This window comes from Dermacentor albipictus, chromosome 3, assembly GCF_038994185.2.
Source record: "Dermacentor albipictus isolate Rhodes 1998 colony chromosome 3, USDA_Dalb.pri_finalv2, whole genome shotgun sequence".
In the NCBI taxonomy this organism is placed as follows: Eukaryota; Metazoa; Arthropoda; class Arachnida; order Ixodida; family Ixodidae; genus Dermacentor; species Dermacentor albipictus.
In genome coordinates, this window is record NC_091823.1 from 42,285,856 (window position 1) to 42,430,034 (window position 144,179).

Below are 144,179 nucleotides of genomic sequence, written 5' to 3' on the forward strand. Positions count from 1 at the left end.
TATATATATATATATATATATATATATATATATATATATATATATATATATATATATATATATATATATATATATATATATATATATATATATATATATATATATATATGTATATATATATATATATATATATATATATATATAGGGTGTTTAAGCTACCTTTAGCCAGAGCTTTAATATATGCCGATGCACGCTAAGAGGACGCGACCAAATGCATGATGCTCACTTGTGTATGTACTGTGTAACGCTATCTTTTGCGTTTTGCTTCATTAGATAATTAGTCTATATTAATTTACCTACTTCTGAAGCAAGGAAGTTATGCAAGCACTTCCAATTAGAAAGTTGTAGTGTGCTTTGCAAAGCGTGCGATCAGACAGTTTCTGACTTTCTATCCCTTAACTATCAGTGTTTTTCAGCTTACTGCGGATGCCCACGATATACAAAAAAAGAAAAAAATACCAGGTGAGATACCCGTTTGCGCGCCGTGATTGCAGCACTCCCAAAATGTCCGCGTACAAACGAATATAGCGTCTAGGAAGGTGTGCCGCCGCTTAAAAGGCGACAGGGTGGGCAGTCGGGCAGTCGCGACGACGTTGACTGAGCAATTTACGCCCAGCGATGTGCTTCCCTCGCGGCGGTTCACGACAGCGATAAGCTGACGCAGCGGAAACACACCCGGCCAAATGCTCGTTAGGGCGCGGAATGCTTGGGAGCAGTGCAATCACGATGCGCAAGCGGGCATGTCACGTGGTATATATATATTTTTTGTATTTCGCGGGCAACTGCAGTAAGCTTGGAGTTGGTTAACTAATCTTCACAAACTATCTAATTAAGCAAATATATTAAATAGCGTGACACACCACATACAAAGGTGAGCAACATGTATGTGGTAGTGTCGTCTTAGAGTGCATCGGCATATCTTGAAACTCTGGCTAAAATTAACTGAAACATCCTGTGTGCATGTGCGTATATATATATATATATATATATATATATATATATATATATATATATATATATATATATATATATATATATATATATATATATATATATATATATATATATATATTAAGAAATGATAAATAACTGAAAATGATAGCGAATGAAAAACAGCCCAGCCAATACCTGTTGTGGACTCTGCTGCTAGGTGACGACATTGTGAAGGTGAGAGCAAACGATGGTTCACTCCCTTCGACACGAGACTGTATATTCCCTATGCTGCATGCAGTGCAATAATATTTGGCCCCCATGTTTACAGGAGCCTCGTTAACTGATCGGCAAAGTTTTTTTTTTTTTACTTGGTTCAAAAAGGGATTCATCAGGGCCCTTTGAGGGAAGTGCGTGAATATAATTGTAGAGGCGTTCTAGTTCCTGTTCTAGTTGCGGTTCCTGTTGTTCTACTCGTTCTAGTCGACGGTTATAGCTTCGCTGTCCACCCCCATTCTAAGCATTGATTGGAGACCATTTTTCTATTATGTGATAGCCGACGCGCTGATTGAAAAGGCTCAAGAAGTGCTAGTGCGTCGTTCCTCAGCATATTTATTGAGTGCTGTGTCAAACCTTCAAATGTTGCTCCATCAATGTAATAAGCTTGAAAAGAATGGAAGGAGAGAAGAAGAGCATAAAGAGGAATGGACAAGGAATGGCAAATTCATATCGAGGACAAGGCATAAAATTTTCGTGAACATGAACATGAACGTGAGCCTCGCGCACTTCGCCCAAGTCGAGGACAGGTGCATAATTAGCTGTGAACGTGTTCTACTTTTGTTTTTTTGTTTTCCGCAGATCTATTACTCAGACAACCTTTGCAATGTAACATTGGGAATTGCGGCACCTTACAGTTACGACAATGAATCAAAGATTGAGCAAGTCTTCAATCTCTACTATATTATCGGCACTCATTGCGACAGGTAAACATGTCGGAGCTAATGTAAACACTACTTCATGTATACTACACTATATTTATGTTAATATCATCGTGTACATATAGTCACTTCATTATTATTTATTTCTTGAATACAATGCACACCATCAGGAAGAACCTATTGCTTCGCTGCTCCAGTTATATCTATCATTTCACATTATCAGGTTGCGTAAAAAATGTGCACTTAACGCTAGTTTGGAAAAACTTTGTATCAGCGACATTCAAGTTGCTTGATTGGTGTTGGGCTGCTAAACACGAGGTTGTGGGATCGAATCCCGGCCACGGCGGCCGCATTTCGATGGGGACGAAATGTGAAAGCACCAGTGTACTAAGATTTAGGTGCACGTTAAAGAACCCCAGGTGGTTGAAATTCCGGAGTCCCCAGCTGCGGCTTGTCTCATAATCAGAAAGTGGTTTTGACACTGTTATGGTCGACCGTCGGGTGCGACAGACATTCAGGCGTACGTTCCCATCACAAGATGTATTGCCTCGTCCCAGGAAAGGCTGTTACGGTAAACCTGGACATCAACTTCTCATATGGAAGAAGCGATCAAGCGGGCGCCCCCATGTCAACATAATTGCCCTTTCCTCCGAAACAGCGTCATCCATTTTATTCCCCGAGCTCACACAAAGGGATGGATGAAGAGAAGACAAACCGAAGGGTGGGAAGCCGTCTACGACAGAGCGCGACGAATGCACTAGTGCGTCCACAGGCTCCCTAAGAAGTTGTCGGAAACCACAAGAATGCGAGGGGTAACTAAGGCCGTCTTAGCCCCTCCCCCCCCCCCCTTTGAATGACCTGTCAAGTGTGAGAAGCATTCAAGCTGGCGTCCAGATGTCGACACAATTGTCCTCTTCTCCGAATCAGCGCCAACCTTTTTATTCCCCCAGCACACACAAAGGGAAGGACGCAGGAAAGAAAACACGAAGGTCAGGAGCTCGACGGCACAACCTGACGAGAGAAGTAATACCTCCACAGGCTCCCGAAGAAGACAGCGACGACCACCAAACTTCATTGGGTTGTTCAAAGTGGTCTGGCCCCCGTGTTTATCAGAACCGCTAGTGACTCGGATGTGTATCACAACCATGTACCAATGAAGTGAATACAATCTTTTCTACTTTTTTTCAGCATCACGATGCCCAGCTTCGTCGTTGTTTACTGATTCTTGCGGTGTAGACCCACCTCACCCGGTCGAGCTGGTATCAGCACGTAAATCGCCATAATTTAGTTGTTTTTTTTTCACTTTTACCCTTGGATTCTACGCTTCACGTCGTAGCAGCTAGCCTACCGGGACACTCGCACATCTGGACTTATTGAAGGCGTCTGTGGATTTCATGAAAACAAAGAAGCCGCTGTGGCTGCGGGTATGTAAAGCTGCAAGCTCGGTTATGTAAGGTTGATTTCGTTCTAGTCAGTAACCTTAGCTAAAGAAATTATTTTTCTGCTTAACTTCCCCCTTTCGTGTTTTAGGAGGCTCTAGTTCCAACTTAGAACGACAGAAAGCTGAGCTAGTTGGTAAGGATTCATTATGCAAGAAAAGGTGAGGCGTGCAGACAGGACACAAGAGAAGTGGACTACACGTGTTCTCCACTTCTCTTGTGTCCTGTTTGCACGCCACAACTTTTCTTGCATAATGAATCCACTTCCAACTCTGCGCAAATGAGACAGCCACTCCTGCTTAGGTTCACCTCCAGTATCTCTTGTCTGTTACCCGGGTGCCGATTGAACACTAACATTCTCCTCTTTACGTGATCCTCAACAACAAAGAAAACGTTGTTTACGGTACAGAGTTGCGCAGGTGAAACTGCTGGGGTTTTCTGAGCAGTTTGGAAAAATAGACACACAAAAAGTGCAGTCTGGTCTCCAGCGATGACACAATGAAGAAATGTACTGAAGGCTCCTACATCCTACTAACCTTTCCTGTAAAAAAAAAAGCCTTCTCTGTCTCTCGTTAAAGGTATTTGTTTTCCCGCTGCCCTCATGGAAAGAATGTTCGCTTTGTTTCAGCACCTTACTTTGCCACTTAAGCCCTCCAGAAGACGGCTAAACAGCTGCAACAAAAGTATGCCAGACGCTCTCCTGGTGCCAGTCTAACGCCTATCCACATTTTTTAACTCTTTCCAACATCCCACGGTGGGATGTTTACTTTCTTAACAAAACATCGTTTTCTGTTTTGAAGCACAAAACTAACTGGAACGCCAATGCATTTCTCCGCAAAGTACGAGAATTAGCATTTCGAAACTGGTGTAGATCTGAGATTTCGTTGCCCGGCTATATAATTTGTAGATTGCAATATCTGCGATAACGCAATTAGTTAAAACATAATTAGCAAATGTCGGGTAATTAGTCGATTGCGCGTGTCAATTTTTTTTCAAATGATATCCGCCTGTTCAAGTAGACCAGCTCATGGACTAAAACTTTACTACCTACCACAGGAAATTTTTTTAAATTTTGGAAAGTGTTCGCTGAAACACCCCATTTTTTCACGCGTGCAATGCGTCAGTAATCACGTTACTCTTTCGTAATATGAGAAAAACTGCAACTTCTTTTTCTTGCATTTCGCCGCCATCGAAATGCGGCCACCGTAATCGGGAATCGAGCCCTCGGCCTCGTGCTCAGCAGCATAATGCCATAAGCAGAAAGCTATCATTTCGTATACGGTAAAGAAACTGCAATCCGGTAAAAAAAGAAGTGGTATTGTCATATCTACGTGGTGTTTATGCCACAACAGCGACCAAAGGCGCCGTACAGTGCGAGTGCACGGGTTAATTCAGCCGACTTGGCACTATTTAACGTGCCACTCAATACTCACACGCGACCGTTTATATATTGCAAGAGCTAACTAGGAATGGGGGAGCCAAGGCAGGCAATCAAGCCCGAGACCTCAAGCTAAGAGGCAGCAGAATTTATCAGCCGCTGAGCCTCTACAAGGGGATTTAGCGACATTACTTTATCGCTGATCTTGCCATAACCATAGTCATTTGTTCGGCTGCTACTGGGCCATAAATACGTTAGAGTTATCAGTTTGGCTCGTGGCATTAAGCCATCACTGAAAGAACAGTCAACTCTTTTTGTTTTCTATTGACGCACAATCTACAAAAGTTGAACTGTATACAGTTCTACTTTTGTAGACTGGAGTCTAGGAAATGTCTATAAGCAAAGGTCCATAGATTATTTACAGACATTTGTCTATAGACATTCGATAGACTTCAGTCTACAAAAACAGAACTGTATAACCATTTACACTCTTGTCTGTAGACTCAGACACCTTATAGACTTGTCTGCAAAACGTCTAACACCCTATATCCATAGACTGTCTATAGACTGGCCTATAGAAATAGTCTATAGACATTACATAGACTTCAGTCTACAAAAGCAGAACTGTATAAGCTTATACAATTTTGTCTATAGACCAGTCTAAAGAAATATCTATAGAGAGTCTATAGACTTCATAGACACATGTCTATAGACTGCCTATAGATCTTCTACAAAAAGATCTTTGTAAGGGGTATACCTTGTTATCCTTACTGAGCTGTGGAATCCTGGCTGAGATCTACGTAAACTTTATTTTCGTGGTGCAGCATGCAAATGCATTACGTCCCCGCAAGTTCGGTTTTCACATGTCAGGCCTCAAATGAAAGAGCCAAATAAAAATAAATTAAATAAATAAAAACAGAAAAAGAATCATAGCGTAAGGTATACCAGTACATGCTTCAAATTTAAATAACAGCGCAAGGACAGTAGAGGAGACCGAAGAGAGAAAAGACCGCTAACATCCAACAGTTCATTTTCTTTTCAGCAAAAAGAACGCATAGCAAGTTCTATAGCCACACATTAGCCCATCGACCATGCACAGAGCGCCACGACAAAGCCTCTCTTCTGTTCCCTCTGCTGTCCTTGCGCTGTTATTGAAACTTCAAAGCATGTTTGACCAGCAAGCCCAATCCTACAGCCTTCTTAAATACTAGTACAGTTGATAGCGCAGATTCCCCACGTGTTTGCTCATTTAGAATTTAGCTCCAAGCTCCTCGAAGTAGCGTTCATTTTGCGTGGCCCTGTTTCCTTCGTTTGTTTATTGTTTTCTTTATCTTTTACCTGAGCCCTTCGCTTATTAAACTGTCATGTTCCTTCTACATCCAGCGCAGCCCTATATATATCTGTGTCAAACCAACGGCTGCGCCATTCACGGTGGGAAATTCAATGTGACTCTTTATATAACTCAGTGAAAATAACCGCTCTCGCAACCTCCGCAAGTGTACTGCTGACAAGAGTGACAAAAGTCCATATTGACGTTGATGTTTTCCCACGACGCTATTCTTGGAAAGCGAAGATGTGTTAACTTATAGTGACCGCCACAGACGCAGAATATGTTGTTGCTGGACGTGAAACAACCTTGTTTTCCACTTCTGTGTGAGAGTAGGAGTAATGCACAAACACGGGGACAAATAGGGAATGTAAAAGCATGAAGGGAGACTTCAGTTAATGCAACACTCATTAGTGCAGCACCCGTGTAATTAATGCACCAAAGCCCTTAGCTAAACTGGTTGGTTTTGAACCAGGTTTAAACCTTCACTTGGCTTGTAGAGGTTGCATGAACGCCAGTTGTGATAAATGGCAATGTTCGGACGAGGAGGAGTCATTTCCAACGTTTCGTCGAGTTGAACGATTTGAATGAACAATTCAAATTTTCAAAAAAAAAACAATTTGAAAGTACCAATTCAATGAGCAATTGCTTGCTTCACTAAGTTCGAAGGTTGTTTTGCCGCACATTTTCTTTCTTATGCAATTGCTCTAAGCATGGTGAAGTTTTAATTGTGAACAACATTTAGCAGTATGTTCCAACGCCACTCAACTTTCTCGCTTCATTAAATCTTCCCTCCGAAGCTCGCAGAATTGACGGAGACTGTTCCTACAAACATTTGTTGTTCTGATGGAGCGGAAACTTTACAGAGGCCCTGGTGCCTTGGTACGTATAACCAGGGCACGTACTGAGATGTATGCTAAAATGTTTACTCGACGTAAAGATTTCAGTACTACAGTAACGTACACCTTTACTGTATACGTTTACAGCATGCCCAGCTGAAGTTAAAAGTCGCAATTAATGTTCAGTAAATATAGGTGCGCAATTAATGTTAATGAAACCTGTGCATATTTCGTATGCTCGTCAGTCTGAAACTACGACAACGTGCTTTTGGAAAAATTACATAGTTCCTGCAAAAATTACTTCGCTACCTTTCGTAGATCAAGAGCATTTTTGCTTTTTTGCTGTTTACAGTGGCACAGGGCTGCGCGCCCTGAAACTCCTCCACAAAATCCACTGCAGTCCAGGGGACGTATTCTGAAACGTTCGCCGCGGCGAACTTTTCGCACTGGCCACGCCTCCGCCGTAGCGGCGCGCGCTGAATGGCTGCTTTGACAAAACCGGAAAATCAGGTGGCGCAAGTGAATTTCCGGTTTTGTCAAAGCAGCCATTCAGCGCGCGCCGCAACGGCGGAGGCGTGGCCAGTGCGAAAAGTTCGCCGCGGCGAACGTTTCAGAATACGTCCCCAGCGTAAACGCTTCTAATAGACATATGGAATGGTAGCCTAAACAAGCAAGAGTAAAGGAAGAAGCGTTCTCAGTTTGCCGGGAACTTTAAATTAAGGATTATAGATGTTCAATTCTGAAGGATTATTTATCAGCTGCACACCTCGAAAAATATGGGCGCATGCAACGTTCAATGCGGGGTTGAGAATTTCGATCTGGTGCTCTAACCTAATTCTCCGCAATAATTAAAAAAAGAGGTACACGATTCTCCACCTTGGGATGGCTTGTTACATGTTCCCTCAGTTTCTGAAGCCAACGAATTCAATTGTATTTCTTAAACAATCGCAATATATCCATTCAACAGCCTGTAGATACTACGCAGCGTTCACTGTACATTAAGAAATACAGGAGCAGGATGTAATTGTCGCATGATGCATAAACAGTTTTGATGCATTTTCTTTCACATACAATTTGTACTGCATATCGCATCGCATACACTACCCGAACCAAACTTCACTTAATCACAAAGGTTTGTCTTCTGCTGATAGTTTACACAACATCACGTACTGTGGAATGTAAATGTCAGCGCTTCGAGCACAGCTCTTAGGCACCCGTTCCTGCGGCTAGTGTCGCAGTGGTCCCTCATTACCGATTGAGCGAACGAGCTCATCGAAAGATGAAGGCAAACGTGGAGCGCAGCGGGAGATGAAAGAGGTGATAGCGAAGAGGGCGCGAGGAGGAAAGCGGAGGAGGAGAGTCTAGCGAAAGGGTGAGCAGAAAAGCAGAGCGTCGCACGAGACCACTTAATGGCGCCATAGTAATCTGATTGTTTGCGCGAAGCGAGTTGTGTAGTACTTTCTGGAAGCCACGCGGGCACCCGCGATTAGACTGGAACCTTCGACGAGTCTTGTATAAAAGGAGATGCGCTCGACCCGAAGATTACATTTCAACGATCGCCGGCTGTGCGCGCCACTATCTTTGTGCTTGAGGGTTACTTGCTTTGCAACGCTTCGCTCTGTTTGCAACGTGCCGCGCGAGACAGATTGTCCGCGCCAGCCAATATATCGCGAGGTGAAAACACGTATAGAGCTGCGCTCAAATTTCGCATCAGAGAATATCTTAATCGTAAAGGCACGCATGTACAGTAATTGCGGTACAATATAATAACCAACTAATTATTGCAGTAATAGCGGACCTCCAGTTTGTGCATGTTAGGTATTCAACGAAAGAAAAGTGATGGTAAGCAAGCTTCGAATCAGTACAGCACTTTAATGGATGATCTTTTTTTTAGATCTTGCTTCACAATATATAGAGGATAAGAGACAGCATTGAAATTTTAATGCGGGTACATGTTCGTTTGAATTGTATGTGCATATGAAGGTGGACGTGGATGCACATGACGTTATGTGTATTCCAGCGGTGTCCTTGCCCATCTCATGACTAGTGAATTATGTTTGACATATATTTTATGAATGCATTACTAACTGTATGCCGGATATCCATATTGCGCCTCTATTATTTTTCCTGAACAAGCTCCCGTACACTGCTTTCTGGCATTAGGTTTTAATGTATACATTAAAACTAATCCATGACTGTTCAGAAGCACACAAAATAATTAATCGATTCAAAATAAACAGGAAAGTGATAAAAGCAGTGACTAGTGCTCAACACAGTGATACACAAATAGAAGCAAACAAGCGGAATGAACTGTTTTAGTTATAGAAGCCTGTGATTACAGAAACTAACTACATAAGAAAATCTAAACTGGTACAGTACGGAACTATGCTACATGCAAGTTGGCTTTGAGGTCACACATAAAAAAAGAAAGAATGGAAAGACATTGGGATATGCGAACTTAAAAATATTATACCGTTATTGTCTTCTGTTGATTCCTGACAAACGTATCTATATTTTTCTCAAGTATTCAAAGGCGTTCTGCCCTCACAAATGCTTTGATGGCATTATCAGTTATGTAATGCATGCCCTACATAAAGCATTGCAGCCTATATGTACAGCTATACATGACGTTACGTTGCACTTTCACCCCTTTGAAATATCAACAACACACGAGGCACATGTATAGTGCTGCGTTCCTATCGGCCCTCGTTTTCTCTTTGCAAAAGCTGCATATATACTTTGCTCAAATATTAAAGGACGCATTGTCTTTGCATGTGCTCGGGCCGTCTGAACAGAGTTTTGCAGAGCATGTTTTCTAGAAGTCTAATGGATGTCACTGCGAAAGCACATTGATGCAGACATATCGAACCATACGACGCATTATGTTCACCTTTGAAAACTTTGAAGTTTCGATATAGCCCGAGGAGCAAATTTCACGAAGGTCACGAAGGAAAGACGCTCTGCAGCAGAAATGTCGAGATATACATTGCAGCATGCTGCACTTTGAAACTTTGATGTTGCAATATCACATAGGGCGCAAGTTTCACACTGGATATCTGATCTGAACTGCCAACATAGGAGGAAAATACACATTTTAGAAAATGATGCCCCTAGCCAAATGACAGGTAATGACGCCAGTATCATTTGACACAGTTTCAGTTGCCGAGAAAAAAAAACGCACACTCAGACAATGGTAAGTTCGAACTTTCACATTACCAACTATTCTTTTTCGGGCTATGCATCAGCCTCCAGAATAAATGAAACAGGCAAAGTTTAATAAAAGATACTGCTTTCCCAACTAAGTGTCGTTGCGACATAAAATAAAATAACGGATCGTTTTACTTAAATAGCGCGCATTGTATGGCAAAGATGATTTTTTATGGCAGCCTTGAGTAGTGTTCAAATTATACGCATGCAAAAGATTGTGCATAACTATCATTTATATAGAACAATGTGTGCGAACAAAAGATGCGCAGGAGTTGGTAAATGATCTAAAAGGCCTTTAGTGCAACCTTTGTCGTGCACGTCTCTTCTTCTCTATCGAAAAACGGAAGGCCACGAAATTTATAATACCACGTCATAACACGAAATCATGGCGCAATATAAGCAGTATGAAACGTTATCCTCATCATAGGGTATGGTAGGCATCTTGTGCACCTTTGAAGCCAAGGCTTCGCCCCGGAAGTTGCCGACGGGTGCAAGAAAGTTCATGTCGGCATGGTCAGAGTGGGATAAGCTAAGCCGTTATTTGGCGAGGTTTGCGCCTTAGAGAACGGCAATCCTTGACGCACAGACGTATGTGGTTTTTTTCGAGGCCTCCATTATTTCATCGGTAATACGGTAATCAGTCGCGTCGCGAAATTCTACACTACAATTCGCGCTGGTAACGTGTAGATCACTTGAGTTAATTACAAGTTAGCTGATTAAACTAGTCAAGCTGTTATTAGAGCTTTCTTTTCAACATCCCACATCATATCGATGGAAATAAACTTATTATTTTATGAGCACAATGACAAGATTGCTTATAGCACGAACGCCTGACCATCAACGTACAGGGCGCGCTTTTCGCATAAGGCTTTTCATTATTTTGAAAATTTTCGGCATGATTTAGTTCCCGCTATACGCAGCGTTAGCAGTCATTCACAGCAGTGGCTAAAGTAAAGAATTATTTAGATAATTACACCTGCTCACAAAAATTGAAAACAAACTTGAAAAGTGGGAGTGGGAAGATCGAATGACCAGATTTCACGAAATTACACGACACCATAGATTGCAGAGGCGCACATTCCCGCTGCCGCACCTAAATTAAACGAAAATCATTCTGTCGAATGGCGGCAGTCACAAACCATATCCTATCCGAGTCCAGCTATCATGCACCTAATACACGATTTATACTAATACACGGTTTATACACTACTGACAAGTGCAGAGATTGTGACTCTAGCGCCACCATACAGCATTTCTTAGGGGAATGTTCAGCTCTAATACACAATAACGGTGATGCAGTCTCAAACAGCGACAGCCTCCACAAGCTCTGGGAGTCTGCGCTGCTCAGCTCGGACCTGCAGCACCAACTCTGGGCCGTCCAGCGAACCGAGGAAGCCGTCAAGGGTCAACAACCTTTGGCCGAAACCCAGGCGGGGTCCAGGCGCACCCCACCAAATCGCAGGGCACTCAATAAAGTTATTTGAATGAACGTTTTTAGGAAAATAGGATAGAGATAAATGTGTTTTTCATTACATATAAATAATGAAATTTTTATGTCGATCGGCAAGCATGTAACATATTAAACTAAATGACAGAATACAATGACTAATTGATTTCCTTTGCAGACGTTCTTCATTGAAGGTAGGAAATGAATAATTCACTTATAGTTGAGCAATATATTTATTATATTCAAGGCACGTTACTCCAAGTGCTCATACAACAAAAAACCTCGAACTGAGAAGCGTTATTGTCACCATTTTTTTCTCGATGGTGGTCTTCATGAAGTATAGCCAACGAGATTTTTTTTTTTTTTGCTGGTCCTGATGGCGCAAAGTAGACAAAGTAATAAACGCACTACATTACTCCCCCTAAAACATTGAACTTTGCCTTGATTTACGTTCGATTTTTTAGCCGGACATTTAACACCTCCTACAGAAGTTGAAATTGCTCTAATTTGCGGAAACTTAATGTTTCTGGCATTGAGAAAAGTCATCTTTCCTTACGTTTAAAAGATATATAGATGTCCCTGCAGGACATCTGCTTTATGGATATTATTATGGGGGTGAAATTCGCTATATATACGTTACCAAGTTGAATTTTGTTACATTCGCGTGAATGCGGAACAGTACCTTTATTTGCAGAACGTACTTTGAATATAAAATTTCAATAACCTTGCTTAGAAAAAATGACAACTCGCGAGACTTCCCATCAGGCAATATTGCTGACTGCAACGTATGTTTAATACTGCGACCAAAGCAGTAGCTTTGTGGCAGGTGCCACTCATGGTTCCGCTGCGCGCTCCTCCGTTTTCCTCCTCGCCCACTCTTCGCTATCACCATCTTGCACCTTCCGCTGCGCTCCGCCTTCGCTTTCATCCTTCGCTCTGTTCGTTCGCTCGGTTACGAAGGACAAGGCCAACGCTCGCCGCTGGAACAGTCACCGCAGAGCTACGCTCTAAAACAACAAATTTATTTTACATCTTTTACAACGTGCCTTGAGTGGCGAGGCAATTTTGCGTGTATTTGCGGGCTTCTTTCACGCTCTGAGAAACACAATCATATAGCACGTACGGAGCAACAGAAAGCTGTATCGGTAGTTTTTCACGTCACTACAATTTTCTCATTGAAACTATTCATCGATTTATATTATTTGAGAAGTGGACTAATTAATTAGGACTAATTATCTAATTAGGCGGAATGAAAAAATAATTTGAGTATCTCCAAGCGACGTCCAACAACATTACCTTTGTTCTGCCCAGCTACGTGGCACTCGCATATTTTTAAACTCTTGCTACCTAGCTACCTTAGACACCCATGTGTGTGAGTGTATATATATATATATATATATATATATATATATATATATATATATATATATATATATATATATATATATATATATATATATATATATATATATATATATATATATATCCTATAATCAGCCACGATTTTTTTTCTTATAAAGACGGCACGTACACGACGAGAAGTAAGGGCATGTGACTTCAAGACATTGCCATTTGGATAAATTAGAGACGTCAGAGAGACGGTTGTGGTTTACGGGGGCCGTAAGCTTGTAAAAATAAACTGAAGAGTCTAGGAAATGGGAACAGCTTGTTTTCTTAGCTGAAATTGATTTTTCTTTTTTTGAAGAAGAAGAAGAAGAAGACGAAAACAAAACACTTGACTATGTTGTTCGTTTGTACTCTGAGCACAACCTCATTCGGAAGCATTAGATTTTGCAGCAGGGCCAGAATTAGAGAAAATCTTGACATAGTAAAGGACTCGGCAGAAAAGGAGACCTGGCTCAAGGCTTCCATTGGTGACCCAGCCAACTTCAGTGGCACTGTCAGCGACAATGCAGGTCTTGTTATAGGATGCGTAGATAGGCATCGCAGTGTATCTCAGATGTCTTCTTCTTCGGATAAGAGGTTTGGACATATTGGTATAGCCCTATGGTGAGCAAAATCATCTGATCATCCTCGGTTTTAGATAACGAAAGGGTTCGTACGGAAGAATCGCTCGTAATTACAAGACCAATACAACGTAACAATATTTAAAGGTGCCAGCAATTGACAAAGCAGGAGTCAAGGTTCACCAGAGTATGTTCATACGAACAGCTCTATCCATTCTGCCAGTGCGTTACACCCCTGTAATACAGGATAACCAGTAACACCCTACCATGTCAACCGTAATTCGGCGCACATTACGACATTAACAACTGAGCTACACAAAATTCAGCAAACTTTAGTGAGTTGCATCAGTATTGAGCTAACAATTTATACCTTAAACTTTGTTGCTGCGCTATAAGGTCAATATATGACGCGTGAAAGCAACTTACCAAGCGCGGATTGCCGGCCGTGAGCGCTTGAAGAATGGTTGCAATACCCGCATTTCAGCCTCTCACTTCCTCTGATGGGCTCAGGACTGTGCACTAGGTACAGTCACAATGTGGCTCATTGCAGCGGCCGAACACGTCCGTCTTGCTTACCCACATTGCTCACTCAGAAGAAACTGCGTAATAAAAGTTGCGAGAGCAGCTGGAAACCTCGGCGGTGGGAGAAGTATACATGCACGGCCACACGCACACAGGGGCAAACTGGTGGCTATGCGCTACGTATGTCTTCCCAGCACGCATCTGGATTGAAAGATAAGATCTGAGCAGAGCTGACGCAGCCCGACTGCCGCTGAAGCAAACGAGTTGAATTAAACAAAAAAAAAATTCACAGACGATTACGATAATCCCTAATTTCAATTTTGAGGGCAGCTATTTAAGTGTTTTGAATTCGCGATATATAATGGCAAAGAATTAAATTATGAAGGACAAGGAGCTCTCGGCGGTGGCGCTGAGCCTCTGCTTGCGCAGCTCGTTTAGCAGCAAGCTGCCGACGAAGCATTTCCACCGGTTGCGTCACTCATCTTTCAGAAAGAAAGCGTGAACACGGGAACACGTGGCTCGTGCGAAGTGTATTCTCTAGCGGTGGCAACACCGCAGGAGATATAGCGCATGCGCAGTGGGTGCGAAGCCCACGCCCGCGATTTGCTTCAGCGCTGGCCTCATCCCTGGTCGTGCCGGCCCTGGCGAAAGGAAAATAGAGCACAGAGCATACCGCAACACGATTCCCATTACAGCGCTACACGTTACTCCCCTTTCACCTCCCTCTTTTAAGAACCTCCTTTAAGCCAAACCTGTTGGTCCGGTAGTAGCCCAACATGTGATCCCACGTCAAAAGCGCGCGGTTGGTTTTAGTGTTTCCGCTCTCCAGGCAGAACCACGTCAGGGAAGTTGAACAAGCGCGCACCGAATAAAAACTACTGGCACAGCTACTGGGAACGAAACGTCTCAGAAAACCTAGATTCTTGCTCCATGATCTCGACGCAAGAGGTCGCGTGCTGGGCCACCATTGCGGCTTCACGGAGCGTTCGCTCACCAAGGCTGGCGATTTGACGTAATGCTCCCTCACATACTCTATGGTGCCGATGCTCCACTTTCCTTTTCACCTTTTTCACCTTTTCCTCCCCCGCTTTCCGCCAGCTGGTTGCGGTGCACCCTCCTCTCCGCTTTCCTCCTCGTGTCTTTCAGCTCCCAGATGCCCATTCCCTTTAAAATGTCGTTGTGCTCGTTCGCACGGTTGCGCCGAGGCCAACACCGACGCTCGCCGCAGAAACGGGCGCCTAAGAACTGCGCTCTAAAAAGTCGTAAGACGATTCCACCTGTAGTAGACGTCGATGAAGGACAGTGTCTGAGAGATAAAAGGAAATTCACAGTTCCACCCGAAAGGCGAAGCACTGATTGCGATAGAAAATTAGTAGATAGCTGTACGGAGTAAGGATAGTAGTAGCTTTATCGGCCCTATAAACTTGTAAACATTCGCTCGCCAACTGATTAATTGACTGTTGATTCCCTATTACGTCATGGCTTGGTTTCTAGATGCCTCCTGCAGGCGTTATGGTGTTGGTAGTGCGCACATCCTTGCCACGTCGACGGATTTCGTTGTCATCCCCTGATGTCAGGAACATACGTTTAGAGAAGAAAATGCTGCCATCCAGTGGGAGCATGTCTGTATGGCGTGGTTGACAAATGATCAGTGAAACCGAAACAAACAGGCGCCATAGCGCATTTACTTGTGAGTCTCGAGTCTCCAAAGAGCAAGGAAGGGGCAAGGCGTGCAGACATGGACACAAGAGAAGAGAATTGGACAAGACGAACGCCGACTATCAACTGAGCGAAGCACCGAGGTGAAAAAAAAATGAAAGAAGACAAAACTCAACTGTGCATGCTCAGGAATGGTACCACCAAGTGTCAATCGAGTACACGTACAAGTGCGAGGTAACTGTTAAGGCATTTGATCTCTTTATTGTAAGGTAATCGAAGGCTGACTCACGCACGGATTTCCGCCATTATTGATATGCCATCCCTCGACCATAAGACGCCTGTCTTCGTTCCTATGCCTGTACAATATCGCACATTCATCTAACTTAGGCGTGAAGTTACAATCTTGGCAGTATTGGCAATGTAAGGAAAGATTAGAAGGCGATCCACCGATTCCATTAGCCTATGATTGATAACATGTACCATTAGCCTCTGATCGATACAGGGACCCCTGCCCAGCGTAGAAATGATCACAGCTAAAGGGAACGTTATATACCACACCCATACGACAGTTAGCAAAATTGTTTTTCTTCATGTGCTTCATCACCGGACAAATATCTGTTCTTTTTTTGCCTTTCACCTGCTCCTTTTTTCTCTGCATGGCAGCGTGTATCTTGCCTAGCTTATTAGAAGCAGTGAAAACAACATTAACACCATATCTACTTGCAACTTTTTTAAGCCTGTGCGATACTGAATGAATGTAAGGAATAGCCAATAATCTTTTCGTGCTGTTACTGCCTTTTGTAATCATGGCCGTCCCCCTCGAAATCGACTCGGCATCTATGGCGCGTAGCTCTGGGTTGGCGCTACGACGACGAGCCCGTTCACGAATCAACTCTCGCTTACGCTCACCGTAGGCAGCTTCTTCCTCAGGAGTACGCACTACTCGTGGTCTTCCCATACTTGTAGCTTGGACGGAATGTGCGGAACGACTAATCCAAAGCTCCGTATTTTGGGCGCGAGGCCTACCATTGAAGATGAGATACGGGTGCTGCAATCGTTTTGACGATTGGTTGGATTGGTTTGATAATTGACGCGGCTGCCGGCACTTCCTGCTGGCGCGAAAAGTGCCAGCAGCCACGCCCTCCTACTACCGTATTTCATTCGCTGATCATTGTTCTTTGGCCGTACACCGCCAGCGTAACATGTGTTCTTTTCGCAGCTGGGAGGAATCAATCGTCGATAAATTCGATGCCGATCTGGCTCGATCTCAGAAAATGCACCGTGTGACAACCGAAAAAGATTCGCGTAAGGAGAGCATTCTCAGAGGCGGAATGGAGTCACTCCAACCCTTTTCCCTCTCTTGAGCTCTTCCTTTCCTCTCCCGCTACGTGACCGCTTTTTAGCGAAGTCCGACAACGGCGGCACAAAGTACGCGTAAACAGCTTGAGGTGTCCTCCTATGAGAGACAGTTACGGCACTGCACTTATCTCTTCCGTTCTCTTTAAAGTCACTTCACACACACATGCGCTGTAAAACATATTAGGTACAAGCAGAGACGACGTGGCGCGTGAGCTCTAGAAGGTTTTCTCTATCAGGCAGAGGTGTGGCTTTGCGTTAGTGACACATCAGTCAACTTGATGGGGGAAGATATGTTGCTGGTGTAAAGGCGGTTTATTCGGGTCGTAGATGAGCAGCGGCAAACGCAACACCAGCAGGTAGGGCGCAGCCAGAGAGTGGACAGGGTTTGAGCCACGCGATGGCAACGGGGCTTTTCAGCGTGCCTATCTTCTTCCTCACAGACACACCGGAATTGAAGTGTAGCCATCCTGGCGACCTGAGAAGAGGTGACCAGATCGTAATACGGCTTGAGCCGCTCAATGTGCACAGGCTCTCGCCAGCGACGACAGAGATCGGAAGATCGCCATACGGGTTCAACCACGTAATTAACTGGTGATGGTTGCGCAACCACGTGGTAGGGCTCTCCCGTGGTACTTCGGGAGAAGCTTGGACGAAAGGCCAGGAGCAGCAACAGGCGGAACCGCTCCACTGACGAGGTGTTTAGGTCCGATAAAAACCAGTTGAGTTTCTTTCTTTCTTTTTTCTTATATTTATGAAACCCCTGTTGAAGTTTGTTTTCGTGCATGTGCAGATCGTCAACTCTCCTTTGACCTTTTCCTGTGATGGATCAGTTGATAGTGAGCGCTGGTGCTGTTTAGCATCACGCACCCATTCCTCTCTCTCTTTTTTTTCCTTTTCACTCTTTTATTTGTACTTTCTATGGGTGCTCTATAAATCAAGGAAAGTGGAAATATGTGCGTAAGCCAGCCATCAACGACCCCCCCCCCCTTCCACATTCTAATGGCTGGGTATAATGACTGACCGCTATCGCACGGAGTTTTCTATTGGAGCTGAATTGTCGTTTTTAGGTTGGGCATTTATTGTATGTCACATTGATGAGTATGGGTGAAGGGAAATCAGTTGCCTTTAAAGTGACAATAAAGTTAAACAATAAATAATGTAATACTGATAAGGTATTGTTTCAAAACTGAATTTTATTTAATTTCACGACAATATATTGATTATTAGATGACAAAAAAGAGTTCAAGGCAATTTTTTTTTCGCAATTTTTACCGGCACGCCAGAGCTGGCAAGTCAGCGTAAGGTCGCCGATCTCAAAGTACTTCCTTTTTCGTATTTAGGCCACGTTGGCTCAGTAAAAGTGCCAGAAACTTACTATGTTCGACGTTTGGCTCACTCAGGAACACAATATGTAGTTCATTTTTACCGATAAACAATTAATTAGGCCCTAGCAGTCGCCGCCGAAATCCATGACGTTGCAGACGGCTAGTGCGGGAACTTCACGGTGGCGTCGCCACCCTTCACTCCGTTTTGCGTCTTTTCTGGCTGAACAAACCTCTTCGCATGACAAAACTCAGTTGTCTGGCATTTTACAAGGGTGATTTACTAACACATGTGGAATGAACTTTCTCTGTAGTGTACCGCTTTGTCCCGATCAATGAAGCGTCAGTTGCTAGGCAACACGCGGCCTTGTCGTTTCTGTGTTTCTCTTGAGTCCGCGTTCATCGCGAGGCTGGATTCGTTTCGTAGGTTGTTCGAGTGCGATTTTGTGTTTGCGTGCACTTCTTTTAAAAGATATCTTGTGTTTGTCGTGTGGTATCGCAAAAATGTTCGAAACCTCTCCCTCTCTCTCTCTTTCTCTCTCTATTTCTTTAGAGTAACTATCCGTGACTCCTTGTGAAATGTTTGTGAAGAACAGAAGGTTGTATTAGGCAGTGTCTGTGTCATAGTGAGGAATGTGGCATGTCTTAATTTTTGTGCTTTTGTTTTTATCTTCAGGCGATCATGTGTAACTGTGCGTTGCCGTGGGTCTATGCTATATGTTAGTGAGTGAAGACTTGGACGCTACCTTGGAAACGTGCCGTACATACAATGCTTCGCACTTTGTGTATGTTATCTTCCTGGTGACATGGTGCCATGATTGTGACTCAGTGTTCATATCGTCTCTTGAAATACTTTTTTCTAAACAAGTGACTCCCTCATGTTTGGTAGCTAACTTCTACATAGCTGAGAGGTTTCTCTTTACATGTCATCATCCTTGATTCATTTAACAACTTAACATTGCGGAGAAACCAGAGATATACTGCGCTCGATATATAGCGTAATCCAAATATTGTATTGTATTTACATGTGACATGTATTTCATGTATGTCGCCATCTTGTTGGGCTGGCCAGATTTTTACGAGAGGTGCGGCTGGTAAAGCTGTTACGGGGGTTTCCTTCCGACAATACCCGCTACTTACGAATCTGTACGTAGATGTACTCTTCAGGTAAAATAAAATGCTCTCTTCCCCTCTTGTTGCTGAGAGCAACTGCCAATTAATTAATAAATAAAACCAGGTCAACAACGAACAAAGATTTCATTTGTGTGGCCCCAGTCCCATTTGTATGTTATTGGACTATAAGTACTTCCGGCCACAAGGACAATGAGTATCTGCGTGGTCTCTTTGTCACCTTCACCTTATCTAGAATTTTCGCATTGTTCTTTTTTTTTATTGCAAGAGATGCTTTAGGCTGCAGGACCATGACAGCCGCCCACCATGCTCAATGCATGCGTTCTTGCAAAGCATTTGCCAAACTAACAACGCTGTGTTTGCATCGACTATATTGTTCAGCAGGGCCAAATCTGTGACCAAGACGATAAAGATATGGGCTCCGACGCAACGCCTCCCGCATTGGAGGTAGAGAGAGGCCCTTTCATGAATCTTAGAGAAGTTTGCCTGGTGACATACCGAGCATGCTACTTCATACGAGTACCTCTTTGATGAAACATTGATCAAAGGCTGCCACTCTCTGAACTATGAAGTTATGAACTATGAACTATGAACTATGGAGTCGTCAACGTGCACAAAAAATTCGCTACATGGGCGTTTATTCGTTCTTCTTATGAAAGAAAAGCTTAAATATTGTTTCAAATACCGCAACACTTCTGATAAATGCCATCTAACTTTCTCGGTGTCATTTCCTCGTAAGCCCCGGTGCATTACAAACAATGTCCCGCACAAACATTACCCGTATAGCGGGTAAGAGCTGCAACCCTATTTCCCCAAAACATCGTATGACCTGACCTGAGTTACCATTCGCTCTTTAGACTCACAAAATTCATAATTCATAAAAATGAATTTTTTAGGACTATGATGAAAGATACGGCGATCGAGGTGTTATGTGACCATAAAAAAGTAAAGTGATAACAAACTAAAAATTGGATACTTGCTGCGTTCCTACTTCTTTTTGAATTGCGTTAATGCCTCGTCCGGGCCCCGAGTCACGTTGTGCGCTACATTACTGTCGCAGAAACTGCCGCCGAGAGAATGTGGTTCTTCGAAACGCCCGGGTATATCGTATAAATAAAGAGAAACCATTTTCTCGTACACGGGCTGTTTTCCCCTCAGGAAGGTTCCAGAAACATTCCAAAGTGACTCCTAGATTCCCTTGGAATACGATGTTGCCCATTACCGACAAGCGGTTATCCAGACCCGCTTAAAATATATCAAAATTCATGACCTTATGGTAAGCTTATGAGGTAACATCAGGGTGGTCTTGCCATTCGAACCCGCTTTCTGTGTTTTACAGCGAAGCGGTTAGCCTCTAATTGGTCCGGATATTACGAGGCGCTTCCTCACGGAAAGAAAGCCTCTTCGACAATTCAAGAGAATAGGGCATATATTCTTTAGTATCACGCGTACAACATGCAGTACAGCATTCTTCTCAATAAAGAACAAGCTCGAAACAAGCACCCAAATGGCATCGTTGATGACTAGGCGATCCTGATAACAATGTCAAGCACACAGCACTCTCCGCATACGTTTCCCGGTAAAGATTACTGTTGAGCAAACTGCCGCGGCGTCACTAACCTTTTAAATATAAGACAACCAGCCTAGCGACTGGCTGAATTGTTGCTGTGGCACTACTGTGGTTAGGAAACGCATATATAGGACTCCCGAGGAACATCGTGCTATACACGAGCAATACGACTATCCAGTTACTCGCGGTGCATGTGGCAGAGGCAGCACTGATTACACGCGCTTCGCTAATGGAAGAACAAATGGCTCCGTTTCGCAAGCTCCCATCGGGGAAACACGCAGCAGCACGTGTCATTGGATGACAACATTCGAGCTATCCTCTCGAGGTCGAGTGCACGCGGTGTAACTGAACTCCCCGCTTTTGTCCGTGAACCTATCGTCGATCCCATCGGTTCCAGTTTCGCGGCGTCTGCACGCACGCTCCTGCACGGAACTTACGGTAGCGCAGAGAGTTTGTAACGCGCGCGTACGCTTAAGGTCTTCACAGTTCTCGCTTACACAATCTCCTCGCCATACGTTGTCAACATTACCGCGCAGCCTTCCCCAAGAAAAGCCGAAGGGGCCGATACTGGGCGCCCAACTCATGTGCGCCGTTCACCGAGCGAACAAAATATACACATATCGCACAATGTTTACTATACAGCGAGCTTTAGGTTGACGTCAGCTGTGAAACGTGTGTTTGAATCCCCTTTTCTAACCGGGCAGGCTTCGCGCAAACTTTACTTTGTGCTTTGTTTAGAAAGAAAGCGAATATTCGATATTCAATACAATATTCAGGAGCCGTTTTTCGCGAACATTCTAATTTGATTCGAAAGTTTCACGTTTCGAACGCCCCTTATAAACCCAAGTGACATGTACCGCATACACATTCGTGATTCCGCATCCGTTCTTGACAAATAGCGCGAAAAAACGCGCGCAATTATGAGAATGTGCACATTCTTTGTCTATATAGAAGTGGCACGAATATGTCGTCCAACAATGCATTTAACAGAGCGAAATTTTGTAAGTGCCCATTCTCTTGCCTTGTCCTGGACGGGACCACCTTTTTCCTCTGCGCTGTAATGATGCGGCGTGTCTTCGACGTTATACATGAGCCCTAACAGATTCGCGCTGTACACTAGATCCAATACTTTCAAGCTTTGGCTTATTGCTTATACAGCGATGAGTAAAGTACAGGTATAAAGATATTGTTACGTGCATATCGCTTTATTTTTCCTATACAATTAAGCTATGCAGAAATCTAACATTTGCTGGAGATGGTGGACAGATGTAACATGCTAATGATGGAGAAGAACGAGAGAGAGAGATAGTTAAAGCGTTAATTAGGGGGGGGGGGGGGGGGCACTTCGATTTTATTGGGTAAGAGAGGGAGAAAGAAGTACGAGAAACACAGCTGGAAATGTAACTTAATTATTTCGCTCCTTATTTGCTGAACTTGTGTACAGAAAAGACAAGCAATCCCCAGAAGTACGATGCGGTCCCGATCATAATCACCGGTCGTCGTGTCTGAAATAACCATTCAAGTACTTTCGCCTATTATACTTCCTTCGAGATATGCCAAAGAGCCGAGCCCATCAAATAAAAGATTAATTCAAACAATCAGTACATGCCATGCCATACATACCGTATTAATCACTAGCACTCGTGTAGATTGGAATAACGTACAATGTTATTAAGGTCGAGTGCGCTATTTGATTAGAGAAATTTCTCTTGCTGTAGAACGAGCAACAAATTCAAGAAATTTAGAGCACAGAAGAGGCATCTTGTCCCGAGGGTTGACTTGATAACAGTAATATTCCAATGGAAGTCAGCGGCATAAAGTAAACACTTGTACAAGTTACTTATTAAAATCACCTGTAGTCGGCGTTACTAACGATGCTCTATGAGCAACAAAGTTCTGCTACTGGAAGGGCGTAAGTGGCATTCGGCCACGAAGTGAGCGTACAAATCTGCAAACTTTGTTGTTCTTATTTTACATGCAGTCTTTGCACGCCAATTCTACAAGCAGCCGGCAATGTCTTGATCCGCGAAGAAACTGTGAGGATTAGGCGCTGGCCTTTGCAATTTGAAGAAAACATCTTCTGGAAGGACCCCTTGGCCAAGCTGGGCCTTATAAGGCCTAGCTTGGTCACGCTTCCCGTGCCTGTTAGCAGGAATCAGCCGTGATTGGGTTTTTCGTCGCTCGTGAGCTTTGAAAACTGCCTTCTACTAAAAACTTACTCAGACATGCTCGAGTAAAATGCGCTACATTGAATCGTTTTACTGCCACCTCTACGAAACGTGGTGCAAAGATGTCATTAGCCGACTTTAGGACGTACGAAGACTTAGATCACGTGAACAGAAACTATCCATAGGGAGCTTACAACCACGTAATCTAATACCTTGCTCAATATCAAGTGATTATGTGATATATACCATTATACTTCGCAAGCATATCACCAGCTTTGTCCCTTTTAGTTAAGCCAATACTCGGCGACATACACGGCCACTCTATCGGAAAACTCCCTGTGTTGGCGCATCGGCCAAAATACTGCTGTGTTCCCATTGGCGGGGGTCGAAGACAAGTACGTACGGCAGGGCGGACCCCGTAAGTCCTTGCTGGGCACACAACTAAGGAATTTATAATTGTCAGTAGGCTGAGTAAAAGCTAAGTGAAGGGCATGGCCGTATTTGTTCGTTTATACGCTCGTGAAAGCAGTAGCCAGTCATCGCGACGTTTTGACGCCTTTGTTTCCTGCACGCCGAGGAAATATCGTTCCCCCGATTCAAGATGACGCGACACGTTTTCGAAAGCACGACGCTTGGCGTCATTATCGGTGGGCCCCCACGAATAATTTTCAGGAATAGCCATAAAAACTTCGTGAAGGCAGTAAAAAAATTATCCGACCATCCTCCCCAACAACCTTCACACGGAGGAAAAAAAAACTCTCATTTTCACATGCAGAAACACGCTCGGCAGAGGAGTGAATTTTCAACCCGACTGGTACGTAATATGAAAAAAAAAATACCAGGAATGCGATACTGGTCAAGCGGTTTACTGCCATTTTGCGATTTTTTAGTATACAGCGATGTATATTCTCCGCAGCGTCCGTATGAACTTTCAGCAGCAGGAACGAATGGTAAATAAATTGTGGTTTTACGCGCGGAAATGACAGTATTATTATGGGGCACACGGCAGTAAGGGACCCTTCGTAGTTTTAAGCTATTCCCAGAAATTATTTGGTTCTTTCATATAACACTAAATAAACAAATAAATACATACGTTAAAAGCACCACAGAACCCATATCGCCATGACTGCCGCAGTTGTGATGTGATTAGCTTGATTGATTGTGATGTGATTAGCTTGTGATGTGATTAATGTGATTAGCTTTCAAGCATTGTAGTTTCAAGCATTTCAAGAACCTTTATCGACAACCTGCATTGGTTAATCTAAAATTTCCATTGTTGCGGGTGAATTACCGAATGCTGATACGAAAGACAGTTCTTCTACTCGAAACTTTCCGATGCCACAAAGAAGACTTCAGTAAGCATAGCCTCTCAGCCGCAGCAAGCTTTGTCCCTCTGGTACTCTAGAAAGTGGATTCAGCAAATCTGACTTCGAATTAATTTAGTCTCGATTTCATACGCTTCTTTTTCAGACGTAAAAGTTTGAGTCTTCGCCGTCAACTTAGAATAGCTCGCGTTCTGAATTTTACGGTTAAATTTTTGCCATGCGATACGACTCAAGTGCCAAGCGTCTCAACGCACTGGCTTTCCCATTGAAACGTTAACCCTTTCGCTACCAAGGACGAGCGAAGCTCGTCATTGAAATTTCTATCGCTCCTAACGAGGACAAGCTTTACTCATCAAAACTAAAACTTGAAAACACAACTCCAGCTTTCCCACGCATAATAGTTTATCTTCACTTAATGAAGTTTTCAGCGTTTATTTCACCAGGGAGAAAGGTAACATGCTGGGGTACACTTACAACGTTAGGCGCGGAGTGGCTCTAATTATCAAAGCACTTCGAAACCGAAAGTGAGGACATAACGACGTCGTCGTCTTGTTGATGTTCTGAATGACGAAGAGTCCCAACCTCAACCTCACAAAGAAAGAAAAAAGAAGAATGCAAATCCTCAATGGCTCATTTGTCACGCCTTGTCCCTGCAACAATGTAAAGTATGCTAATGTATACATTATCTACAAATTTAAAAAAAAGCAGTGCCAGGGAACGTTTTTTGTCAGCCTCGAATTCTTGTCCCGTTCCCTGGCTCTGTTATATATTAAATTTAGAAATATGTATCAACTAGTTAAGCAATAAACACTCCTACAGCAGGGTATACTGAGCTAGTTGGTATACGGGTTCATGTACTTTGGAAAAGAACGTGCACCCAACCACGGATTAGGTGCATCTTGAACCTTGAAAAGGACGTCACACGGTCGCCAATTATGTTTGGAAAATCAAACGCGCGTCATTGTGCTTCATATGTGTCGTGTTTAAAGTGCACATTTACCATCACGTGGATAATGTGAATATCCTTTTGTGTGGCGAGTGTTTGCTCCCTCATATCTCTGCGAGCTTTTATCTGGCGGCTATTTTTCGCATGCTTTGTTCCCAAACACTTGAGTATGCTGTCGGCGCACCCTTTCGTGTCGCTTCCTGCACGCGTTCCCCAGTGCCCTAGACCGTTTGCCAAAGTTAAGCGTCGTGGTACACATACTTGGTTCGTGCACGCGAAACTTGAAGCCAACACGTTGGTATTTCGTACTTGAACATCTATTCGCCATTCTCAATTCCATGGATGATTCTGAATCTTCGCAGTACACGGCATGCTGGATATCAGGAGACGAATTCACAAAGCTTTTCATTCGGAAGTTGCCGTTGCCATTGGCCAGCCGCCTTCGCGAATGATAAGTCCAGCATTACGGTTACCTGGCACCTGCTTTTTGCGAACAAATTAGGCGTAAGGACATCAGCGGGTATACATTTTCCCCAGTTGTTCCGAGTGAAGACAGATTAGTAATAAAGGTTTCCGGCACAGGAAACAAGAATGTTCCTTTTGGCTGCTATCATACTACTCAGCGGAGTTAATAATAGGCGGCGTGAAGCTATCAGAACCTTTTCAAAAACACTAAGTATATTGAACATATAAAGTAACATATCCCGTACCTCTAGCGATCTTACCTATCAAGCTTTCAACGACGAGAAGGAAAACGTAACAACAGACGAACATAAACGCTGTCACAGTTAATGAAGTCATGTTTGGTTGTTGCAAATTGCGTTATGTAGTATAACTTCCGTTCAAAAAGAGTTAAAACAATATCTCCATCGCTTATGGCTTTCATCTCCAACAGTTATTTCGCTTACAAATCTTTGAGGGCGACACTGAGAAGAGCTACTAATGTTCTATATGGACACCAATCGTGACTTGGTTCATTCGTGTGGTTGAACTGGCAAAAGCAACTCTGGGGCTTTGAGAGACGCCGTGGTGCAGAGGGCTGCGGAATAATTTGTTCCACCTGTGGTTCTTTGACGTTCACATAAATGTACAAGTACATGAGCGTTCCACTGCATTCCACTGCATTGCACTCCCATAGGAATGCGGCCGCCGTGGGCGGGATTGAAAACGCGACCTCGAGTTGAGCAGAGCAACGCCATAGCCACTAAGCTGCCGTGGTGGATAGAGAAAAGTTTGGGATGGCATATTCACTTTCATATAGCTGATACAAAGGGTCTGCTTTGTGATTTTTTTTCTCGGCATTAGTAACTGACAGTGTTATTGCATCCTTTACATCGTGTATTTCTTACCATTCACAATAACAAAGGTCAGAGAAGTACGCTCCTCAATTTTCAATACTAATAGCGCACTAATTGTATTCATTTCATATTTCCTCCTTAATTAAACAAACATCACATTAATATCGTTCCTCCTACCCTACAATTCACGACCTTCTACAGGCCTTCTACATGAAGCATTCGTCGTTTTCTTATATTAATTCAGCCGTTTGGTCGACAATTTAAAATTCTTAATCATCATTAATTATAGTGGCGATTGGTTGTACAATAAAGTAAGTAAATCAAATCATAAAGAAACAGCCGGAATGGAAATCGCTGCTCACCGCGGTGCAAGTGTCTAGCGCAGTCTGGCGACACCTGTATGTGGCCGGGTCTGCTGTTGGTCGATAGGGCAGGGGAGTAAAAGAACAGAAAGAGAGAGAGGATAGCAGAGTGTTTACAGTAAAGGAAGGAACTGTTTACATATACAAAACGAATCAACTTGTTCAATCTTTGTCGATAGTTAACTTGACGAGGGACTTCCTCAAGTTAGTTTTTCTTCCAGTGCCACACACAGAAACTGTTAAACGTTGAACAGGCGGGTGGCCAGGCCCAGCTGTTCGAGGAAGCCTCACAGTGTTTCGTGAGTGGCCTCGCGCGCGAGAGGGTGACATATTTACGGAGGGCAGGTTCTGTAAACAGCACCGGTATATGCAGAAAGTCCCTGCCGTAAGAGCAGCTGCAAAATGATCGGGATGTTTGGCATTCCTTTCACTCAATATAGCCTTCGAGGGTGCCCGAAGACGTTACATAAGGCGGTGGCTTTAACAAAGTACTACGACATATACAAAATAATGCACCAGTAATTGGAGAGAAAATAGCTAGCATAAATCCGCAACATTTAGTTGTGTAAGTACTGATAAACCGTACGGCCCGATTTTGTACTGCTTCTAGTACGTTAATTAGGCATGCTTGAGATTAATGTGTATCAAGCAGAAGCATGTTCAAGTTTAGGGCAAGTTAACGTACTCCTGACCTGCGATCGTTTTTATTCCTGGTGGATCAAACTGTACATTTTGCCCAGGTAACTCAGCGTGTGTTGTGATAGGCGATAGAGATCTCCATACTGATAATGCTAAAGATACATGTCACGTTTTGCATGCTTCGCTAGGCTTAAGATCAAAGTAGCATAAAAAAGCACGAATCCATACCAAAAAGCTGAGCTTTGAATCTTGCTTATTGCCCGCGAAGATGACCGGCCATTGGCAAAAAGCACTAACGAGCAAAAATCTTTGCGACTTCGGCCCCAGTTCACCAATGAATGGAACCAGACAATTTACATCTAATCGAACGCTCCAGTTAGCTCTAGTTATCACACTTGAAACGCCTGGAACAGAAAACAGTACTTTAAATCCTCCCAATAGAACAAGAAAAGAGCAAATATAAGAACTACTTCTATTTCATAGCGGCGCATTTCACTTATGTGCTCGGGAGAATAAATTTTCGCAGAGAAAAATACAACAAAGATAAAAGTTTTTTTTTTTTTGTCGTCAGCCGGTATCATTCGAGCACGTATCACCTGCTGAACGTTCTCACTAATTGTGTGTTCGTTGCAATAGATTATTTCGTTTCGCCATCTAAAAGAACCAGAAGGCACACACACCACCAAAAATGACATCAACCACCATGCAAACAGACACAATGGCAACAGACAACAGAAAACCCACCACCGAAGTCTACACACAGACCCCCACACGCCTGCCTGCACACACACAAACTCAAACAGAGACCGAGATCGAATTAAGCCAGGCATACGATAATAAACCGGCCGAACGGAAAAACACCCCACGCAAATCTGCCCGCAAGAAGACAAGTAAATGACAGACATCGCAAATCAATAATTCCTCAATGCCACGAAGCACCGAATTCCTACAGGCTAGAAAACTTACCAAAAAACATGTGAGCTACACCTCCCATCTGAAAACCTACACAAGCTGCACCGAGAAAAATATAATTCCTAAAGGCCTAACACTCAAGGCTGTACCAGCTCTAGGAACACTCCCACCACACCATCGCGCAAACTGGCAAACAACATTACATAATGCCTCACTTTCACTTTTGAATATCCTCAAAGAACACTGCGAAGAGCAAATCGAAACTTTTAACCACAGACTTAGGAACATAACCCTGACACCAGATGAGAAGAGAGATTTAGAACATTACGGCGAAAAACAATCTAGAAAATTGGTTCAAAAACAAAGGAAAAAAGCAAATTTTAATCAAAAAACAACCTTCCAGCCAAACAGCCACCACACCCAGACAAGAGGGACCTCGAGCTTAGAAGGACCAGACAGAAAGGAAATTTCCACAGAACTAAACCGCTCCAATGTTATAGACATTTCTAAAACATTAAGTCAAAAAGAAATAGCCGTACTCAGCAAGGGCTTAAACTTTTGCCCCACGAACAACACAATAAATGAATTCGAGCTTCACAAGGACCTCTCAGAATTCTCCCGACGAATGCGTATCCGACACTTTTTTGCAGACACACCAGACACCGGGACGACACCACTTAGAGCCCAATCCACTTGGACTCCCGAACCAGAACAAGCCATAGAACTTGACATATACCTTAAAACTATCACTAAAGAAATTATAAGCCAATCCAAGACATCTAAGCGACCTAAAAACATAACTGCGTCGGAGAGTCATATCATTTCAAATCTGAGCTGCCGGAATGACATTGTTATTAAAGAAGCAGATAAGGGTGGAAGTATAGTTATTTGGCCAATAGAAAAATACAAGCACGAGGCTTACAGACAACTAAACAACCCAGAACATTACCGCAAACTAGATAACGATCCGACATTGTCCTATACAGTGACAATTACCAACAGGCTGAAATCACTTTTGGCTGATGAATTGATAACACCATCAGAATACAAATTTCTTAAACCAAGCAACAAAACTGCCGGACGTTTTTACCTCCTTCCGAAAATTCATAAAATTCCATCCGCTGAACTATACACTGCTATTATCCCAGGCCGTCCGATAGTATCAAACAACAACACCCCGACAGAGAACATCTCCACATTCCTTAACCACTACCTTGGTAACTTGCCGAAAACACTTCCGTCATTTGTACAAGATACGCCCCACCTGCTGAGAATTATAGAAGACATTAATACTAAAGGCACACTACCCCACAACACAATTCTCGCAACACTAGACGTCACGGCGCTGTACACCAACATTCCAATCCCTGATGGTTTATCTTCGATAAAACAAACGCTGTCTAAACACAGTGCACAACACTCTACTGAAGTTTACCTGTCTCTCCTTGAATTAGTTCTCACACATAACTACTTCGAATTTGAAGAGAGTTACTACCTACAGATACATGGTACAAGCATGGGTACGCCTTTTGCACCAACCTACGCGAACATATTTATGGGGATTCTAGAAACAGATTTCCTATCGCGCTGCACTACCAAGCCCCACACATACCTACGATACATAGACGACATACTCATAATCTGGGGACAGGGCCAAGACAGTCTAGATAAATATGTATCCTTTCTAAATTCTGTTCACCCAACAATAAAATTCACATCAGAATCCTCAACTGAGCGCATAAACTTTCTGGACACAACAATATACATTGACAATGGTGAACTAAAGACAACGCTGTATAGGAAACCTTTCGACAAACAACAGTACCTAGAATATACCAGCCACCATCCCAGACATTGCAAACAAGGCATCTTTAAAGGCCAAGCCACACGACTACGTCGCATTTGCGTTGAAAACCAAGACTACATAGATAGACTCGATCACCTTAAAGAAACGCTATCAAACAGGAACCACCCAAACAGTGACCTTCAAACAGCTTACATCGCTGCAACCAAACTTGATCGAGCCGAGGTCCTCAAGCCCCGCCCGAAGATCACAAGAACAACAACGCCTCTTCTTACTACTAAATTCTCAAACGCACTCCCAAACGTGAATAACATCCTAAGTAAATACTACCCGATTCTCACCAGCAACCAGAAACTTAAGAAGATTTTTCCCGACCCTCCCAGAGTAGCCTACAGACGCAACACTAATTTTAAAGATGTTCTTGTGCACGCCAAACTACAGAAAAAGAAGAAGTTGGGAACCAATCCCTGTGGTCGCCCCAGGTGCTCTACATGCAAACACATTCAATCCACTACTACAGTAAAAAGTACAGCGTCGAATTACACACACAAAGTAACTTCGGCTTTCACCTGCACATCAAGCAATGTAGTCTACTGTCTAGAATGCGCCGCTTGTAGCAAACAATACATAGGTGAGACCGGACAACAAATCAATACAAGACTCAATGGTCACCGCGCGGACACAAAACACAATTTACCCAAAGCAGTAGCCAGCCACTTTAATGAACATGGACATATGTTTGACAAAGCAAGGCTCTATATACTACAAACAAATTTCCGTTCCCCTCGCGAAAGGAAGTACACGGAATCATACCTCATACACAAGTTTAATTGCCTACACCCGACAGGAATTAATTTGGCACGCGGCAATTTAGAATCTTTAAAAGCTGTAACTTAAATCTGAAACTCTCATATCATCAACCAATACACAAAACACATTAGGCCACCAGCCAACTTTAATTCTTAACCTCACCTACTCTTTCACTTCGGAGGAAAAAAAAAGGGAGAGGGGGAGAGAGGAAGAAAAGAAAAAGGAAAAAAAAATTTCCTGCCTACTACTCAATTTAATGTACTCTTTCAGGATTTTACGTCTATACCAAGTGTACGATCCCCTTCTTCCATGTACACTTGCCCGCGACCGCTTCTGCACGCGTCGCCCTCCTGTTTGCTATACCGATTTCGCCCCCCCCTTCCCCCTTACCCCTGTTTTAGTCTTTTTTTTTTGAAACCCCCTCGACAACACATTCCGAAGTCAATATGCCTTTTTCGGCGCCTCAACCATCGCCTTCTGGATGCCGCCGTAACGACACCTACGTTAAGCGCGTGGGGCAGTGCCCCTTGAAAGACCATGCCGCTGCCTTTCAGTCACCCCACACATTGCACCGCAGACTCCCCGTCGCCACCTTAACTATTTCAAAATTACTCGACCTATTGCTTGACCGGCCGTTCTAATGCCTCAAAAACATGCCGCCAACGACTCCCCCGGATTACCTCCTAACCTTTCGCATCCCCAACACGCTCCCAAGCCCCCGTATTTCTTAAAGATTTCATTTTTCTCTTTCTTTTTCTTTCACCCCCTGCCTTTTTTTTTCCTTCTTTTCCCCTTTTTTCTGCTTCTATTTCTTTTCTTTCCTCCCCGCGTGCCCACTCTCACGCTCTTGTCCCTTCGTCTTGAGAATGAGGCTCACAGACGTCGGACGACAGCGCCTGTTCCCTCTTGTAATCTCTCTCTTTAAAACCAGCCGCCAGCGACAACACCCGCACGTGACGTCACTGCACTAACCCTTTAAAACTAACACGCCGAGGATGACGAGGCCGCCTTTGACGAAGATAGGTCCACCTATCGAAACGTTGGCCAGCCTGTCTGAGGTACTTCAACCCTGTTTAAAAAAGTTTATCCCACAATATAACAAGGCATTTTCGCGTTCGTTATCGCGTGGGCAAGCTGCTACGTGTACACTGACAATTAGCTACTCTCCATTGTGCCGTGCTATTTACGCAAGCACGAAAGCCATTGTAATCAGCTGGTCGATACATCTCCTTTTCGAGCTGATGCATTATCTACCGAGCCAGAGCGAACGACTATCTTGTCGAAATGTGTGAAGAGTTTCATAATGAGAATGTTCAAGATAATCTCGCGCTCTGCGTGCTTCTCCACGCCGAAACACAACCGAGCACTAAAAAGCCCCCCCCCCCCCGCACATATCCATACCAACAAGTCCAATTTTCAATCTTCCAGCACGACGCTACTTCACCACTATAAACGAAACTTCAGTAAGCGTAGCAATTATAAATGCTACGTCTACACTATGGTGCCCGAACCAACATAGTAATTATGGATTGTTCTTCATCGCAATGGTGCTCCAACCAGGATAGAAATTATGGAGGGTACTTCGCCACCACGGGACTTCCATCACAATAGGAATGATGAAGAGTACACGTATTTGTCTCAGGTGCATCTTCTCGCTTGTGAAAAATCTCACATTTTATATTAGGCGATTTTAGGAGGCACTTTTCAGACGAATACGTTTAACTGAATTCGTACGGTTGCAGTTATAATAACTATAAACGTCAGTATTACGACAAACGACGTGTTAATTGTTAAGCCAAGTAAATATGTGTGTGGGGGCGGGAGGGGGGAAGGGGGGGGGGGGCAGGACGAAGGACTGGTAGAGACGCGAAATTTTGTGGGCTGATAACTGTTAAATAAAACATTAACGCGTTCCCTCAGAGTTTCGAGAACGCCTTTCTCGAAACTGAGCGCACGATTTCTGCTGAGTGGCTATTGTATCTTGATTGCTGCGATTAATTTCTACAATTGGCACATTTGCGCTCTAAGCTGAAGAATTACAAGTTTAATTAGATATCTTTGGTTAAGTAACTAATATCACTCTGCACTTTGTCTTACAAATATGTGGTCCCCGCCTCTTCAAGCCATCCAGCTTATCCGAACGAATAGCGATATATAGCACGGAAGACCTTTATTTCTGTTGCCCTTGACACAGCCAACCTGGTAATCTATCTATCTATCTATCTATCTATCTATCTATCTATCTATCTATCTATCTATCTATCTATCTATCTATCTATCTATCTATCTATCTATCTATCTATCTATCTATCTATCTATCTATCTATCTATCTTTGTCTCCACTTTATGATTACATCGAGGGTCCAAGATGGACGATACGAGCCGTCGTGTGTCTGTAGAGCCGTCATCGCCGTCGTTCCGTCGTAGTTGTAGTTCTTACTGTCGTCAAGCCACCTACCACATTCCAGGAAAGCACTCAGGGCTTTCGTTCGAATGGGCCTCTGTAGCTTTTATCGGCCTGATGTCTTTCCCGTCTTGGGACGCAGCCGTCGGCGCTCGCCAGACACTTGTGGCACGTAGCGGTGCCCTCAAGCATCTGCGACTAATAGTGTGAGCAGAGCTATAAGGTGCGCGTACAGTGACCATCGCAGTCGGGGAACATGAGTTTGTGTGCCACGGCTCGGCGCGTGCAAAAGCTCGGAAATTCTAGTTATCTAATACGCATTGAACCTACGTTTTACCACGGCGGCTTGGTGTTATCCGAAGCGCCATTGTTGATATGTATACAACAAAACGATCATAATAATCAGTGCGGAAATTTCAAATTTCGCTGCATCAGTAAGGAAACATTCTGTGTTCCGCTGTCTGGCTTCTTGGCCGTTTGGATTTAAAGAAAACTAAATAAACGACCTTTTTCTTTCTCTAGCGCTTGCGCACTGTCTTAAATCGAATAGGAAACCTTGGTGGCCGCTGGGCAGATTTTTCACCGTACTTTGACGTGAAGTGACGCTTGCATGTCTTAGCTCCCGTGCGCTTTCCTTTCTTTTTTTGAACGCTTAGATGTTTCTGAAACTTGTGTCGCTGTCGGCCCTTCTTGACACGCTCTTCTCATCATCTAGGCGTTTCTTTCTTTCTTTTTTGCAGTTGCTTAGATTAACGCAAACGAGTGATGTTTGTAGGTTTCTTTCCACGCCCTATTATATTTTCTTACTGCATTGGAGCTGTCCAAGCGTGATGGCAGCGGCACGTATCTTATCATGGAGCAACAAGGACGTCTCTAGATAGGCGGAGTGCTTTTTTTATGTGTCTATCCGTGCGTGTGGCTAAGGTTGATAGCTTCTATGAGTATGCCCACACCCATGTACACTCTGTTTCTTCTCTTGAGTGAGCGCAAAAATATCTCTGCGGCAAACTGTCCATGCATCGTGTCTAGAGAAGCGTTAGAAGCCAGATATTTTCCGCAAGACTCGTCTCTAATTTGTCAGAACGTATAAGGACGTGTTCACATATCGTAATCCCTTCGGTTACGTCAAGGCCATTAGGGGAAAGAATGCGTACACGAGAAACAGTGTTTCGAACATGCGAAGGCGGTTGCGGTGCCGGCTGGAGGTCAAATTCCGCATACTGTCAAATTCTGTAATGGCGGCCTTTGCAGACTGTCAGAGAGACAATAGGGAGCGTCTCGGTCAAACAGAGGGCGCAATTAGATTGCGAGTATGACATTATTGCCGAACGTGACGATGCAAAAAAATGGTACCCCAGAGGAAGCCGGCCAATACTGCCATAAAAATTTGGCCGCCTGAGTCTCGCGTCTGCAGTAATCAACTTAATTAGGCCTAGCTCTCTAGAAACGACCTCAAAAACAATAGTTCTGATTCTTACTCTCACTTCCATTTCAAGGTGAGCATTGCGGGTAAGTTCCACTATAAACATTGTCCGGATCTAAATAAACAAAAGACACTTAGCACGGCCCATCTTCATCGGCAATAGCTTCTCGAGTTTCTACTACCATGACTTCGCTTGTTCCCTTTTCATGTCCAGAAAGCAGCACTCGAAATTGCGCAACAAGGTCGAGGTACTGCTTAAGCTCTTTCTCCTAAGAGCAGGCGTAGGCCTCCGCAATCTCCGGTGGAGAGTAACGAGTGCCGCTGTAGAAACCGGTGGCTCAGTGGCTGTGACGCTGTCCTGCTTAGTACGGGACAAAAGCTGGCGTGCGACCTTGTTGGTATGGCATATTAACACGTATAAAGCACTTGAAGAGGTGGGGAAGGAGAGAGAGGGCACGGCCTTTGTTATGGCGTATGTACAGAGCGGTTTACTGTTAAATGAAAAAAAAAGAGCTGTATGCACAGCTTGACCAGATGATTGCCCTCTCTGGCACGAGCACAATCGCTTAGACTTGCTGCAGATGACTTGTGATCGGTAGCTCTGACTCCTTCCGACACCCCTGTGTAGTGCACTGACATTGCTTCCGCAGCCGCTTGTAGCTAGGGCACTAGCAATGTGAGAGCAGCAGATTGGAGTGCTCCCTACAGCAGTGAACCGCACTGCCCATATACGTTCCTCGGTTTCAAATGGCGCATTTCTTGAACGTTAGCGCTTGTGGCCTGTCCTCTTTTCTTCACCATCTTTTTTCAGGCAATTTGTACTTACTGCTTAGCACGGGGTTGCAACTTCGGTTACAGGTCGTGGCGAATGCATTTCGATGGCGGCAAAGCGTAAAAACGCTCGTGTACTTAGGTTAAGTGCGCACTAAAGAATCCCGGCTATAGTCAAAATTATTCTGCAGGCCTCCGCTTTATCACGTCTCTTGCTCTGGGGACGTGAGATGCCGTAAATCAATCTGTCAGTCAAATTTTGCGACGCTCTGTCGTCTTCGAGATTAACTTCTCCAAGGAATGCTTATCCTCCACGCGGCGGACCCAGGTTCAAACCCTAGCCGGTGGGAAGTTCCTGCAATATGGCGGCAGATATCCTCGCCCGAGGTATCCACCGTCTCTCGCCCAGGAAAGGTGAAATGATGCATATCTGAGCTTGTAATTTCAAAAACGTTCTTACGCAAAAATTGTTCGCAAATGTATGTCAGCCAATCGCGACGTTGGACACATCATCAGCTAAGGCGGCCGACCAATCGCAAACAGTACTTACGCACAAAATGTTTTGTAAAATAGATCTCCGTTCCTTGCTGCCGGTGCAAAGGGAAACTCGCGCCACAAATATGAGTGTGGGATACCTTTGCACGTCACGTCATAAGACAGTACAGGTAGGCCACGTGTTAGGTGGCCGAAATGTCCCCTATACCCAGTGCGTATATTCAATATTCAGTAAAGGGTGCTCTGTCAAGTAGGGGAAACTACATCAGTATACTGGAGTTGTGCAATTGTTTAAGATATACCGCGTTGCTCTGTTAAGTATTTAACATGCAGTCACGTGATTCTTTAAGTTATAGTCCATTAGGACCTCATTGCCTCCCCCTCCCACATCTCTCATTCTCGCACTTACAATCGTCAGGCCATAGTGGTCTCAGCATTCCAGCCTCCAAGGCTTAAAGCGGTGAAACTGTGATGACAGCGCGTTTATTTCAGTAGTCACTTCGCTTATAAATAACCAGGAAGTGGTAACTGTCCTCCCCACTCCCTCTTTGTGGACTCTTATTGGTCCTCCTAACCTACGAAGAGCATCCGCTTCTGCTCGCATTGAAGAGCAATGACGAAAGCCTCGCGGACCACATAATCTCTCATTGTTGCAGCTCATTCAATATCCAATGCTTCACATCTTCGATGCTTAGCGGCCTTTTCATCTCATACTCTACATTTCACAGAACCGTCACAGGGTAACAATTGCCATGCGCGTCAGTTGCTCAACATGCGATCCAATAACGCTATCTCCGCGCACGACAATGCATCCTCCTTGCATGTACCGAAGCTCTCGCTTCCTGGTCGTGATGGCCAGTAATGGCAGCGTTGGTCAGTACCACGCAATAAGCGCTCGTTGCTATTTTCTCTGCGAACTGTTTGCTCCTGCTACTGCCCCCAGTTTGCAAAGAACAATCGGATTCCGATACATAGTAAAATGCTCCGCTCGTCTCCTCCGCAGGCGGCCCACGTCGAGTTCTGTTTGCTCTCGGGCGACGACGGATACGGTGCTGCCCTCCGAGATAAAACTGCTGACAAGTGCTTTTTTCCTGAACACGAGGTGGCAGCGAGCTCACGTCCAAATTCGTACACCCTCTTCGCCCCCCCCCTCCCCTCCCTCCTTCCCTGCCTGATCCCCCGCACCGCCGCTTCCACACAGTCTGGCCTCTTTGCAGGCGCCGAGTCAAGTAGCGGAACTCGGACCGGGCTCGCACCGTTCGCCTCTCCAACACCTGGCACGCTGCTAATTCACCTACGTCGCGTGCCTGCTTCGCCTAGCGGACCGGCAGGCTGGACAGTTATTACATAATTGGTGAGTGCAATTTCGGCTATCCCGAAACTCGTGCAGACAGTGCGTAGCATTCGCGCACAAAGCTGCTCCGTTCGCCCTAGATATTCGCTCCGCCCAATTTTTCCGTAATGCTAGAAGATGATGCACAGTATGCCTTAACTTATCTTGTTAGAACCTTTCTTGCTGCTTGGAGAACTGCAAATGTAAATAATAATTATCGAAGACAGCGCGGAAAGTCTATAAGAACGTGAAGGATAAAGGCACACTACGCGTAATCGATATTACGCGCAGTGAGGATTATGAGTGAAAATGTGAATTTTTTGTGATACACAGGGGCCTTAACTTGAAAAAGCGTATAAGCTGCGTATATACGTACAATGCCGTCATTGTTGTCGTGTCACTGTTGTCGTACGGCAGTTAAAGTTTTCTTTTGAGTTGACTTCTATATTTCTTTTTTAAATTAAGATGTCATGAGTGAACCACCTTTCCCTTGAAGCCAGAAAATATAATATTCGAAGAATATATAAGAATTAACAAAGGACCTAATAAAGAAACGACAAAGCATGAAAGTATCGAATTCAAGAGACCAGGAAGAATCCACTGAACTGTCAAAGCTGGCAACAAGAAGAAAGTAAACGACATTCGAAATTGTAACGCGGGAAAGATTGAAGAAGCAGTAAAAACTAGCCACAGGATAAAATTATTCAGAAGAAAACTTGGCATAGGACCAGACAAGATGTCTGCAGCAAGAGATAAGCAGGGTAGCAATAAGCATGCTGTACTGTACAAAACCTAGAGCAGCCACGCAAATTTCATTAGAAGTAGTGATGATCAGGGTTCACAGACTTCTTCTATTACTAGCGATGAAGTTAGAAGGGCCGCGCAAGACATGTCCCGGGAAAAGTGGCAGGAGAAGATGGAATAGCATTCGATTGAATCAAAAATGGAAGAGATGTTACATTTGAAAACCTTGCGGCCCTTTGTACGCAGTGCCTCACGGCTTCAAGTGTTCCATAGAGCTGGAAGAATGCCAACATTATACTAATCTACAAGAAAGGAGACCTCACAAAACTGAAGAATTATAGAGCCATTAGCCTACTTGCAGCATTGTATAGTATATTAACAAGGATAACTTTCAATGGAATCAGGGCCGCACTTGACTACCACCGGCTGACTTTAGGAAAAGATGTTCTACTATAGATGACCCCCATCTCATCAATTAAGTCATTGAGAAATCTGCAGGGTACAATGAACCTCTCTATATGGCTTGCATAGATTGTGAAAAGACGTTTGATTCAGCAGAGATAATGTCATTCATAGAGGCTTTGCGTAACCAAGGAGTGTAGGAGGCATATGTAGCTTCTCCACAAGAAAAATGGAAATTACCTATCAAGAAAGAGATCAGCTCAAGGAGACAAAATCTCCCCAACGGTATTCACTGCACGCTTAGAAGTATTCACGTTATTAGTCTAGAAGGCTTAGGAGTGAGGATCAGTGGCAAATGACACTGTCCTGTTCAGCAACGGGGGATGAACAGCAACAAATTCTTGAGACCCGCCGCTGTGGCTTAGCGGCTATGGTGTTGCACTGGTAAGCGCGAGGTCGCGGGTTCAAATATCGGCCGCGGCAGCCTCATTTCGATGGGGATGAAATGCAGAAGCACCCGAGTCCCATGCATTGGGGCCACTTTAAAGATGCCCTGGTGGTCAAAATTAATCCGTAGTACGCCCCTACGGCATGCGTCACAATCAGATTGTGGTTCGGGCAAGTAAAACCTCAGAATTCATTCATTCACAAATGATCGTGGACCTTAACCGAGGAAGCGTAAGAGTAAGGTTGAAGATTATTTGGCAGAAGCGGTAATCTTCAATGGCCAGGTAATGGAACAAGAATTCCCAACCGCCAGTGAGCCTCTAAAGTCTGGGCAGGAGTGCGTTTACCGAGGTCAATTACTCAGAGGGGACTTTTATCATGAGAAGGAAATGTGTTGAGGGGAATACGGAAGGCATTATCAAATGCTTACTGGAAGCTTACCGCTGTTGTTGAAAAGAAACATGTACAATCCTTGCATTCTAGTGGTGAAAACATATGGGGCAGAAACTTGAAGGTTAACAAAAAGCTCAAGAACAAGTTAAGGAGCGCGCAAAGAGCGACGGATCGAAAAATGTTAAGTATAATGCTAAGAGGCAGGAAGAAAGCGGTATAGATCAGATAAGAAACGGGGATAGTGGATATTCTGCTTGACATAAAGAGATAGAATGGAGCTGGGCAGACCATGTAATGCGTAGGGCAGGTAACCGGTGATTTATTAGAGTTACAGAATGGGTACCAAGGGAATGGAAGCGAAGTCAAGGACGGCAGGAAGTTAGGTGAAGTGATGAAATTAAGAAATTTACAGGTGCAAGACAGGTAACTGGAGATCGGTGGGAGAAGCCTTTTGGCCTGCAGCAAACATAATGAATTGATGATGATGATAATCATCTTCTTCTTATTCTTCTTCTTCTTCTTCTTCTTCTTCTTCTTCTTCTTCTTCTTCTTCTTCTTCTTCTTCTTCTTCTTCTTCTTCTTCTTCTTCTTCTTCATGATTACATGAGAAATGTAATGCACCGCCGGCTATAAGTAGATCATTCATTCCTTAAAATACGGCGCGTTGCTCCTGTTTGATGCAAACCTCAAACGTCATTTTAGGGAATCATCATCGAAAACTCCATGAGCCGAAGTCACAAAGCTTTCAATTCGATAGTATTCTTTGCCATTAGCTAACCGCCTTCGCTAATAATATGTCGAGCCCCAGGATTGGCGGAAATTCTCACTCACGAACAACGGTGCCGTAAGAGCATTTTATCAATACGGGCCCACATTGTTTGTCAATTAGACGTGATCAGGACAATGCTGCATTGTGTCTTCCAGGTAAGCAAAGCCATCTCTTGCGGTGTTGCTTTTTACGATTCATTCTTTCGACCGTGGCGTCATAAGTGCGTGAGCATTCATGATGGCGTAAACGTCGACGTTATGTAGGCGCTGAACGTTTACCGAATGTGTGCAGTGTCAATGTACACGTGTTTCTGTTGTATTCCCTGATTGCTCATAAGAAGACCTGCCGACTTGAAACCGATAGCCGCCTAACGAGCAATCATCTGTTTTGATTCTGGGGCAAAGCCGCTTGGCGACCGAATTTTACAAAATGATGCTACTTTTCTATCCCGAAAGACAAGCTTGCGATAGGTCGTTCTCGCGTAAACAATCCTTAAGGGCTCAAAGATGAAGCGGCATGTACCATCAGTTGCAAAAAGAAGAAAAAAACTTGCGCGTCTTGTTTTTTTTTTAATGCAGCCGGATTCCCCTCTCATGCCTCTCTTTGGACACGCTACGCCATCTTGTGACGCCGCCACAAAGTCCACGCATGGCGCGTCTATGATAAATTATTTATACAGAAATTTCTGAATATATATAAAACGCGGTTTCGATTCCTCCCAGCACCGAATAAATTTGAAAGTTATCTTTTTTTTCTCTCTCGCTGAAGAGCTGCACATATTCAGCGGGACATACGCAGCGACCCAAGTTGGTAGGATAAGTTTAGAGACATATAAACAAATTTCCCGAAGTGTGCTTGAAGTGGTAATGGCATTTAAAGAGCACTGCCACTTCCTACTCCTCCACGACCAGGAACATAGTCATCGTGAGCTTCTGAAGCGGAGTTAGCGTTTTCGCCACTTACATTGCTGGACAGCTCTTGAGGTGCAAAATCTGTTGAAGTCCCTGTTACGGACGTATGTTCAAGGTTTTTACCATAACGGCAGTGTTACACTACAGTGGGCTCACGCTGGAAATCGCCTCTATTAAATGCTCCATGACATTTTTTAACACGCAGTTTGCCCAAAAGGCATTGTTAAGCGATGAAACTTGTGCTCATATTCACGAAAAAGAAATTACGCTATAATTCTTGGTAAGAGCGAATGCCAGCCAATCCTTATGCCGAACATACAATAAGGAAATGCGACTGGCCAATGCTAAGGTGCACATATGAACGAAAAGCTTTGTGAATTCAGTCTCATGGGCCAAATTCACAAGGCTTCTTGTTCTTCAGCGACCTTTCTCACTGGGTGGTCGCCTTCGATAATAATATGTCCAGCATCAGGATTGGTTCGAATCTTCTATTCTAAACATTTCTAGCATAAGAGATTTTTGTCAATGCGAACACAGAATTTTGGTAGCCTATGACAAATGTCCGAGAAATTAGTAAAAAACAAAGAAAAGTTATCTTCACAATATATACAGTCCCAGATGGACAACCATTTATATGTCTTAGGTGTGCAAGTCAAAATACCGAAATGCATTGTGACTCGCACCTTTCGGAAACTACAGTTATTTAACCTACTCAAATGACGCGGTCGCCGAGTTCTGGAGAAATGCACGGCACCTGCGTGGTCACTACGGTGCTTAGACACGCGGTTTTAGCAAGTCCCTCATGAATGACTCTTCAGGCCACGCCATATTACCTGGAACGCACCCTGTATTGAGGTGACTTGTGCAAGAGACTCTCCTTATGCCGCGGCCCTGCCGGTGTTAGGCCTGCGCAATATCTAGAGGTACGAGAGGTGCACGTCGCTCGTAAAAGGAAAGCCTGTATGCGGTGCCCGTAACGTATAATCTTGGATATGAGTAGATGTCGCCAGGGAGAAAAGCCTGCGTGACAAGAGCATTTCCCTGTTTCTTGCACGGACCCATCAAGACCCATTCCCGAAGCCTTAAGGCCTAATTGCAACCAATATAGATGGTATTCCTCGCTGCGTGATCCATGCGGTTCTTCATCGAACCTACCAACCTAAGTGACCCGCATGCCATTCTCTTACCTTCATCCTATACCCATAGCCTTTAGCGCACAGTATATAGTGTTTGTGTGCCCTGTCGTTTGTGTGTTAGTTACGCGGTCGTCCGCTGTTTTACTTTGTTGGCAACCAAACTCAGATTACGAAACTACAGTAGCTTGTCTTTATTACACCCACCACAAGCTCTGCAATCATGTTTATTGTGCGCTCACTCTGTTCCTCTGTTGTCGTTCTATGTCCTTACTCCATTTCACCTAGCAGAGTAGGCAATCAGAACTACGTACGTTTGCTTGAGCTCACTGCCTATATCAACATACTGTGTTGCTATCTCTCGATATATCTCCAATGTCGTTGCAATTGTTCCACTGCCCTTCGTCAAACACACTCCGCCTGTTTCTTTTTGCTTTCTTTTACGACTTCGTTAAGAGCCCCTCCATAGGGACCTAAGAATGTCTTATTCGACCACACCACTCTTATCGTACAAAATATATGTTCTATTCCCCTTTCCTCTTTCTTCTCACCCTCTCCTTCACCTAGTGTAGCATAGCAAACCGGACGCTCGTCTGGGTGACCTCCCTGCCTTTCTTTTCCTTGTTCTCTCTCTCTCTCTTTCTATATATATATATATATATATATAAAAGTGGGGGGGGGTAACCTCAGACGACATCTTGAGAGCACCTTGCAGAAAGCGAGTCGACTGTGTGTAAACACCGATCAATACTGGTCACAAACAGAAGCATAAACCAAAATAAAAACAGTAAATTCAGGGGTTTTACACGCTCAAACCATGAAATTAGGATTTGGCACGCCGTAGTGGGAGACTCCAGTTTATCTTAACCACTCAGGTTTGCTTTATCGTTCGTTCGTTCGTTCGTTAGTTCGTTCGTTCGTTCGTTCGTTCGTTCGTTCGTTCGTTCGTTCGTTCGTTCGTTCGTTCGTTCGTTCGTTCGTTCGTTCGTTCGTTCGTTCGTTCGTTCGTTCGTTCGTTCGTTCGTTCGTTCGTTCGTCCGTCCGTTCGTTCGTTCGTTCGTCCATTCGTTCGTTCGTTCGTTCGTCCGTTCGTTCGTCCGTTCGTTCGTTCGTTCGTTCGTTCGTTCGTTCGTTCGTTCGTTCGTTCGTTCGTTCGTTCGTTCGTTCGTTCGTTCGTTCGTTCGTTCGTTCGTTTGTTTGTTTGTTTGTTTGTTTGTTTGTTTGTTTGTTTGTTTGTTTGTTTGTTTGTTTGTTTGTTTGTTTGTTTGTTTTAGCGTGCACGCAATGGCCATCCGCCACCATCGGAAAGTGGTCGCCGCGGATAGGATCGAACACGCGACCTCGTTCTCAGCAACATAACTCAGTATACAGCCACGGAGCTATAATGGTGGCTCATTGACCAAAAAAATATTTTGTTTGTTTGTTTTATTGTAATCGGTGTATGAGCGTTACATACTTCAACGACGAGCCTGGCCGGCCCTTGGCAGGAAAAAATATTAAAGCTTCATTGTTCAAGCCAATGGTTTGAGACACTTGGCACGTTAGCCGTGTCGCGTGGCAGCAATTTACTGATAATAATGAGGACACACGCTCTTCTAGCTGAAAGCTGTTGCAACTCGGGGTTCGAAGACGCTCTCTCCTCGTGGAGGAGTGAGTGAACGTGAGGCTGGGCTCGATATTCAGGACGTTGGACAAACACGTATATATTTACATATGTACAAGAAAATGCAAAGTAATACAGAAAAGTTGATGAAGTGGTAGTCGCTGATCACTCCCACCGGCCGTACTCCTTTTGTGCCTTGCGCGAGCATTGTTCAGTCACTTCCCCCAGTCCGGTGAGAGAGGGCCGATGACATGAGGTCTCACAAATCCGGTGTCAGGAGGTCACTGACATCAGGTGCGACCAATCCGGAGGTAGGTTGTCCTTTTCGCTGACGACGATCGTACTCTGAGAGGTGATGGCCGAATCATTGTCCTGAGCGCGTCTCTGGCTTGGACACGCGAGTTTGTGCTGCTGACAGGTGACAGCTGTATCACTGCTAATTGCTGAAACCTCTCATGAACGAGGTATTCTCGCATTGGTCCTAATTCATCCGTGTCGAAAACCATCTTGACGAGGCCGTCGGCCAGTCCGCCATAATCGTGGGAACCGTGGCCGAGGGGCGTCGCGGGGTGAACGGCCGTTCACAATAAAACGAAAATTAGTTTTGCGCCTAAAAAAGACTAAGCAATCACGCCGTGGTTCATTCAAAGTCAGATATGCTGAAAACTAATTCTGCAATGACAACGGGACAGAACTTGCTGCGTTTGAGAGGCCACATTTAGGGAAGTCTTCTTTGTTGCTTCAAAAGGTATCAAATCTAAATAAAGGTGCCTACAGTAATACTGAGTGCTTCTACATTGCTTCTGCATTGCTTCTACTTTTCTAAAGTTAACTAACTAAGCTTCACATTTGTAGCGCCGAAACTATTCTATTCAACATTCCGTAGTAGCGTGACTTTCAGTGACGGGCCCTACTGTTTGTGATCTGTACTGTGTTCTATTTTATTCTTTCGATTTTTCCTGTCGCTCTTCCTTTCCTCTTTCCTCTTCTCCTTCCTATCTTAGATTTCTGTGTTGCTGTCACCACCCTTCTGAAGAGTAGGCAGGCGTTGTGCCCCTTCCGGTGGCAGTTGCCTGCCGGCTCCTCGCTTTCCCTTTCATGTTATTTATATATATGCGCTCAAAAGCTAACCACATTAATGTCAACAGTCATCGTGAGATGGATTCTACCAAGATGTTTTAACTTATTTATTTACTTATTTATTGAGTAATCTATGAATGAGCCGACCGACTTCGCTGAAAGGGTTAACACCGCAAAGAAAGAAAAAAAAGTGAGGTCTACTACGTACACATTCTTTTTGCTATCATGCACTGGTAAAATGGGATCAACAAAATGAACGAAAAACAAACGAACTGGGCTCACTTCCGGAGCTATATATTATGTCTAGAAACAGCGATGCGTCCAAGGCCTCTATACATCTACATGCACTGTTAAATGTCACACGCCCTGTGTATATCATTTCATTTATCGTCGCAACCACCTGCTGTGACATGCTCTGCGTGACGCCAGGCAAACCTCTCCAGTTTTCGTTACGGTACCTCTCTCTTTGAACTAGACAACTCTTAACAAGCACATCGCCGCCACCCGGCTTAGTGTCCAATCGAGTCAAGATTGTCGTGTGTAAACTCTCCCCCTTTACCGAGTGCACGGCTGCCAAACGAACGTGTGTCTGGTTGAACACCCTGCCCTTATTTTATTATTTCTTTCTCCCTCTCTATTTCTGTCTTTGTGACAGATACGGTTATATCAAGTCTTACGTTTACATTGCAGAGCCAAAACTCGTGAACGCACGACAATGGTGGACTGGCTAACGCTGACGGGCAGCCTGCTGGCGGCGTCTCTGCTTTACCTGATCATGCGGAGTTGGCTACGTGGCAGGAGCATGCCGCCTGGCACACGTCTGCCACGAGGTCCGCCCGGTCGACCACTCGTGGGCCACGTGCAGTTCACACGCAAGGACTTCCACTGCAACCAGGCGATGAAGTGGGCCAAGCAGTACGGACCCGTTTACAGGTGTGCTCGCGTCACTTCCTTCAAAAGGCTACCTTGCGCCGATAGCCCTCCTTTATGGTATCGCATGTGCAGCCTCACAGATTTTATTGGGACAGTAAATATATATGCCCCCCTTCGGGCGCACTTCCGCCGTCGTTGTCCGCGTCGCCTTCACCGTAGCCGTGATGCTGCGTATAAAGTCTAAGATCGATAATATCACCACCGCGCACCGCATGCGGTGGGTGCGAGTCAACGCGTGGGAGAGCAAGCCGAGAAGGATGGTGGCTTGACCTCGCGCACGAAAGAAAGGAGGGCGGGGAGGAAGCGCGTGTGCTTCAATCTTGCGCAAAACATCAAGGGGAAAAGTGAAAGACGTTCTACTCTGGCGGCGGCTCAGCACCGTCGCGCGGGCCCAATCTTCAAAGCAACCGGCAGTAGGTACCGAGTCTAGGAGCACAGAAGGATGATGGCTTCGCTTGGTTCACGTTGAAGGAAGAGGCAGCATGACGGCAAATTTTGTGGCTGCTGCTCTCGCTCTTCCTCATGCCTGCGTTTTGACAGTGAGGGTCTGCGGCCATTGAGTGAGATGTGCTAGTGTTATCCTGTGCTCGTGACATCATGCTTGTTAACTTAGTTAGTAAGCGAGTGTTTACGAGCTTATAAGGTGATATAATGCTACTATCTTCACTTCATATAGATCTCTCATAATTTGCTATCGCAATGGATGCTTTGCTTTTCAGGTCAAACTACTACATATTGAATAACATCGAGTAAGCGTCGGCCGCACGTCATGTCAGCCTCCTCCTCCTAGCTAAGAGGAGTGGCGGGATCGACGATTTCGCGGGCACACGCGTAAAGCTTACTACAGCTCGAGCATCGTCTGCTATACGCTGTTCCTTTCGGAGGATACACGCCCCGCCAGAGTTATCTGCCCACTCCTGTTTACAAAAAAAACTCTGTAATGCAGAATACATGCATCACTAGGATGTGTCGTCTGTGATGCGCTTTCCACTTTCGTAGTCTCTATACGCGCATTCGCCATAGAGCTAAGATGAAAAAAAAATGCCGGTGATTTATCAGACCTGATGTGAACTGCCTGTCCGTGATTCATGAGACCTCACAGATATGAAAGGGCGTATGGGCTCCTGAAGAGAAGAGCTTCACAAACGAAGCTTGTACGCAATGCTGCCGAGCTTGTTGCTTCTCGACGTTAGGAGGTACTGAAATGCCGTGCTGTCGGCGATCATGTGATAAGATTAAAAATCTAGGAGGCTGTACAATGTATATCTTTTTTTTTTGGAGGGGGGGTTGTTTTTAACCGTCTGATCACTGCTGGGTCACTCCACGTCAGACGCTGCAGACATTGCCCTCGACGTTCTCAAATATAGCTCTAAAAAGCATGATGTACATCGCTATAGTGACAAATGCATCCGTAGCGTAGACAGAGCCGCAACATTTTTGTTCAGTTTCTGGACGCCGCTTTGTTCCTGCGGACAGGTTTTCGTGGATGCGTGCACAAACTACCCTTATCAGTTGACGAATTGATAGCCGTTGCCGCGGCAGAATTGGTACAACAATGCACGCGTAATATGAAGGTTGTTGGTTCAGCTCCCATCGCCAGCAAGTTAACTTTTCGTGTACTTTCATTTCCATTTGCTGCATAATCTTCTACTCATTACAGAATCGTAGGTGACAGAATACAATCACTGAAGTAAAACGTAGCCTAGATGTCGTTAAGAAGTAGCGGCTCTTAAAGAAGGAAAACCTAAGGCTCTGTGCATAAAATTGCTACTGAAAAGAGCTTGCGTTAGCATGTGTTTGTCTCTTTAACAAATGGTGTCACTGACATGTTTGCTCTTGGGCACCGCTTCAGTGCCCAAGAACAAACAACGAACTTGATGAACTTGCGCAAGAAGAAAACATGCTGCGAGGTTTGAGCGAAATCATGTGAGTGCTAAGCGTAGAACCTTCTGCTGAAGTTGCCAGGCTAAAAACACACAAAGTCGCGTCTATACACGCCTAGCATCATGAATCTTCGGGCAATGAATGTAACGGGTTCCTCCTTCGATGATAATTCGCAAATCTGGTGATATAAATTTGTATCGCTGTCAAGAGCACCGTCTTTGCCTTCTTGCAGAATAAGCACCGGTTCGGCAGACATGGTCATACTGAACGACTTCCCCTCAATAAAAAAGTTTCTCACGAAAAAAGAGGTCCTGTACCGTCCACAGAACTGGCTTTTCAGGGGAGAAATATATGGAGGTAAGAGTGGCGCCACCTTGCCTTATTATCCTCACTTCAAATCGAAGCTTTCTTGCCCTCTTGCATTTAGCCCATTGTCAGTTTATAACCATTTCATGCAGCTATCGACTTGCTGCGAATGCACTCCGTTCGGTCCATACATCACGCACCCTTTCACCCCCTTAACTCTCATGACTCTTTAATCAGCTCCAATTTACTGGGGCATTTCATTGAAGGATTTGCGCTACATTTTCTCATAGTAAACACGTGATTCGTAAGACATGCCTTTAACAACAAGCGATATGGAGGCGTGAAAAATTGTCAGCAATTGGCAGCGCGGGTTCTTTCGCCAGTAACAAGGTTAGTCGCATATACTAAATAACTGAGAATAGGTGCTGCGAAAGACGCTATTGACATCATCAGGCGCATATAAAACAGGCTGCAGAAGACCCTTTCTCTCAGTCGTAAATGGCACCCCTTCAGAAGATTCAGACAGCTGCAGAACAAGAACGAAAGAAACGACTCCAAACATAGACAGGTCGCAATGTGTAAATAAATCGATCTGCTATGCACACTGTACAGTGCTCGGCAATCCAAATTCAATACTCGGAGCGCATGACTGCGGGCGCTTTTTGCGCTACCGATGGGCACGAGCAGCACCGAGCTGGTGCGTTGTGGCACACAATGAAAGCGGGAGCCACGGCTACTCATTATGGCTGCATTTGGTTTTCCAGCAATAACCCTGCGCTCTTCGGTGGCGCGAGAAGGGCCGGACACCGTTTGCATTTGCTGTTGTCTAAAACTAAGAAAGCTTTGCTTATGTGGAAAGACATATCGTGGATGTGCTGTGCCTAATCTTTTGCTTAAGTATCTCTTTCCACACCTTTTTACAGTATGTCCCTAAATTCAACCTCCGTTGAAAAAGCATCGCCCTAGGATGCCCTATGGTACGACAAAGTGTGGGGTTCTCACCCGTGCTCTTGGGACAAACGAACGACAACACAGTAGTGCAAACAATCACAAGGACATTTATTGCACCTTTCATAGATCAATGCCTGCTAGCCGAGATGCTATCCACACAACATGCCAATGGGCGCGCGACAAATTTAGAATTCCGACTCACCGCGACCGGATAGCGAGCGAATATGTTCGCCCCATGCTGGATCCCAACACCTGGTCGTTCGCGTGTATGGTCACGCGAAGGGTGGCGCGTTCGAAGGCGACCACGCGAGACGGTCTCACAGAAGCTTGGATCGGCGCACGTGCGGGACGTCCGCCGCGCTCTCCAGCCCGCCGCCCAAGAGCGAGAGCTTTCTCCTTTTCGCTCCCAAGTAACCCCACCGGAGGCGGCGTTAGCAGCGCAACACTCGCGCCATCTCTCGCACTGCGCTTCAACCACTCCGACCGCCGCGGGCGCCAGGCCACGCGGCGAAGCCACACTGCAAGGCAAGGGAGATATGCGGGAAAACAAGATATGAGAGGACGCGCGAGTGTCGCGCATCCCCACAAAACACATGACGGAGTTTCCGGTAGTCACGAGAACTCGCCTCGTAAGCAGAAGAGCCAAGCTTACGACCATACCAACTTTGTTGCGACCTCAGTAAAACAGGCTTGACTGCAGGAATTCCTGTCCTAACACCAGCAGTACGTTACACAATAGAGCAATAAATTTTATGTTGTGTATTGTGATATTTTTGACCAGGTGTGGCGACGCTGAATGGCGATACCTGGATGGACAACAGAAGGTTCTGCTTACATGTCTTGCGCGATCTGGGATTCGGCAAGACCTCCATGGAGGAACACGTCAAGGCAAGCACCGATCATCTTCAATTCAGTTATTCGCGTAGCAATATATTTACATTCTTCAGTGTTAACTACATCGTCATGACAAAACGAACTTTGGAATTACACGCGGCCCCGATGCGTATAGCAGCTGTTGATAGAGCATAGCAATTTGCATAAGTTGCGTGTTACTTCCCCGTCTCACTTGGCATGGCAATGGGTACTGCGGAAAGGAATTTAGCTATGATATATTCATAGTTGTGATTCCGTTTTCCCTCACCTTTACGGAAACTGGTGGCACCCGACTCATAGATGTATATTGGTATTGTGCCTGTTTTATCTTTTCGAAGTATAGTTGGGAGTCCGCGCCCGTCCTGTTTACGGGCTCCTTCGTGTTGTCGTGTCTATATTTCAAGAACGAAACAACTAGCCCAAACCAAAGATTTATTGTAGCAGTACCAATATGGTTGCGCAGCGCAGGCCGACTAGTGGAAACGACGTGTGGCTCGCTAGCGCCAGCTGTGTGGCCGGCTGGCCCTGAATGGACAGCGCAATATTGCACATGGCTGACCAGGCCTAGGCCACTAGGGCAAGACGGATCAAGTCCGGCGACTGAATAGCGTTAAAAAACTTAGGGAAAGTGGTTGACTTTCGATAGACGACTATAGGTAAAGATAACATATGGCTGACCAGCGCTGCAATTGGCCAGCTTAGCACAATTTATGTGGCTGACTAGCGCTGGATAACTAGCGAAATGCAGTCATCCATGGTCCATCATACCTTTTCTTGCCTCCTGTCTGTCTCGTCCCTAAGCCAAGGCTGTGCGCTACAACGCAGGACCATTTTCATCCGTAAGCATCCTTTGGTGGATACCCCAGCAAACCCTGTCTGTCACACGAAAAGTGTAACGCCTTGTATTGCACAAAAATACGCAATTTCCGAAGACATTCAATTGCTATAACACTGTAAATGTAGATGACTGGTAGCTTTCTATGTCATAAGGAACAAATGAAACCAAAAAGATAAACGCTGGCGGCGAAATCTATGCACGAAGGCGAGCTTCCTGATAGAAATGTGGCCTCTTGCGCGCGCCCGTAATCTGTTATTGTTGTGCACTTTGGATATTTCTGTCTGAAAAGGTTTAACATAAAAGGCATTCGCTGTCGGTGTTTTGTTTCATGACGTTTTGTTTGCGGGCGGCCTTCTCAAGATTTCGAGAAATAAGATTGTAAATAACGTAATGAAAGCTTGAACAACTTTAGTGATAGAAGAACCACTTTATTGCCCAATAGACCATGCGTGATTAGGAATGATTTTCTTGGCCGCGAACACCGGCGCCGATGCCGGATTTTCTGTAACACGGGGCCCTCCACGCTATCGCGTTAAAGAAGATTGATCAAACAGAGTACCCATATGGATACATAGGCCCTATGTATATATATGTATCCACCCTATGTATCTATATAGAAAATGCTAGCGTATAGAAGGAGTGGGCCAACTTAAATTTGTGGGTAGGCTAACTGGATAGGTCAACTTGAAATTTGGAGCGGGCCAACCTAAAAGGGAGGGTGGGTCAACTTAAGTTATCGGGATGTCATTATGGGGCACGCTTTTGTGGGGGTCTCCGGGATCATTTGCACCACATGAGGCTCTTCAACGGGCACCAAAATCTAAGAACGAGTCTGTTTTCGCATTTCGCCCTCATCGAAATGCGGCCGCCGTGGCCGTGATTCGATCCTGCGACATGGTGCTACATCATAGCCACCGAACTACCACGGCGGGTTCTGCCGTAATTGTATAGTTTTGTTCTGTTTTCCTTTTTTTTCTCTTCTTTCTTTTTCGACTACCATCGTGCACTGCAGGAAGAGTGTCAGTGCTTGGTGGAGAAGATCGCCGAAGCCAAGGGAGCGCCCCTCGCAATCCAGGAGTACATCTTCCCGAGCACCTCCAACAACATCGCGGCGCTGGTGTATGGCAGTCGGTACCCGTTTGAACACCCGCGCCGCCGGTACCTGGACGAGCTGCTCAGCGAGCTGTTCAAGGCGATTCGCGCTGGCACCCTGGTCGAATTTCTGCCCCCGTTTGTGCGCAACGTCATCACTTGGCTGCCTTCAACGCGGCGGACCGTCATCAAATCCAAGCTCTTAGAATTCATCGAATACACAAGGTGCTTGGTTTCGTTCTCTTTCAAGTTCTCTTTCCTCCTTTGATGCACAAATTCGCCGACTCTATTTATTTAATAATGTCAATTTCATCGTAATCATCATCCTTGGGTGAAGTCGCTAACGCGCATGATACTTTTTACCTGTTACTTTGACTGTTACTTTCTACCTACCGATATCATTTCACGTGGAATTTGGAAGAAAGGAACAGCGGTATTATCTCCCAATCAAACGGCAAAAGAATGTGCGTGGCGTGTTTTGCCCTAACAATGACAAACGGCGCCACCACGAATTTTCACGAATTGTGCATTTTTTCGTTACAGCGCTGCCTCAGACAGGGCGGGCGCTTATGATTTGTCATAGCCTAAAGGAAAAGAAGCCGCAGGCGGTCACGGCACACGCAACAGAGTCACAGCGTAAGCTGGAGCAGCGGCTCCATGGGACACCGTCGTAGACTGCTTGAGGACGGTAACTGCAAATGCCGAGTACACGAAAAGTAGTGTTTCAATTGGCACACATTTACTCAAACACACTCGTCATCACGAGAAAGAACTGATGTGTCCGCCCAGCGTCGACGGCGAGCTGCAACTTGTGCAGCTGTCTGCACAGCTGTCTGCTGTGCCCGACGTTTTCGCGGGTCAGCGGCGTGCGTAGCTCTACGATTCGTACCTGGAGAGGAGGGGCCATAACGCGCACCGTAGAGTAAGAACAGGTATCTCCCATCGCGCATCACCCATCGCCTGACTCCTCGCGCGCTGGGACGCCTTTTAGGGAGTGTTTCCGAGCCGCAAAAAGTACGAAAATGTAGGTCACACCGAGAGAATCAAGAAGCCTGAATGATTCATGGAGTAGCTGAAATAACGGTAGGGGCGTAATTAGTTCCAATATAGTAGAACAATAACCGCATTTCAAGATAAACTACACTAATTCCGGTATCGGCTCACCTGGCGTCTTCATAAAAAAAAGAAATGGTCAAACAAAGGTCAACGAAAAAGAAACCAAAGTGAGCGTAAATGCTCGGGAAATACGATACGAATCAGATATCAAATGAGTGAATATCAAGCATGAGAAAGAGACAAACTAGAGAGATACAACCAATGCTTAATCATCGGATGATCTGAACTACCATATACATTGACCTACGCCTCCTTTCGCGTTGACGCTTAGTTGACCTTTCCTTTTCTTCTGCTCCATATGCCTGTACTGTCGTTGCATTATTTTCTGCCTTGTGAGTCCCCAGAGAGTGGGGCACTATGGGTCTTGTCGAACTGTTCATTGAGATTTTCGCCAATTATTCTTTTCATGTAGCTTTCTGAAATAATAACTCAATTGAAAGTAATTCAATTTAATGATTAAGTCTACGTCAAAAAGTTAAAAAAAGAAAACAATAGTCAAATGATGTAGACCAAGTATTTTCTGGCCCTTCGTCCGTTCTCTTCTTCACTTTATTAAATGACAAGCAGGAACAAAACGGACAAAGACAGAAAGAAGAGACGTCTGTTCGCTCTTGTCTTTTAATATCTACATGTTCCCCAAAGTAGCACAGCATAAAATATTCCTTTTCACATTGTTTAGACTTGATTGGTAATCACGATGCAGTACTTTAAAGTAATTTAACCGCGCTCTTTCGACGCCATCAACGTGCATGTATGCGCAGATCAGCCCCGAGAGAAAAGCTCACTGACGCAAGGCAACTTGCGGCCTCCACTCAACGAGCTCCTTTGCCTGAGTTGCTCCCTTCCTTTACGCTCCTCTTTTCCTTTTCCCTGGTGGATGGTTTCCACAGTTGGCACCGAACGACGACTATACTCCCTCTGTTATACTACCGATCTGTACCTTTTGCTATAGTTCACGCTTTCTGATCTCATAACCAGCAGAAGCACCAATATTTCTCTCCAAGGGAAATTTCTCTTTCTCAGCTCAATTCACGTGCACAGTGCGTCTTGCTTGAAACAGAAAACTGAAATAAATGTGCCTGGTGTATTTCTATGCAAGCGCTTTCGTGTGCCCTATGACCGTGTTCGATAATTAAGGAAAGGCCAGAGGTACTGCTGAGGTTTCTGCTTACATATGCGAACGGAGATTGCAGCAATTACGGTTCCACGTGTCGGGATGAAATTGCTAAGGAGTTCTTTTTGCTCCTGAATTTTCTTGGCTGACATCTCAGTGGTGTCTATAGTTCTTTGATCGTCATTAAAGTTGAAATAGCGCGATTCAAAGAGGGCAAAGGAGAAACCAGTTTTTCTTGTAGTGTTTGCTTCACTCAGAGTCCTAGTCATATTTTTAACCCTTCATCCCATATTCAATTCCTCTTCGTTTACTCTAGCAGCAAAACGCGCTCTGACATCGCATCGCAACGTGTCACCGGCGAATGTCGCAAGGTGAAAAAGCAATTTCGAGGTCATTTCAAGTACAGAGAATTAAAAAAGGATAAAGAACAGACAACAGCCACCTAAAACAACAACAACAAAAAATGTCCAACTATCACGATACTCCTTAATGAGTAATTTGAGCGCAGCTTTATATGTGTTTTCATATCGCGATATATTGAGGCAAAGAAATTCAGACAGAAATTACCGCACCGAAAGGCAGTCGGCGATAGCCGTCAGTGCTTTCGCAGAAGGAGGAGCAGTATGGGAACATTGGCATGATGAACGGCATCGGAGTCAGCTATGCAAGAAGATGACGGCTAAGGCGTGACACAATGGCACGAGCGCGTTTGGCAGTATGGGAACATTGGCATGATGAGTGGCATCGTTACACGCAGTGCAAGAAGAAGATGACGAAAGCGCAACCAATGGTACGAGCACGTTTGGCAGTATGGGAACGTTGGCATGATGAACGGCACCGGAGTCTATGCAAGAAGATGACGATTAAGGCGTGACACAATGGCACGAGTGCGTTTGACAGTATGGCAACGTTGGCATGAGGAGCGGCATCAGGGCCGGCTATGCAAGAAGATGACGACGAAGGCACGAGTAATGGCATGAGTGCGTCTGGCCTTATGGAAATGTTGGCATGATGAGCGGCATCGGAGTCAGCTATGCAACAAGATGACGACTAAGGCGTGACACAATGGCACGAGCGTGATTGACAGTATGAGAACGTTGTCATGATGAACGGCATCGTTAGACGCAGTGCAAGAAGAAGATGACGAAAGCGCAAGTAATGGTACGAGCGCGTTTGGCAGTATGGGAACGTTGGCACGATGAGCGGCATCGGAGTCAGCTATGCAAGAAGATGACGACTAAGGCGTGACACAATGGCACGAGCGCGTTTGACAGTATGGGAACGTTGTCATGATGAGTGGCATCGGAGTCAGCTATGCAAGAAGATGACGACTAAGGCGTGACACAATGGCACGAGCGCGTTTGGCATTATGGGAACGTTGGCATGATGAGTGGCATCGGAGTCAGCTATGCAAGAAGATGACGACTAAGGCGTGACACAATGGCACGAGCGCGTTTGACAGTATGGGAACGTTGTCATGATGAGTGGCATCGAAGTCGGTTGGGCAAGAAGATGACGACGAAGGCGCTAGCAATGTCACGAACGCGTTTGACAGTATGGGAACAAGGGCATGATGAGCACCATCGGAGTCAGCTCTGAAAGAAGGCGAACGCGTGAGCAGTGGCACGAGCGCGTTCGCGCGTTCACGCCGACGGCGACGCTCAAGCCGCGGAACGGCCGCCTAAGATTTGCGCTCTAAAATGAACGTACCATAATATGAAACGTTCTTTCATCTTTCTGTTTCCTTGGCGGACAATGTGTGACGTACGAAAGAAGTCCATTTCACTTTATACGGGCCCTTACACACAATGATAGCCATCAGAAATACTTTTTTTTCTTTTGTTCCTTTTCTGTTGCTGAATATTTTCGGTACATCATGGCGCAGTGGTATTGGTTCATCTTGCGCTTATATGTATTAACCGTTCAAAGCGCTTTAGATTCTACAAGTTAGTTCTGTATTCACTGTGTTTAGGCGCATATAAACTTCTACATTCTTTTCGCATTTTTCTGTTCTACTCTTCGTAAACTTACGCTCAGTGCAAATTCTGCAGGTTCAATTCACGGGATTCGTCCATGCGTCAGAGCGATTCAGAAATTTACGCATTTTATTTCAGAGGACAAGTGGAAGACCACAAGGCCACAATCGACGAGCATTTTAACCGCGACTTCATCGACGGCTACCTGAAGAAGATCAAAGAACATGAAAAGGAGCCGAATCCGAACTTTCAACGTGAGTCGCCAGTCGAAGGTGGAGACGCTCTCCTGTCCTCTATGCCATATGTTTCCCCACCACTAGCGCAGCTGTCGAGGTTGGGCACCCGTCAACCCATTTTCTTCTAGACTTGATATTAAAAAGGAGAGATGGAACCTAAAGATACACTCTTTTTATACTCAACAAAGTATCGAGAACGTGCACAATCATAATCTAAAATTTAAATTTATAATAAATGGAAAACTGTAGCTTTTTATTTTTATTACAAACAACCTTTCTGAACTTAAAATGTCGAGTGAAATAGTGAAAATAGTTTTTATGTATGTTCACCGAATTGATCCCTCTACGGTAAAGTGAAAAATTGTGTCAGAAATATCCGAAGGAAATAGATTTTGTTTGTTTCGTTGCTATCCTCATTGAACACTTGTGTGCAGCGTCATCCACGTGAGTGCATCTAAATAAATCTCACGTGCGCGAGCTAACAAGTGAATTTCAGAAAAAGATATAGGTGCTTAATGGGCCAGTCTCGCCACTCAGGGCACGGCTGTATGTTGGTAAAGTTGATCTTTGGATGTGTCGCAAAGTGCCCGGTTTCTTGTCGCTTCTCATACGTTCTATGTAGCGTGGTTTCCTGTGTTCATGCATATGAGCTGTTAAAAACACTTCACAAAGTTTGATCGTTTCGTGCTCCCTAAGTGTTGCAGTCGTGAGCCTTAACGTTAGTGACGGTGTTAGGAAAAACTACACGAAAAGTGAGAAAGAGTAAAGTGGTGTATTTAATAGTGCATATGTTCCCCGTTTATTTCTTTCCGCAAAGAAACAAAAATGCAGCGCACACTTTAAATGCCCTTGAATGAAGCTAGAGGTGCGAGAGGGCGCTGAGTGGGAATTCGTTCCCTCCGAATGTGTAAGTAAGTAAATAAAGGGAGCGGTAGGCGACGACCGACTCTGTCACTGCTAAGAGCCTCTAGTCTGTACGCGCAACAAAGTTGCGAAAATTCTTTTAGTTTGACCACGTCACGATCTTTCAAAAATAAACGATCAGTAGCTGCCTAATCAACGCGGTTACGAATACGGATAAACGTACTCTGTGCGGTTAGCGCTTACGACAATAGTAGAACCACTTCAAAAAACGAAGCTTTATGTTTATGGGAACTCAACAGAATAAAAAAGAGAAGAAAGTGTGACCGAGATGCAGGTATTATAAAGAAAGCAAATCTGATTTATTCATTGTTATTCAATAGAAAAGGCGCTACAATCCGGACATTTGGTGATCCGGACTGGATCAAGTCGGCTCTCGGGACACTTACGCAAAAGGCGGGACCGTCCCGCTGATTTGGGGACTGTTGACGACACATTTTTGCCCACGAGGCTAGCATCCAATCACGGGCCATGAATTGCAGTGTAACTGCTTCGTTAGCTGTTGCGAGTGGAACCGAGACACGCCTGCCACTGTCGCGCGCCGAATAGGTGGTTTCGTCGGTGCGATCATTAACACTGACACCACAATGTCCCGGCAGCCATTGATCAAGAATATCATGTCCCCTGCTTCCACTGCTCGATAGTCTAACTACTTCATTGCCGATACATGTTGTTCGTAAGATGTGGGATGCATCGTACTCACAATTCTTTGGGGGCGTACTTTTCAGTCGGAAAGATGAGCACAAGTTCCATGGGAGCAGAGCTACCTGCGCATTATTCCTTATTCAGGAGGCGCTTCATTAACAGTACTATTTATTGCGACCTGCCCTGGCAGGAATCTGCGACCGGCTCTGGCTGGTGTCCTGGCACACCATAATCCTTTGTGGTAATCAGCGACGAACCAAACTAATCAGCACGTAAATCGATATTCTTCCCGCGTTTTCGAGTTCATGTAAGAGCTTCCCCAGCTCTCGCTCTTTGCAAAAGCTGGCACGATCACGCGTTCTCAGCGAAATGAGCCCGCCGGTGAGTTTCGTCACCAGGGTGTCGGCTCAAACGTGATCGAACCACACGAGCGAAAAATCAACAAATCTGTTCCTATATATATATATATATATATATATATATATATATATATATATATATATATATATATATATTATATATATATATATATATATATATATATATATATATATATATATATATATATATATATATATATATATATATATATATATATATATATAGTGTGTGTGTGTGTGTGTACAATGCGAAATGCGCTCATCGCGATGTGTCGTATTCCAGTGCGTTTTCAGAAGACGACATGCAACCACACGGGATACAATGAAATGACTAGAGAGAAAATGGCTTTCATTGATGGTTCACGAGTTTTTCTTTTTTATGTCACGTTAAGGGTTTTATGTCACATTAAAGCTTTGAGGCAGGTGTTTCGTGTGTCGTGTGGAACCAATTCTTTATCGATTCCATGCCGATTACTGTGTCATCCTATATTTTATGTTTGTGATTTAGTACACGCGTTATTAAAATACGTGGGTGTCTATAATTCTTCTGCATAAAATTTTGATGATTGTCTGTAGCAAATAGTATATTCGTAGTTATTTAGAGAAATCGGCCATTGAGGCGGCCTTTACTTTTACAACACATCAAAATGCTTAATTGTTTGAACAACGTAATTATAATATTTGCTTTTTAATATTGTACTTTAAAAGCACACATTGCATTCCAGGAATTGTAGGTAGCGAGTATGCAAAGCATATCGACTTGGAATTAATTCTGTGGATGGCGCCGGTTCGGAGATATGCGCCGTGAAACTCTGCGGTAAAAATGCACTGTTGTCCGATTAATGTTTTTTATGAAAATGCTGCGTTATGTTTTGGAGCACAAACGTAGCTGGAACACCGCGCATCTTGTCGTACCCATGGAAATGAATATCTCTAAACTGATGTAGTTCTGCGAACTCGCTACAAGTGGATACGCCTCGCAAACTCGCCGGCCACAACTCGCAAATTTAAACATTTGCGGTAACGTAACTCTTTAAAAAGGGTAATCAAGTCCAATTACGTTACTCATTCAATATAGCATCTTCATTTCTTGCAGAAGTAATGGGCGCCGCATCGAGTAATTTAGGTCGATGGTTTCGAATGGTATTATTCGTCATAGGAAACTTTTTTTTAAATTTGGTGCGTCATCTGGTATGTCTACAATCTGGTCGCATCCGCATCTTGTTTACGCGTCGTGTGCCTGTGTGTACTGTCTTAGCAACGTAGCCTGACACTACAAAGTTTTGTTTGTTGTTGCTATTCCAACGCTGCCGTATCCATATTCGAATGTTCCTTCTTTAACAAACTTTCGGGTGACAGACAGCGTTCGTCCTATATCCTTCTTCAAGTCTGCTTCGTCAGTTTGCACGCAGCTTGCATAGCTTCGATCAATTCCAACTTTCCCGCTTCACCATCTGTGTACGCTGCGTCGCTTGTCTTCTGACGCAGAGCGGTTTCTCCTTGGCAACGTGCTCAGTTTCTTCATCGCCGGCTCAAACACGGTGGCCGTGACCATCCACTGGCACATGCTCAACTTCGCCAACAATCCGGACACGGTGCAGGCGAGGGTGCAGCGAGAAATCGACGAAGTGGTGGGCAGAGAGAGGCAGCCCACGTGGGAGGACAGGAACAAGATGCCGTACACGATGGCCTGCATCTGGGAGATGTACCGCTGGAAGACGGTGTCGCCTCTCGGTGTGCCTAGAGGGTACGTGGAGATGCTCTCACATTTTCAGCTTCGCAGAAACTCAAAACTTTAGGTATCGTTTACGATCCGCGAGTATCAGCTAGCGACTGTATATTCTTTCTGGTTCTGATTTTTTATTTATCGATTAAATTATTTATTTATGTTATTTTTTATTTATTTATCGGTGCTTTCAGATCACACAATAACGCCCTTACAGATTTACGAAATATTCAACTTCTTTCTCGACCCACCGCTCACACCATATTCTATGTTCGTTTTCACTTCCTTACTATTTCTTGATTTACATTCTCATCTTTTCAATATATCAACCACTCAGTTTCAGCTCAATTTCTTTCTTTCTTATTCATTGAACTGCCTACCTTTCAACTACAAGGTCACTTCCCTCTTTACTCACCGGCATAACCTAATGCAGACGCGCTAAGTTACGCAAGGTAACGTACGTCTGTGTGCAAAGCCTAAAAACACTCTGCAAAAATACGCTACCATAGCTGCGCCACAATGAAGATCTGCATCCGGGCTAGAGCTCCAATGCTCTGGAAAGCCTACAGTAATGGATCCTTTCAATGCTTTCAGCGCACTGTGTACTACTGACAATCCGCATTACACGCCCGAAAAACAGGAACGCTCGCTTATGAAGTGGCCTGGGGGCTTTATCGGAAACTGGTATAGACGTCGAAGTTGCCTCTTGTTGTGCACCCGTATAGACAGGTGGGTGGGTTGGGAGGGGCTAGATGGCTGCCATATTGTGTCTGGTACGGGTGCTTGCATGCGGAATCATTTCGAATGCTAAAAAAACAGTCGGGGGAGTGGGATGGTGTAGGTGGTTGCTGAGATGTGCCCCTTCTGTCGCCGCCCGCCAGCATTCACTACTTCATATGCCAGATGCAGTGAATGCATTGCTGCCTTTCTTTCATGAGGCGTAGGGCCCTGTTGCAAGTTGAATAGCATCAAGCTTCAAAAATAACGCCCACTGAGTAGTCCTTCAACCATGGCGAGAATCTCTTGCTATGTGAAGCAACCTTATTAGCTTGTGTCAACTGTGAGCCTTTCTCATTGCTCGATGTACCGGCAATTGTTTTCCTTAACGTGTTGCTCATGCATAAAGGTCGTGAAGTCACATGTCTATTGTCTCGCTGTCCTCAGAGCCGCATTTATCGCCCCGGCTATTTCTGGCCATCGAAACATTTACGGACATAGCAACAGCTTTCCTATTTTTTTGTTTCATCTGACAAGTGCTCTTCAGCTGCTTGTTCGTATCTCCTCCGGAATCAGTTTCTCGCGCAATCAAAGTACTTGACTGCTTGGAGTAGCCCATAAGAAAAGTGGCACACCGTTGCACTCGCCAATTGACCTACGCTAGCGTAAGAGCCAAGAAGGCAGCAAAGATCATTGATCAGCTTCTGTCTCCTTCTTTTCGACTTCTTTATTAGCTACACTCTATCCATTTGCTGTGACACGGTCATTCTTGACATATGATGTCTCTGCTACATTGTAGGTCAATAATTAACGCCTCGCACAAGTCCCTCCCTTGACGGTTGATGGAAGAGTACCATTTACCTCGAAGGATCATAACGCAGCTGCCGACTAATAACAGTCCTCTTATGCATCACATGTCATGCCCGCGTCACGCAGGGTTGTTTGGCCGACGCCCATCTCAATCCCACAGTACATCTTCTAAGGGCTGGTCGTCCCTTTGCCTCTAACCTCAGCTTCACGCTAGATGGTCTGCGTGCACGTATCCCAGCTCACTTTAGTTGACCGTGGCAAGTGCCGTTCGGACGTGACTCTTAAATGTATCACCGCGGGAAACTTTACAATTCTGTCTTTTACTGTTCAGCCCCGTAATGCACAATATGCACTATTTCACAAATATCAATGGCTTAAATGATTCCTTAGAGTATATGCAAGGCTCAGTGCCCCCCCGGCATTCTCAGCTATTGTAACGAATGACTTGTTCTATGTGAAACAAAGCTTTTTAGAAAAGTGGTTGCATAAATCCTAAAATTTTATTCACGTTAGAAGAGCGCGCAGTCGTGTAAGGGAATTCTAACAACGTTCAGAACCTTTAGGGGGCCTGCCTGGCGCATTTGCGAAATCTGTCTAAGGCTTTATTTAGCAAACGCTTCCCTATGCCCACGCCTTTTCATATATGTGTGAGTATATCCGTGGTTTGTACGACGACTTGCATACCTTATTTAGAATCACACAAAAAAAGATAAAGGTATTGTACGAATGTGCTCTAGGAGCAGATACCAAAACTGATCTAGCTAAAAGGCCCAGACGCAACACTCACAAAATATTTCAGCCAGTTTGTGCTCCTTGTAGATCTCCGGTGTGGAGCCGCTAAACATGTATTGGATTAATTGATTCAATCATGCGTTCCATTGTTCGATCTTTTTTACTTCAGAAATATCAGAACGCCTGAAATGTGTGACACCTCACCGTACGCAGTCATCGGATTAGCTTCGATTAAGTTTAGTTTTCATCCTGGTGAAGTGACTTTAGTGAGAATGAACACCATACGTAAAGGAAGCAGTGCGCGTTCGTGTGTCGGGTAAATTTTTATAATAAACGCAATTTAGCGGAATGAACAACAACAAACAATCACTGTTTTTCTGTCATTTCAAAACAACGGTGTGGAAGAGTGGCCGTAGGATATGCCTTTGTCAACTATCGTTGTTCGAGTGAACTGCTAAAACACAACTACAGAAAAGAGATAAAAAAAATATGGTCCCATAAAAACACAGACGTACAAAGGTCCACTAGCGCTACAGATTTTTGTTCTTCGTGGTTTCCGTTTAGCTCTCCATCTCTACATTTATGCTTTTTCAGCATTCCTAGTAGGTGGAGGGACAAGATTAACTAAATATTAGGTTCATTCAATTATGCATTTCGCTGCTTTTGTGTCTTTTTGCATTGATATCGCGACTACTATCTGCACTAAACCTTGCTATTAATTAGCATTTTGGTTGTCTGCCGCATACCAGGGATCGTACGAAGGAAGATGAAGATCAGTTTTTTGGGACTAGCACTTCAGGTCCTTCCCCTACCTTTCAAAGAGTCGGTGGATAACCACCGCGAGTCTGTGAGATCTCAATCCCTGCAGCTTATGAAATTTTTGTCAAAGTAAAGCCTGGTCGTGCAGTAAAAAGAGAACGCTATAAGATGACAATACGGATATTTAAAGAAGGTTCAATTACGTCATTGCAGTAAAACACGTTGTCGGGCTAGTTGGTGCATAGCTTTCAAAAGATGAAGTGCCAACAGTGACAGCACACTAAGAAGGAACAAAGACCGGACAAGGCGCTTCTTGTCTTTATCTGTGTTTATCCTGTTCTTATCCTGTTTTTATCTCCGTCTTTGCGCCTTGTCCTGGCTTTGTTCCTTCTTAGTGTGCTGTCACTGTTGACGCTTCATCTTTTGAAAATCAATTACGTCAGAGCGCGTATAATCCTCTTTGCCGAGAACTTGCGGGCAATTTCGTTCACTGCTACGTAAATACCACGGCGAATGGTGAACTCTTCTCCAGCGGCTTCTTTAGCAATGCTTGTTCGATTTACTCAGCCTCCTCCCCCCCCCATTGCTAGAAAAAAATGCAAAACCCAGGAATTACATTTTAAGCATCAACGCGGGTCAAGTTAACCTGATTTGGTCTAAAAAATATCCTAATTCGGATCCAAACATAATTTTACGATCCCTCAAGCAATATCTTTTACGCGGATTGTCATGCGAAAAATGCCAAGGTAAAAAAAAGTTCTTCAGAACCCATCTTTTTATGACTATCGGTGCAATTAGCATTTAATCAATGTGGTGACAGACCGTACTGCTGAAGACACCTTTATTTTGAATTTTTAGTGGTCATTCAGATATTTACATTGCTTCGGCTATATGCGAGAACACTGTCTCCGAGATCAGTGCACTTGGTTATGACACTCGCTCGCCAGTGATCGCCATGATCGTGATGGCACGACGACGACTGTACGACGACAACGCAGCGACCACGACGGAATGGCGGGGCAGGAATGACGTTGACGGAGTGAGGAAGGCTGCACGATGACCACAATGGCATGAAAACAACTGGAAGAAGATTCAGAAACGATGACTGCTGTATGACAACAACAGCGTCACAACAAAGGCATGGGGACGATGGGATCACGACAGCACGATGGCGGCTGCATGACTATAGTGATGATGGCGCGACAACAATGACCTGACGACGACAGTATGACGCAAATCGGATGAAGAAGCTGAAATGACGACGACGAATCGACCATGACCAGATCACGACGACTGTATGACGACGAAGTTATGACGACAACCGTATGACGACGACCCAGTAGTGACGATGGTATGACAACGGCGGCATCGTCACAATTGATTGATGATGGCATGATTAGATTTGAATGATGTCGATGGAAGAATGAAGCCGGCATGACGGTGACATCATGACGACAATTGGAGCATGACGACAGTCAGATGACGAAGCTGGGATGACGATGATCGAACGACTGCGAGAGCATCACGACCACGAGCACGTGGACCCTAGTGGCCGAAGCCACAAGGGTACAGTAGTCAACGTGGGTCACTGGGTCGGCCTAAGAGGCCATGCATAGACAGGCTCTAAGTGATTGAAGTAGACTTGAAGAAGAATTCCAATCGTATTACAACGTGTGCAGAAACCATGGAAGGAACATTTTGAAACAACGTCAACTCAGGCACTATGAAATACTTGTTCTCGTGCTGTAACGCATCCTGGCATAGAGATAGCTGAACACCACAGCGCTCTACTCGTCACCGCGCCACACCACAGGGCTCTAACTAGAGCGCTGTGGCTTTTATCTCTGTCTTTGTTTCTGTGTTTCCTTGCATGCCAAGAAGCACAAGCATCCAATCCATCATATTCGGGTGACCGTGAAGTTGGACGGGCAGTGCAAATATAGTTGCACGTTCCATTTTACTAAAGCCTCCTAGACAGCAAGTTGAGTGCGGATTTTCACCCGTGACGTATACGACGACAGTCCATATACAAGTATTTGTGGCACCCTTTGGACACCCGGATGTTGGAATATTCTAGATAGTGAATAGATGAATACATGTTTAATCCACAGGATTGCCGAAGATTTTAGTGGGCTGACGGCAACGAAAAAAAAGTCTCCATCAATACTCGTATCGACACTGCACGCCAGCTTCTACGACTATGTTCGACAGTGCGTTAAGAGCGCCGCGTGCGTTAGCTGCAGGCGGCTGTAGCCACTCGCTCAAGGCCCGCACTGCCTTGGCTGTGTACTTATCCCGGATTCTCCTATTCAGGCCTGAACACTCCCACAGCAAGTGTCCAATATCCAGACAGGGGACCGTAGAAGTGTATCTGAGTATTCTTTGCTTATAAGGGCTTCATTAAGGATCAAATGTGATAATGAATATCAACCTTAATAAACTCAAGACAGCGTAAAGGCCTTCTTTCCACAGCCGGCATGGCGGCTAACTGCCAGTGCGTTCTGGGGGTGAGCAAGAAGTCGCGAGTTCGATGCTTAATCACGGAGGTCGCGTTGCTTGTCGAAAAACTGGCTACGGCGACATTCTTTGTGCGGCTGTACTTTTGAACTGAACTCTTCAAACTTTCACCTTCCTGTTGACTTCCGCCTTGTTTCAATAATCTGTATCATAAATCCTTCTTTTTCATTTTATTTTGCAGCAAGACAAAAATAAATAGAATAGCTGTGCTATTTTCTACGTCCGTCTCTCCAAAACAGCCCGTTTAAAACCGGGCTGAACATAACAGCTGTTCGCTACGACCTTTCTCAGAGCCCACGGTGCAGCTGAGATAGTGAAACTTTTTTTATTCATTATGTATCACTCGCGTTGTCACAGCATAACCATTACAGACTGTCTTTGTCTATATCTGTGCGTGCGTGCCTACGTATCTTCATGACTACTATACAATTCGCCTTGCGAAAGAACAATCGAAAAAAGACAGGATAATGTCAACGTTACGATCTGAATAAGTTAACAGTGCTAGCGCCCGAATGAAAGTTAGCAAAATAATTTACAAGTTCACAGTGGTGATCCTATCGCGGGTTTAAGGCTTCATTCCCGCTCGCAGTTTCCGCGAGTCTTATTTTCACGATGTCTTTTTACTATGCATGACCGGGAGATCGTGGTGTATTCCGGCTTCGATGTCATGAAAGTAAAATATCGACTGGCAGCTCCTGACCTCATGCCCACATTTCTTTTATTTTCTTTTTTTCCTGCGGAAGAGACACGTCAGATTAAATTTATAAAAGTTTTTACTCAGTTTCCTGCCTATACTTCATCCCACAAGTAGTTTTCAGCACGGTGGAAGCTGCAGGACTTCTTAGCCAATAAGAACGGCAAATACCCCTCGAGGTTTGTTCATCCGCACCGCATCTTCAGCTCACCACCGCAGTAATTCGCGCTTTCCCGCAAATGCCCTAGCGTGTCACGCATCGCTGTATCGTATCATGTACCAACCAAGAATAAAACTCTCTAATCCCGACAATAATTAGACAGTTACGCCCGGAACTATATTTCCACTCTGCAAGAATATTGTCTGTGTATCCCTCATACCTTTGGAAGTAATGCAAACGACTTGTGAGATGGGTATAGGTGCGTTTTTACCTAACATCAGTTAAAGCGTTCCGCTTGATAGGAAGGTCACTATCACCAAATTGTTTACGAAACCTCAGCAGAGCACAGTGCCACTTCAAAACTGGCGAGCTAGCTATGTGTTTTTATAAGGCTACCTCAGGGTGCGTAGAAGCTACTCTACCAGCCGTGGCTCGGGGTAGCGATTACCAAGTCATGCTTTTATATTATTCTATGGACCGACAACTCTACCTGAGATCTGCGGCTGGTATGAAAGAATCACCCATAATGTGAGCATCCACCTCGTTAGAGTGGAGAGATGCAGCTAATTAATGCATTGAAGACGCTGGATGACCTGCCATTATCAGAACAAAAATATTGGGACAGTGACCACAACGGACGTATGCGCTAAAGTTGGCCAAAGCGCGAGCTTCTTGCCTGTGGTCAACCAACTATTCAATGTTGGCTTTACTCCAATCTCCTGGTGACAAATTTACGTAACTACCGCCGTAAACATAGGGTGCTGAGCCGCACCGTTGTTTGCACAGCCCTATCAAACACTGTCGTCGTTTATAGACCGTTTTATTTAGGGCGCAGCCATTTTGCGATCAGAGCGCCGTCTATAGTCCGGCACCATGCTGGTATGTGGGATCGCGCTTCAGAGTGAATGGTGAACGTGCTGTTGATGACGAGTGGCAAGTTTTCGCGCTTTCCCTCGAGGTGTTGGGAAACTTCATAGGGTGCCGTCACTGAGCTCTTAGCTTCGATATAGCCGTAGTGAGGAAAGCGTCGATCCTTCAGTGGAACGCGTGAGGTCTAAGATCTCGCATAGCCGATTTTCGTCAGTTTGTTGTCCCTAACCGATTTCCAATCATTGGCATCTGTGAACCAAGATTATCACATCCAATAAGGCTATCCGGCTACGAGACAATATTCTCATCAAGCGACAGCAAAAGTAGCAAGGTCGTCGTGTTTATTCGCCGTGAGCTCACTTACGTCGTCCAGCCTGTGCAACCTCATGACGACAATGAGTATGTGTGCATGATTGTTAAAAATAGAAAAGCCACCTTTGCACTCTTGGGGGTGTATCTGTTCACATCAAGTTCATTTGACACCAAAAGACTAGAAGAGAACTTAATAACAAAACCTGCTCCATATATTATCACAGGGGACTTCAACGTACACCGTACCATTTGAGGAAGCTCAATAGTTAACGTGACGGGTCGACGACCATATAGCTTCATTAGTTTCCCACAATGGTCTCTACCTGCTGAATGAAGCGAATCCAACGTTTCTGCGGGGAATAACGTACAGCAGCTGCCTCGGTTTGACTTTCGTCTCCCGCCGCCTCGCCGCACATGTTAAGTGGTTTTCGGACATTAAAACGCGCGGAATCATCCACATCCCCACTTACCTCAAGACCAAGGGAATGTCTAACACGTATACGTCCACCACGATACGAAGAATAGATTGGACTACTTTTACGTCCCACATTGAGGGCGCTCGTCACAAAGGCCTTTCTACAACGAGGCCTCTCTAAGATGCTATCAAAGAAACGGCACAGACGGCCACGCGTACACTAACGTGTTCTCCAAGGTACTCTGAACTCGACCTGGAATTGGAGCGGCTTCATGCGATTTGATGTCGTGCTGAAAGAATATACCGACGCACAAAGTCAATATAAGATCTAAGGATAGCCCGGCGAATGCAAAAGAAGATACAACGCGGCATGGATAAAAACTATAGAAGCACACCAGTGGTCGAAATTCAGAGCGTCGCTAGATCCCCACAAACCGCTATCTTAAATATGGAGCGCTGTGCGAGGTCTACGTTCTGTTCCGCAACAGCCCTTTCCATTTAAGGCCCTAGCACTGTTCCAGCGCCGACATTGATGTGGCGCAAGACATCCGTGCTATGATTGCAGGCCAGCCAACTTGCACAGGTTCGCTTAAATTGAACGATATTCCAGATTCACGAGATTCATACATGGATCTGCCTTTCACAACGCACGAGTTTGACGCGGCGCTCGTCCTATGTAATTGGTCGTCGTCGCCTGGTCCGGATGACATATCTTACCATATGCTATGTCAGTGTTACCGTATGCTATGTGGCACGCTCCTTAATATCTATACCGAAACCTGACAAGACTGCAAAGTTCCTCAAGATTGGAAGATCAGCCGCCTGGCACCGCTTCTTAAGCCTGGTAAGTCTCCCTTAGAGATTAATTCATACCGACCAGTTACGTTGGCAAGTTGCGTTGGGAAGGTAACGGAGCGAATGATCATTCCGGGATTTGAGTGGTACCTGGAACATTACGAAATCTACCCAGATGCCATAGCTGGCTTTCGACGTCACCGATGTTCTATCGACAATGTTATTGATCTGGTAACCTATGTTTAACATCAAAAGACGTGTAGAGATTATCTGTCGCAATGTTCTTAGATATAAAAGGAGCTTTGGACAACGTTCTTCATGACGCCATACTTGATGCATGGGAATTGGTGGGCCTAGGCGGTCAATTATATCCTTGGACACGCAGTTACTAAAATCGGCAGACTCTACTTCTTAACACTGAAGCTGGCCCAACGTCGCAATATTACACGCACCATGGAGTTCCGCAAGGCGGTCTCTTGAGTCCAACGCTCTTCAGCCTTGTACTCATTGGTCTCGTGCAACAACTTCCAAACGCGGTTAACATATCATAGTATGCCGACGACATCTGCGTCATAGCATCCGGTGTGACATGGCCGAAGCTACGAGCAAGGCTTCAAAAAGCTGCGACGTCAACATCGACGTACCTAAATGAACAAGGCCTCAAGATCTCGCAAGAAATATGCACATTGGTTGCGTTTAGCCGAAAACCAGTGAGATCACACGATGTCTGCATCGGCGGTCAAAGCGTACCTTATGTCAGGACGCACCAATTCTTAGCCGTAATCCTTGATCAGGGCCTCTGCTACAGTCCTCATGTGGCCTATCTAAAGAAGCACCTGACGGATGTTTCTAATCTTTTCAAGTTTCTTGGAGGAAAAGCCTGTGTCAGTACATGCAATGATGCAACTGTACAGGACGCTCTTTCTTGGGTATTTTCAATACAGCTTGCCTGTACTGATCGACATATGCAGAACTAATATCCGTACACTGGAAAACGTCCAGGCAGAGGCAGTTAGCGTCGGCCTTGGATTGCCGCGATGCTCGTCAACAGCTGAAACAATTGTCATTTCCCAGCCAAGACCCATGTAGTCATGGAGGTGCTCGGAGCACACGTAAGGCACCTTGGTCGAGCCCCAGTCCATCATCTAGCCTCACTGCCAGAGCATCGACCACGTGTCTCCGTTTGTCAGGCAATCCTGTCCTATCATGCACACTTTCCATCAGGTTATACAGCTCCAATGAAAGTTCCGACCAACCGCTATTCAAAAAAAATAATTCTGCAACATCGAAAGGACCTACCATCACAGAAGAAGGCCGTGCAAACGCTTTTGCGCTTCTTGCGATCTACCGGCCTGTGTGAACGACTTTAACTGGAACACCTTTTGTGTGTGTGTCTCCATGTGTGAGCGTTCCTTTTTTTGCGTTTTCCTCTCTGTCATCTTTCTAACCCCTATCCCCCACCCCCAGTGTAGGGTAGCAAACCGGAGACTCATATCTGGTTAACCTCCCTGCCTTTCCTCTTCATTCTCTCTCTCTCTCCATTTCCGCCATGGTGCTTGGCTCAAGCAAAAGTTCGACAAATGGTACCAGGAATACGAACAAAAGCACAACTCTCGTCTCCGACACTCAACCAGCTTTCACTGCTCTTGCTACGTGAGACATACAACGATCATCATCGTCTATATGTTGGTGCTTCAACCACGGTGAATGAGTCTGCATGATCTGTGATCTTTCCTGCAAAAACCTTCACCGTATAGATTCGACTATCTCACCAGACTACATCAACTGCCGCGGAACTCACTGTGATTGGTTGTGCACTTGGCGTAGTTTCTGATGAACTGCCCAAAAAATGGAGCGTGTTCAGTGACTCCAAGGCTGCTCTTCATTGCTTGGTTTCCGCTTTACGCCGCGGATGCCACGAACAACTAATTCTAGAAATCAGATAGCGGCTTCACCACCTCGTCGAGCAAGGGCACGACATCATGTTACAGTGGATTCCAAGCCACTGTGGCATAATGGGCAATGAATATGAAGATGCAGCAGTACGATCTGCACGTGAGGAGGGCTTGCAAGGCTCCATTTCATTTTCAAGAACAGACGCAGCATTGAAGCCATAAAATATTTATGGAGCAGACCAAGCTTGAAGCACACATGTCTACACCGACTGGCTACTTCGATCTCCATCTAGGCTCTCTCGACTCAAGACAGCAGTACTTTGCCGACTGTGGCTTGGTGTCGCTTTCACAGGATCTTTGGCCTTCCGAGTCGGTGTGGACGAGAGCGCCGCTTGCAGTCACTGCGGAGGCGAGGAGACTATAGAACACGTACTTTTCGATTGTCCTCGATACAGCACGCACATGCTATCACTAGCGGCCGTGTTGACACGCCTTGACGACAGGCCACTTTACGTGGCCATTTTACGTGGCAATGGCCTATTACAAAGACTATAGTGATCCCATCCCGTTACCCCGTTTTAATTTTTTTCATGCCTTTCTTTTTGTCCCCGCTCTTCTTTCCGTCTTTGCTTCTCCTTTCCCTTCCCCTAGTGCAGGGTACCAAATCGGAGACTTCAACTCTGGTTAACCTCCCTGCCTTTCTCTCATTTGCATCTATCTCTATCTATAACCGCAATATCTAACCGCGACGGGCCTAGAGGCGCTCCCGCCCACGATCTAAATAGGAGGTGAGTCAAGTCTGAATATTGTCGATACGTAACGTATACATGTAACGTGTAATTATTTTACGTCTAGCCTTGGACTCTGTTCAGCTATCACTCAGGCGACAACAATCAGGTGTTTCCATGTTTCATGCTGTTTGCCGCACCACCGTACATCCCAATCCAGGTAACTGCGAAGCTCCGAGGAAACACGTTTTGCCAGCTTTCGTGCTCAAAAAATTTTCACGGTACAATTTTCTAAACATTGTTTATCTGGCATCCGGGCATCTAGCTTTACAAAACAAAGATCTGTAAGATAGCTCGATCAAAGGGCTGTTAAAGTGGATAAAATGAGTTCATGATAGGGGCCGCGAATATGCCAAGATCAACCAGATGCACGCGACGCGTCGAAAGTTTATGCGCGCTCTTAGGTCTCGAATGGTGCTTGTGCATGCAAGGGCACGTCGCCCGCTCGAGAGAGCCGAAAGAAGAACAAGTTACTCTTAGCAACAGTCACTTTATTTTCTGTAGTTGTGCAGCGCGCGATGAGTGGCATCGACAGGTTGCCGGCGAGATTAGGAAGCACAGGGCAGGGAGCTCATGTGATCTAGGGTTACATGAGTTACATTCGAAAGTTACATCTGTTACATTCATGATGTTACATTCATTGGCATTACATGAGTTACATTCGAAAGTTACATCTAGGGATGTAACTTTCGAAGCTGCCGCTGAGAGAAAACGGAATCCCCACATACCAGTGCGAGAAGAGCGGCGCGGCGTGCTGGTTCGAGGCTGTGTTCCTCCTCGCCGATAAAGTGGTCTATAGGAGGTAACATTTGTTTGCTTTGAAAGCAAATAGCACTGCCTACATTGCAGTTTTTTTTATGCAATTGGCAAACAAAAGGCGAGGAGCACGCACAAGCGGAGAGGGAGTCGGTTGATTTGAGGTAGCGCAGTTGAAAGTAAATTACCGGATGAGGAGGATAGTGCCGCATTCCGCGATTGATCCGCTTCTCCTTGCTTAGCTTGCTGTTGCTACTTGAAAGTAAGGGCGGCGTGCAACGGAAGGCTTAAAAATATCGTTAAAACGCATCCTCAGGGAAAAATAGTTGCAGTGCGACGTCGTTTATATCCCGAAAGGGCTCGGCAACATTCTACTGCAACCCATAAATTTTACTCTACGCTGAAAAATTTTCTCCCACCAGCTCCGAGTAAAGCCAATGCCGGAGCCATCGGTGGGCAGCCATCTTTTATTCCTTTCGAAACAAAGCAATCTCAGGTTCTTTCGAAAAAAACTCAGTTTTGTTCGGAGTAATAAGCCATCTTTAATACGTACACATCACCTTGACGTAGTGAGTTTTCGCGGGTGTGTGACGTGGTCTGACAGATAGGTGAAGTGGGCGTCTTTTCCACCCATGCCGGGAAGGAAACCGGCCTTCTTTATCGTCAATCTCTATCATGTAACTCAGTTTGTTTATTTATCTATTTATCTACAAAACACGACAGGCCCATTCTGGGCCCAGGAAGGCTACGTAAAGGTAGAGAACAACTAAGAAAGAATTTCCATGAGCATTCAGTTAACAAATAGAGAAGGTGGTGTGATGTTCGCGCAACCCAACAGCAGCCAAGAGAGAGAGGGGGGGGGGGAATATATGAAGGCAGGGATATACAAAAATACCTTCATAAATTTTTATGTAATTACCGTATTACACGTATTGCGCCTAACAAATTCTAGTGGGTTAGACTGTAAGATATATCCACTTAAAAAGAATTATGTGAATGACACCATATACGAGACACCATTTATCCGCAATGTTCCTGAATTTTGAAGCTGGTGTCATCTTGAGACTTCGTTCTAAATGGTTTAGCCTTGCGAACTCCACGGCTAAATTTGTAATTTGCAATACGTGCCATAAGGCAATTAGTTAGAAACTGAAGTATGGATATTTTTAATTAGTTGATAATGCATTTCAATTTTTCAATAGGCTCATGGACAAGAATTGTGTTTTCTATCACTGGCAATTTTAAATTTTTTTTTTAATGCTCGCTGAAATACATGGTATAGGCCCGTCTCACGGTGGTCTTTAAAGCCACGTAAACGTCCTGACAAAATGCATACACATACAGAGCGCGAAGCAGGAGGAAGAACCAAAGAAGGCTGCCAATTTACTATGTAATAGCCCGACCTTCTGTAGGAGATATTTTTTTCAAATGTTTTCTGTTAATAAGGAACAATAACAGACCTCTCTTTAGCAACAACCACACCTGTACGAGATGTCAAAACCACATTATAGAACGTGCTCTTGGCAGGTTGACAGGGCAAGTGGTCGAAAATCTACCGCAGAAATAACTATCAGCAAAATGGTTTTCGTTCCATTGAAACCATTGGTTGGCCGCTAAATCGTCAAATTCTGATGAAACAATATGCTACCTGTTCAACTCTCTTGATCTTACTCTTATGGACGTTCTCTTGAATCTGATCCACAGTGCCGGCGAGGACACCGTGTTCGACGAGTACTTTATTCCCAAAGGAACCACTGTGATTCCTAATGTGTGGGCCGTTCACAACGACCCGACGCTATGGAAAGAACCGTCCAAATTTGACCCGACGCGGTTCTTCAGGGAAGACGGCTCCCTCATCCAGCCGAAACCCGAGCACCTGATTCCTTTCTCTATCGGTAAGACAAGTACTTACATGGTTTACTTCACGCGATCATTAGAGTTCCAGCACCATTGATTGTTAAAGGGGCGCTAAAGAAGAATGAATTCCGAGGTTCGACGGGCCAGAAAAACGATTTGACAATAAGGCACGCCACAGTGGGAGAGCTCCGGATTGGTTTTGACCGCGAGGGAACCAATGTGGGGGTCATGGGCGTTTTTGCATTTCGCCCCGGTAAATGTGGCCGCCGTAGCCGGGATTTGACCCCGTGACCTCGCGCTTAGCAGTGCCGCACCTTAGCCGTTAAGCCACCACAGCGGGTCTCTAAAGAAAAATATTGCTGCAGTTGTTAGTCCGCAACCTGCAAGAATGCAAGAATGCAGTGGCAAATCTACCGCTGCCGAAATTGGAAAGAATTGGTATAGATGCGCCAGCCAATTAACGTTCTCCATTTCCATGATGTCACGGCGGAAGCGACCGTCTTGCAATATCGTAGTTCCTCGGGAACTATTTCCGAGCGTGTAGGCAATGCAGAAAAGTAGCGAGCGCTTATGCGAGCATAACTACTATTGAACTCATGGGCAGTCATGGCGCATAGTAAATTACGGTTTTGCAGTTTCAAAAGTTTCACTTTTTCTACCAGGTAAGCCAGAAAATAAGCGATAACGAAGGATCCGTCACAACGCCCCTACAGGGTGCCCGAACCTTGTGGGCGTGATGTCAAATGTTTTTTTTTTCATCGAATACTTGGGGGAACTTAATATTTTATCGGTGGAGCAAGACTACATTGAATTCTAAAAAAACAAATACGCATGCTAACAAGTTTCGAGAGTTTTTCCGGCGCAAAATGGACTGAATAATGTCAGTACTATACTTTGAAATCCATTACATCAAAATACACATATCGGCTCTTGATATTATACACGAAATTCAATAAAACGAAGTAAGCCTTTCATTTTCGCCACCACTTACCAGCAGTTTCCCGCCAAATTTATTGCAGAAATGTTTTGAGGAATATTTACTTCGCTAACTGACTAAGTATTTCTTTTTAGTGCTTCACAAATAGGCGCGTCTTTCTATCTGTATCAACCAATGCACGGCGTTAGAGTCGATTTCTATGCATGAAAATCTTTGGAGAGATGTGGTCGGTGTTGCGCGACCACGTGAATTGGATGTCGCTGCAAACACAGTCGAGAAGTGCTTCACATAGCAGCACAAGATGGCTGAGCCCATGAAATTGCCTATACAAAGCATTCACGGAACCCTCGACTGCTCGCACCGGGGCACCGTTTCATCCGATGTGCAATTTGCCGAGGATGGCATTGGCATCACAATGGAGTTGGCAGTCGGGAATTGCATTGTGCAAATGTCACAAGCAGCAGGCGAGTTTCTCTTTTGCGACGTGCACAGACTGCGACTCTAAACCTCGGCACTGCCTGCAAATCAGTTGCGTGCGTAGAAGTAATACTCGGACAACATACAGCACTTACTTAAGAGCAATTGATCGATTTCTCTTAATGATAAGTGAAAAATGCCGCACAGCGCGCGACATTTGGGGCTGTCAAGCTGGGTAAGATTTTGCTATGGCCCTTAACGCAAGTTCTCGAACATTAAGTTTACCTAATGCATACAGATGCCTCCAAGATATTGTGCTCTTGTCTTATGACACGAGCCAATAACTGTACATCAGCGCGAGAACAGTGCACGTATTTTGCCGTCTTACTCTGTATATACCAATCGCCATCCCATGTGCTTTTCTTGTTTTGGCGAACTCTCTAGGGCTTTAGCCGGCCTCCATCTCAGAACATTCAAATTCTTTTATTTCCCATTTCTTTTGTGCTCAGGGAAACGCATGTGCCCCGGCGAGATCCTGGCCTCCGTCGAGATTTTCCTGTACATCACGTGTCTTCTCCAGAAGTATCGCATCCTGCCCGAAGAAGGGAAGATCCACGATCTCGACTCCATCGATATTCCGCTGGTAGAACTTAACCGCTACAAGTTGACGTTTACGCCGCGGTAGACGTGCATGCAGAATACATTGCCGAGCGCAAAATTTACAGTGCTGCTTTTGTTTGTTTATCCTGCGTGTCCTGGCTTGCGTGAATATTTGCAACGTTCAATGTTCCTTTTAATATTGAAGCCCTAATCTTCGTAACCTTGCGACATTCTGTGCGATTCCGCATGAATTTTGTTCAATCACCGCTGAGTTTCTGTAAGATATCTTGTCTAGGGTTCTTAAAATCTTTCTCTTTTTTTTTTGGAACGCTGTGATTTGCCCACGGAATACCAAGTCCTGTACATATGCGTAACTTTGCCATCAAAACTGTAACTGCAACTTGTAATTTTGCTATTAAAAGAAACGTATGAACAAATATTTAAATATTCCCAATGTCTCTGTTGATTCATCACTTGGTATCTTCAGAGCTGATCTGGCACTTTCACTCTGTCACAGCGACCTTCAGATCATCAGAAAATTCTCTTCCTTTCTTTGAGTTTACATTATTGCATCATGGGCATTGCACATTAGTGAAAGCCGTTTCGACAGAACGCACGTGACATAAGGAATTCAAAACACCTGCAGTCAGGCAGCGAGAGGGAGCGATATCAGGAAAGCTGGGATGTTAACTAGTCAAAAGTCCAGTTGGCTACACTACTCTGGGAAAGGGGAGAAGTGGAAGAGAGATAAGGGGGAGATAGAGGGCACAGTGACATGCACGCACACTACTTGAGTGAGAGCCACTCGCGCAGACCAGACGTTCGCAGAAAGCACAAAAGTGCCTTCACAGCATTCTGAGTCGATGATGATCGGGGGTATGGTAGTAGTACTGTCTTTTCACTCAGAGGACGTTCATCTTGTTACCTCAATGTGTTGGACTAAGATTATCTGTGTGCTCGAAATTTAGGACAGTGGTACAGTAAGTGGTAAATGTTCCCCTCGCATCCGCAAACATCACATGCAGGACTATCAGCCATTCCCATTAGTGTTATATAACCTTTCGTGAAGGCAACTCCCAGCCACAGCCGACACAGAAAAGACGCGTTGCGTCGGTGCAGTCCGGCTGGAGGTCCGAGTTCAAGTGGAGGATTTAGTTTGTGCAGTTTGGTGTGCCTTATATGTGCGGTATTCCATTCTGCTAAGGAGAGCGTGCGTGCTAGAATGCGAAGTTATTTCGCAGCGTGGGTGCTTCAGAGAAGAATGAGGCGCAGCGGTCTTTGTTTCACATCTGACTTGCCTTATCGGTGTCATCATTTCCAATGATACCGCAATTGCCTGGTATTTTTCTCTCAAGCGATGGACAAATTCCAAGATTTCGCACGTGACCTGATCGTGAGTTCCATGTCGTAAAAACGACTGCACACATTACAAGGCCGGTATTGAATAGAACACTGCCCAATTTCGAAAACTTTCAGCATTTATCACACGAAGCGCGTCGCGGATAGCGGCGAGCTCTGCAACTGTAGACGTAGTGATATGGGAAGTCTTGAACCACTTGGTGATTCCCATTGTTGGTATAGCTACAGCGCCACCGGAACGCCAGGCCCGTGCCAAGGCATTGCTGGGCTCCTTGGGTGGAAAGAGGACTACGCGCTTTGTAGAGGCTGCAGAATACAAACGAGAACACCGGTTCATGGCGGTAGTCGTAGACTTTAGCTCCCGGCTTACACACGCGTGTAGTATCGCAATGGAATACCCCGAAACAGCGGGAAAGGTAGCGATTGCTCTTGCGCTTACCGACCCCCTCTGCGAGGTAGTTTTTAGCGACTCACCATCCGCAGTTCACAACTACGCGCGGGGGCGCATTTCCTCCGAAGCTCTCCAGATTCTAAGGAAAGCTGGTCGACAGCACTTCGAAAGAACCGCGATCATGTGGTTTCCAGCGCACGTCGCCACACCCACCGATGAGGGCCCCCCGAACTTGAACGAGGTATCACACCGCTCTGCGCGAGAACTGACCCGCCGCGCAGAATCGGAGACCGCCTCTTCGAGTTCGGAACTCCTGGTTCAAAACACGTGAGAACGCTTGGTCAGGTAAAATTACATCACCAAGCACCGCCAGCTAGGCAAGCGGTTGCTTCCCCCATCTCACCCCATGCTGAAACGTCGCCAGGCAGTCGTCTGGCGACAATTGCGAACACAAACCTTCCACAGTACGGTGCATTTGCAGCACATTTTCCCCGCGCGATACCCGACTGCTCTTTGCAAACTATGTAAGGAAACTAGAGCGACGCTGTCACACATGTTGTTGGAGTGTTGTGTTACATCAGCTACAATGGTAGCAGCTCCGGAAGCTCTTGCGTCGAAGTGGGCCACCGCTCAGCGCAGCTCCAACAACAAGACACAAGACTGGGCTGTCCAGCAAGCCCGAGAGGTGGCGACGAGGCAAGGCCTTGAAGTCCCCTCATGGGAGACCTGAGCCCGGGTTGTCAAATTTGCCGGATTCAAAATAAAGTTGTTTCCATCCATCCAACTGGTTGATGTAGTTGCGCCATCAGTATAGACCTGTGTGTAGTCGCTGTAGTTCTCGTACAGGAGGAGAATACTAACTTAACTAACCTAACCTAACCTAACTAACTAACAGCTGGCGGTAAGTCCGACTTTTTCTGAAGTACTGGGATTGTTAGGCTTACTTGAGTACGGCTCACACACCATGGAGGAACCCAAGGACTTCCCGCGGGTGGGTAACCTGACCTGAGAGAGGCATGGTGCGCGAAGACAGTCGCACTGAATGTCGTGTGGGGCTTTCCTACTGAGAGACTTGCAAGGTGATGGGTAGGGATCTGGGCGAAGTCTCTTATGTGCACACCCATTGCTTGAATGGTAATGTGCGTTCTAATAGTGTAATATTGATCAACTTCAATATCTTTAGTCGTTGACGCACTCAGCGGTAGACCAAGGTCTATCTTGAGGGCTTGGGCTTGGATGCTGTGGATTGTATTCAAGTTAGATCTGCACGTGTTGGAGATTAACGGTAAGCTATACCGCAGGAATCCAATAAAGATAGCCCTGTACAGTTGAAGCATAGATTGTATGAACACTCCAGGTCTCTCCAGATTTTTCCTGCTAGGAACTTCAGCATATGTGAAATTCCCGTCAGGCATTTTCTCACATAATTCACATGAGGTGTCTGGGGAAGATTTTTGTCAATGACCACATTAAAAAATGTGACTTGTGCTGTATGAGATCAGCTTTCCGTCGGCGGCTGTCACGTATGGAGACATTCGTTTCCTGGTAAATGCCACCGCTGCGCACTTTTCACACGATATTTAGTCATTGTTCTCGAAGGTAGGATGATGTTAAAGTGGCTGCCTTCTGAAACCACGCGCGAAGCTGCAGTCTCCTCACACCCTACATCTAAATACAAGTGTCGTCGGCATAGATGGAGAGCCTAACGGTGTATGGAAGGGTATTGATGCTGGGAGGTGTGGCCATCGTCGATAAGTATTAGAAAGGCTCTCTTATGTAGATAGCTACTAATCCAGAAATAGATCTTGCCTGCCAAGTCCTGCTCCTTCTAACGCGTTGGAAATCGCTTCCTGCGTTGCGCTATCGTGTGCTCCTTTAACATTCAGAAACAGGGCAGCAGATATTCTTTTGCAGGACATCTGGTGCTCGACGTACGTCACCAAGTGAATAACGTTGTCTATGGAAGAACGGTCTATGGAAGAAATGGCAGCAATGTTCATAAATATATGCCGCCATTTTTTCCTCGATGGTACAAACAAATGTTTTCTCTATTTCTCTCTCTCTCTATCCGCCCCCCATGTGTAAAAACGAGCGGTGAATAATACGATCAAGGAGCAGGCGACCATTCGATGCGGGGAGCAGACGCTCAGTATGATGTAGAGCTCTCTGGTCTACTGGCGGCCTCAGAGGTAACTGATGCCCTTCTGTGCATAATGCAATAGATTGCGCCTCACGAGGTAATCGGGCATCAGTAGAAGAGAATTACGATGATCTCGTTCCATTTGGGCGAACAAACTAGGTGGTACGATCAGGACTGGTGACATATACATTATGCCTGAGCTTAGAGATGACCGGTACACCTGCAGAGCAATTGCTTGGTAGCAGCCAGCACCTCTAGCAGTCAAGGCGGCCACACACTTAAGTCTGGCAGCCCGCAGTATGGGTTGGTGTTTACCAAATGGGTAGGTGATCTGAGCCCCACGGTTAAGTTTCGCGTGACCGGGCTAAGCACACCTCTCTCGTTGATATAGTAAGGTCTATAGTGGAATGCTCCTTTCGTCTGCATGGAAATGTAGGTTAACCGTCATGTAGTATTTGCAGATCATACTTGATTATCAGCTCTTAGATCTCTGCCCTACAATTGTCTTGGGGACGGCTACACTATCGCGGATGGAAGGTATTAAAATAGCCCCATAACACAAACCATGCGCCACACCGATACATTACGCACTCAAGCAGTGAGATATCTAAAAATCATGTAGGCCGGTTGTATATGCTTGCCGCCGTTGTTGTCGCACCTCTGAGACTCGCAGTAACACCTGTACATTGAAACTGATCCTCGCAGATGTCGTTTGTGTGAAGAACCACAAAATTCATGTCAGCACCAGGTATGCGCCACATCCACACACTCGAAAAAGCCACAAGTTCAGCGCATCGAGTGTTACTGTGGACACCTACGAAGCCTGGCACTCGATTTTCGTTGTCCCTTAGGTTAGCTACCAGAAGCACTATAACATGTGGTGGAGTCTTCATAGCGATGAGTCGAAGAACTAGATCAACCTGCCGCGGTCGCAGCGACCTGACATCACACTGCAGCCCACAGGGACGAGGCTGCTGACAATTGTTAAGATTGTTTCCGCTAAAACGTCTAGCGAAGGTCGTCAACGACTGGAACGGGGACCTCCAAAAGTTGCTCTGCTGCTGATGTTGCTGTTGTCTGACGACCGGCGATTAGAGGTTTGATGATGTCGACAAGCATCTTCAGAAGGATGACAAGTTGCACTACATCATTCGCCAAGGCCGGTTTAGGTACTGGGTTTGCAGTACTTTCCACTGCGGTCGCCGTCTCTGTAGAGACTTGTTCCGACGATTGCGATGGCATCACTGGCCCCGATGACTCTGAGAGGTAGATTGTCCGCCCCCCCCCCCCTCCTTTTCGATGCGTTGCGTTTTTGTCATTCTTTGAAGGCGCCACTTTGCTAGTCGCTGGACCAGTACTACGGTGACGCGATCTTACCTCTCCTGCTGCCATTACACTAAGGGTCTTGAACCTTAGGGGTGTCTTAAACCTTTATTCAAGAATTAAATCACGGACTTTAATAACAGAAGTCAAATAAAAACAATGACCAACTTATTTTGTAATAAATGACATGGTAACTATGTTTGTCGCTTATCTTTCCGTGTTTACTTACCCTTTCCCTTCTTCTAGTGTAGAGTAGCAAATTGGAGGCTTTAACTCTGGTTAACCTTCGCGCCTTTCTCTCATTTGCATCTCTGTCTCTCACTCTTTTCCATACAGATATGTACACCTACAGGTCACATATTTTATCAAATGGAACATTTAATCGAATCGAATATTTAATAGATCACATATAAATATACGAAATAATGTGTCCGACCAAATTACAGTTGCTCCATTTACGCGCTTCAAGCTGGAACGAACCGCGGTTCATTTTCACCCTTTGTGGCGATCGCTGGAACTTGAGAGTGTGCTTGGTTTTACTACAGACGAAGCCAGCTTGTCATCAGTGTAACATACTTAAACGATGAGCCTGGAAGGCCCTTGGTGGGAAAAAGGCTAAAACTTCATTGTGCAAGCCGACCACTTGAGACACTTGGCACGTGAGCAGCGTCGCGTGGCAGCAGCAATTTATTCATAAAAATGAGGACACGCGGTCTTCTAGCTGAAAACGAAAATTAGCTTTGCGCCTGAAAAAGACTATGCAATCACGCCGCAGTGCATTCAAAGCCAGATGTGGCGAAAATGAATTCTGCAGTGCCAGTGGGATAAAATTTGCTACGTTTGAGAGGCCACGTTTAGGGGGGTCTTTGTTGCTTCAGAAATTGTCGAATCTAAATAAAGGTACCTACAGCAATACTGAGTGCTTCCACATTACTTGAAAGCAATAACATTCATATCGACAGTCATCGGGAGATGATTTCTCCCAAGGTGTTTTTTAACGCGTCTATTTATTTATTTATTTATTTATTTATTTATTTATTTATTTATTTATTAAGTTATCTATTAACGAGCCAAATGACTTCGTGGAAAGGCTCAAGACCACACAGAAGAAAAAGAAACTGAGGTAAACTATGTGCACATTCTTTTTGCTACCACACACTGGTAAAAGGGATCAAGAGAATGAAAGGAAAATAAACGAACCTGGTCTCACTTCCGGAGCTGTATATTATGTCTGCAAACAGCGATGCGTTCTAGACCACTATACAGCTACATGCACTGTTGAATGCCCGCACGTCCTGTGTATATCGTTTTCTATACCGTCGCAATGACCTGGTGTGACATGCAGCACGTCACCCATGGCAAACCTCTCCAGTTTTCATTACAGTACCTCTCTCTTTGAACTAGATCACTCTCAACAAGCACATCGCCGCCACCCGACTTAGTGTCCAATCGAGTCAATATCGTCGTGTGCAAACTCTTACCCCTTCACCGAGGGCACGGCAGCCAAACGAACGTGCGTCTGGTTGAGCACCCTGCACTTACTTTATTATTTCTTTCTCCCTCTCTATTTCTGTCTTTGCGACAGACACAGCGATATAAATTCTTAAGCTTATATTGCGGAGCCGTAACTGGGAGGCACGACAATGATGGACTGGCTCACGCTGGCGGGCAGCCTGCTGGCGGCGTCTCTGCTTTACCTGGTCACGCGGAGTTGGCTACGCGGCCGGAGCATGCCACGTGGCACACGTCTGCCTCCAGGTCCGCCCGGTCGACCACTCGTGGGCCACGTGCAGTTCACGCACGAGGATTTCCACTGCAACCAGGCGATGAAGTGGGCCAAGCAGTACGGACCCATGTACAGGTGCGCTCGCATCACTTCCTTCAAAAGGCTACCTTGCGTCGACAGCCCTCCATTACAGTGTCGTTTGTGCACCATCCCAGATTTCATTGAAATAGTAACTATATGCACCCTTCAGGCGCATTTTCGGTATCGTTGTCAGCGTCACATTCACCGTAGTCATGATGCTGCGTATAAAGTCTATGATCGATAATATCACCGCCACGCACCGCATGCGGTGGGTGTGAGTGAACGCGTGCGAGAGCAAGCCGAGAAGGATGGTGGCTTGACCTTGCGCACGCAAGAAAGGAGGGCGGGGAGGTAGCGCGCGGTCTTAAATCGTGCGCAAGACATTGAGGGCAGGGGTGGAGGACGTTCTACTCCAGCGGCGGCTCAAGCACGGCAGCTCGGGCCCAATCTTCAAAGCGATCTGCGTTGGTATACCGAGCCTAGCTGCGCCGACGGCTGATGGCTTCGTGCGCGCAGTGTTATCTTCGCTTTGTACACGTTGAAGGAAGAGGCAGCATGCAGGTCAATATGCTGGCTGCTGCTGTCGCTCTTCATCACGCCTGCGTTTTGACAGTGAGGGTCTGCGGTCGTCGAGTTAGATGCGCTCGTGTTCATGCTTGTTAATTGAGTTATTAAGCAAGTCTTTACGAGCTTATACGGCGATATAAAGCTACTATCTTTACTTCGCATAGATATCTAACAACTTGCTATCGCAATAGAGGCTTCGCTTTCCAGGTGAAACTACGTTATATTTAATGATGCCGAGTAGGCGTCGACCGCACGGCATGTCCGCGCCTCCTAACGACGAGAAGTGACAGGATCCACGATCTCGCGGGTACACGCGCAAAGCTTACTGCAGCTCGAGCATCGTCTGCTATGCGCTGTTCACTTCAGGAGGATGCACGCCCTGCCAGAGTTACCTGCGCAGTCCTGTTTAGAAAAAAAATACGGTCTGATGCAGAATACATGCACAACCAACGTGTCATCTGCGACGCGCTTTCCACTTTAATAGTCTAGATGCACTCATTCGCCATAGAGCTACGATGAAAAAAAAATCGCGGTAATTTATCAGCACCAGATTTGATTTATTTGACCGGGAATCACGAGGCCTCATAGAGAAGAAAGGGAGGGCGTATGTGCCCCTGAAGGGAAGAACGTCGCAAATGATGCTTCTGCGTACTGTTGCCGAGCTTGTTCCTTCTCGACCTTACAAGGTACCAAAATGCCCTGCGCTCGGCGATCGCGCGATATTAAAAATCTACGAAGCTTTACAATTTTTTTTTTGTCTAGGAAGCTGTGTTAGGAAACTGTACAATGCGCATCTTTTTTTTTTTTTTGCGGTCATTTTTAACTCTCTGATAACTGCTGGGCCATTCCACGTCAGACGCAGCAGACATTGGCCTCGACGTTCTTCAAACTAGCTCTAAAGAGAATGATGGATCTCGCTACAGTGATAAATGCATCCCTAGCGTGGTCACAGCCGAAACATTTTAGTTTTGTTTCTGGACGCCACTTTGTTCCCGCGGACGTGTTTTCGTGGATGCGTGCACAAACTACGCAAATCAGTTGACGAATTGATAGCCGTTACCGTGGCAGAATCGGTACAACAACGCACACGTAATGCAGAGGTTGTTGGTTCAGCTCCCATCGGCAGCAAGTAATCTTTTGGTCCAATTTAATTCTCATTTGCTGCGTTATTTTCTAACCATTACAGATCATAGGTGACAGATTACAATCACTCAAGTACAACGCAGCCGAGATGTCAATAAAAAGTAGCGGTTCTTAAAAAAAAGAAAAAATTAGGGGTCTGTGCATGAAATTGCGACTGAAAAGGACTTGCGTCACCATGTTTTTGTCTCTTTAACAAATGGTGTCACTGACATGTTTGCTCTTGGGCACCGCTTCAGTGCACATGTTGACGAACTTGAGCAAGAAATAAAGATGCATGGTGCATGATTTGAGCGAAATCGTGTGAGTGCGAAGCGTATAACCTTCTGTTGTAGTTGCGAGGCTAAAAACACAGAAAGTCGCGTCTATACATGCCTAGCATCATGAGTCTTCGGACAATGAATGTAACGAGTTCGTCCTTCATTAATAATTCGCAAGTGTGGCGATGTAAATTTCTACCGCTGTCAAGAGCACCGTCCTTGCCTTCTTGCAGAATAAGCACCGGTTCGGCAGACATGGTCATACTGAACGACTTCCCATCAATAAAAAAGTTTCTCACGAAAGAAGAGCTCCTGTACCGTCCCCACAACTGGCTTTTCAGGGGACAAATATATGCAGGTAAGAGAGGCACCACATGGCCTTAATATCCTCACTTCAAATCGAAGTTTTCTTGCGCTCTTGCACTTAGTCTAGTGTCAGTTTAAAACCATTTCGTGCAGCTATCGACTTGTAGCAAACACACTCCGTTCGGTCCACACATCCTGCACCCTTTTCGTACCCTTAACTCTCATGAATATCGAATCAGCTCCGTTCGACTGGGACGTTTCATTGAAGGAGTTGCGCTACATTTGCTCATAGTACACACGTAATTCGCAAGACATGCCTTTAACAACAAGCGATATGGAGGCGCGAAAAATTGTCAGCGCGGGGTCTTTCGATAGTAACAAGAGCAGTAGCATATACTAAATAACTGAGAATAGGTGCTGTGTGCAACAATGTAATCCGAAAGACGCTGTGGATATCATTAGGAGCATGTAAAAAAGGCTGCAGAAGACCATTCCTGTCTGTCGCAAATGGCACCCCTTCAGAAGATTCACACAGCTGCAGAACAAGAACGAAAGAAGCGACCCCAAACATAGACAGGTCGCAATACGTAAATAAATAGACCGCTATGCACACTGTACAGTGCTCGGCGATCCAAACTCGGTGCTCGGAGCGCATGACTGCCGGTGCTTTTTGCGCTGCCGACGGGCACTAGCAGCACCGAGCCGGTGCCTAGTGGCACACAATGAAATCGAGAGACACTGCTACCCATTATTGCTGCTTTTGGGCTTCCAACAATCACCCTGTGCTCTTCGGTGGCGCGAAAAGTGCGGGAGGCCGTTTCCATAAATTTTTGTCTAAAATGAAGAAAACTTTGCCTATATGAACAGATGCGCTGCGCCTACTTTTTTGCTTAAGTATCTCTTTCCGCACATTTTTACAGTATGCCCCTAAAGTAAACCCCTGTTTAAAAAGCATCACGCTAGGATGCCCATCACGCTAGGATCCCCCCTGAACACATGACGGAGTTTCCGGTAGTCACTAGAACTCGCCTTGTAAGCGGGAGAGCCAAGCTTACGACCATACCAACTTTGTTGAGACCTCAGTAAAAGGGGCTTTACTGCAGAAATTCCTGTCCTAACACCAGCAGTACGTTACACAATAGAACAAAAACTTTTATGTTGTGTATGGTGATCTTTTTTATCAGGTGTAGCGACGATCAACGGTGATACCTGGAGGGACAACAGAAGGTTCTGCTTATACGTCTTGAGGGATCTGGGATTCGGCAAGACCTCCATGGAGGAACACGTCAAGGCAAGCACTGCTCATCTTCAATTCGGTTATTCGCGTAGCAATATATTTGCAGTCTTCAGTGTTAAATAAATCGTCATGGTAAAATGAACTGTGCCATTACACGCTGCCCCGGTGCGTATAGTAGCTGGTGATAGAGCATGGCAATTTACTTCAATTTCATGTTACTGCGCCTTTTCACTTGGCGGGGCAATGACGACTGTTGAAAGGAATCTAGATATGATATATTCATAGTTGCAATTACGTTTTCCCCCACCTTTACAGAAACATTGGTCGCACCTGTCTCATAGGCGTATATGGGTATTCTGCCTGTTTTGTCTTTCCGAAGAATAGTTGGGAGTCCGCGCCCCTCCTATTTACATGCCCCTTCGTGTTGGCCTGTCTATACTTAAAGAATTACCCACTAGCGCAAACCAAAGATTTATTGTAGCAGTAATATTCTGGTTGCCCAGTGCAAGCCGACTAGTGGAAACGAGGTAGGGCTGGGTAGCGCCAGCTGTGTGGCCGACTAGCCCTGAACGGACAGCGCAATACAGCACGTGGCTGACCATGTCTAGGCCACTAGCGCAAGACGGAACAAGTCCGGCTGCTGACTAGCGCTAGAAAACAAAAGGCGTGTGGTTGACTTTCGATAGACGACTATAGGTAAAAATGACACATGGCTGACCAGCTTTGCAATGGGGCAGCTTAGCACAATCCATGGGTCTACATTCTTTAGCAAGTACCCCAGCGAATTCGGTCCGTCACATGAAAAGTGTAATGCCTTGTACCTGCACAAAAATACGCAATTTCCGAATACATTCAGTTGTTATAATACTTTAAATGTAGTTGACAGGTAGCATTATAAGTGATAAAGAACAATTGAAACCACAAAAAAAAGCGCTGGTGGCGAAATCTATGAACGAAGGCGAGCTTTCTGGTAGAAACATGGCCTCTTGCGTGGGCCCATCTTCTGTTATTCTTTCACACTTCTGATATTTCAGTCTGAGAAGATTTTACATAAAAGGGATTCACTGTCAGTGTTTTGTTTTATGGCGTTTGTTTGTGGGCTTCCTTGTCAAGATTTCGAGGAATAACTTTGTAAATAATGTAAGCAAGGTATGAGCAACTTTGGTGATAGAAAAACAACTTCATTGCCGTATGGAATATGTGTGGGTCGGAATGATTTTGTTGACCGCAAACGCCGGCGCCAACACAGAATTTTCTGTTACACAGGGCCCTCAACACTATCGCGTTAAAAAAGATTGATCAGCCAGATCACCCATATGGATACATAGGCCCTACGTAACCATATGTATGCACCCTGTTGGCTGTGGTCAACGTGCCATAAAGTCCCTCTTGAACATTCTACGTGAAGCTGGTTTAGACGATCGCGTCTAGAACCTGTGAGACGTAGAGACAGTGCGAAATGTGTTTGCGCAATAACGTCTTGTGTCGACAAGACTTGCGTATTGCGTCTACAGTGCACATCCGCATATTGGACAACATGTATATAGTAGATCATTGTACCATAACATAATCACCTGCCACCTATCTTTCCCTCCATTTCCCACTTTCCCTTTCCACAGTCAGGAGTAGCAGGCTGGAGACACGCTCTCCAGGCCAACCTCTCCTCCTTTCTTTTCACTAAGATCTACTCCTCCTCGAACCTATGTATGCATATAGAAAATGCTAGCCTACAGTAGGGGTGGGCCAACTTAAATTTCGCAGAAGGCTAACTAGATGGGCCGACTAGAAATTTTGGAGTTGGCCAACCTCAATTGGAGGATGGTTCAACTTAATTAAATTATCGGCTTTTACGTGCCAAAAAACGATGTCATTATGAGGCGCGGTTTTGTGGGGGACTCCCAAATAATTTGGACCTCATGGGGCTCATCAACGGGCCCCTAAATATAAGAACACGGGTGTTTTCGCACTTCACCATCATCGAAATGCGGCCGCCATGGCCGGGATTCGATCCCGCGACCGTGTGCTTAGCAGCCCAACACCATAGCCACGTTGGGTCAAATTGAAATTTGCATGTGTGCCAATTGAAATTTTGGGTTTGGGAGACATTTTTTTTGGGGGTGAGCCAACTTGAAATTTGCGGTATCGCCAACTGAGATTTAGCGGTATCCTTACGCATACTTAGACAACTCCAGTGCAGCTTCTGCATAATTTCTAAATGCGAAGCATATCGTTGCCTAATAGGACGGCAGACGCCGAAGAGATACGCGGGATCGTGGAGCGCGAGCAAGAAGAGAAGCAACGAGAACAGCTGCACGCCAAGTGAGCGTTCGTCGAACAGGCCGCCAAGACCAAGCGGCGCCCATTCGAGCACCGCCACTTGCAGGCCGTAGACGCGTACCTTCGAAGAGCTGTTCGTTGATGTCGAATTCGGCGCGGCGCGTAGCGTCTGCGACCACCCCCGATTTCGATCGTACGTCGTCAGGGTGTCGCGGCCCACGAATGTGGTGGTCCTCGAGCGAGAGTTTCGCCGCGTGGACGTCAGTTTGTTCGTCCTTTGCGCCAAGTGCAGGAGGAGAAATGCTTCCCACTGACTTAGATAAACGTCGAGGATGGTGTCTGGCGAAATTGTTTCTTTTTTTCTTCTTTCTTTCTTCGTTTATTTTTTTCGACTACCGTCGTGCACTGCAGGAAGAGTGCCAGTGCCTGGTGGAGAAGATCGCAGAAGCCAAGGGAGCGCCCCTCGCAATCCAGGAGTACATCTTCCCGAGCACCTCGAACAACATCGCGGCGCTGGTGTACGGCAGTCCGTACCCGTTTGAACACCCGCGCCGCCGTTACCTGGACGAACTGCTCAGAGAGCTGTTCCAGGCAATTCACGCTGGCAGCACGATCGAATTTCTGCCCCCGTTTGTGCGCAACGTCATCACTTGGCTTCCTTCGACGCGGCGCACCATCATCAAATCCAAGCTCTCAGAATTCATCGAATACTCAAGGTGCTTGGTTTCGTACTTTTTCAAGTTCTCTTTCTACCTTTGATGCACAAATTCTCTGGCTCTCTCTTTTTATTAAGGTCAATTACATCATAATCATAATCCTTGGGTGAAGTCGCTAACGCGCATGATACTTTTTACCTGTTACTTTGACTGTTACTTTCTGCCTACCGATATCCTCTACCGAGGGATTTGCAAGAAAGAAACAGCGGCGCCATCACCCAACCAAAAAGCAAAAGAAGGTGCGTGCTGTGTTTAATTTGCTTGAACAATGACAAACGGTGCCACAGCTCCGTTCCCACGAGTTGCGCATTTTTCGTTATAGCACCCCCTCAGAGGGGGCGCACGTTTATGATTTATCATAGACCGAAAAAAAAAGGACGCAGGCCAGCACGGCACACGCAACACAGTCACAGCGTAAGCTGGAGGAGCGGCTACACGGGAGACCGTCGTAACTGCTTGAGGACGCTAACTGCAAATGCAGAGTATACGGAAAGAAGTGTTGGAATTTGCACACATTTATTCAGACACTCGCGTCGTCACAAGAAAGAACTGCACTGTCCGCCGAGCGTTGACTGCGAGCTCCAACTTGTGCTGCTCTCTGCACAGCTGTCTGCTGTGCCCGACGTTGCCGGGCTTAGCAGCGTGCGTAGCTCTACGATTCGTACCTTGAGAGGAGGCGCGATAACGCGTACCGTAGAGTAAGAACAGGTATCGAGACTACGAGGCGCACATGTCACATCCCTTGACCCGTGGCATGATACGATGCAAATGCTACATCTCGTAAAACGTGGTGGAATACAACATCACTGCAATACAAAGTTTGCACGTATCGACTTTATGCGGCGCGCATCTCACATCGCCTGACTGCTCGCGCGCTGGGACGCCTTTTAGGGAATGTTTCTGAGTCGCAAAAGGTATCAAAAGGTAGGTCACAGCGAGACAAGAAGCATAAATGAGTCACAGAGCAGCTAAAATAACGGCAGGGGCGTAATTAGTACCAATATAGCGGATCCACATTGCATTATAAACTGCACTATCTCCGGGATCGGCTCCGCTGGCATCTTTGTAAAAAAAGTAAGAAAGGGTCAACCAAAGGTCGACGTGAAAGAAAACAAGGTCCGCGTAAATGCAGGTCAAATACGATTCGAATAAAATATGAAATGAGTGAATATTTCACATGAGAAAGAGACAAATTAGAAAGAAACAACCAGCGCTTATTCATCGAATTATCTGAACTACCATATACGTTCACCTATGTCTTCTTTAGCGTTGACGCTTGGTTGACCTTTCCATTTCTTCTGATCCATATGCCTGTATTGTCGCTGCATTATTTTACGCCTTGTCAATTCCTAGATAGAGGAAAATTATGGGTCTCGTCGAACTGTTCACTCAGGTTTTTACCCGTTATTCTTTTTTGAGAGCTTCCTTAAAAAGTTGAAAGTAATTTAATTAAATAATTATGTCTACGTCAGAGCGTGAAGAAAACAATAGTCAGATGATGTAGACAAAGTATTTTTTAGATCCTCGTCCGCTTTCTTTTTCACCTTATTAGATGACAGGCTGAAACTAAACGGACATATACAGAAAGGAGAGACGCCAACCTGTGTGTTCACCCTTGTATTTTAATAGCTATATGTGCCCCAATGTAGCACAGCATAAAATATTGCTTTTCACACTGTTTAGTCTTGATTGATAATTACGATGCGGTACTTTAAAGTTATTTAACCAAACTCTTTCGATGCCATTTACGTGCACGTGTGCGAAGATCAGCTCCGACGGGAAAGCTCACTGACGCAAGGCAACTTGCAGCCTCCACTCAACGGGCTCCTTCGCATGAGTTTCTCCCTTGCTCTACGCTCCTTTTTCCATTTCCCTGGCGGATGGTTTCCACAGTTGTCATCGAACGACGACTATACTCCCTCTTTAATACTACCGATCTGTACCTTTGGCTATAGGTCACGCTTTTTGACTTCATAACCACCAAAAGCACCAATATTTCTTTCCGATGGAAAATTCTCTTGCTTCTTGCTTCTGCTTCAATTCTTACGTCTTGCTTCCAACAGAAAACTGAAATAAATGCGTCTGGTATATTTCTATACAAGCGCTTTCGTGTGCCCTATGACCATGCTCGATAATTAAGGAAATGCCAGAGGTACTGCTGAGGTTTCTGCTTACATATGCGAACAGAGATTGCAGCAATTACGGTTCCACGTGTCGGGATGAAATCGCTAAGGAATTCTATTCACTCCTGAATTTTCCTGGCTGCCATTTCAGTGGTGTCTCTAGTTCGTTGATCGTCATTAAAGTTGAAATAGCGTGATTCAAAGAGGGCAAAGGAGAAATCAGTTTTTCTTGTAGTGTTTGCTTCACTCAGAGTCCTAGTCATACTTTTAACCCTTCATCTCGTAATTAATTCCTCTTCGTTTACTCTAGCAGTAAAACGCGCTCTGACATCGCATCCTAACGTGTCACCGGTGCATGTCGCAAGGTGAAAAAGCTATATCGAGGTCAGAACAGACAACAGCCACCTAAAACAACAACAACAACAAATGTCAAACGATCACGATACTCCTTAATGACAAATTTGAGCGCAGCTTTATTTGTGCTTTCATTTCGCGTTATATTGATGCAAAGAACTTGAGACCGAAATTACCACACTGACTGGCAGTCGGCCAGTGCCGTCAGGGCTTTCGCAGAGGGAGGGGCACTATGGGAACCCTGGCATGATGAGTGGCATCGTAGCCGGCTGTGCAAGAAGACGACGACGAAGGCACGAGCAATGGCAGGAGCGCGTTTGACAGTATGGGAACGTCGGCATGATGAGCGGCATAGAAGCCGGCTGTGCAAGGAGATGACGACGAAGGCGTGAGCAATGGCACGATCGCGTTTGGCAGTATGGGAACGTCGGCATGATGAGCGGCATAGAAGCCGGCTGTGCAAGGAGATGACGACGAAGGCGTGAGCAATGGCACCAGCGGGTTCGGCAGTATGGGAACGTTGACATGATGAGCGGCATAGAAGCCGGCTGTGCAAGGAGATGACGACGAAGGCGTGAGCAATGGCACGAGCGCGTTTGGCAGTATGGGAACGTCGGCATGATGAGCGGCATAGAAGCCGGCTGTGCAAGGAGATGACGACGAAGGCGTGAGCAATGGCACGAGCGGGTTCGGCAGTATGGGAACGTTGACATGATGAGCGGCATAGAAGCCGGCTGTGCAAGGAGATGACGACGAAGGCGTGAGCAATGGCACGAGCGGGTTCGGCAGTATGGGAACGTTGACATGATGAGCGGCATAGAAGCCGGCTGTGCAAGGAGATGACGACGAAGGCGTGAGCAATGGCACGAGCGCGTTTGGCAGTATGGGAACGTTGACATGATGAGCGGCATAGAAGCCGGCTGTGCAAGGAGATGACGACGAAGGCGTGAGCAATGGCACGAGCGCGTTTGGCAGTATGGGAACGTCGGCATGATGAGCGGCATAGAAGCCGGCTGTGCAAGGAGATGACGACGAAGGCGTGAGCAATGGCACGAGCGCGTTTGGCAGTATGGGAACGTCGGCATGATGAGCGGCATAGAAGCCGGCTGTGCAAGGAGATGACGACGAAGGCGTGAGCAATGGCACGATCGCGTTTGGCAGTATGGGAACGTCGGCATGATGAGCGGCATAGAAGCCGGCTGTGCAAGGAGATGACGACGAAGGCGTGAGCAATGGCACGAGCGGGTTCGGCAGTATGGGAACGTTGACATGATGAGCGGCATAGAAGCCGGCTGTGCAAGGAGATGACGACGAAGGCGTGAGCAATGGCACGAGCGCGTTTGGCAGTATGGGAACGTCGGCATGATGAGCGGCATAGAAGCCGGCTGTGCAAGGAGATGACGACGAAGGCGTGAGCAATGGCACGAGCGCGTTTGGCAGTATGGGAACGTCGGCATGATGAGCGGCATAGAAGCCGGCTGTGCAAGGAGATGACGACGAAGGCACGAGCAATGGCAGGAGCGCGTTTGGCAGTATGGGAACATCGGCATGATGAGCGGCATAGAAAGCCGGCTGTGCAAGGAGATGACGACGAAGGCGTGAGCAATGGCAGGAGCGCGTTTGGCAGTATGGGAACGTCGGCATGATGAGCGGCATAGAAGCCGGCTGTGCAAGGAGATGACGACGAAGGCGTGAGCAATGGCACGAGCGGGTTCGGCAGTATGGGAACGTTGACATGATGAGCGGCATAGGAGCCGGCTGTGCAAGGAGATGACGACGAAGGCGTGAGCAATGGCACGAGCGGGTTCGGCAGTATGGGAACGTTGACATGATGAGCGGCATAGGAGCCGGCTGTGCAAGGAGATGACGACGAAGGCGTGAGCAATGGCAGGAGCGCGTTTGGCAGTATGGGAACGTTGACATGATGAGCGGCATAGGAGCCGGCCGTGCAAGGAGATGACGACGAAGGCGTGAGCAATGGCACGAGCGCGTTTGGCAGTATGGGAACGTTGACATGATGAGCGGCATAGGAGCCGGCTGTGCAAGGAGATGACGACGAAGGCACGAGCAATGGCAGGAGCGCGTTTGGCAGTATGGGAACGTCGGCATGATGAGCGGCATAGAAGCCGGCTGTGCAAGGAGATGACGACGAAGGCGTGAGCAATGGCAGGAGCGCGTTTGGCAGTATGGGAACGTTGACATGATGAGCGGCATAGGAGCCGGCTGTGCAAGGAGATGACGACGAAGGCACGAGCAATGGCAGGAGTGCGTTTGGCAGTATGGGAACGTCGGCATGATGAGCGGCATAGAAGCCGGCTGTGCAAGGAGATGACGACGAAGGCGTGAGCAATGGCAGGAGCGCGTTTGGCAGTATGGGAACGTTGACATGATGAGCGGCATAGGAGCCGGCTGTGCAAGGAGATGACGACGAAGGCGTGAGCAATGGCAGGAGCGCGTTTGGCAGTATGGGAACGTCGGCATGATGAGCGGCATAGGAGCCGGCTGTGCAAGGAGATGACGAGGAAGGCGGGAGCAATGGCACGATCGCGTTTGGCAGTATGGGAACGTCGGCATGATGAGCCTCATTTGAGTTAGCTGTGGAAAAAGAAGACAACGAACGCGCGAGCAGTGGCACGAACGCCTTCGCGTGTTGACAACTACGGCGGCACTCAACCCATGGAATGGCCGCCTATGATCTGTGCTCTAAAATAAATCTACAATAAAATGAAACGCTGTTTCGTCATTCCGTTTCTTTGACGGACAATGTGTGACGTATGAAAGAAGTCCATTTCACTTCATACAGTTCCTTACAATCAATGATAGCCATCACAAATACGTTTTTTCTTGTTCCATTTCTGTTCCTGAATATTAATTGGGCGCATCATGGCGCAGAGTTATTGATTCACCTTACGCTTATATGTATTAACTGTTCAAAGCGCTTTAGATTCTACACTTTAGTTTTCTATTCAATGGGTTTTGGCGTATATATATTTCTATATTCCTTTCGCAATTTTCTTTTCTACTGTTTGTACGCTTGCGCTCAGTGCAAATTCAGCAGGTTTAATTCGCAGGATTTGTCCATGCCTCGGAGCGATTCGGAAATTTACGCATTTATTTCAGAGGACAAGTGGAAGACCACATGGCGACAATTGAGGAGCATTTTAACCGCGACTTCATCGATGGTTACCTGAAGAAGATCAAGGAACATTAAAAGGAGCAGAATCCGAACTTTCAACGTGAGTCACCAGTCGAAAGTTCAGACGCTGTCCTGTGCTCTGTGCCAAATGTTTCCCCACCGCTAGCACCCCTCAACCTATCTTACTCTACAATCTACCTCTACACATTAAAAAGAGAAGGTGCCCCAAGCGTCACGTTTTCATGACGCCTGTGGCAGAAAGGATGCTCCACATTCACCGCCAATGTTTCTGAGTGGTGGCGCTGGCTAACACTCCCAGGGTTCTACTACGAAACCTAATTACCCAAGAAAGTGGATGGGGAAACGGAACCGTGGCAGCTCAATTGGCAGAGCATCCCACACGAAATGCGAAGGTTGTAGGATCGTTCCCCGTCTGCCGCAAGATATTTTTCATCCACTTTCATTTCCTATAATTTATCGTTTCTTTATTTCATTTATGAGGCACAAGTAATTTCCCCTATGTTGTCCGTGGTGTGGGTGTTTGTTGGCTTCTTAAGCTATGGCTAGTGAAAAATCGGGCCCCTGTGTCAAACCCCCGTTGGTCTTGTATATAAATTTATATATATATATATATATATATATATATATATATATATATATATATATATATATATATATATATATATATATATATATATATATATATATGTATATATATATATATATATATATATATATATATATATATATATATATATATATATATATATATATATATATGTGTGTATATATATATATATATATATATTGTGTGCGTTTGTGTGTGTGTGTGTGTCTGTGTGTGTCGAAGAGTACGAGGTGGTATCAGAAATTGTCGCGAGTGGCTCAACTTGGAGGTAATTTATTTATCTGGGTTCACACATTGTCACCTTTCAAGTGATGCCCTTGCGCACCAATACAGCAAGCACAGTCTTTCTGCCAGATTTCGAATATTTCCTGGACGTCTTCTTTCCGGAATTGGTTCGTAACAAGGCACGGTTGCGACAAGGCATAAATGGTTATAGTGAATATAAAAAACAAAAGCTCGGTATATGGTTAATGAATTTTGCGGAAATCCACAACAAGCACGATTCATAGAAAGAAAATTTAACAGCAGCGCAATATGATTCTTGCCGTTGTACTGCGATGTCCTATTTTTAACTTTGAATAAGGATTTAACATCCGCCTTCCCTTGTAGGACGTTGTTATACAAAAGAAACACTCAGGTTTCTATTGTACGTTAGTGGCGCTAAGGCACCGTTGCGGCAGAGCATTAATAATTATATGAAAGATAACAAAAAAGCACTGCATATGGTGAATGAATTCCACAGAAACCCACAATGTGCAGGAAAATTAACAAAGCGGAAATTTGACCAATAGCAAGAAGCTACAAGGGAAATAAAATCAATTATCCGTCGCTGTGGCTTAGCGGCTATGGTGCTGCGCTGCTAAGCACGAGGTCGTGGGGTCGAACCCCGTCCGCGGCGGCGGCACTTCGATGGTGGCGAAATGCAAAAACGCCGGTGGTTCCGAGCATTGTGGGTACGTTGAAAATCCCAAAGTGTTCGAAATTTCCGGAGTCCCCCAGTACTGCCTGCCTTATAATCATTTCGTGGTTTTGGCACGTAAAACTCCTCACTTTAATTTTATTTTTTTAACAAAAAGTCAACACAGGTTACTCAAAAAGATAGTTCGTGGTAGACGAAAAATGTTTCCTCAGCTAGTCCGAAACGTAAAGCCAGTCCAAGTTTTTCTATTCCAATTCTGTAATCAGCCATCCATGAATGATCAACAAATTTTCGCGTGACCCCTACTTCACCTGTTTGGCACGCGACATCAAGAAAACAGCAAAAACGCCCCATCTTATAGATATATGGACATTGATTATGCGTGATTACACCGAACCAAGAAAAATAATTATTTCGCATTGGTCCCCTTTTTTACCGTTATGTACCTGCTGTTGGTGAAACTTCTTCGGGCTGCGTAAACTTCGCCTGTCTGTCCCCAAAACATCCCAAAACCGCTAAAACTCGCCCTGTCAAAGTGACGTGTACGCTTTAAAGACGCATTAATATGCCGAACAAAACTATATTCTTCTTTACTTTTTTTAATAGCCCGAAACTGTCCCCTTCAGAAAAGACTAGAAGATGGGTGCCTGTCGATTGCTCTGGCACTGGCTACTCAGAGCTTCCTGAGAGCACGGCTTCATTTGCACATAATAAAAATTTTGCGTGCAAGTATGACGCTGCTTAGACCTTTCGGCACGTTTACGACCTCGCTCTGCCAACTCTTCTTTGCTGAGTATTCGTCCTGCTGGCATTTTTAATGTTCCGTTTCACGTCGCCTGGATCTTCAACCAGCTGCCACAAGCTAAGGATGGGGAATTGGACCAATCGCAGACGCCGGAACCACCCTCTTTATCCGGTTATCTAATTTCACTATGCTGGCACAGCCCCATCGAAACCCACCCCACTTGAGCATGCTCCTCTCCTCTCGTCATTCAATTAAATACGAAAAACCGCCTAATTAAGCTTTTTTTGCTCTTAAAGCAAAAAAAAAGTTACTTCTATAAACGAGTAGTGCGTTTGATTAATCTCTTCAAACCAGCCTGCAGGTTACCGCCCGATGCTTGCGTCGGTGGTTACGTGAATTTGACGTCAGGAGATTGGAATAAAGACAGATTGGAGCAGTTTTACATTAAAGGATCACTGGTCCGGAGATTTATTCCAGAACCAACGCCTTTCCAATGTGATTGCTCTACCATCTGAGCCAGAAAGCTAGCAGATCGCAGACCGCTGCAGAAATATTTGACAAGTGGAAACGCAGGAACACTGAATACGACAAATAAGACGCGTAAATTCATTTTCATCATCCATCCTACAGTTGTCTGAAGCTGCTGTGTCCCTGTTCTTCGGTTGTCTATTAATTCTGCCTTGCTCTGCGATCGACTAACCTCGTAGTTAGATGAGATGGTAGAGCGACCGCCTCCAAAAGGAGTCGATTTCGGGTTCAGTTTCCGAACAAGAACGAATGTAATCTGACTGCGGAGCTTTGTACCTAAAAAAATCTGTCTTCTTCGTAGCTTCGTGCTACGCTTTCGTATGATGGACAAATTGTCTTTCCAATACATGGTGAACTAAGTAAAACTCCGTTGTGCTGGAAAAAGTTTGTGGTACTTCGTTGTGTTCCGCTGTCAGAAGTGCGCAAACGGACTAAAGCGACTAAGGAAAAATACGGGAAAAATCCTGTCTATCCACTAAAAGCATATTCAGAAAAACGTGCTAATATAAATACGGCCAGCTTTGTAACAACCAAAAAAAGATCCTGAGGCCGCACGGATAAAAAACGTATAAACCATCAATAAAAGTCACTCCGTCTGTTAGCAGCATCAACGAACCTTGGTTGATGCACATGCCCTGAAGTTTTACAATGCGAAATGCTTCAGCTATTTCCCGACCCCGCTTATCGCGATGTTTCTTATTACTACAAGGACAAGGCTACAAGGAAAATGACTGGAGAAAAAAAAGGCTTTCATTGATGGTTCACGAGTTTTTCTTTTTTATGTCACGTTAAGGGTTTTATGTCACATTAAAGGTTTAAGGCAGGGGTTTCGTGTGTCGTGTGGAACCAATTCCTTATCGATTTCATGCAGATTACTGTGTCATCCTATATTTTGTGGCTGTGATTTAGTACACGCGTTATTAAAATATATTGGTTTCTTACTTTTTTTTAAGCTGCACCAAATTTTTAATGATTGTCTGTAGCAAATAGCATATTCGTAGTTAGTTAGAGAAATTCGCCAGTGAGGCGGCCTTTACTTTTATAGAAATCAAAATCCTTAGTTTAAAATACCATAATAATAATAATTGCTTTTTAATAACGTACTTTAAAAGCACACATTGCATTCTACAAATTGTAGGTAGGGAGTATGCAAAATATATCAACTTGGAAATAATTCTGAGGTTGGTACCGGTTTCCAGATATGCGCCGCGAAGCTCTGCGGTAAAAATGCACTATTGTCCCATCAACTTTTTTATGGAACTGCTGCTTTGTGTCTTGAAGCACAAAAGTAGCTGGAACGCCAGTGAACTTTGTCGAACACATGGAAATTTATATCTCGAAACTGATGTAGTTCTGTGAATTCGTTCCAAGTGGATACGCCTCGCAAACTCACCATCTAAACCTAGTAAATTTAAACATTTGAGGCAACGTAATTATTTAAAGAGGGTAACCAGTGCAATTATGTTACTCATTCAATATCGCATTTTGATTTTTCGTAGAAGTAATGGGCGCCGCATCGAATAATTTAGCACAGTGGTTTCGAATTGTATCATCTGTCATAGGCAATTTTTTTTTTAATTTGGCGCGTCCTCTGGTATGTCAAAAATCTGGTCGCATCCGCATCTTGTTAACGCGTTGTGTGCCTGTGTTTACCATGTTAGCAGTGCAGCCAAACACTACGAGGTTTGGTTTGTTGTTGCTATTCCAAGGCTGCCGTATCCATATTAGAAGGTTCATTTTTTTTAACAAACATTTTGGCCACAGACAGCGTTCGTCCTGCAACCTTCAAGTCTACTTTGTCAGTTTGCGCGCAGCTCACAAAGCTTCTCTTCCAACTTGCCCGCTTCACCATCCCCATAAGTGGCGTTGCTTGCTTGTCTTCTGACGCAGAGCGGTTTCTCCTTGGCAACGTGCTCAGTTTCTTCCTCGCCGGCTCGAACACGGTGGCCGTGACCATCCACTGGCACATGCTCAACTTCGCCAACACTCCGGACACGGTGCAGGCGAGGGTGCAGCGAGAAATAGACGAAGTGGTGGGCAGAGAGAGGCAGCCCACGTGGGAGGACAGGAACAAGATGCCGTACACGATGGCCTGCATCTGGGAGATGTACCGCTGGAAGACCGTGTTGCCTCTCGGTGTGCCTAGAGGGTACGTGGAGGCGCTCTCACATATTCAGCTGCGCAGAAACTCAAAGATTTAGGTATCTTTAACGATTCCTGAGTATCAGCGACTGCATTTTCTTTCAGGTTGTTATTTATTTATTTATTTATTTATTTATTTATTTATTTATTTATTTATTTATTTATTCAATTGTTTATCGGTGCTTTCAGATCACAGAACAACGCTCTTACATATGTACGAAATTCTCAACTTCTTTCTCTATCCACCGCTGACTTCCAGATCTATGTACGCTTTCACTTACTTGCTGTTTTTATTATTTACATTCTCATCTTTTCAATGTGTCATGCGCTCAGTTTCAGCTCAATTCCTTTCTTTCTTATTCATTGAGCTGCCTACCTTTCAACTACTAAGTTAATTACCTCTCTCTACTCTCCGGCATAACCTAACGCAGACGCGCTAAGTTATGCAAGATAACGTACGTCTGTGTGCAAAGCCTAAAAACACTCTGCAAAAGTACCCTACCATAGCTGCGCCACAATGAAGATCTGCATCCGGGCTAGAGTTCCAATGCTCTGGAAAGCCTACTGTAATGGATCCTCTCAATGCTTTCAGCGCACTGTGTACTTATTACAATCCGAATTACACGCCCGAAAAACAGGAACGGTCGCTTATGAGGTGGCCTGAGGGAGGGTTTTATCGCAAACTGGTATGGTCGTCGAAGCTGCCTCTGGTTGTGTACTCGTATAGACAGGTGGGTGGGTTGGCAGGGACTAGATGACCGCCATGTTGTCGTCTGGTACGGGTGCTTGCATGCGGAATAATTTCGTATGCTAAAAAAGACAGTCGAGGGAGTGGGATGGTGTAGGTGGTTGCTGAAATGTTCCCCGTCTGTCACCGCCCGCCAGCATTCACTACTTCATCTGCCAGATGCAGTGAATGCATTGCTGCCTTTCTTTCATGAGGCGTAGGCCTCTGTCGCAAGTGGATTAGCCTCAAGCTTCAAAAATAACGCCCACTGAGTAGACCTTCAACCATGGCGAGAATCTCTTTCTGTGTGAAGCAAGCTTAGCGTGTTTCGGCTGTCAGCCTTTCTCATTGTTCAATGTGCCGGCACTTGTTTTCCCTAACGTGCTGTTCATAGCTAAAGGTTGCAGAGTGTACATGTCTATTGTCTCGCCATCCTCAGAGCCGTATTTCTCGCCCAGGCTGTTTCTGGGCATCGAAACATTTACGGACATGGCAACAGATTCCCCACCGGAATCAATTTCTCGCGCAATGAAAGTACTTGACTGCTTGGAGTCGCCCATAAGAAAAGTAGCACACCGGTGCATTTGCCTATTGACCTACGCTAGCGTAAGAACCAAAAAGGCAGCAAAAATCATTGGCCAGGTTCTATCTCGTTCTCTTCGTCTTCTTTAGTAGCTACAATCTATGCTATTGCTGCGACACGCTCGTTCTTGATATATGATATCTCTGATACATCGTAGGTCAACAATTAACGCCTCGCACAAGTCTCTCTCTTGACGTCTGTTTCAAGAGTACCGTTTACACCGAAGGATCATAATAACGCAGCAGCCACCTAACATCAGTCCTCTCAGGCATCACATGTCACGCCGACGTCACGCAGAGTTGTTTGGTCAACGCGCATATGAATCCCCACAATCCATCTTCTGAGGGCTGGTCATCCCTTTGCCTCCAACCTCAGCTTCCCGCTAGATGGTCTGTGTGCATGTATCCCAGCTCACTTTAGTTGACCGTGGCAAATTCCGTTCAGTCGTGTCACTTAAATGTGTCACCGCGTGAAACATTACATTTTGTCTTTTACTGTTCACCTCTGTAATGCACGGTATTCACTATTTCACAAATATCAATGGCTGAAATTATTCCTTCGACTATATGCATGGCTCAGTGCCAACCGGCTTTTTTGGGCTCCGTGTTGACCTCCGATATGAAACTGCTAAATATGTAGTGCATTAATTCATTCAATCATTCGATCAATCGTTTGATCTGTTTTGCATAAAAACTATCTAAACACCTGAAATGTGTGACTCCTCACCGTAGGGAGCCTTCGGATTAGCTTCCACTACATTTCGTTTCCATCAAGGTGAAGTGACTTTAGTGCGAATTAACAACATACGTAAAAGAAGCAGTGCGCGTTCGTGTGTCGGGTTAATTTTTTAACTAATCGCAGTTTACCGGAATGAACTACAACGAACAATCAGTGTTTTTTGTCGTTGCAAAACAAGGGAAAGGAACAGTCTGTAAGAGTTGCCTTTGTCAACTATCGTTGTTCGAGTAAACTGCTAAAACACAACTACAGAAAACAGATAAAAAAACACGGTCACATAATAAGTAGACGTAGAAATGCACACTAGCGCTAAAGATTTTGGTTCTTGAGGATTTTCATTTAGCTCTCTATCTCTACGTTTATACTTTTTCAGCATTCTTAGCAGGCGGAGGGATCAGATTAACTAAATATTAGGTTCACTAAATTACGCATTTTGCTGCTTTTGTGCCCTTTTTCATTGATACCACGCCTACTATCTGCACTAAACCTTGCTATCAATAAGAATTTTTTTTGTCTGCGGCATACCAGGGATCGTACGAAGGAAAATGACGCTCAGTTTATCGTGACTAGCGCTTGAGAACATTTCCCTACCTTTCTAAGAGTCGGTGGATAATGACCTCGAGTCTGTGACATCTCCATTCCTGCAGCTTATTGGATTGTTGTCAAAGTAAATCATAGTCGTGCGATAAAGAGAGAACGCTATAAGAAGATAATACGGATATCTAAAACAGGTTCAATTACGTCAGATCGCGTATAATCCTCTTTAGAAAGAGCTTGCGGGCAATTTCGTTCACTACCACGTAAACCCATTTACCACAGCGAATGTCGAACTCTTTCCCAGTGGCTTGTTTATCAATGCTCCTTCGATTTACGTAGCCTACCCACCCCATTGCTGCAAAAAAGAAAACAAGAATCAGGAATTACATTTTAAACATAAACGCTGGTCGAGTTAACCTGATTCATCCTAAAGGTTACGTAAATAATTCGGATCCACATTACCTCAAACAGAGAGAGAGAGAGAAGCAAATGAGAGAAAGGCAGGGAGTTTAACCAGAGTTAAAATTTCCGGCATGCTACCCTGCACTAGGGGAAGCCAAAGGGGAAGTAAAGACGGAAAGAAGAGCGTTGACAAAAACAAAAGTGCGAAAAAATAAATAAAAAGGGGCGTAATGCAATCATTATAGTCTTTCTATTAGGCCACTGCCACGTAAGATGGTCAACAAGGCCTTGACCGACTTTCGGTGCGACGACAGATCATGTCGGCATTCCAAGACTGACTGTTGTGAAAGTGGCCTGTCGTCAAGGCGTGCCAACGCCCTGACTCAACCAATGTTTCTTACGCGAATGGTAGTGCGAAAAATGCCATGGCAAAAAAAACAATTATTCATAACCCATCTTATTGATGACTGTCGACGTTAATGCAATTAGCATTTAAGCAATGTAGTGACAGATCATATTGCTGAAGACACATTTATTTAGAACTTTTAGTGGTCATTCAGACATTTACATTGCTTCGGCTACATACGGCACTCCTAGATCAGTCCACTTCGATATGGCACTCGCTCGCCAGTGATCGCCATGACCATGACGGCACGACGACGGCTATATGACGACAAAGGAGTGACCGCGATGGAATGGCGGAGCAGGAATGACGTTGATGGAATGACGAAGGCTGTACGTCAACGACGGCATGAAAACAATTGGGTGACGATTCTGAAACGATGACTGCTGCATACTGACAACAGCGTGACAACGAAGGCATGGGGACGGTGGTGATCACGACGAGTGTACGACGAGGATAGCATGAGAATGGTGGCATTACTGGTGGTGTTGGCGCGACGACAATGGCATGACGAGGACGGTATGACGCGAATCGGATGACGAAGCGGAAATGACGACGACGAATCGACCATGACGGGATCACAACGACGGTATGACGACGAAATTTATGGCGACCACTGTATGAGGACGACGCAGGGAAGACGATGGCATGACAATGGCGGCATAATCACGATTGAATGACGACAGCATGATTAGGCTAAAATGGCGTCGATGGAACGACGAAGCCGGCATGACGGGCTACATCATGACGACACTTGGATGACGTTTCGGAAATGACAACTGGGGCATGACAACCGCGAGAGGACCACGGCATGACGAGAGTCGGATGAGGAAACTGGGATGATGATGATGATTGAACAGCTACGAGAGCATCATGATCACGAGCCCGTGTACCCTAGTGGCCGAAGCTAGTAGTGAACTTGGGTCACTGGGTCGGCGTGAGAGGCCATAGAAAGACTCGAATTGCCTGAAGTAGACTTGAAGAAGAATTCTAATGGTATTACAACGTGTACAGAAACCATGGAAGAAAGATTTTGAAACAACTTCAACTCCAGGCACAGTGAAATACTTGCGCTCGTGCTGTAACGCACCCTGGAATAAAGATAGCTGAACACCACAGCGCTCTATTTGTCACAGAGCCACATCACAGGATTCTAACTAGAGCGCTGTGGTTTTTATCTCTTTCTTTGCTACTGTGTTTCCTTGCATGCTAAGGAGCCCAAGTATCCAATCCATCATATTCGGGTGACCGCGAAATTCGACGGGCAGTGCGAATATAGTTGCACGTTGCATTTTACTAGAGCCTCCTAGACAGCAAGTTCAGTACGGATTTTTACCCGCGACGTGTACGACGACAATCCATATAGAAGAATTATTGGCGCCCATTGGACATCTGAATAGGTGTCCATCACTGAATCACATCACTGAATAGGTGAATACATCCTTGATCACACAGGTTTGCCCAAGGTATTAGTGGGGCGAAGGCAACGAAAGAAAGGCTAGATCAATACTCGTGTAGACACTGCACGCCAGCTCCTACAACTATGTTCGACGGCGCGTTAAGAGCACCGCGTGCGTTAGCTGCAGGAGGCTATAGCCACTCGCTCAAGGCCCGCACTGTCTTGGCTGTGTACTGATCCTGGATTATTCTATTGAGGCCTGAACACTCCCACAGCAAGTGTCCAATATCCAGACAGGGGACCGTAGAAGTGTATCTGAGTATTCTTTGCTTGTATAGGGCTTCATTAGGATCAAATGTGATAATGAATATCAGCCTTAATAAACTCAAGACAGCGTAAAGGCCTTCTTGCCACAGCCGGCATGGTGGCTAACTGACAATGCGTTCTGGGGGTGAGCAAGAAGTCGCGAGTTCGATGCTTAATCACGGGGGTCGCGTTGCTTGTCGAAAAACTGACTACGGCGACATTCTTAGTGCGGCTGTACTTTTGAACTGAACTCTTCAAGCTTTCACCTTCCTGTTGACTTCCGCCTTGTTTGAATAACCTGTATCGTAAATCCTCCTTTTTCAGTTTATTTTGCTGCAAGACAAAAATAAATAGAGTACCGGTGCTATTTTCTAGGCCCGTTTCTCCTCAACAGCCCCTTTAAAACCGGACTGAACATAACAGCCGTTCGCTACGACCTTTTTCAGAGCCCACGGTGCAGCTGAGATAGTGAAACTTTTTTTAGTCATTATATCACTCGCGTTGTCACAGAATAACCGCTACAGCCTGTCTCTGTCTATATCTGTGCGTGCGTGCGTACGTATTTTCTTGACTACGATACAACTCGCTTTGCGAAAGAACAATCGAAAAAAGATAGGATAAAGTCAACGTTACGATCTCAATAGGTTAGCAATGCTAGTGCCCGCATGAAAATAAACAAAATAATTTACAAGCTCACAGCTGTCATCCCACCGCGGGTTTAATGCTTCTTTCCCGCTCGCAGTTCCTGCGAATACTTTCATGTCATTTTTTACTATGCATGACCAGGAAATTGTAGTGCATTCCGGCTTCGATGTCATGAAAGTAATATATCAGACTCGCAGCTCGTGACCCCATCATCACATTTTTTTTCTGTTTTTCCTGTGGAAAGAGAGACGTCAGGTTAAATTTATTGAAGTTTTTACTCAGTTTCCTGTCTATACTCCATTGCACAAGTCGTTTTCAGCACGGTGGAAGCTGCAGGACCTTTTAGCCAATAAGAATGGCGAATGCCCCTCGAGACGTGTTCATCCACGCCGCATCTTCAGCTCACCGCCGCCGTAATTTGCGGTGTCCCGCAAAGGCCCTAGCGTGTCACATATCGCTGTATCGCACCATGTACCAACCAAGAATAAAACTCTCTAATCACGCCAATTATCAGACAGTTACGCCCGGAACTATATTTCCACTCTGCAAGAATATTGTCTGTGTATCGCTCATAACTTCAAGAGTAATGCAAACGACTTGTGAGATGGAATATAGGTATGTTTTAATAAACACGCTTGACCAAGTAAAACTTGTTTATTATTCCATGGACCGACAGCTCCACCTGACGTTTGCGGCTGGGAAGAAAGTATCACCCATAATGTGTGCATCCGCTTCGTTATAGTTGGGAGACGTAGCTACTGCATGCATTGAAGACGCCGGATGGCAGGCCATTATCAGAACAAAAATACTTGGAGAGTGACTACAACGGACGTATGCGCTGACGTTAGCCAAAGCGCATCTTGCCTCTGGTCTACAAACTATTCAATTCTGGCTATACTCCAATCTCCTGACTACAAATTTACGTAACCGCCTCCGCTAGCATCGGGCGGTGACCCGCAACGTTGTTTGAACAGCCCTATCAAATGCTGTACTCGTTTATAGACCGTTTTATTGAGGGCGCAGCCATTTTGCAATCATAACACCGTCTATCGTCCGGCACCATGATGGTATGTTGGATCGTGCTGGAGAATGCACGGCGAACGCTCTGTTAATGACGAGTGGAAAGTTTTTGCGCTTTCCCTAGAAGTGTTGGGAAACTTCATAGGGTGTCGTCACTAAGCTCTTAGCTTCGATATAGCCATAGTGAGGAAAGCGTCGATCCTTCAGTGGAACGCGAGAGGTCTAAGATCTCGCATCGCCGATTTTCGTCAGTTTGTTATCCCTAACCGATTTCCAATCATTGTCATCTGTGAACCAAGATTATCACATCCAATAAGGCTATCCAGCTACTAGACAATATTTTCATCAAGCGACAGCAAAAGTAGCAAGGTCGTCATGTTTATTCGCCGTGAGCTCACTTACGTCGTCCAACCTGTGCAACCTCATGACGACAATCAGTATGTGTGCATGATTGTTAAAAATAGAAAAGCCCCCTTTGCACTCTTGGGGGCATATCTGTTCACATCAAGTCGATTTGACACCAAAAGACTAGAAAACAACTTAATAATACAACCTGCTTTATGGATTATCACAGGGAACTTCAACGTACACCATACCATTTGAGGAAGCTCAAAAGTTAACGTGATGGGCCGATGACTAGCTTCATTAGTTTCCAACAATGGTCTCTACCTGCTGAATGACGCGAGTCCAACTTTTCTGCGAGGAATAATGTACAGCAGCTGCCTCGTATTTTGCTTTCGTCTCCGGCCGCCTCGCCACACAGGTTAAGTGGTTCTTGAACATTAAAACGCATGGAGGCGACCACCTCCCCAGTTACCTCAACATCAAGGAAATGTCTAACACGTATACGTCCACCACGATACGAAGTATAGGTTGGACCATTTTTAAATCTTAGATTGAGGGCGCTTGACACAAAGACCTCTCTTGTGGACTTCAACAAGATATCAACGAAACGGCACAGACGGCCATGCGCACACTCACGTGTTTTCCAAGATACTCTGAATTCGACCTAGAATTGCAGTGGCTTCATGCGATTTGCCGTAGTACCGAAAGAAGATACCGACGCACTAAGTCAATTCAGGGTCTAAGAACAGCCCGGTGAATGCAAAAGAAGATATAACGCCAAATGGATAAACTAGAGGCACAATGGTGGCCGAAATTTTGTACGTCGCTAGATCCCCGCAAAACCGATATCTCAAATATGGAGAAATGTGCGAGGTCAACGTTCTTTTCCGGAACAGGGCTTTCCGTTTATGGCCCTAGCACTGTTCCAGCGCCGACAAGACATTGATGTGGCGCAAGACTTCCGTGCTATGATTGCAGGCCAGCCAACTTGCACAGGTTCACTTACATAGAACCATATTCTAGATTCACGAGATTCAGGCATGGGTCTGCCTCTCACAGCGCAAGAGCTTGACGCGGCGCTCACCCAATGTAATTGGTCATCGTCGCCTGGTCCGGATGACATATCTTACCGTATGCTATGTCACCTCGGGGAATGGGCACGAAGTGCGCTCCTTAATATCCTTAACGAGTCCTGGAAGATCGGCCACCTGGCACCGCTGTTTTAGCCTGGCAAGTCTACCTTAGAGATTACTTCATACCGACCAATTGCGTTGGCAAGTTGCGTTGGAACGGTAATGGAGCGAATGATCCTCCCCAGACTTGAGTGGTACCACGAACATTACGAAATCTACCCAGATGCCATGGCTGGCTTTCGTCCTCACCGATGTTCTATCGACAACGTTATCAATCTGGTAACCTATGTTCAACATGAAAAGAAGTATTAGAGATTATCTGTCACAATGTTCTTAGATATAAAGGAAGCCTGACGTTCTTCATGACACCATACTTGAAGTATTGGAATCGGTGGGCCTAGGCGGTCAATTAGATTGTTGGACACGCAGTTATTTATATCGGCAGACTCTATTTGATAGCACTGAAGCTATCACAACCTCGCAATATTACACGCACCATGGAGTTCCGCAAGCCGCTGTCTTGAGTCCGCTCTTCAACCTTGTACTCATTGGTCTCGTGCAACAACTTCCGAACACGGTTAACGTATCAATGTATGCCAATGACATCTGCGTCTGGACATCTGGTGTGACACGGCCGCAGGCATAGGCAAGGCTTCAAGAAGCTGCGTCGTCAATATCGATGTACCTAAATGAACAAGGTCTCAAAATCTCGCCAGAAAAATGCGAATTCGTTGCATTTAGCCGAAAGCCAATGAGATCATACTACGTCTCTATCGACGGTGAAAGCAAACCTTACATCAGGACGCACGATACTTAGGCGTAATGATTGCTCATGATCTCTGCTGGAGTCCTCATTTAGTCTACCTTAAGAAACGCCTGACGGATGTTTCTAATGTGTTCACGTTTCTTCGAGGAAAAGCCTGGGTCAGTACATGCAATGATGCAAATGTACACGACGGTCTTTCTTGGATATTTGCGATGCAGCTTGCCTGTGCTGACCAACATCTGCAGAACTAATATCCATACACTGGAAAGCGTCCAGGCCCAGGCACTTAAAGTGGGTCCTGGATTTCCCCAGTGCTCGTCAGCAGCTGAAACAATTGTCATTTCCAAGCCAAGACCCATATAGTGATGGAGGTGGTCAGAGCACACGTAAGACACCTTGCTTGAGCCCCTGTCCATCATCTAGCCGTCCGCCAGAGGATCGACCACGTGCCTCCTTTTGTCAGACAGTCCTGTCCTATCGTGCACACCTTACATCAGGTTAAACAGCTCCAGCAAAAGTTCCGTTCCCCCCATGGTGCTTGGCTAAAGCCCAATTTCGACTAATTGTGCAAAGAATACGAACAAAAGCAGAACTCTCGTCTCCAGCACTCAAGCAGCTTTCACTGCTCTTCCTGCACGACACATGGAACGAGAATCATCTATATACTTACGCTTCAGCCATTGTGAATGCGTCTGCTGGATCGGTGATCGTTTCTGCGAAAACCTTTACCGTAAGGATTCGACTACCTCACCAGACTACATCGACTGCCGCGGAACTGGCTGCTATTCGATATGCACTTCGCGTAATTTCTGATGAGCTGCCAAGGAAATGGAGCGTGTTCAGTGACTCCAAGGCTGCTCTTCGTTGCTTCGTTTCTACCTTACGCCACGAACCCCACGAACAACTAGTCCTAGAAATCAGACTGCTGCTTCACCACTACGTCGAGCAATGACAAGACATCACCTTACAGTGGAGTCCAAGCCACTGTTGCATAATGGGAATGAACATGAAGATGTGGCAGCACTATCTGCACATGAGGCGGGCTTGCAATGTTTCCATTCTCAAGAACAGACGCAGCAATGAAAATTCTTGTGCTTGCAAATGAAGCCATAAGATCTTTATGGAACACACTAAGCTTGAAACACACACGTCTACACCGACTGGATCCTTCCCTTCTACTTCGACCCCATCTCGACTCCCCCGACTCGAGACAGCAGTACTTTGCCGAATGTGGCTTAGTGTCGCTGTCACAAGATCTTTCGCCTTCCGAGTCGGTATGGATGAGAACGCGGCTTGCACTCACTGCAGAGGCGAGGAGACTATAGAACGCGTACTTTTCCATTGTCCTCGATACAGCACGCACAAGCTGTCACTAGCGGCCGTGTTGACGTGCCTTGACGACATGCCACTTTAAGAACAGACAGTGTTGGAATGCCGACATGAACTGTCGTTGCACCGAAAGTCGGTCAAGGCTTTGTTGACCTCTTTACGTGGCAGTGGCCTATTAGAAAGACTATAGTGATCCCATCCCGTCACCCCCTTTCAATTTTTGTTCACGCCTTTCTTTCTGTCCCCGTTCTTCTTTCTGTATTTGCTTCCTCTTTCCCTTCCCTTGGTGCAGAGTAGCAAACCGGCGGCTTTAACTCTGCTTAACCTCCCTGCCTTTCTCTCATTTGCATCTCTCTCTTTCTCTATAAGCGCAATAACTAACTGTTACGGGCCTAGAGGCCCTCCTGCAGCTCTGCCCACGATCTACCTAAGAGGCGAGTCAAGTCTGAACATTGTCGATACGTGACGTATACATGTAACATATTATTGTATGTCCAGCCTTGAACTCTGTTAAGGTATCACTCGGGCGACAACAATCAGGTGTCTCCATGTTTCATGTGGTTTGCCGCACCAGTGTAGATACCAATCCAGGTAACGGCGAAGCTCAGAGGAAACATGTTTTGCCAGCTTTCGTGCCCCTAAAATTTTCGCAGTACAATTTTCGAAACAGTGTTTATCTGGCCTCCGGGCATCAAGCTTTATCACACAAAGAACTGTAAAATAACTCGATCAAGGGGCTGTTAACAAGGATAAAATGAGCTGCTGTCAGTGGCAGCAAATATTCCACGATCAACAAGACGCTCGCAACGCGTCGAAAGATTAGGTCTTAGGTCTCCAATGGTGTCTGCACGTGCAAGGGCACCTCACCCACTCGAGAAAGCTGAAAAAAGAACAACTTACTCTTTGCAACAGCCGCTTTATTTTCTGCAGTAATACAGCGCGCGATGAGCAGTGTCGACAGCTTGCCGGCGAGATTCAGAAGCACAGGGGAGCCCATGTGAACTAGGGCTGGCACGCACACGGTAGGCATGGTTTTGATTACAGAATGGAAAAGAACACGTACACCTTTATTTCTCAGTCGGCGCGGACTGTTTTTATAATACGTCCTCGGTCAACTTCCACGAGAACGTTGGTTGTCAAGCATGATAACCTTAGAACACTTTCGAGGAGAATAACTTTAATGTGCGTGCATTAAGAAATAGTTAACTTCATCCATTCGCAATAGCTGACCGACTCGAATACGGACCTTTCATTCGTATCCTAGTTTGATCATCAATCTCGAGTTCCGGGTTCATCGCCGAGCACTCACTGCGAACCAAACCTTCCGAACAGATACGCGATCGCATCAAGTCCTTTTATTCTGGCAATGCAAAGCGGATGCTTCTCTGCTATCGCAGCGGCGGTGAACATGAAGTCTCCGCGGCGTGAAGATGCACTTCGCGCTTGCTTCTCAAATTTATTTTTTCCGCCAAATGCAGCAGAGTGGTAGCCCGTCGACCTTGAGTCATCTGACATCGCAGAAATCCCACACAGAGCACGTTAGACTCGCACTAGATTGCAGTTAAATCAGTGCCTTTCGAATCTGCCGTTGGAGAAAACGGAATCCGCACATATCAGTGCGATGAGGACAGCAGCGCGGCACGCTGGTTCGAGCCTTTGTCCCTCCTCACCGATAAAATGGTCTATAGGAGATCACATTCGTTTGCTTTGAAAGCAAATCGCAATGCATACTTTGGCAGCTTTCTTTTTATGTAATTGGCAAAGAAGAGGCAAGGACCACGCGCAATCGGAGAGGGAGTCCGTTGATTTGAGATAGTGCAGTGAAAGTATATTACCGGATGAGGAGGATAGTACCGCATTTTGCAATTGATCAGCTTCCCCTTGCTTAGCTTGCTGTTGCTACTTCAAAGTAAGGGCGGCGTGCAGCAGAAATGTTAAAAAAACATCGTTAGAATGCATCCTCAGGGAAGAATAGTTGGCAGAGCGGTGTCGTTTATATCCCGAAAGAGCTCGGCAACATTCTACTGCAGCACATAAATTTTATTCTACGGCTAAAAATTCATTCTCCCGGCAGCTCCGAGAAAAGCCAATGCCGGAGCCATCGGTGGGCAGCCTTCGTTTATTCCTTTCGGAACGGTGCAATCCCCGGTTGTTTAAAAAAAATTCAGTTTTGTTCGGAGTAATAATGAATCGTTAATGCGTACACATCACCTTGACGTGGTGTGTTCTCGCGGGTATGTGACGGGGTGCGACAGATTGGCGAAGTGGGCGTGTTTTCCACCCGTGCCGGGAAGAAAACCGGCCTTCTATATCGTCAACATCTCTGTCATGTATCTCAGTTTATTTACTTATTTATTTATTTATTTATCTACACAACATTACAGGCCCATTATGGGCCCAGAAAGGCTACGTAGACGTACAAAACAACAAAAAAAGAATCCACATGAGCATTCAGTAAACAAACAGAGACGGCGGTGTGATGTTCGCGCAACCCTACAGCAGGCTGCCAGAAGAGAGAGAGAAGAATATAGGAAGGCAGGGATGTTAACCAGTCAATTGTCTAGTTGGCTACCCTACGCTGGGGGAAGGGAAAAGGGGAAGAGAGAGAAGGGAGAGAGAACGTGTAGAGACGTGTACGGACAGTACTTCAGTTAAAGCCGCTCGCGCAAACCAGAGGTTTTGAGCAAGCACAAAAGTGCCTTTACTGCCTTCTGAGCCGACGATCGCTGGGGACGGTCAGGCTGCCAAGAACTGGTGACCAAAACTTATGCCAAGGTATTGACCCTGTTTTTTTTTACTTATAGGGCAGAAGAATCCTTGAGCCAAAACAATTTCAGAGATTGTTTTCTTATTTCCAAAAGGTCGAACTTCAACTCGACACAAGGCTCACGATGCTGTACTAGAATTCTTGTTAGCTAGGCAACTCGACCCTCGTCTCTAGAGCGCATGACCTATGTATGCGCTCAAGTGTCGTGGTGTGCTTTCCTCTTCCGTTTCTCTTTTCTTAAAGCAATGCTTTCTAATGCATGAGCATTGTTTGGCGAGTACTCGAGCAAAATCTGTCCGTCCTGTGACTCCTTATATCTGCGAAATAAATGCATAATTGGTCAAGTTAGCACGTGTAACCGTTATAATAGTGTAATTGTAGATGATTGGTAGCGTTAGAAAAGGAGGTCGAAGTTTCGCCCGAAAGGCGAATCATCGAATGCGACAGCAAATTAGTAGAAGTAAGGATAGTACTTTTATCAGCCGTATCAACTTGTAAACATTCGCTTCCTATCGAAATTAACGATCATGATGTCAGCGCGCACATCAAACGTGAACACATCACAGCATGTTTGTGCTGACGATCGCTTCAACGCGAAGTGAGCGCCGAGAACGCAGCACGCACAAAGCTACGAGCCGCCGACGCACCTAGACTCTGCCCCCAACGCAGATCGCTCTCAAAAGACGGCAGCGCGATCGCGCGCAGTCGCCACATGCGCAGTTGCAGCCGGAGTAGAACACCCCCCCCCCCCCCCCCACCCATCCTCCTCCTCCCTATTCCTCCCCCCGGTGCCTCGTAATGTTGGGTGCCTAGCGCGCCACGGAAGACGACGCCATTCCTCTCCACTTCCGGCTCTCTCGCGCGGGAGAGATTGAGCCTCGCACAAACAGCCTAGGGGGAGCATCGACGATGTTATCGCCCTTGGACTTTATACTCAAACTCTTGGCGTTGGCGTCGTAGAATTGTGTTTGTACTGTTTATATAGTTACTATCGCAATGAAGAAGTCACGGACCTGTGCGGTGCAGGCACCATAGTCATAGCGTAAGCTGTAGGAGGACTTCCATAGGAGTTCGATTCTCGGCCGTATGCACCGGAGGGCTCGTATACCTTGCGAGGACGCACCATAACGTGTACCGAAGAGCTAGCACAGGTATGAGAGTACACGCCCAACATGTCACATCCTTTGAACCGTGGCACGATACGATGCTGTTGACGATGATCATCATTTATTCGCGTCCCCTTTGAAACGAGGCAGTGACAAATAGTCATCTAGCCTGCTTGAGTTGATCAGCTCCAGTTACATGCAACTACTACATACAACTGCTACGAGCAACTGCTACATGTCGACGCTACGCGGCGCGTATCACACATGGCGCGACAAGCGGCACATGGCACGATGCCATGCAAATGATGATAATAATAATGTTGATTATGATTTCTTGGCACCCCCTTGACAAACAATTAACTAACATGCTTGATTTAATCAGTTATGTCATAGATGCTTTCAATTGTGGGATTTTTTTATACACCTCCTTGATCTTTTTCGTTTATTGCGACAATAATTATATGGACATTACAAGCGCATTTCTGCCGTCGCTGTCGTTGCCAATGCCATGATCTGTATCAATTCCCAACGCTATAACATCGTCGCCGCGCACCGTACGCTGTATGTGCGAGTGAAAGCTTGCGCGAGTCAGCCGACGATCGCGGCTCAATTTCGCGCGCGCAAGGGAGGAAAGCGGAGCGGAAACGCGCCGTCTTCTGTCGCGGGCGAAGCAGCGAGGGAGGCGAGGTAGGGTTGGACGCGTTCTACTGCGGCGGCTGCTGCTTACGGCGTGGGCGCCGGTACATCTTGCAAGTGATCTGCGACGCAAACAAAGTGCGCGCCCGCGCGGCCATCATCAAATCGATCTGCAAGGCGGACAAATTACGCGCAGTGCCGGTAGCTTCGTATGTGATGTGCTTTCGACGTTTAGTTGGCGTCGCAGCGAGAGACAGCGCGAAGGTCAATTCGCTCCCTACTGCTGCAGCGCCTACTCATTCCAGCGTTTTGGCAGCGAGTTTCCGCGGTCATCGAGCGAGATATGTTCATGTTTACCTGTGCGCGCGTGACACGATGCTTGATAATTTAGATAGTAAGCGAATGTTTCCAAGCTTATAGGGCCGATTAGACTAATATTCTTATTTCTTATAACTGTTTACTAAATTGCCATCGCAGTGCATGTTTCGCCTTTCGGGTGAAACTGTGACTTTTTCTTTAATATGTAGTCGTGCACGATAACAAGCCTGTGGGCAGCCACAGAGCGTAGGTTGAGAGAGCAGGTGGCAAATCACCGGTGCTGATCGAGCCCCACCGATTACACCCGCGAATAAGAACAAGCCCACGAGTATGCGCAAAATTGCCGTGCGACTGGCATCTTTATGCGCATTGCGTGTATCGGCTGGCTTCTTTCCCGCTCGGAAAAACACTTTTATATAGCACGGATTGAGCAATAGAAAGATGTATCGGGAGTTCCTCATATTGTTCTACAATTTTCTTATTGACACTTTTCATCTAACTATATTATTTCAGTTGATTCTCTAATTACGACTAATCTAATTCGGTATATAATTAGGGGGAATGCAGAAAGTATTTAGAGTGTCTCCAAACGACGGTGAACAGTACCTTGGTTCTGTCCAGCTACGTAGACTTCGCATATTTTTAATGATTAGCTCAAGTGAAATACCTTGTATATACTGTGCAAAAACCATAGGCTGATCCCGAATATAGTGCAGAAAGGGTCCAAGCGCAATGACACATACCCCTGTGGGCTCCGGGTGGTCGGTTGCGATACCTGTAACGCGCACTTGAACTACCCTTGTCACACCTCGGAGCACGATCAGCAGCAGCATCAGCAGCAGCAGGTGGCAGTCGCGGTCAGAAAAGTCTTGGGTGGCTCGCAAAGAAAGCTTCGCTTTCTATACAATTTGAAGAATCGTGGTGTTCTACCATCAGAGGTCTGGTGATCAAACACCATAGGCCATAAAATCGTATCTTCCACTGCGCTATTTCAATCAATTTTTTGTTCTTTGAACTTCTTGGCTAACACCTACAGCTGGAAAACCCCATACACAGGATGTTTCAGCGACCATCTAAAAACTCTTCTTCTAAATTACCTATGGCAGATAGCACAATTTTAGTGCATGAGTGGGTCTACTCGAAGAGGTGGACATTTCTTGCACAAAAAATTAGATTCATAATCGAATAATTAATAAAAAATACCTGCATAAATTTTTAAGTAATTACCCTATTATACGTATTGCGCTTTACAAATTCTATTGGGTTAGACTGCAAGGCATATCTACTTAAGAAGAGTTATGTGGATGAAACCATTCAGGAGACACCATTTCTGCGCAAAGTTCCTGAATTACTATTTTGAAGCTGGTGTCATCCTGAGACTTCGTTCTAAATGGATTAGCCTTGCGAACTCCACGGCTAAATCTTTTATTTACAATATGTGCCATAAGGCAATTAGCTAGAAACTGAAGTAGAGATTTTATAATTAGTTGATAATGCATTTCAATTTTTTGTGCAAATGCCCGCCTCTTCGAGCAGACCAGCTCATGCACTAGAATTGTGCTTTCTGCCCCAGGCAATCTTTAAAATTTTCTTTAGGGTGCTCGCTGAAACACCCGGTATATGGACGTGTAAAGGCGGTCCTTAAGGCCACATACACGTCCTTACAAAGCGTACATACGTACACACCGCGAAGCAGGAGGAAGAACCGAAGAAAGCTGTCATTTTAATATGTAATAGCCCGACCTTCTGTGGAAGATATTCTTTTTTTTCAAATGGTTTCCGTTAATACCTTTCTGTCTTTCTCTCATTTGCATCTCTCTCTCTGTTTCGTTAATAAGGAACCGTAACAGACCTCTTTTCAGCAACAACCACACCTGTACAAGATGTCGAAACCATATTATAAAACGTGCTCTTGGCAGGTTTACAGGGCAAATGGTCGAAAATCTACCGCAGAAATACCTATCAGCAAAACGGCTTTCGTTGCGCACACACCATTGGTTGGCTACTAAATCGTCACATTCTGATGAAACAATATGCCACCTGTTCAACCCTCTTGATCTCACTCTTATGGGCGTTCTTTTGAATCTGATCCACAGTGCCAGCGAGGACACCGTGTTCGACGAGTACTTTATCCCCAAAGGAACCACCGTGATTCCTAATGTGTGGGCCGTTCACAACGACCCGACGCTATGGAAAGAACCGTCCAAATTCGACCCGACTCGGTTCTTCAAGGAAGACGGCGCCCTCATCCAGCCGAAACCCGAGCACCTCCTCCATTTCTCTATCGGTAAGAGAAGTACCTATACTGTTGATTTCAATGAGTCGTTGGAGTTCCACCATCATTGGTTGTTAAAGGGGCGCTAAAGAAAGATGAATTAATTCTGAGGTTTTACGGGCCAGAACCACGATTCGATTATGAGGCACGCCACAGTGGCGGAGCTCCGGATTCGTTTTGAGCGCGGCGGGATCTTACGTGCCTGCCTCCAATGCAGGGGACACGGGCGTTTTTGCATTTCGCCCCGTCGAAGTGGGGCCGCCGAAGCCGAGATTTGATCCCGTGACCTCGCGCTTAGCAGCCCAACCCATTAGCCGTTAAGCCACCGCAGCGGATCACTAAATAAAAATATTGCTGTTGTAGCTGGCCCGCAAACTATAAGAATGCAGTGGCAAATCTACGCTTGCCGAAATGGAAGCGAATTGCGCCAGCCAATTTTATTCGCCCATTTCCATGATGCCACGACGGAAGCGGACGTCTTGCAAAATCGTCGTTTCTCAGGAACTATTTTCGAGCGCGGAGGCAATGCGGGAAAGTAGAGAGCAGTTATGCGAGCGCAACGACTATTGAACACGTGGGCAGTCACTGCGTATAGTAAATTACGGTTTTACAGTTTGAAAAGTTGCACTTTTCCACATGGTAAGCCAGCAAATAAGCGATAACGAAGGACCGGTCGCATTGCCCCTCTTGCGTGCCCGAACCTTCTCGGCGTGATGTCAAATGTTTATTTAGAGCGAATACTTGGGTGAAGTTAATATTTTATTGGTGGAGCAAGATTACATTGAATTCTAAAGAAACCAACTACGCAAGCTAACAAGTTTCTAGAGTTCTTCCAGCGCCAAAATGGACTGAATAATATCAGTCTGTATACATTGAAATCCATGACATCAGACAGGCATATCGGCTCTTGATATTATGGCAAGAAATTCGATAACGCGAAGTATGCCCTTCATTTTCGAGACAGCTGACCAATATTTTCCCGCCAAATTTATGACAGCAATGTTATTCAAGATAATTTACCTCTCTAACTGACAAAGTATTCATTTTTAGTGCTTCCCTAACACGGGCGTTTTTCTAGCGGTATCAACCAATGCACGGCGTTACAGTCGATTTCTATGCATGAAACTCTTTGGACAGATGTGGTCGGTGTTGCACGACCACGTTAATTGGATGTCGCTGTAAACATAGTTGAGAAGTGACTCACATAGCAGCACAAGATGGCTGAGTCCATGAAGAAAAAACAAAATTGCCTATACAAAACACTCACGGCACCCTCGACTAATCACACCGGGGCACCGTTTCATCCAATGTACAATTAGTCGAGTGGCTCAACTGGTGCAATTTGCCGACGATGGCATTATCATCACAATGGAGTAGGCAGTCAGGAATTGCATTGTGCAGATGTCTCAAGCAGCAGGCGAGTTTCCCTTTTGCGACGTACACGGACTGCGAATCTAGACCACGGCACTGCCTGCAAATCAGTTGCGTGCGTAGAAGTAATACTCGGACAACATACAGCACCTACTTAAGAGCAATTGAGGGATTTCACTTAAAGATAGGTGAAAAATGCCGTACTGTGTGCGACATATTGAACTGTCAAGCTTGGTAAGACTTTGCTATGGCCCTTAACGCAAGTTCTCGCCCATTAAGTTTACCTGATGCATACAGATGCCTCCAAGACATTGTGCTCTTGTCTTATGACACGAGTCAGTAACTTTGCTTCAGCGTGAGAGCAGTGCACGCATTTTGCCGTCTTACTCTGTGCATACCGATCGACATCCCATGTGCTTTCTTTGTTTCGGCGAACTCTCTAAGGCTTCAGCCGGCCTCCGTCTCGGAACATTCACATTCTTTTATTTCCCATTTCTTTTGTGCTCAAGGAAACGCATGTGCCCCGGCGAGATCCTGGCCTCCGTAGAGATCTTCCTGTACATCACGTGTCTCCTCCAGAAGTATCGCATCCTGCCCGAAATGGGAAGATCCACGATCTCGACTCCATCGATATTCCGCTGGTAGAACTTAACCGCTACAAGTTGACGTTTACGCCGCGGTAGACGTGCATGCAGAATGCATTGCCGAGTGCAAAATCTACCCTACTACCTTGTTTGTTTATCCTGTGTGTCCTGGCTTGCATCAATATTCGCAACGTTCAATATTCCTTTTAATATTGAAGCCCTAATCTTCGCCACCTTGCGACACTCTGTACAATTCCGCTGGAATTGTGTTCAATCACCGTTGAGTTTCTGTAAGATATTTTGTCTAAGGTTCTTAAAATCTTTTTTCGGAACGCTGTGATTTGTCAATGGTGTGTCAAGTCCTGTACAAATGTGCAAGTCTGCCATCAAAATTGTAACTTCAACTGTAAATTGTAATTTTGCTATTAAAACAAAGGTACGACCAAAATATTTAAATATTTCGAATGTCTCTGTTGATTCCGCACTCGGTAACTTGATAGCTGATCTGACACTTTCAATGTGTCACAGCGACATCCAGATTATCAGAAAATTCTGTTCCTTACTTTAAGTTTACAATTTTGCATCATGGGCGTTAGGGCATTTTGCCTTTTTTGCATTTTTCTTACATTTCTGCATCATCGGCGTTGCTCATTAGTGCAAGCTGTTTCGACAGAACGCAAGTGACATAAGCGAAGTCAAAACAACCACAGTCAGGTAGAGAGAGAGAGAGCGAGATAAAGAAGGCTGGTATGTTAACCAGTCAAGAGTCCGGTTGGCTACCCTACGCTGAGGGAAAGGAGCAGAAGAAGAGAGATAAGGGGGAGATAGAGGGTATAGTGACGTGCACGGGAAGTTCTTGAGTGAAAGCCGCTCGTGCAAACAAGACGTTCGCAGAAAGCACAACAGTGCCTTCACTGTCTTCTGAGCCGATGATCAGTGGGAACGGTGCTGTAGTACTGTTTTTTTTTTCTAACCGAGGACGATCATCTAGTTACGTAAATGTTTTCGACAAAGATTTTCTTTGTGCTTGAAATTGAGGACACTGGTACAATAAGTTGTCAATTTTCTCTTCGCATCTGCAAACATCACATGCAGGACAATCAGCAATTCCAATTAGTGCTGAATAAGTTTTCGTGAAGGCAACTCCCAGCCACAGTCGACACACAAAAGACGCTTAGCGTCGGTGCAGTCCGGCTTGAGGTCCGAGTTGAAGTGAAGGGTCTAGTCTGTGCTGTCTGGTGCACCTTGTATGTGTGGTATTCCATTCTTCTAAGGAGAGCGTGGGTGCTAGAGTGCGAAGTCGTCTCGCAGCTTCGGTGCTTGAGAGAAGAATGTGGACGCAGCGGTCATCGTTTGACGTCCGACCTGCCTGATCTGCGTCATTTCCAATAATACCGCAGTGACCTGGTATCCATTGAAAAAATATATCATGATCTTTTTCTCTCTCAACTGATAGACAAGTACGATTTCGCACGTGAGATGATCGTGAGTTTCATGTTGTAGAAACGACTGCACCCATTCAAGGCCGTTCTTGAATCGCAGAAGACTGCCCAATTTCGAGTCCTTTCAGCATTTATCACATGAAGTGCATCGCGGAGAGCCGCGAGCTCTGCAACTGCAGACGTAGTGATATAGGAAGTCTTGAACGGCTGGGTTATTCGCATTGTTGATATACCAACAGCTTCACTGGAACTGGTTTATGCAGTTGAGCCATCGTATATGCCTGTGTGTAGTCGCTGTATTTCTCGTATAGGAGGAGAAAACTAACTTGCTTGAGTGCAGATGGAGATAAGTCCGACTTTTTCTGAAATCCTGGGATTGTTAGGTTTACTTGAGTACGGCTCACACACCATGGAGGAGTCCAAGGACTTGCTGCAGGTGGGTAACCTGACCTGAGAGAAGCACGGTGCGCGAAGACAGTTGCACTGAACGTAGTGTGAGGCCTTTCTACTGGGAGACTTGCGAGATGGTAGGTATGGGTCCAGGCGAAGTGTCTTATGTGCGCACGCATTGTTTCAATGGTAGTGTGAGTTCTAGTAGTGTAATCTTGATCGACTGCAATCAATACCTTCAATCGTTGACGCACTCCGCGGCAGACAAAGGCATATCTTGAGGGCTTGGGCTTGGATCCCATGGATTGTATTCAGATTAATTCTGTAGGTGTTGGAGATTACCGGTAGGCTGTACCGCAAGAATCCAATAAAGAGGACTCTGTATAGTTGCAGCATAGATTCTATTGACACTCCAGGTCTCTCCAGGTCTTTCCTGCTAGGAACTTAATCACATGGCAAAATACCGTCAGGCGTTTTCTCACATAATTCACATGAGGGGTCCAGGAGAGATCCCTGTCAATGATCACCTTGAAAAATATGTGACTTTTGTTGTACGAGGTCAGCTGTCCATCGACAGATATCACGTGTGGAAACTGGTAAATGCCACCGCTGCACACTTTTCACATGATATTTCAAGTCGTTCTTCTCGAAGGTAGGATGATGTTAAAGTGGCTGCTTTCTGAAGCAGCCCGGGAAGCTGCAGTCTCCTCACACCCGATATCCAAATACAAATGTCATCGGCATAGATGGAGAGCCTAATGGTTTATTGAAGGATGTGGATGCTGGGAGGTTGATCCATCATCGATAAGTATGCAAAAGGCTCTCTTATGTAGATAGCTACTAATCAAAAAATAGATCTCACCTGCCAAGTCCTGCTCTCTCTAACGCGTTGAAAATCGCTTCGTGCATTATGCTATCGTATGCTCCTTTAACATCCAGAAACAGGGCAGCAAATATTCTTTTGCAGAACTTCTGGTGCTCGACGTGCGTCACCAAGTCGATAATGTTGTCTATGGAAGAACGGCCACGCTTGAAACCGGCCATCGCATCTGGATATACCTGGTCATGTTCGAGGTACCATTCTAGCCGTGCTAGAACCATCCTTTCTATTATTTTTCCTATGAAACTCTATTAGTTTTCCTATGCAACTGGCAAGTGCAGTTGGTCGGTATAATGCAACATCTACCGGCGATTTGCCAGGCTTGAGCAGTGGAATTAGACGACAGGTCTTCCCATTTCTGGGGAACCGTACCTTTCTGCCAGGAGCTGTTGAACAAGAGCAGGAACAAGTTGCACGAAGCTTCTCCAGCTCAACGTCGTATTTGGTGCGTGTGCGTGTATCTGTCTTGGTGGTGCTATGCGTTGATGCTGCAATCCTTCTGACGGAAGATGGCGTGACACTACCTACAGCTGCGGCATTTCGTGAACGTTTTCGGTGTCGATGCCAGTATCGCCGATGAGCGGCAGCAGCCTCTCTATACGCTGAATTGTTCAGAACCATTCCTTTGAGGATCGCAAATTTCTTCCACACCCGCGGGGCAATCCTTTGATGAGGCCTTTGAGCACCACTGCAGTTAGGGCGCTTTAGAACATCTGTGCTCCAGGCGTCTTCTGAATGAAGCTCAGAGCACCGCGGGCACACATGTTTTGTTCACACATTCACCTTTTACGTGGCCAATCTTGCAACACTTGAAACACTAGAGGGGTTTCTATACGAATGGTCGTAATGGATGGCGGACATGTCCTACTTCGACGTGGGAAGGAAGGCTGTCTCCTTCAAACAAAATTTTCACACAACGTGTGTTTCCCCGTCTGAAAATCCTCGTGATAAAAGTGCCTTCTGTCGTTGGTTTGATCAGTATTGGCAAGTCGTCATTCGGTATGGCAACGTTGACGTTATAAATGACGCCCGCAGATAACATTTAGAGACATCTCTTAGATTGATAAATGATATGCAGAGAGGATAACCAGGACAGAGCCCTGTTGACTACCCTACACTAGGGGAAGGAGGGGAAAAGAGCAAGGGAAAGAAACAAAGTGAGCAGTTGATGTGCGTCAGCAGCTTATGACTTTGACATAAGAGTCGCAAAGATGGACACAAGAAACGACCCATGAAGCACCCGACTCACATGTACAAAGCGGAAGAATGAGCAATCAAGCTACGAAAGACGACCTTTCTGTCTTCAGCAGTGATGTGACTTTTCAAACCTATTCAATAAGGTTTCCCATTCAATAACAGTCAATGACAGCCATTTAACATTGTCAATAATGTCTCCTTTGCCGCACATAGAAGTGGACACGGATTCTTTAATTGGGTGGAAAAGCGCCATGTTACATTTAGTTGAAATTCAGGTAAGTATATTCTAACAATGTGCTGAAACCTCGCAGTGATTTGAGCGATAAACAAGACAACCTCGGCCAGGCGGCACTGCTATGCCTTGCTAAATGCGCCTCATTGGTGAAAAAAAAAATTGGAGGACGCTTAAGCTTCGCCTTCAAGAGTGGAACGCGATAGCGTTCCCGTCGACCCGCCAATGGGTGTAAGACAATGGGCTACAGGGCAGCCATCACTTACGAGGCGCCCCGCATCAGACGCGGTGAGCGTCGAGCCATATGGTCGAGCAACGCGGCGTTCGGCGCAGCAATGAAACGTGCGCCTGAGCAAGCGGAGCGAACCAAAGAACTCGGTATCCCGGAGGGGGAAATGATGCACGCCAGCCAAACGCCGTGATCGGCACGGGCAGAGAGATAGAGAGATAGTGATCTAAAGAAAGGAAGGACGCTTGATTCTGCGGAGGGAGCGAGGCGAAGCGTTGTCAGGGGAGAGAGTCCGAACCGCGACAGCTCCAATGCGCGCGTGGCGCGCCATCTGTCGGGGCAGCGCCGTACATGGAGAGGAGGGGCTCTTCTGTGTTTGCCGCAAGATGGCTCTCCGTGTGCGGAAAGCGCAGAAGAAATGCAGCGAAACGCACTTCGCTACTCGTGTAATTGCGACTTCTGTAAGTTACATGTTCATAATTACCTATATACACCACAGTATAACTTTCCACGGCTCGTTTCGAAGGCAACACCGCATTCACTAGAGGCGCGTTTGTACCTTTTGGAAGCATCGAAATCGTGGCTGAGTGGTAGCGTCTCCGTCTCACACTCCGGAGACCCTGGTTCGATTCCCACCCAGACCATCTTGGAAGTTGCTTTTTATTTATGGAGTGCCTGCCGTGATTTATCGCTCACGGTCAACGCCGCAAAAACGCTGACGCCGACGCCGACACCGACGCCGACACCCGACGCCGACACCGACGCCGACGACACCGGCTTTTCTGCGACACGAGCTCCTTAACGCTATCGCGTTAAAATGCTTCAGTGCTTGCGCTCCGTCGTCTGGGTTGTTTACATTGCGGTTGCTTGCTCTCTCTCTCTCTCTCTCTCTCTCTCTCGTTGCTCGTGGCGATCGCGCTGCATGTCGAACATCAGTGAAAAGGCAATGTACAGACTACAATGCCGTTTTCGAGAAACTGTCCTTCGCCGAACACCTTATTTGCGGCGGTGACACCAAGAAAGGCGGGTGTCTGCCGTGCCTGTAATTTGGGACATCAAATGAAATGCGGATAAAATACACAAATTTAAAGCGTCAAGCATGTCTCGCTCATCATCGACAATATCTTCTGCAAGGTCGAGCGTGCGATATATGAGACTTCATTTCCACAGAATCCACTGTGCTCAGAGATACGTGAAAAAAAAATAAGGAAGTGCTCTATATTTCTTACCGATGCCAATTAAAGGCACCAGAAGCCGCCGTACTTAGATATGTGAAACAAAGACGAATACTGTTAATTTCTTTCCCATATGAAGCACGCTAATAACATTCTTGGGTTGCCGAATGCCATTCATCTTATTGGTATACGTGCATATGTTTGCAAACCAACCCATTTTTGTTGTAGCCTCCCTCGGAAACATGGGCGCTATGTTTTGTGAAACCAATTTCAATGCCTTTGTTCACTGTAGTCAAATGTCTCATCAATCACAATCACTTTGATAAAACCCGCAATACGGAAATGTTTTATGTTGTGGTATTATAATGTCGTTGTGCTTTTGAAAACATTGAAAAGATAATGTCATGCAGCTCTCACTCACGATCTCTCATAGTTCAGAAACACTTAGCACCACTCACTTGGTAAACGGCCTATTAAAAGAACGATTAATTATATTTGTTTTGGCCACGGCTATATGCTATTATTAGTGCAAAGACTTGCAACGGCTGTGTGACAACAGAATAAATTAAGGGCCTAAAAGTGCGCGATTGCCAATAGTGTAAACTACTACAGCGGTCGTTTTGCCACCTGGTCACTTGACAGGGTCGCCGACCGCGGGAAGAATTCCCGGAGGACACCCAAGAGAATCGCCTTTGCCGTTTATGCCGAAACATGCTACTGCGATTAAAGCGTTGCAAACCTTCCGCATTGCGCACCTAAACCGCGACAACGTTTCCTGTCAGTAGATATTGCAGCGCGCTTCTTCCTGAAAGAGATCAGCATTTAGTTAACGCTCCCACGCTAGCTGGGTGTAGCTTACTAAACTTCATCGCTGTGTACGTAAGGACCACTCGATTCACGACACGACGCGAATAAAATGAAGGCAAGTGAACCGAAAAATGCGTGATTTGACTCGGCGCACAGCTCAGCGCTTATCTGGGAATTTCGCCGACATATGCGGTTTCCCGCGCTGACCTGTGCTTCGCGTTATCGACGCTGTTGTAGCACCAAACGACAAAAAGAAAAACAATGTGTACAAAGCTTGCGCTATGAGGAGATCACGCTTGCCATCGTAGAAATGGAACCGCCAGTAACCATCACGCTCTCCAACGCAAACAGGCGCGTCATAGGCCCGTGGCGGCTCCGACGGGACAGGATGCGTCGCTTAAGGTTCACATCAGCCCACGAAGAAAGAAATCGGCGCTGGTGTCACGGCCGACAACTTGAGGTTGCCACGTCTAGATATTCAGAGCCTGTAATTAGATAATTGTCCGCCATGGGTACCTATATACGGGAGACGTTAAACATTTGACAGAGTGGACACGGCGGCCCTGCCGTGACGATGTCACCTGAAGTGCCTTTGTATGTGCAGGTTTGCGCGTCGATCCTCATCCTAGCTTCCGCCACATCGCCGGTTATGGGGGACATTGGACGGCAGCGCTCCGATTCCCCGGCTCTGATCGACGAAATGCTGTGGCAGCTTCCTGGATTCATCGCCGACGCCCATCGCCGTGCAGCAAATATGCCTGATCATCGCCTCGTGGAAAACGACCTCTGCGCACCATCGATGAGCACAGTGACGTCACTCCACCGTGATACGTCATGGAGCCTGCCAGCTATAAATCTGCTACTGAGACCTACGATCATCAGTGGACACGGCGGCCCTGCCGTGACGATGTCAGCTGAAGTACCTTTGTATGTGCAGGTTAGTGCAAAAAGATACGGTTTTCGTGGTGATTACCTTTGTCTAGTTGTGCTGCCGTGTCCACAAGTGCTGCTTGATTGTGTCTGCGACTGTTTTTCAATGGCATGCATACTTCTTAAGCTATCAGGGGATGTAGAGGAAAACCCGGGGCCTATTTCTCAAGCCACCCTAAATGAAATTCTACAAACCCAAAAAGATATTTTGGCCAAAGTTACTCAAATTCAAGAAAAACAAACTTCGTCTGAAGCAGGTATAGTGAAAATGCAAACAAGACTCGATTCCATCGAAGCAAAACTCGTGGTCCTAGAGAAATCCCAAATAAGGCTATCAAACATTGAGTCTACTATGAGTGATTGTCAGGTGGAAATCGATGCATTAGCTAAACAAGTAGATGGCTTGGAAAATCAATCCCGGCGTAGCAACCTGATTGTAAGAGGTATACTGGAAGAAGCGAATGAAAACGAAGAAACATTGCTGAAAAAAGTAAACGACGACGTTTCTGAGGCAAAACTCGGAGAGAAGTTAAGTACCATTGAGAGAATACACCGTCTTGGTAAGGTGAATCCGGGTAATCATCGTCCAGTTATCCTTAGGATTGGTGATTTTAGGGAAAAAACCAAGAATGTGAATAATTGCTACAAGCTTAAAGGAGGGAAAATAAGCATTTCAGAGGACTATTCTAAAAGAGTGCATGATATTCGGAAAAAACTCTGGAATACCACTGTTGACGAAAGGAAAAACGGGGCCAAGGTAAAGATGGTATTCGATAAGATGAAGGTGAACAAAATCCTTTACGCCTGGGATGAAACTACGAAACAAAGGTACAAATGCCATACCCCTTCTGGGAGTGGCAATTGACGCAGGAACATAGGGTCAAAACCGTTCAAAGTTATAAATGTGAACGCCAGAAGCATATTAAATAAACTTGTCGAATTAGAAAGCCTAATCATCGAACATGAACCTCACCTAATAGTAGTCACCGAAACTTGGCTGCACAAGGATGTACTCGACACTGAAGTCACCCCTCCGAACTATAAAATAGTAAGAAGGGATCGAGGAGACAGAGGGGGGGGAGTTGCGTTAATTATCAAAGATAACATAGCATTTTCTGTACTTCCAGATGTGAATGGCGTAGAAGCACTATGGGTCAAGATAAAATTAGATACACAAACAGTCTTCATTGGGGGTGTTTACAGGGCTCCAAATGCTCCATTGGACGTCCTGGTAAATCTACGAACATTTATGGACACTTACCTGCCTCAGGATAGTAGGAAATTGTTACTTGGGGATTTCAACCTACCCGGCATTGACTGGTGTTCGCAATTGCCTGGAACACGAGAAGTGCCTAGTTGTGAGCAGTTACTTGAACTGGCTTTTTGTCATAATTTAGTTCAATTTGTGTCTGGTTACACAAGGATATGTCCTACAACATCATCCATACTTGATTTAATTTTTGTTTCCGAACGAATTCAAAGTTCTGTCTGCGAATGTGAAACACTGGAGGGCTTGTCAGATCACAGGATGGTTTTGTTGTCATTAAAGGCATCACCAGATGTCATAAGTACTTCGTCCAAAAAAAGTTTCTTTAATTTTCATGACGCTGATGACGCTGCTGTGATAGACTGTCTTAATTATTCATATTCAGATTTTATGCAGCTGTATGACTTAGGTGCTAGCACGGACCAACTATGGGAATTCTTTTCGCAATTAGCAGAACGGTGCCTTAATCACTTTATTCCTAAGAAAACTAAGCGCACGAATAAAAAGAATCCCTGGATAACCAGAGATATACTTCACCTCAAACGAAGGCTTAAACGCAAACGTAAGGCTTACTCACCCAACCCGAACCCCCAAAATAAACTATGTATTCGCCGCATGAGTCAGGATTTAAAGAGACTTCTTAAGGAATCAAAAGACAGATTCTATAATGTGACGCTCACAAAATTTCTTCGCGAGTCACCTGGCAAATTCTGGCGCTATATAAATCCGTCTAAAGTTCTGCACCCTGCTCAGACCGAGGAGAACGCCCATAAGCGTGCTGAAGATTTTAATCTATATTTTTCATCTGTTTACATACGTGATAATGGTATACTGCCTCCTTTTAATGTTTACACTGAACGACCTCCTATTGCTGATTTACAGATTGACGAGCAAGGTGTTCTAAATCTGCTATTACATATTGACATTAAGAAAAGCCAAGGTCCAGATCGTATCCCTAATGAATTTTTATATAGATACGCTGAATGGGTATCTAAATACTTGTCCAAAATTTTTCAGTCTTCTTTGAGTAGCGGATGCTTTCCATCTGATTGGAAGCGAGCAAAAGTTATACCGGTTCATAAAAGCGGAAATAATTCTGTTAGTAATTATCGCCCGATCTCGCTCACTAGTACAGTTTCGAAGTTACTTGAACACATCATATCCAAACACCTACTCGGCTATCTCGACCAGCATGATATCCTGTATTATCGTCAGCATGGCTTTCGAAAGGGACTGTCCACGATTACCCAACTGATAGAAATAGTTCATGACCTCGCAGAAACAATAAATTTACGTGGTCAAACAGACATTATCTACCTTGACTTTGCAAAAGCATTTGATAAAGTTTCGCACCAAAAATTGTTATATAAGATTAATGCGGTCTTTCAAAATCGAACACTCACACAATGGTTTTCTGCGTATATATCCTCCCGTGAACAGTATGTAACTGTTAAAGGTTGTCAGTCCAGCATACTTCCCGTTGCTTCTGGTGTACCGCAAGGTAGCGTCTTAGGCCCACTCCTATTTTTGATCTTTATTAATGATTTACAAAGTAACATTGATGTTCCATTAAGACTTTTTGCAGACGACTGTGTGATGTACAATACCGTAAATACAGTTGATGATCAGATTAAACTAAATTTAAACTTGCAAAGAATAGTGAAATGGTGTAACGACTGGCAGATGGAGTTAAACTTTACAAAGTCTGTGTTCATGTCAGTAACTAGAAAGAAAAATGTTCTTGACTTCAATTATCAAATCAACGGTTATATGCTTGAAAGAGTCGATCAGTATAAATACCTAGGCATAACATTTACATCAGATCTACGATGGAACACCCACATTGAAATTGTCATTTCCAAAGCTTTTAAAACACTATGGTACCTGCGACGCACTATGCACAGTGCTACTCCGGATGTAAAGTGCCTCGCTTACAAAACCCTAGTCAGACCGATAATCGAATATGCTAAAGTAATATGGGATCCTCACACTGCAACTAATTGTCACAAGCTTGATAGGATTCAGCGACTCGCTGTAAGGTTTATCTTTAATAAATACCGCCGGAACCACTCTCCAACAGAACTGTGCCAACAAGCCCAACTACCTATGCTAGAAACCAGAACCAGATATGAAAGACTAAAAACTCTTTACCTAATTATCAATAATTATCTCAAAATAAATAAATCAGATTACTTTGAGATCAAAACTAATGAAACATCAAGGCATCGTCATAGTAAGTTTATCCCATTACCGACTATAAAAAATAATTGTTTCAAGATTAGTTATTTTCCCCGAACTTGTAGAGACTGGAACTCTCTTCCAGATTCTGCTGTTCGGTCGACATCATTAGATGAATTCCTACGCCACTTAGAAAATTTCATCTATGGCACTAGCATAGGGCGAAGAGATCAGATTGCTGCTGTATAAGATTACTGTTCTGATTTCTGAGTGATGCATTTTTGTTATTGTTTATGTGTGCATTTCACGAGATGATCTTTTTTTTTCCTCTTAACTAATGTATAACTATGGTTTTCAATATGTACTGTACTACTTATTTTTCTGTTCAGTTCCGTTTTTTTTTCCACTCCTGTTATAGCCCCTCAATGAGGCTGACAGTATTAATAAATGAAAAAAAAATGAATGACACAAGACTTGTCGTGTACTTTCAAATTCTGACAGCAGGCACTCTAAGCTGGTATATAGGAGAGAGCACCACACCAACAGCTATGGCAGCGTCGAATAGAAACCTTGAGCCATATAACGTAAAACTATTCCAATATGTTTTCATTCCATTCTCCTGACGTCAAATAAATAAATAACGTTAACATCGATAGCGTTATACGGTGATGCAAAGCGTTTTGTTATACGCAGCTCTCTGGTATGTAAGAATAGCGAGTGCCTGAGCTATCGGTGTCAGTCATCTTCTATTCCATTCGGAACGGCGCAATTTCCAGCTATTCAAAAAAAATATGGTTTCGTTCGGCATATTAATGCATCTTTAACGCGTACAAGTCACTGACGCAATGAGTTTTCGTTCTTTTGTGACGTCACGGGACAGACAGGTGAAGTGGGATGGACCAAAAAAGTTTTTTAGCAATCGCGGAGGACTGACTGCAGAATTGGAATAGAAAGTCTCGAATAGCTTAACGTTATAACGACCTCTATGTACACACAAGCTCGCACACTCTGTTAACAAAACAGGTTAGATCCATCAGAAATGCTGATACACCTTTTCATAGGGGCACGACAACAGTACTATGTGCACTTCAGCGCGTAGATATACAACGGGGGCACACTGCCATTATTCGTAACATTTTCGGTCTGTTGTTCTCGCTCGCTCACTACCCGGAGGGTATAGAGCCAGCGCCACGGGAGCTCTCCTTGGAAAGGCCTATACGCCAGTGCATCCTCCCTTTTATCTTTGTTACCTCTTTGACATTTCCCAGGAAAATAATAATACTAACAAAGAAAAGAATGTCTCGTGCAAGTGTGCCTTGAGGCATCAAAGCCTGATCGCATGTTACAGACGCTCTCTCTTCGTGAACTTCCCAAAGAAAACAAACTTGTTTGTTTGGTATATTGCCCTGGTATATTGCAGTGAATATGAAACCAGGTTGTTTGCTATTGTAGCCATGTTCTGCCATTCTCCGTAGTTGCGCACAGTGCTCTGGGCAACTACGTGACTAACTCACCAAAACTGAAAGCCATGGAAATATCGGAAGTAAGAGTTTGATTCTGTACACGACATCTACTCCCCGTTCATTTATTTTTATTTATTTATGGCACCCTCAAGGCCCGAGGGCATCACAGAGGCAAGTGGTAAAACGGGAAGCCTAACAAAGAAATCATCATCATCAGCCTGGTTACGCCCACTGCAGGGCAAAGGCCTCTCCCATACTTCTCCAACCACCCCGGTCATGTACTAATTGTGGCCATGTTGTCCCTGCAAGCTTCTTAATCTCATCCACCCACCTAATTTTCTGCCGCCCCCTGCTACGCTTCCCTTCCCTTGGAATCCATTCCGTAACTCTTAATGACCATCGGTTATCTTCCCTCCTCATTACATGTCCTGCCCATGCCCATTTCTTTTTCTTGATTTCAACTAAGATATCATTAACTCGCGTTTGTTCCCTCACCAAATCTGCCCTTTTCTTATCCCTTAACGTTACACCTATCATTCTTCTTTCCATAGCTCGTTGCGTCGTCCTCAATTTAAGTAGAACCCTTTTTGTAAGCCTCCAGGTTTCTGGCCCGTACGTGAGTACTGGTAAGACACAGCTGTTATAAACTTTTCTCTTGAGGGATAATGGCAATCTGCTGTTCATGATATGAGAATGCTTGCCAAACGCACCCCAGCTCATTCTTATTCTTCTGATTATTTCAGTCTCATGATCCGGATCCCCAGTCACTACCTGTCCTAAGTAGATATATTCCCTTACCACTTGCAGTGCCTCACTACCTATCGTAAACTGCTGTTCTCTTCCGAGACTGTTAAACATTACTTTAGTCTTCTGCAGATTAAGTTTTAGACCCACCTTTCGGCTTTGCCTCTCCAGGTCAGTGAGCATGCATTGCAGTTGGTCCCCTGAGTTACTAAGCAAGGCAATATCATCAGCGAATCGCAAGTTACTAAGGTATTCTCCATTAACTCTTATTCCCTATTCTTCCCACTCCAGGTCTCTGAATACCTCCTGTAAACATGCTGTGAATAGCATTGGAGAGATCGCATCTCCCGGTCTGACGCCTTTCTTTATTGGGATTTTGTTGCTTTCTTTATGGAGGACTACGGTGGCTGTGGAGCCGCTATAGATATCTATCAGTATTTTTACATACGGCTCGTCTACACCCTGATCCCGCAATGCCTCCATGACTGCTGAGGTTTCGACTGAATCAAACGCTTTCTCGTAATCAATGAAAACTATATATAAGGGTTCGTTATATTCCGCACATTTCTCTATCACCTTATATATAGTGTTAATATGGTCTATTGTTGAGTAGCCTTTACGGAATCCTGCCTGGTCCTATCGTTGACAGAAGTCTAAGGTGTTCCTGATTCTATTTGCAATTACCTTAGTAAATACTTTGTAGGCAACGGACAGTAAGCTGATCGGTCTATAATTTTTCAAGTCTTTGGCGTCCCCTTTCTTATGGATTAGGATTATGTTAGCGTTCTTCCAAGATTACGGTACGCTCGAGGTCAACCGCATGCATTGACCTCCAAAAAAGAAATTTTTTTTTACTCTTAAGCTGGTGCAGGAGCAATAAGCTACTCTTAAACGCTTCCAAAGATATTGTATGAAGTTATACGCGGAAAACACAGTATTCGCAATTTCGTCGAGCGTCAACTGAAGACGAAACACTCCCTCCCTTCGCAGAGGATCAGTCGAGGGCACGAAGAGCTATGACAGTAGCCGTAAAAAAGAGATGCAGAAAGAAGCCGTGGCTGCCGACACGCCGAAATTATGACAGAAGACCTCACTTCGTAACATCCGCAGCTGCAAGTTTCACTGCCTGTCACATTTTGACATCGTATCAGCGTTCATAGTTTCTTCTTGACTTCTTCAGCGGCAGACAAGCGGCGGACAAGCATTGTCCGCCGCTTCGAGTAGACGAGCTCATGGGCTAGAATTGTGATATCTGCCAAAGGCAGCTTTTCAAGATTTTTGAAAGTGTTCGCTGAAACACCCTGTATATCCACCAAAGTAGCGACCGATCCAGCAGAGAGCAGCCCCTCCAATCTCGGGAAAGTAGGCAAAAACAGCTTCTCTTTAACAGCGTCACTATAGTAGAGAAGTATGTTATTGCGATGAAGGCTTGCCCTTAAGGCATAATTGTTGGAGCGTATATGTGTATTATATGTGTGCTGTGAGGCCTGTGTTGTGTATGAATTGAAGCAGTGTTTTGTGAAATCTGTTATCATGCATCCAGCGGTCATAGCTGGTTGTCACACTGTAGCGGAGGCCGGCTTGCAGTAGGAGACGCGAGCGTTCCGATTGTAAACCCGTACATGTCCATATTAGGTAGTATGCATCTGATTCCACCACAGGAACGGAGCAGTATGGACACGTAGCACCCAGTGGTAAATGCGACCAGTTCCACCTTGAGACAACAGCCGGTGTAAGGGCCACCCCGGCCCGAAGCCTCCTAAGCACAACTTCCTCCGTCCTAGTAAGGTGAAGGGGGAGGGAGCAGACACACGGTGGGATAAGAGCGCGTGTGTCCTGCCGGAGAACATTTTTACGGGCTCGCAGCGAGTTACGGGGTTGGGGCCTGCCTATGTTTGTATCTATGTATCTACCTGCGTTTGTATCTAACCGTTTTCCCGCCTACCTGGGTCACTGGGTAGTCCACGGTCGGATGGGTAGCGAGCGTATCGGGCTGCTGTGCTGAGAGAACAGTGTTTGAGGCCAACCAAAGCACCGACTTGTCTCACTCAGTATGTGGCAATGTGTACATGTGTGCCGCTTGAATAACTAGGCATGTGCCACTGTTTATGCGCCTCTCAACAATGACGTAGACGATCCCTTAACGTTCTCCGATGCTGAACGGAATTGAACTCACGTCGCAAGGGTTCCTCAAGGACAGGAACCCGGCGCTTTAGCAGGCCGCGCCACAAATTCACTGAGTAGGTGCGGCTCTTCTATGAACCTTCACCAACTTGGGTCACTAATCGAGCATGGGCCACTGGGTGAACGGCCAACCGAGGGATCGATTCTCGGCGTTAGAAGGTAACGGCGCGCCAGGCTTCTAGTCTCCGAGGCCACGCCGGGACTTCACGGCAGCACCACTAGATGGTGTGACGTGTTTAGAAATACGCGCGAGAGAGGAGCCCGGTTGCCGCGTGACGCGTTTCTCAGCGTTCGTAGGCGCTTGCGCACCATGCATCTCGAGGCCACACACAGGCTTCGCTGCGACGGCGCCGCCGAGTGTTCTTAGAGAAGCGTGGAAGAGGAATCCCGCTACAGCAGACGTGCCATATATAACTCGTTTCGATCGGGGCCATACGTTGTGTCACTATATTGATATAACGCTAAACGCATTACCATCGACATTCATTGTGGGATGGGCACTGCCGAATTCTTTGTACGTAGTCCAAAAAGACGTCGCTGATCTGTTAACGAGGCTCATGTGAACATGTGAGCCGAATATTAATGCACTGCATAGAGCAGGCGTGTCAAAAGCAGTGAACACTCGCTTGCTCCCGCATCCGCAATGTCGTCACCGAAAGCAGTTGGCCACCAACGCTATCGGCTGCTTTCACGATCGCGACATTAACCCCAGCAATAGATACATGCTAATCTTGAGTTAGATAAATAAAGATTGTATAAGTCTGCGATCTCAAAAAGACAGCAAAATCATTTTAGCTCTGTGCCTTTGCGTCTTTGTGTGACCTCCGAGATGGCAGCGGTGTGGGGTGTAGCCTAGTTTACCGCGGCCGTTTCGCCGTTCGCCGCCACGGCACTCCACTTTCGCTCGGGGCTTTGCCCTGTTGGCTTCTCCGCTGTGTAGCTTCCAGTGCGCTAGCGGAGACGAAAAGAGAGAAAGACGGATATCTGTTCGATAATTACAGTGCTAGTTGAAGAACCCGAAATATGTTTGCAACATGAGATTCGTGGGAGGACAAACTTCTATAGTGAGTCAATTCTATGATTAGTTAGAAAAGTGTTTCAGGGCCCCTTTAACCGAAAATAAACGAACCTGGCATTATTTTTTAGTTAGCTCTAAACGTACATTTGTACGAACGTTTCACATAGACGATTCCTCCCCAAAAAAGAACTTATGTTGTAGTGTGCGACAACGAATGAGAGGGCGATAAGTCACGTAGAAACACATGTACCTCAATTCTCAACGGGAAATCTGCTGGCCTAGAACAATTAAGGTCCAGCTGTACCTTTAGTTTGCCGAGCGGAAAACCCAGGCGCGTCCTTCTAACAGCAAGCGGATGCGCCAGTTAGGAACGTCAGCAACCGAGCGTGCGACACGCCTGCCACAGAGAAAAACGAGCTTTTGTGAAACTCCAAGGTTACTGCATGAACCATCAGCCTGCGACTTCGACTGATGAACCACGCAAATCACGTTAAAAAGGACCGGTAAGGTTATAACTTTTCTTTAACTTGTTAAGGGCTCCATCTGGCGAGAATAGCTGATATAAAGCATGCCGAGGATGCCCACTGCTCGTGCCAACGCGGACAAGTCGCTGTGGCAAAACGTTAGCACTGGGAAGAGGAGGTTACAGTCCTTGGCTAAGCACAACAATGAGCCCTCAACTTCTTTGGGTCACACTTTTGGCAACATGGCCCGTATTTCACATAAAAAGAAAGCTCTTACGGTAGGATTGTTTGTGAGAGAAAATTCCTGCCAATTTTTATGCTGCTCATAAAGTTAGCGAAGGCGGCCAGTCAATGGCAGAGAGCACTTTTAAACGAGAAGCTTTCCGAATTCGGCCCCATAATATTATTTCACACATTCTGGGAACATTGAGTTTGATTTGCTGCGTACTGCAGATATGCATTGGAATGAAATGCTTGCATTATTCCTGCTACAGGGGCCCTGACGAAGGTCGTCATAGTTGCAAATTATCGAAGTCTCGCGTACGTCCGGTCGCCGCGAGAGCTTTATCAAAAACGTTAACCTTCGTCCAACGCGTAGTGCTAAACAGTCCGCAGCTGCAGATTGTCACCTGACTACTCCTGTTCAATGTCGACAATGCGCCCTACGTTTAATAGGCCGACAAAGAAGAGAGCCCGCATTCACAAAAAAAACAGCACGTTTCAACGCTAGGTTTGGTTGTAAGAGCTGGGGCAGGGGGAAATATTAGCTATATAAGGCTGAATATGATTTTAGTGAAAAAGGCCTGACCAGTGACTAACACTTTCAATGGATGATATATATATTATATATATAAGGCCCACATATAGCCTCAGTGTACATGGAGGTATGAGGCTTGCGAGGAAAACAAATTTAAAGAATTTCGGATGGAAGAGCATTTTACAGTTACTAAGCTGGAATTAAAAATGCGCGTCCGTTCGAAATATCTTCGAAAGCTTGCCGAGGGATAATGTGGCATCATAGTCCAAGCCATTTTGTTTGTTTGACTTGCAAATAGGAACACCTATACTAAATGTAATTTTCATAACATGGAAAATGCATATTTATTTAACAGTACTGCAGTTCCTTGTCTGGCCAATAGAGAGTTAGTGTAGTAGAAAGAAAAAAAAGGCAGAACATAACACGAGCATATGCACCTCGTACATGTGAGCATACAAGGAAAGAATACGCTACTTTAAGAAAAGCAAAAAAAAAGTAACGTACAATAATTTCGGCACGTGGTTGACAGAATTCGACTGATGGCCCAATGACAAAGCAATGATTAATATTATTCCCTCATTACAGAGTTGTTGACGAGCGGTGACTCATCTGTGACAACGACTGCATCACTTGCCAGCCAGCAGCCCGTACCTCGAAGTGGCAGCTTGCGCAGACTGCAATCATGGGTTGGCTGACACTCGTGGGCAGCATGTTGGCGGCATCGCTACTATACCTCTTAATTCAGCGATGGCTGCAGCGAAAGCGAATGCCTCCAGGAACGCGTCTTCCGCCCGGTCCCCTGGGCCTTCCCCTCGTGGGCCATGTGCAGTTCTCGTTCAAGGATTTCTACTGTAACCAGGCCATGAAATGGGCGAAACAGTACGGGCCCGTCTACAGGTATGCGTACGCAGTCTCACTTGATACGGAAAGCTGCCGTTGCAGCCTTTATTCTGACGGCTTTTCGAGACCGTATGTGCCGCAGCTGGTATGTCAGAGCATGAAGAATGCAGCATATGGTGTAATATGTTAGCTTGTTAACGCGCTGTTCTGGCAAAGCAAATGGGCTGCCAGCTAGCGATAATATTTTACTTAACTTTAGAAAGAGACATCTACGTGATTACAAAGGATTATGCGGATGCCATAAACTGTGGTAACGGGCGAAAGCTGGGCGTTTCGACGGCTCGCGTTACACTCGCACTGCCGAGACGCCGTAGGTCTCGCGCTGCAGGTGCAATTGCAAGTACGCTTGCACGTAATTAAAAGAACGAAATGCAATGCATTCTTTAGCGCGCCTACACCCCTTGCACTTACGTTGCACAACGCAAGGGCTTCCTTTGCAAACTCCTCCACGCTAACGTTACAGGCAGTTTTGGTGCTTATCCTCTGCGCGCCTGAGATGTGTGAGGGGCTTCCTTTTCGTCTACTTGGCAAGACGCCAACGGTAAATCCTGCGGAGGAGAAGAAGACTCAGCTAGGTCAGCATGCTACACCTGAGCGAGTGTACTGCGATAGCATCATAAGGATCGCCCCCCCCCCCCCCCTTCAATGTCTTGATTAGAGAGCCTCCAGGATCGGCCCGCTTTACGAACTGCATTAAGACTGCGAGAACGCATACCCTGCACTAGTGTCAAGATAGGTCCAGGAAGTCACCACATTTCATTGCATTGTCTTTGGAATCGTCCTAGTATTGATTACGCTGTTTACGGGATTGGTCCAAATTACTCGGCGAGACACAAACACGCCAAACCCTATGGATAGGTGCGTAAATAAACTTACGCTTTGAAAAAAAAAAAACGTTGCGAGGATTTAGTATTTCAAAGACACACCTTGGCAGCAATGAAGGCGGCTATTGTAATGTCTATAGACTGATTTTGACCAGGCTGGCTTCTGAATTCAAGACCATGGGTAACGTTTGTTCTATCTCTGCCATAGCAATTATAGGGACACCCAGGCACATTTTTGTCGTTGTCGTCGTTATGTTCCGCATAAATATCAATGGTGATAACACCGTCGCCACACGTCGTATGCTGTATGGGCGAGTGAAAGCACGCTAGAGAAGCCGGCAATCGTGGCTCAATCTGGCGAACGCGAAGGAGGAGGAAGAGGAGGAGGAGGAGGAGGAGGAGACAAAGGGCAGGAAAGACAGGGAGGTTAGCCAGTTTAAGTCCTGGCTGGCTACCCTGTGCTGGGAAAAGGGGTAAAGGAAATTAAAGGAGAAAGAAGAAGAAGGATAAAGCGGAGAGCAAACGGGGGTGAGGGAGCGGTGGCGTGGTGCTCCGGTAGCAACTGCGCATTTCGCGACCGGGCGCACGGGGAACTGACCATCGCGACTCAATCTCGCGCGCCATCTATGGAGGAAATCGGGGAGGAAGTGCGGAGGGAAGGGGGGCGGCTTCGACTCTGCCTACGAGTGTGCTTTGCATCGTCGCGCATGGTCGCGTGCGCCGTACCTTGATAGGGATCTGCAGACGGATCACACCTTTGTGCGCGCTGTGTTCTAGCTGCTCTTGAATTGAAGCCGATAGACGGCACGAAGGTCACTTCGCTCGCTGCTGCTGCCGCGTTTGCTCACACCAGCGTTTTGACGGCGAGTGTCCGCGCTCATCGAGTGTGGTGTATTCGTGTTTTCTTGTGCACGCTGGCACCGTGCTTGTTAATTCAGTTAGTAGGCGAATGTTTCCACTGTACTGCTGATAGATCCTTACTTCATTACTTCGTTACCTAATTTGCTATTGCAAGCGATCCTTCGCCTTTCAGGTGAAACTGGAACTTCTTTCTTTTTGTTTTCATATTTTTTTGTTATTTGCAACATGTTTTCTATAGAAGCTTTAGAGACTACGAAAAACACTTTTTTTTTCTGTGACTGGTCAACAAAACAGAAACGTAGTCCCAGCCCCAACTAAAGGTCACCAAAGGCATCAGCAGCAACTACGCCTACGAGTCATGCAACGACTTCATTTCGCGTCCACACGATGAAATTAACAAAATTTTGTGTCAATGTGGGGAATTCATCGTGGTGGTTCGCAGTGTTACCATTATGATTTCGAGCTCTAAGTGATCGGCATGGCTCCCGCCTCATTCCGTTCGTGTTAGAATGTGAACAAAGCCGCTAGCCTAAATCTCATTGGACAAATATATTTGTGCAATTAGCCATGGGCAATTAAAAACAGTGCAAAGCTCGGCCTCCACTGTAGCATTTCTTATAGGCTAGTTGTTGTTGTGGGGGGCAGAAAAGCGTCAACAATAAGCTGCACGTTCTTATGTACATCTTCCAGCATATCCGTTAATACGCGTACAACGGCCGAAGTAAAAAGGTCCAATAGATCTGCATGCAACAGAAAACACCTAACGTGCGTTCAAGTGCTTTTGACGAAGGCGTTTCTAAATTGGCATGTCGTCAAATTGCCGCCTGGTACAACTGAGTCCGAGCTTTAACTAACGCCGTTCACCATTCTATTGCCTTCTCTTACAGGGTAGTATGACAGCTACAGCAAGGATGACAGCTACATCCCCAATAATTCAAATCCGATGACCGTTCACCGTCGAAATTGTATGCACAAAAGAACGCGTCACTTTCTTTCCCCTTGTTCGTGCTGCTCTTTTCACAGCAACCAGCGTAACCTCTTGAGGCAAGGTGTCTTCGTATCGAGGACGCAATAATTTGGCCTCTTTTATTAAGTCAGCGAGTAGTAATGAGTAATCACAACAAAGCAAAGTTCGCGCCAATCGAGGTCATCTTGTGCAAGCATATTTCTTCTGTCATAATTACTTTGCTCGTGTGGGACACGTAGGGATGAAACTTTCAACGTAGGGTAAACTGTAGCACTAAAGCTGGTAAAGCTATGGGAGTGGTTTCGAGCACCTGGCTTTGTACTGTGCATGTCCTCCAAAATTCACTCTCCGTTCAGCTAACTCCTCTTTTCTACAATACCAGTTACAAGTTATATATATATATATATATATATATATATATATATATATATATATATATATATATATATATATATATATATATATATATATATATATATATACGTAGCGCGTCCCAACTATCCAAGAGGTCGCTTCAAGATACGCAGATTATTTTCTGCATTCCGCCTAATTATATAATTATATATCGTTAACAAATAATCAATCATCAAGTTCTGAAATTTTATAATTAGATGGAGCGTGTGAATGAGAAAATTGTATAGCAACACGAGAAACTGTCGAGACAGCTTTCTGTTGCTCAATACGTGGCACACAAAAGTGTTTTTCCGAGCTTGAAAGAAGCCCGCGAATACATGCAACATTGCCGCGCGACTGGCCGCTTGAGGCATATTGAGTGCACTCGCGGGCTCCTTTAACGCTCGAAAAAAACATGTTTATGTAGCTGCTGCGACGCACGTTAATTTTCAAAAGGAGCGTACCGTTTTAGGAAAAATTCTTCAACGAGAAAGCGGCCTTCATATGCGAATGCTATATGGAACCGGAGGCAGCATTTAAGGCGGCGGAGGCATTATTTTTTTTTTCCTTTTTGGACCAATGAAGAAAGACGATGTAGTGGGTGAGGCTGACAGTGTCATGAAAGACGGAGATAAAAGCCATGTTGCTTCCGGTTCATCGAAGTCCATTGAAGTCACCGACAGCCTGTTCAATCGATCTCAGTGCGCGGAGAAGCCTTTGACAATTCGTTCAATTTACATTTCAGGGCACTAAAAGGGCGGCGCGTTACCCGGCAGTCACGCGGTATTTTTTTAACATTTCGCGCACTTTTAAGGAAGGCTGGAAAAAATTAAACAGGGCAGTTTTCTTTGCATAGCTGAAATAATCTGATGTTTCTGATCAAGCGCTGCAACTTTTATAGTGAAGATATTTCGCCAGAGATAATATTATAAAGGTAATTAGGCGAGCTTTGTTATTTACCCAGCTTGCCGGATTGAAAAAAAGAAACTCCTGACGTGTTCCATATGGCTCAGAACAATAGTGTGGCAATTCAACACGCGTAGCGCCTATTTTTCTTTTTAATAATTCCCATTGCCCCCCCCCCATTGTAGGGTAGCAAGCCGGGTGCTCTTCTGGTTGACCTCCCTGCCTTTCCTGTCCTTGCTTTCTCTCTCTCTTCGCTCAAGTTAGCTGAAGCACCACGTATGTATGTATGTATGTATGTATGTATGTATGTATGTATGTATGTATGTATGTATGTATGTATGTATGTATGTATGTATGTATGTATGTATGTATGTATGTATGTATGCATGCATGCATGTATGTATGTATGTATGTATGTATGTATGTATGTATGTATGTATGTATGTATGTATGTATGTATGTATGATTTTTGAGTGGTAGTTTACATATATACATATATTTTTTTATTTGTAACAATTTCTTTTTATAAATTACCCGTGACATATGCACAAATCTACTCATTGAGCTGCATGACTCGAAGCAGCTGAAGTCGCTCCCACTGGAAATCAACACGCATAAAGGAATAATTTACTAAATTTCACTAATCAACTTCTAAACTAATTACTTAAGCGCGCATATTGCTTCAGGCGAATTGAAACCAGTAATTTCACAAAGCACATCGGCTTGACATAAATTTCTAAACTAGCACCACTTTTGGGATGAGTGCTGTCGAACTTGTGGTAATAATGCACAGTTAATTGTTCCACTTACTTTCTTTTTTAAACAAAATGCCCTTGTATGCAATAAAGCTAAAGAATTACAGGAACACCATGCAAGGCAGATATCGTCGGAAAATTTGGTAACACCTATCTCGAAACTAGTCTCACCCTCAGAATTTGTTTCAAGTGGATATGACTTTCTATGTCAGCGGCTGCAATTTTCAAATTCTAATATGTGCCGTAGGGTGGTCTAGAAGTAAATTAGTAAAACATCGTTAATTAGTGAAGTATTAATCTGATTTCTCATGAAATGCGGGCTTGTGATTGTAATCTAGCTCAAAAAATATAATTAAGCTACATTCCACGAGGAATTTTTTTTAATTCTATGAAATATAATGAAAAGCACCTTGTATATGGTGTGTTGCCCAGTTATAAGCTTTTAGAAATTTGCAAAGAACTGTTTTTACCGCTCCGCCACCACCAAAGTATTCAATACTAGACTAGTTAGGGTTGATGTTGTTGTTGTTGTTAGGGTTGTTGTTGTTAAAGCATTTTTTCTGTTTTTTACACATCCACAGAGTCAAGACTGGCTCAACAGACGTGGTCATAATCAATGATTTCCAACTAATAAAAAAGTATCTGCCCAAAAAAGAGCTTATGAACCGGCCACAGAACTGGTTCTTTAATGAAGGAGAATACGCAGGTAAGTAAGGAGGTTGCGCAAATTATATTTATTTATGGACTTGTGAACTTTTTTCATTCATATTACGTTCGCCAACTTTTTCAACCTCTTGTTTCCACAAATGACTGCAATTTGTTGAGGTGTTGCTACAAAGCTGTTGATATCCCTGTAACAAGTTATGCTTTTATAAAAATTTACGGATGTCATTTCAAGAATCCATATACAAATTACAAGAGAGTATTAGTGCGCTTGTGGTTTTTTTACAGGCTACATAATGAATAAGCAAATTTACCACACCGTTATGGCTTCCTTCTTCGGTCATTTTGATTGTTTGATTGTTTGTTTTTACATTTCTTAATCACGAATTTACCCTAATGTGGACTGCTAGCTCAAAAGAACTACAATTATTGTTCTAAGAAAGACAAATAGTGTCTCATGTTAAATGGAGACATTAGTACACATGTTTTGTTAAGTCAATTAATGGAAAATGCACGAGAAAATACAATCCACAACACCGATGCGCGCCATGAATCAGCCAAACTGCATGCCTTAATAACCACATTTACGGCATCATCAACCCCTTGCTAGATTGATAATATATTTTGCTGCCGTATATTCTTCGTATATTCTACGTAAGACCAGTTTATTAAACCTCGTCTATACCTTTCTTAAAAGTTAAGCGGTTCTCTCCAGAAAGTCTGACGCAAAGCTTCGCTCAAACGTTTTGCGGTATCAACACATTTGAGTCCACAGCTCCACGCGTTTTAATTAGGTAACTTTCCTCTTTTTACGCTTTACTAGGTTTGGCTACGTT

The 144,179-nt window shown here is 45.3% G+C and overlaps 3 protein-coding genes and 1 pseudogene across 6 annotated transcripts in view; 3 read left to right on the forward strand and 1 right to left on the reverse strand.

Moving 5' to 3' along the window:
- The window catches only part of LOC135902610 (uncharacterized), a 67,261-nt gene extending 53,126 nt beyond the window's left edge, over positions 1-14,135 (reverse strand). For both annotated transcript variants that reach the window (XM_065432804.1, XM_070535394.1), the window contains exon 1: positions 13,899-14,135. In XM_065432804.1, coding sequence (XP_065288876.1) covers positions 13,899-13,951 — 53 coding nt within the window. In that variant the 5' untranslated portion in view covers positions 13,952-14,135. The remainder of the gene's footprint in view (positions 1-13,898) is intronic.
- Positions 14,136-37,600: 23,465 nt separating this feature from the next.
- Positions 37,601-76,665, forward strand: LOC135902609 (cytochrome P450 2A7-like). Of its 3 annotated transcripts, none has more exons than XM_065432802.2 (9): positions 37,601-37,746; positions 45,898-46,140; positions 48,257-48,381; positions 50,063-50,169; positions 52,005-52,309; positions 56,429-56,544; positions 59,961-60,219; positions 74,123-74,313; positions 76,139-76,665. In XM_065432802.2, exons 2-9 carry the CDS (start codon positions 45,923-45,925, stop codon positions 76,312-76,314), a joined length of 1,497 nt encoding a protein of 498 aa, XP_065288874.1. In that variant the 5' UTR covers positions 37,601-37,746; positions 45,898-45,922; the 3' UTR covers positions 76,315-76,665. The 3 variants fall into 3 exon arrangements, with proteins under 3 accessions (XP_065288874.1, XP_065288875.1, XP_070392689.1); XM_065432803.2 differs by lacking the exon at positions 37,601-37,746 and adding an exon at positions 40,507-40,635; XM_070536588.1 differs by lacking the exon at positions 37,601-37,746 and adding an exon at positions 45,607-45,661.
- A 6,420-nt stretch (positions 76,666-83,085) lies between these two features.
- LOC135902501 (cytochrome P450 2B1-like) lies at positions 83,086-119,906 on the forward strand (annotated as a pseudogene).
- Positions 119,907-141,598: 21,692 nt separating this feature from the next.
- Positions 141,599-144,179, forward strand: part of LOC135902500 (cytochrome P450 2A3-like) — a 17,861-nt gene continuing 15,280 nt past the window's right edge. Inside the window, exons 1-3 of the mRNA XM_065432602.2 lie at positions 141,599-141,720; positions 143,262-143,386; positions 144,167-144,179. The exon at positions 144,167-144,179 is cut by the window's right edge and continues 94 nt beyond it. Of these exons, the coding sequence (XP_065288674.2) occupies positions 141,599-141,720; positions 143,262-143,386; positions 144,167-144,179 (260 nt within the window). The remainder of the gene's footprint in view (positions 141,721-143,261; positions 143,387-144,166) is intronic.

Bases quoted from the DNA above. Each gene is read 5' to 3' on its own strand.
- LOC135902609 (XM_070536588.1), top strand. From the start codon at position 45,618: ATGCTCTGCGTGACGCCAGGCAAACCTCTCCAGTTTTCGTTACG. The intron at 50,170-52,004 runs GCAAGCACCGAT...CGTGCACTGCAG, and splicing joins CCATGGAGGAACACGTCAAG to GAAGAGTGTCAGTGCTTGGT. The intron at 56,545-59,960 runs GTGAGTCGCCAG...CTTCTGACGCAG, and splicing joins GCCGAATCCGAACTTTCAAC to AGCGGTTTCTCCTTGGCAAC.